Raw genomic sequence first — 122835 nt, 5'->3', positions numbered from 1 at the left:
AGAAAGATATGGAGGATGCGGATTAGGGCATAGGTTTAGGGGGTGGGAGTGCGTCGATAACAGTAGGGGTGCTCTTTATTTGGTTATGAAGTTTCTTGTTCGTGGGTGGAGTGTTGTCTATGATTTCAAATATATAGTTTCTAATAGTATCTTGTGGCTCTAGAATTATCTTATGGCTAGCGTTGTTAGTTTATTTTACCTGTACAAGTTTATATACATTTAGTTTTGTGTTTGCTATATTGTTATTGGTTCTAAGCCGGGAGTTTATCAAAAACAACCTCTCTACTTCACCTGAGGTAGTGGTATGGTCTGCGTACACTCTACCCCCAGACCTCACTAGGTGGGAATACACTGGGTATGTTGTTGTTGTTGTTGTATATTATAGATAACTAATAAGAAAATAATTGGCACTATTATTTTTTTCGTATTAAATTATTTGTTATTGTTACATGTTGCAATATCTAATTAATAGTTTTCATATTTGTATGTAATTGTCGTAATTTAACCATAATTCTTATGAAAAATTGGTCCCACAAACCAAATAGGAGACAAAATTAGAGAAAAGTACGTAGAAAAATTTTCAAATGAAATAATTTATTTCTTAGGATTAAAAGAATCCTAGTTCTAATCATATATAGTTTTGTATTTTAGGACTCCTTATATATAATTCTCTTTCTATATATTTTTCTTTTATCATAAATTTGAGGATTCCTTAATTATAAATATTAAATATAATTATTTAATAATTTAAGAAAATAAGTGAAAAAATTATTTTGTCTATTGCAGAGATTTTTAATGAAGGGTAAAAAGTTTAAATCACTTTTTTAAGGGATCCTCACACTTTTAATAGATTATAGATTATAGATTATAGATACAGATATAGATTTTTCAAATCTTCTTAAAATCGACTTTAATTCTTAAACTAATGAAAAATGTTTTAGCTATCCTTAATTCTAATAAGAAGAGGTTTTACTATTTCAACTCTTAAATATAAAAAAATGGTGAAAAAATAATTTGGTTAAAACAAACAATACTTCTAAGATTTCTAAAGCCTTTTGATGGCAACAATTTCCTCCCTTTTTTAGACAAAGTTAGTACGCACTGGCGGACACCATTACTATTTTTCAAAGCAGGAAATTTTAACTTATTTGGGACAATGAATTGAGGCGGTAGAAAAATTTAAAAATTAAGTGTAGATGGTTCAATTCTTAATTCTTGAGTATGAGCCATTATTTTTAGATTAAATATTAAGGGAATGAGTTTTATATCCTCAAGTTTTGGGACTTACACTTTGACTCATCTAGTCATCTATTATATAAAACCCTAAAATTAAAAAAGGAGGGAAAAAACAACAATGCTAAGTTCTTTTCTCTCTCTTCGTGTGTTTCTGCATTGTTGTTCGTTGTTGATTCTTGGATCCTGTTTTTTTATCATCTTCTTCTACTACTGCTTGTCGTATCACTGTTGTTGTTGTTGTTGTTGTTATTGTTGTCGCTACTAGATCAAATTTTGTTCGTAAATCACTGACATTACTTTTTGGTAAGTAAAGCAATGATTTTTAGTTCAATTTCACATCTGGGTATATCTGCAGTTTTTTTCAATAATTTTTAATAGCGTATCAAACAACCGTTGTATTCATTTACATTTGTTGGATTGTTCCAACAACTGTTATATTCATTCTACAACTGTTGGATTGTTTTCACAACTGTTAAAGTAATTGCAATAGGTAAATCATTTATTGCAACACATGACTCATTTGTTGCAACAGATGACCTACCAGTTGGGTTCACGTTATAAGAGCTGAATCCAACAGGTAAGTGCAATAGATAAGTCATCTATTGCAACAGATGACCCATATGTTGGATTAAGCTACAGGTTTTGAACATTAATCCAACATATAAGTCCTCTGTTACAACAAATGACCTACTTGTTGGATTCATCTTACATTAGTTGGCAAAGCTGGTTCAAAATTAGAAGCTTAATCCAACATGTAAGTTATCTGCTGCAATAGATGAGTTATCTATTGCAATAAGTGACTTATCTGTTGCAACAAATGACTTATCCGTTGGATTCATCTTCTGTTTCTGAACATGTATCCAACAAGTGAGTCATCTGTTGCAACAGATGACTTACCTGTTGGATTCATGTTATAGCAGGTGACAATATAAGAATAGAATCAGAAGCCTTTGTTGGGACAATGATAGTGCATATAATTTTGTTATTGTATATAGCCAACAACTTTACTATACTATTATTATTGGGTTTTTTAACAAATTTTTTTAGGTACAGTTAATGGAGGATTCAATAACAATAGGTGTTGATTGTCATGATGAGTAAATCGAGAAGAATCATCGATTTATTTGGAGTTGAAATGATGGTGACATGTTAAAGACGATAGCTATAACAGTCCAAAGAGATGTATTATATGATGATTTTGTGAACTTAATCATTAAAATTGTGGACTAAACTGTTAATCAAATGATTTTGTCTATCAGTTGCATGCACAACTCTTTTGAAAATCAGAGGGTCCTATTTTGACCCAAGCAAATCGAGAAGAAGTCGAATAAAGAGGAGGCGTGGAGCCGAGGAATTATTTCCAATAAGAAAATAATAATGTAACCACTCGAGGCTATCCCCTGAACATCGTACAATGCTTAGGACTACAAGTAGTTCCAAAACTAACCCATGATATCTCCTCAACACTGAACCATGAATAGTCACTTAAAACATGAGCGAAAACTTGCATCAATAATTTGAATTCAAAAAGAGTAAACAATCTCAACTAAACACTGTGAATCAACATCAATTGAAACTCATGAAAATCTAAAAAAAATAAAATCAACTGACTAGTCTTGACAAGCCTCGAAGTTTACTGAAGATTCACTGGGATAGACCTCAGCTGACTGATGTGCTATAGAAATATAGGACTTTCGACGCTTAAAACAAGGAAAATATGCAAGTTTCTGAGGTTATTTTGTTAGATATGATGTGTTTTGGGTGTGTTTTGCAGAAACCATGTCATGGATGTTAAGTTTGTTAAAAAGATGAAAAAAGGTATTTTTGGCTACTTTTTGAAGCAATTATAGATGATCGGGACACTTTTCGACTTGTTTGTGATCGAAGCATGTTAGTAAATTGAAGAAGAACTAAAAGGATGACTCCCGACACTTACTAAGTCAGCATGTGTCCCGCAGGTAAGACCTATGGACCACAAGTAGACAAAGCAAGTTCCAGAAATTCAAAATCCCGACAGATAACCTGCAGGATTTTTTTACTCGGTACCTGCTCTCACCCTATTGACCGCAGGTACTACCTGCGCCTAGGGTCAGGGCGTAAGGAAGGACACCATTCCTTCTTTTGTCCTAAGTTCTGTCTTTGTGATACTTGATAGAGTCATTCCTCAAAAATAGTCTCCCTTATTTAAATAAGAATCCTAGCAAGCCCCCAAGTAAGCTTCGCTGCCTAATCAACTTAAAAGTTGTTGCATTTGATCCAATGAATCAAACAACTCTTCAAAAATCTGCAAGAATAAAAAATTGTAAGATAAACACAACATGCCATTTTTACCTTACAAGGACTTGGGCAGATGAAGGGGACTTGTACCTTTTTTTGAAAACTTTGAAAAACTAACCATGTCACTTTTGTGAACAACCCTGGGGATTTTCTTTCTTTATTTTCAAAGGACGGGAGTAATTTATATTCAATTCTATTCTTAATTGGTTAGGGAGGACTAGAATTGTTACCTCCTTTTTTTAAAATTTGATTGTGTCTATCAAACCTGAGAGTTGATGAGGTCCCCCATCTCCCAGCATCAATTACAGCATTGTAAAAGAGAGATTATGTTTAATAATATCAAGGAATATCCAAAAAATTTTAGGAGCAAGCCCATACTCCCTCAAGTTCCAACTGCTCCAACAAGGGTTAGGCCAGCTAGCCTCTTGCAACATTCTTCAAAAACTTCTTGTTTGAACCAAAGGTCTACCGGAAATAATCTCTCTACCCCACAAAGGTAGGGGTAAGATCTGCTTATATCCGATCTAGCCAGACCCAACTTGTGGGATTAATAGATGTTGTTTTAAGGACATATATTTAAGAGAAAATACTTAAAGACCCCCTGATCTTGTCCGAGTTTTTTAAAAAGACACTTAGACTTTAGATACGATCTATTACCCTACGATTCTTCTTGAATCCATTGTAAATACACCATTTTGACTTAAATTTTAGCTCTGTGCATAGTCACGCATGTCAGACGCGTGAACGATTAAAATGTGACCTAGTTCACCAATTAAAATCCACCATGTGTCAATTAATTATCAAAAAAATTAAATTTCCTTCTTCTTTTCCACTTTAAAACTTGAACCTCCTCTGCCATTAACATAGTCGTTGGCTATTTTGAAGAAAAATGTTGTGTCTCTTTCTTAATATTTTCTCAACAAAATCAACCTTAAAAGGTAAGATGTTTTCGTTTATGTTGTAATTTCTAAAAAAATTAGTCGTAAAAGCTTTAATTTCGTCTCAATTTTAAAATTTTTTTTGAAATCGTGTTAACTTTTGTGACTAGATGTTTGCGAAAACTAGTTTTATAATGTCAAATTCAATCTTGAATCGAATTTGTAATAACGAGAATGATCCCATGTTTTGTGTAAAAATGCGATGCAAACATGGATACTTACTGTCAATGAAAACATAATGATCGGAGGACAACCCAAGTTGAAGATTTTGGTCTTGTCCATGCTATCGTGTATGTCCTATACATATTTTCTTATTTTTCCTCTTGTTTCTATTCAATTGATTTATTTATGGCCCTTTTTAGGAGAAATCATGCAACTTCTTTAGATAGAGGGACCCAAAAAAGATTGATTTATGATCGAAGACAATTATTCCGAGACTGGCAAAGAGAATCAAAGAGTTGGAAAAAGCATTGGTATTTTATGAAAGTAATGGCAAATGGGTGGTGAAGGAGAAGAAGATCAAATGTTGTAATTGAAAGCTCATCGTCGTGATTGTTGTAGTGTTTTTTCTATTTTGGACAACCAAGAGAACGGATGATAACATCCAACAAACACGTAGTATATGCATTCATATTTGCATCAATTTCACTAAATTATGACCTAAAACTATATTTTTTCCCAAAAAAATACAACTTCGAAAAAGCCATCAAATCGACAAAAATTCAACAAAGACGTTGTACATGCATAAGTCAATATGTTCGTATTTGCACCAATTTCACTAAATTATGACCTAAAAAAACAAAACTTTGAAAAAATCATCAAACGTTAGAGACATCAAAACTAAAATGCACAAAACCCTAACCTGTAAAATCTTCTAGATTATGTATTTCGCCCAACAAATTTATCTCCCAAAGACCTTCAGTCTCCTTCGAATGTGAGCTTAGAGTGTATGTCGCGAAAGAAATGAAAGAAAAATCAAAGCAGAGAGAAATGGGAAATGAATGAAAATATGTGTTTGGGGATATTTTATTAGAATCGGGTCGGGTTATTGGGCTAAATCCAACCTTTTAATAATTACATTATTATTTAAAGAGAGAGTGCCAACCACGCGCCTAAGGGTTGCTAAAGAATATGGTCAAAATGGTGTATTTACAACGGATTAAAGAAGAATCATGGGGTAATAAGTCGAAAGTAAAGTTAAAGTATCTTTTTAAAAAACTCGGACAAGATCAGGGGTCTTTATGTATTTTCTCTATATTTAATGAAATACCAATTAGTTTCTGATCACATTATTGCAGAATGCATACTAGTTAGTTTCTTGTGTCAAAACAGTACATACTCAATCCATGGACATACACAAGACCAGATAGTTTGCACAAAAAAAAAGAAAAATTCAAGTGAATTAGACCTGGGAAAATGACCAAGGAATAAGCAAAAATACTGACATTTTACCTGACTGCAAACGAGCAGAATCCTGTTGTAGCCTTGAAATAATGCATCCACATGTGGCATAATTAAATATATATGAAGACGCATAGCCCCCACTCCCAAAATACATAATCAAATGTGAAGACATGTGATCTAATTTGCACCTGTTTGGAGTAAAAAACATCAACAAACGCCAAACCAATGTAGAGAGCATATGCCTAATGCGATCAAATATGATAGTTGGACTTCGTTAATTAACAACATTTCACAACAAAATATGATAATACAATCACTCAACACTGAACTACTAAAACTTTTGCAAATGAAACAAGTTCGATTATTTAAAATTAAAATGGCTCACCAGACAAATGACAACTAAAGCATAAATATTGTACGATACAAAAGGAATTGCCCAGCTAAACTAAATAAATTATAAGCACCCAATGAGAAGCTTAGAAGTAAATAGCGGTCTATGTTCGCAGCAACTCTCAGACACTGTGAAGTATCCTTATTGCCAGTATTTTCCACTCCATGTCAACCCTAGAAACCCAATCTTGAATCGGACGGCGAAACGAACAGCAGCAAAAACAAAAGCTCCTCAAAGAATTACCAAATTGAAACATTCAAAGGTTCAGCAAAAACTATAAGAAATAAGCAAGATTCTACCTCCATCCATCTAAGAGACTAAGCCAATCACAAATGTGAACGCATGAATACAATAAAAAATGAGCATAAATATTCAATCCAACCTCTAGCAGAATGAGCAGTTTGCGAGATAGCTATAAGGTATGTAACAGAAAATAGAGTCTGAGGACCACCTAATAAATATCAACAAAAACCAAGCTCCTCAAAAAATTGACAGATTGAAACAGTTAAAATTTCCAATTACGATTTCAAAATCACATATTCTTATAAGCAGTCAATAAATCACAAATGCAGTAAATAATAAAGATTCTACCTATGTGCATCAAATACAATGACAAATTTAAAGTAATGATACAATAACAAAATATGGATAACATTCAATTGGATATTCAATCTCGGATAAAAGAAAGCCATTGTGAAGATTAACATGATGAAATGAAGCACAAAGTCAAGTCGAAGGCCATACATGCTCAAACAGATCACCATGGAAGAAAATCATAATTTTTCAGCTAGGGCTCCAAATATCCCATCTCCCCCATTTTCCTACTGTATAGTAACCAAAACACCAAAGACAGAAAAACAAATCAAAATTCTACCTCCATCCCTGCAACTTAATAAACATAATTTCAACTCATATATGCAATCATCAATTAGCTCAAAAATGCTAAATTGGAGATTCAATCACCAGCAAAATGAAGCCACTCAAAAAATTCTATCTTCCAGTTAAAGCTCTACACTAACCACATTTTCCATGTATACGCTCTTCAATTCATGAAAATTACAACAACAAAAAAAAATAAACTCTACCTTCATGCATCTACAATAAACAGCAAAAAATACAACTTACTCAATTAATACAACCAGTAATTTGAACAAAACTTTACAATTAGAGAATCATGTGGAGATTCATGCTTCTTAAAGCATGGAGTTAATGCTTCATAAAGCATTTTGGTGTAATGCAATGAACAAAGAAATACGTTTCAAACAAAATGAACCTACATATCTGTTCCAAATGAAAAACAAGTATCGGTAACATTTGATTTTATTATACTTTGAGTTAATGATTCTTTAATACCATTAAGATTCATTAATAAAATTTACTTTCTAATCCTATATAAAAGGTTGTCTTTGAAGATATACACACCACAATAAAGAAAGAAACCATCTTTCTCTTTTCCCCTACCTCTTGAATTGTTTTATGCAATTGGTTTGGGCAACCTCTAAACTTCCATCCACGAATGCACGTGTTTAGAAGTAGTTGTGGAACCTTGGAGAGAGGTCATCTAGAAGGATTTGCACCGGAGGCGGGCCGAAATTGCTTTCAAAGCAATGGCTTACCACGACACAGTTTTTGTGACTATTATCTTACTATTATTAATTCCAGTTTCATATCAATATTGTAGCATTTTTTTCAATAATTTGAAAGCGATTTTTGTTACATACAATATTGATAAATGACTCTTTCTTTGAACAAATTTTTTCTGATTTGTCAAAACTCGAACCATCAGGACGAAAATAATTTTAAATGTTGGTCACAAAAACTTTTGATTTTCTTCAAACAATTAGAAGTTGATTATGTTTTGTTTAATGAATCTCTTACTGATAATTCTAACATTACTACTGGATCTAACAATGTTGTGATTGATGATGTTGCTAAAAAGAAATTTAAAAAAGATAACAAAATAGTTAGAGGACATTTGTTGAACCATATGACTAATCATTTGTTTGATTTATTTGTTACTTACAAATCTGCTAAGGAAATATGGGGCAGTTTAGAAAAGAAATATGGTGCTGATGATGCAGGAAAGAAAAAATATGTTGTTGGACAGTGGATTAAACTTTAAATGATTGACAATAAATTAATCATGGAACAAGTCCACGAATATGAAAATTTAACTGTTGATATACTCAATGATGGCATGAAGATATACGAGATTTTTCAGGCTAATGTTCTGCTTGAAAAATTTCCACCATCTTGGAGTGATTACAGAAATCAATTGAAACATAATAAAAAGAATTTAACTCTCCAAGAACTTATTGCTCACATGAGGACCGAGGAGGCAAACCATCTTAAAGATAAGATGAAAGCTCTTTCTCTTAATTCTTCTAAAGCTAACCTTGTGGAATCTTCTGGTACTATTGCAAAAGACAGGTACGAAGGAAAATAAAAGAATGTTCGGAATAAGGAACAAGTGGAAAAAAAATAATTTCAACAAGCAAGAGAGTCAAATTAAAAAATCAAAGGGGACTTGTTTTGTCAGTGAAAAACTTGGCAATAGGGCTATCAAGTGTTATCTAAGAAAAGACAAAAGTCAAAACAGGGAGGACAAAAGCCCACATCTTACAAAGAGTGATGAAGTAATTGCTGCAGTAATCATTGGGGCAAATCTGGTAGCTAACAAGACTGATTGGGTGTTGGACACAGGCGCTTCAAGACATTTCTGCACTAACAAAGAATTATTCCATGACTTTGAGGAATCCACTGATGGTGAGTGCGTCTACATGGGTAACTCCACTACTGTTGGAGTTATGGGTAAAGGAAAATTTTTACATAAATTAACTTCTGAAAAAACTTTAGCCTTGAACAATGCTCTGTATGTTACCTAGCTCCATAGAAACTTAGTTTCTGGAGCACTTCTCAACAAAGTAGGCCTTAAACTTGTTTTTGAAGCTGATAAAATAATTATTTCTCATGGAGGAGACTTTTTGGGAAAGGGATACTTTAATGGGGGTTTATTTGTACAGAACATTGATCAAGAGATTATAAAAATGCAAGTATTTCTAATTCTACTTATATTGTTAAGTCTATTAATTTATGGCATGGTAGATTAGATCATGTTAATATTGCTTCTATTAAAAAATTTAGAAAAATGAGATTAATTCCTATAGTAAATATTGATGATATTTCTAAATGTCCTGTGTGTATAAAAGCAAAGCATGCTAAGAAACCTTTTAAATATGTTACTAGAAGAAAGACTGAATTTCTTAAACTAGTACATTCAGACTTAGCAGATTTCAAGAACACTATTAGCAAAGGTGGGATGAAATATTACATTACTTTTGTTGATGACTTTTTAATACGGAAATTCCTAGCTTGAAACCTTTCACAAAAATCCAAGCATGTGAGTTACAACAACCCAAGCCTTGTTCATATCCTTGGCCGTGTGTGAGGCCCTTGTGAGCCCATCTAAGGGTCTATACTTATTAAAGTGTGAAGAGGCCCACTAAAGCACCCCAAACCCACCCACTTAATGCCAATGGTGTCTTGCTCTTTTGTCCCTCCTTTGTAATTGGCTATATAAGCCATGTGTTAGGGCTAGTCCTCTTTAGTTCATTCATATTATTGAAGACAACAAACACTTGTAATATTTTGTAACTTCTCTTTCTCATTTGAAGAGGCCAAAACTGAAACTCACTAGTAGAGTAATACTAGTGTTGTATCTTGGTTAGAAACTAGGATCTTGGGGGTTCTTTGAGTTCCTCTTGGTCCAAGTAAGAACTTGGGTTGATATTCATTAGTCTTAGGGTTCTTTCTCATTGTTAGGGTTCTTAGATCATTGAATATTGTATGTCAAGTTTCTATCTCTTTTTTTATAATCTTGCTAACTTTGTGTTGTTGAATCTAAAAGTCCAGTGAAGTCGTGTGGGGCTCTTTTGATTTACTAGCATTATTGTCTTTGTTGTTCTTGTTGATAAACTCATTTTTTTTAGTTCAATCAAGTGTTGCAAGCCTAGTGAAGTCGTGTGTGGCCATTTTCGATTCACTAGTACTTTGTTTTTGTTCTTGTATTGGTTGAAATCTCTTGATACACACTTAGTCTTGTATCATTTAGTATCAAAGCTCAAGCCTTGGTTTTGTTCTTATAAAACCAATCTTGGGGAGCTCTTACCAAAAGTGTGTTCTTGAATATTTTGGTCGAAAGTTGGTTGTAGATCTATAAAGTTTTTACTTATTTAGTTTGTTTCTTGTGTTGGTTTCTTTCTCATCAACACAAAAGTGTCTAATTCTAAAGTTAAGCTTAAGAAAAAGTGACTTGTTGTTGTGAAAACTTGAGGTTGGCCGTGTGGTAACTTGTGGTGGACGTTGGAGTGCCCATTGTGGTGTATTGTTGTTTTGTTCTTGAAGGTGTTGATTTTGTGTTCATCTTAAAAATTTCTCTTCATCCTATGTTTCATCTTAAAAATTTCTCTTCATCCTATGTCTTAAAAGAGAAATAGATCCAAAAAGGTTGTAAGACAAAATTAAAAAGTTGTTTGTGAGAAGACTTGCCAACATCACCTTTCTAGACTTGTAACCACTTTTTCCTTAAAATAAGGAACCTTGTCTTGTGGAACTAGTAAAGTCAAACATCACCTTTTGAGCTTGAAAAATTGAAAAAGTTACAAAACTATATGTTTCTCTCTAATAACAAGTCATCCATTGCAAAATGATATAAAAGGGCTAAGACTTCAAGTTGATGATCAAACGTATGGACCCGTGACCAATACCATACTGCCACGTCACCCTAAATAATGTTCACGATGTTAATTAAGCTCAAATTTGGATTTTATAGCTTCTAATTACTGACTCTTAGTTTTTTTTAAATTGATTCGAGAACTAATTAATATGCTAGTACATTCCTACTAGGTTGTCAATTAGTCCTTTGAAACCTTGTGCTCGTGTCAACCTTGTTTGTATGGTTTTGTCGTTTGAATATGTTGTACCTCTTGGCTCTAGTCTGATGATAATTCTTTGAGTTTCAAACAAGAATCCATTCCAGAAAAGAGCATACTCATACCTTATGGATTCACGGTTTACTAGCCAATCTACAATACTTGTGGAGCTTGAGTGTGAGTGAACCAAGGGAGTGTGAGTGAGGAGAGGGGTTTTAAACTAACTTGTTTGTTTCTTGTGTAGGTGATACCTTGACAATGGAGGAAACCATATCTCAAACCCTGGATTCTAATGAAATGGAGAATATGAGGGTCACTCTTGAGGCTATGACCCGAACTCTTAAAAGGTTGAGTACGAAAGTAGGATCCATAAGGGAAGAAGTGAAGACTATTAGTGGGCGGTTAGAACAAGTGGAGAGTCAAAGGAACTCTCTCCCTTCTACTCCTCGACATATTTCGTCAAGTGGACATGATAGAAATTCTTCCACCACCGTTACTCACGAAACATGGCCACAATTGCCAAATCCTTCACTAGCTCCACTAAATGCCGCAAGCCAAACCACTCATAACCCCCTAAACCGAGACTCCAATGGACCAACCCATTCCCAAACTCCTCAAGTTCCATAAGAGGGACTTGGGCGTCAAATACCTCAACTAAATCCAAACCCTCCCTTCCAAGCTCCACTAAACCAAATACCACCACCTCCACAAAATCCAATCCCTCCAAATTAAGTTCCAAACATCCAAAACTATCCCGTCCACTTTGAGAAATATGGTAGAGAGAATTATGAAGGGTATGGAGCCTTTTATGATGCTTACATGAGAGAAAAAGAGATGAGAGGGGGACGTGTAGATCCAAAAAGATATCGAGGGTATGAAGAAAGGGGAAACCAACACCAAGAGAGAGACGTAGGCATCAATACCATCAAATTGAGCCTACCTATCTTTAAGGGTGAAGGTGACTTCGAGGTGTATCTTTCTTGGGAGTCGGCGTGTGATAAAGTGTTTCAAGTAAATGATATCTCGAAAGAGAAGAAGAGTTGTTATGTCATAGCTCATTTTGAAGGCTTTGCTAACAGTTGGTAGGAGTACGTCAAGCGGTTCGACAATGAGTTGGTAGAGGGGAAACCACCACCATGGTTTCGGTTGAGGTACCTAATGAGGCAACGGTATCTTTCTGAAAGTTATCGTTATGAGTTTCTTGCTAGATTGTACAATTTATGACAAAGGAATCGAAATGTTATGGCATACTATGATGAGTTTCAACAACTCATGTTGAAGCTTGATCATCAGGGAGAACAAATTGGCCATGCCATCATTCAGTTCAAGTGTGGGTTGAACAAAGAGATCTCCACTCATTTGACACTTCACAAGTTTGATACCGTTGAAGGTATTTTCCAAGCAGCTCTTGAGATTGAAAGGAAACTTAAAGAGAGGTCGTCGTTCAAAGCAAAGGGACCATCAACCTCGGGTTGTTTGAGGAGCAAGGATATGGTTCAATCCCATTTAGGTTGGCCCAAAAACAAGGACCAACCCGCCACTACAAGGCTGTTCGAGGCCAAAACCTTCCACAAAATTCCTTCGAGGTAAGAAACTCACAAGTATCCTAATCCTAAAAGGTTCCAATACTTCAAGTGCCAAGGTTGGGGGCATAAATCTAATGAATGTCCTAACCGATGTAATGTAATCCTACGGGAAGAAAGATTGTATTTTCTTAGGGAAGAAGAGGGCATTGAAGGTGATGAGAGTGAGGCCAAGCCTCAAGATAGAGAGACAATCGAGAGGGATCCATATGATGATGATGATGATTATGGGGATGCGTATCCATAAGAAGGGAAGTGTGTGGTTCCAAACTTTGTAGTGAGGCATGCCATGATTAGTAAGGCGATAGATGATCCTAGCCAACGGGAGAATCTATTCCATACTAAATGTCTTATGAAGGGAAGTGTATGCACTATGGTGATAGATAGTGGAAGTTGTGCGAATGTGGTTAGTGTTGCAATGGTGAACTTCTTGAAATTGTCGACTACACCTCACACTAGTCCTTACAAGTTACAATGGTTGAATGAATGTGGAAAGTTGAAAGTCAATAGGCAATGTGTGATATATTTTAAGGTAGCCAACTACCATGACGATGTGCTTTGTGACGTGATACCAATGTAAGCTTGTCCCTTGTTGTTAGGAAGGCCTTGGCAATACGATAGGTCGACCAAACATGGTGGAAGGTCCAATCGATATAAACTTGAGAAAGATGGTCGAAAAGTCACTCTTCATCCATTATTGCCTTCCCAAGTGAATGAATTACACAAAAAAATGCAAGAATTAAGAAAAAAGGAAAAAAAAGCTGAGAGTAGGGGGAAAAAGAGGGGAATTCGAAAGTGGGGGAGTAGGGGAAGCGGCGGGGTCCCTAAATTCTAAGGGGCACGAGAGCATGGTGATGATGGCGAGGAGGAAAGAACTATTTGTAGATCATGACGAGGACACTCCCATGCTCCTTTTGGCTCATTGTTTTAATACAAACCCCGCTAACGTTTCTATTTCTCCTCTGATTTCTCATATTTTGTAGGATTATGAGAATGTCTTCCCAAATAAATTGTTGAAAGGATTGCCTCCACTTCAAGGCATTAAGCACCAAATTAATTTTGTGTCGGGCTCATAATTTCCCAACAAACCGGCTTATAGAATCAACCCGACGGATACCAAAGAATTGCAACGCCAAGTTGAGGAACTTCTCAACAAAGGGTATATCAAGGAGAGTATTAGCCCTTGTGCAGTCCCAGTGCTACTAGTTTCCCAAGAAAGATAGGACTTGGTGTATGTTCATTGATTGCCGAGCCATCAACAAGATAATGGTAAAATATCATCACCCTATTCCTAGGCTAGATGATATGTTTAAAGAATTGAGTGGTTCTTGTTTGTTTTCTAAAATTAATTTGAGGAGTGGCTATCACCAAATTCGTATGCAATCGGGCGATGAATGGAAAACCGCCTTCAAGACCAAATTCAATCTCTATGAATGAATGGTTATGCTATTTGTCCTAACAAACGCTCCAAGTACTTTCATAATGCCAATGAATCATGTGATGAAGACATTTATCAAAAATTTTGTTGTTGTTTACTTTGATGATGTTTTGGTGTATAGTAAGTCCTTAGATGATTATAAAGCATTTACAATATGTGTTTGATGTCCTCCGAAAGGAGAAGTTATATGCTAATCTAGAAAAGTATTCTTTTGGTATCCATGAGGTTGTATTTCTTGGGTTTGTGGTGAGCGCAAGAGGGGTAGAAGTGTGATACAATATCGAACACACAACACGGATTCAAGAGATCTACAAGATCAACAACAATAGAGAATCAAAGGCCCCACTCGACTTCTCTATGTTTACAAGACAACAATAACAATATTCAACAAAGTAGATGAAGAATACAACATTACAAGGACTATAGTGAATTGAAGAGTCCCCACACAGCTTCACTATGTCAACACTTAAACAACAAGATTACAACAACAAGAAGGTTACGGGTACATTAACAACAACAAGTAACCACGGATTCAACGAGATACAAGATAAATAGTTAGACCAAATGAAGGGACGATCTTAAGAACCAAAGAATTGTTACACTCTTGGACCCCTAAAAACTATTCGCAATACAAACCTAACTCTACATTGACACAAGAGGGCCTTCACCTCCTCTAAACACCAACATTTCAAGCCAATAGGCAAACATAAGTGAATCTTCACTTATCTAGCCCTAGTTTCAGTTGGAGCTCTTGAGAGAGAACTAAAGTGTTGCAAATGTTAAAAATCTCAAAATATGATCAACTAAGTGAATAAAACCCTAAGTGGGTCTATTTATATTACATTCCCCAAAAGACTTAAAATGACAAAGGTGCCATTTTAATGAATAAGGTTTCAAAGCCACCCCTTTAGTGCACACATGGGGGTGATTTTTGGCTTCTTCCACACTTAAAATCGGGACTTCTCTTCATTGCGTTTGACATACACAAAAAGGGTCCATCTACGAGATCACACTTGTATCATCCTCTTCATCTTGAGAAGAGTTTGACCTCAAACTCAAGCAATCTTCACCCGCATGCTCTCCTCTTTGAATAATCTTTTCTTGGCTCCTCCCAAGGTTAGGATATTCAACCAAGGGTGTCATGAGATCATCAAGCTTGCTCTTTGGGCTTGGATGTCCTTTAACCTTCACATAAGAAGAATGTATGCTACACAAAGTGCTAGCATCTCGGTTAGTAAGCATCAAAGGGTCTTTGTGGGCAAATCCCACTTCTTGAACTCTCGGATCCTCCTCTTCTTCATCATCCTCACCCTTGGTTTCCTCTTATAAACCATAAATAAGCATGATTATCCTTTCCATAAACAAGGGTACTACACACTCTCCATCAACCAGCCAAATATCTTTCACGCCTTCATCTATTTCTACCTCGGCTTCTTGCTCTCCATCTTGAGCATTTTCATTAAACTTATTCAATGCAAGCCCCACCTTCTCACCAAGGTAATATAATTTTCCTTCCCTAAGGATTATATTTCTCTGATTTGGGCACTCATTAGCCTTGTGCCCCCACCCTTGACATTTAAAACATTTAAATCCTTTAGGACGAGAAGTAGAATTCGGTTTACCTTCGTTTCTCAAAAGATACCTTTAGGCAGCCTTGGCATCGGCTTGGATCAGCTTGGCCTCGGGTTTCTCCTCATTGGATTAGTCAATCTTGTCCTTGTGCCAATCCGAGGGTGATTGCCCCTTGAACTTGTTGCCCTTCTTTTCTCGTATCTCTCTCTCAATCTCCAAGGAGGCTTGGAAAATAGAATCAATTGTGTCAAACTTGTGTAAGATCAAGCGTGAAGAAATATCTCTATTCAAACCTACCTTGAATCGTATGATGTCATGACTCACTTGTTCCCCTCTATGATCAAGTTTTAAAATGAGTTGTTGGAACTCATCGTAGTAAGCTACGACGCTTTTGTTTCCTTTCCTCAAGTTATACAACTTGGCAAGGAGCTCTTGAAAATATCTTTTGGGTAGGTACCTTTGTCTCATGAGGTACCTTAGCCGAAATCAAGGAGGGGGTTGCCCCTCTACCAACACATTTCCAAAACGTTTAACATACTCCCACCATATAGTAGCATAATCCTCAAAATGAGCAATCGCGTAGCAACTCTTCTTCTCTTCGGTAAGATAATTGAATTGGAAGACCCTCTCATATGTGGATTCCCATGTAAGAAACTCTTCGGGATCACTCTCACCCTTGAAGATTGGAAGCCCCATTTTGATGGTATTTAGTCCTACTTCACGAATTTGGTTCCCTTATTGGTTCCAATGACCAACTCTTCCTTCTCGGTCATGAACCTCCCTTAGATCAACATGTCTACCTCATACCTCTTCCCCCCTCATGTAACCATTATCAAATAGACCATACCCCTCATGTTGGATAGTTCTATTTATATTAAGTGGAGCTTGTAGTGGCGGGTTAGGATTTGGTGGATAATAGGGTCTTTGGCCAAGTGGAGTTTGGTTTGGAGGGCTCGGGTTGTGGGGTGGAATTTAGGTTCCAAGTCCTTCTTGTTGGACTTGGTGAAGTGATGGTTGGATTGGCCTCTCATGGTCTCGGGTGAAGAAGTATAGTGGAGTTCGGTTTGTGACATTAGAGGGTTGTCTCGATGGATGGAACATTTGGTGCAAAACCTCAGGAGTAGTGGTACGGGAAATGTGTTAAGGGGTGGATGGTTGACTCCTTTGACTTTCCACACGCTCTAATCTCCCACTCATTGATGCCACATCCGTATCTAGTTTCTCCAGACCCATATTCAACCTAGCCACATCTTGGGACATAGTTTCAAGGCGAGCCAAAATGAGATTGATGGTATTACTATCCATTATTTGAGCATTTGAAGCCTCGGGTTCCATTTTAATGGTATCAGAATTAATCCCTCAAGTTACGATCCAACAAGTCACCAAATCAGTCCATTATGTCACACACAACAATACAACACAAAACCTACAAAACAAAACACAAGTTAGTTCAAACAACCTAACTATTCTCTCACTCACGTTGTGGCCTCACACTTGATGTCACAAATGTTTGCAAGTCGGCTCATAGTTGTGGTGAGTTGAAGAGTAAGTCTACTCCTTAGTCGGAATGGATTCTTTGTTGGATGACTCAAGTAAGTAATGTTTGAACTTAAACCAAGAAGCACTACGATTATAAAAATTACAAAAGCATAAAAGAAACGTAGACACGAACAAGGGATTCAAAGGACTAATTGACAATCTAGTAGGAGTTTACTAGTTTGTTAATTAGTTCTAGGATCAACTAATGAAACCAAGAATCAACAATTAGAAACTAAAAAAATCCAAATTTGAGTTTAATTATTGACATGAACAGTAGCAAGTGGTGATGTGGCAACATGTAATTTGTCTCGGGCCCACACAACTTAGTCACAAATTTGAAATTCTCAACCTTCAGACAATTTAGAATGAAAGGCAATTGCTGTTGGAGGAAAAGTATAAGTCTTGAGTCTTTTATAAGTTTATTCTCAAAAGGATGATCTTGACTTATACTAGTTCCACCAAACAATGCTCCTTGATTTAAGGATAGTAGTTGAAAAGTCTATGAAGTGATGGTTCAAGTCTTCTCACCAACAAACTTTAAAACTTTTATCTTTACCTTTTTGAATCAAGTTCGCAATTTGTATTTTAAGTTATAAGACTAGGTGAAGAATAAGATGAACACAATAACAATCTTTATGAACATAACAACAATAACAACAATCAGCCACCAATCTTCAACAAAAAGGTTCAACACATGGCCAACTTCAAGTCACCATAACAATAGTCAATATTACAAGATCAACTTTAGATTTGGACACTTTTGTGTTGATGAGAAAGGAACCAACACAAGAAACAAACTAAACAATTAAAATCTTTTGTAGATCTACAACCAATTTCGACCAAGACAACAACACAACACCATTTTCTCAGCCAAGAACAAAATGAACAAATTTCTCTTCTTTTTTTTTTAGAATTTTCAGATTTCAATAATTTTTTTTGTATTTTTCAACTACCAAGCCCAAGATTGATTATGTTGGAACAAAATCAACTACAAGCTTTGATACCAAATGATACAAGATCGAACACACAACATGGATTCAAGAGATCTACAAGATCAACAACAATAGAGAATTAAAGGCCCCACTCTGTTTCTCTATGTTTTCAAGACAACAACAATAATATTCAACAAAGTAGATGGAGAATACAAGATTACAAGGATTATAGTGAATTGAAGAGGCCCCACACGGTTTCACTATGTCAACACATAAACAACAATATTATAACAACAAGAAGGTTACGGGTACATTAACAACAACAAGGAACCACGGATTCAACGAGATACAAGATAAATAGTTAGACCAAATGAAGGGACAATCTTAAGAACCCAAGAATTGTTACACTCTTGGACCCTTAAACACTATCCGCGACACAAACCTAACTCTACATTGACACAAGAGGTCCTTTACCTCTTCTAAACACCAATATTTCAAGCCAATATGCAAACACAAGTGAATCTTCACTTGTCTAGCCCTAGTTTCGGTTGGAGCTCTTGAGAGAGAACTAAAGTGTTGCGAATATTACAAATCTCAAAATATGATCAACTAAGTGAATAAAACCCTAAGTGGTTCTATTTATATTACATTCCCCAAAAAACTTAAAATCACAAAGGTGCCCATTTAATGAATAAGGCTTCAAGGCCACCCTTTTAGTGTACACATAGGGGTGATTTTTGGCTTCTCCCACACTTAAGCTCGGGCCTTCTCTTAGTTGCCTTTGACATACACAAAAAGGGTTCATCTATGAGATCATACTTGTATCAAAGTGAGTGAATCTAAGATTGACGCCATTAAAAATTGGCCAACTCCCAAAACCGTGGGTAAAGTGAGAAGCTTCCACGGGTTGGCTAGTTTTTATATAAGTTTTGTCAAAGGATTTAGTACCATTGACACCCCCTTGACCGAAGTGATAAAAAAGGATCGACCTTTCAAGTAGAGAGATGAGCAAGCTAAGGCCTTCGAGGACTTGAAAGATATGCTCATCTTGGCCCCTTTGCTACAATTGCCGAATTTTGACAAGACTTTTGAGGTTGAATGTGATGCTAGCAAAGTCAGCATAGGTGCAGTTTTAATGCAAGAATTGAATCCAATTGCCTACTTTAGCGAAAAGCTCAAAGGAGCAACTCTAAACTACTCTACACACGATTTAGAGTTGTATGCCTTGATTAGAGCCTTGTCTACTTGGCAACATTATTTATGGCCTGAAGAATTCGTGATCCGAACGGATCATGAATCCTTGAAGCATCTACGGGAACAAGACAAGCTTAACCGGCAGTATGCCAAATGGATTGAATTTTTTGAAACTTTTCCTCATGTTATTCATTACAAGAAGGGTAAAGACAATATGGTTGCTGATGATTTATCCCAAAAACATGTGTTTGTGTCTACTTTATCATCTAAGTTGATGGGGTTTGAAAGCCTTAAGTCTTTATATCCCGAGGACACTCACTTTGCTCCTATCTATAGGGAAAGTGAAGAGTTGGATAAGGATAGATGGGCTACGGATAGGGGTTCCCATTCCTTTACCAAATTTGATAGATACTTATTTAAGGGTAGACGATTGTGTGTTCCTTCAAGTTCAGGGAGAGAATTGTTTGTGAAGAAAGCACACAATGGCGGTCTAATAGGCCATTTTAGGGTCGAGAAGACCCTCACAATTTTGGAAGAATAATTTTATTGGCCTAGAATACACAAGGATATGGCCCGAATTTATGGCCAATGTGTTGAGTGCAAAGGAGCTAAGTCACGGCTCCAACCCCATGGGTTGTACACCCCATTGTCCACCCCCTTGCATCCTTGGCTTGACATATAAATAGACTTCGTGTTGGGATTTTCGAGGACTAGAAGGGGGCAGGATAGTATTTTTATCATAGTGGATTAGTTTTCTAAGATGGCTCACTTTATTAATTATTCTAAATGTGATGATGCGCCTAGTGTAGCCTCTTTGTTTGTTGATAATATTGTGAAACTTCACAGTATTCCGAGGACCATAGTGAGTGATAGGGATTCTAAATCCCTAAGCCACTTTTGGAAGTCCATGTGGGGTAGGCTCGAAACTAAGTTATTGTTTTTGACTTCATGCCACCCACAAATCGATGGACAAACGAAAGTAGTAAATAGGACCTTAGGGTCTATGCTACGGTCCATGGTTAAGGGAAAAATGACTTCTTGGGAGGAGAACTTACCATTGATTGAGTTTTCTTATAATCGTGTTATACACTCAAGCACGGGGATGACACCCTTTGGGTGTGTATACGACATCAACCCCCTCACCCCTTTGGATTTAACCCCTTTGACAGGTGATCTTGTAATAAGCTTAGATGGAAGCAAATGGGTCGAGGCCATAAAAAAGCTACATGAGAAGGTAAGGTTGCGGTTGGAGAAGAAAAACCAAGAAGTTACAAAGCAAGCCAACAAAGAAAGAAGAAAGCTTATTGTTGAATCGAAAGATTAGGTGTGCGTGCACCTAAGAAAGGATCGATTCCCATCTCAAAGGAATGCAAAGTTGATGCCACAGGGTGATGGCCCATTCTAAGTATTAGAAAGGATCAACGACAATGCCTACAAGATTGATCTACCCCCGAAATATCAAGTGCATAACACTTTCAATGTGTGTGACCTCTCTCGAGTGGAAATAGTGGAGGATGGAAATGATCTGAATTTGAGGACAAATTCCCTTCAAGATGGAGAGGATGATACGAGAATTCCTAGCTCGAGACCTTTCACACAAAGCCAAGCACGTGAGTTGCAACAACTCCAAGCCTCGTTCACATCATTGGTCGTATGTGAGGCCCTTCTAAGCCCATCTAAGAGCCTATACTTATTAAAGTGTGAAGAGGCCCACCAAATGATACGGAACAAATAAGGAAACACGAAATCACACCCCAAAATAGTCCACAAATCATGGACCAAATGGGGACCTCTCTCGGATTCACTATCTAGAATAAGAAAGAAGGAGATACAAGGTGTTAATACACCAAAACAGCCAGCCAATAACAAGTTAAGCAACATAAGATGAAGCTCCACAATATTACAATGGCAACAAGAACAAACGGGTTACATTAACAACACAAGAAGCCAAAACTAAAACAAGATACAAGATAGGTAGTTAGACAAGTGTTGATGTAGTCTTAACAACGCAAGAGCATATTTAACTCTTGGACCTTTAAAACTTCATACAACAAACACCTAACTCTTACAATTGACATAAGAGAGACGTCCACCACCCAAGCGCCAACGTATCAAGCAAAATGCAACACACAAGAGAATCCACTCTTATGTTATGCTCCAGTTTTAATTGGACTCTCTCTCACTCTAAGAGAAGTATTCTTCAATAATAATGATCAACTAAAGAAATAAACCCTACAACATTCTATTTATACTACATTACAATAATAGACAAAATGACAAAAGGGCTCTTTAGTGACTAGTCTTCAAAAATACTCGAAAGTGTCATGATCATGATCATACTTATATCATCCTCTCCATCTTGAGAGGAATTTTCCCACAAATTCATAACCTCACCTCTTTTACAAATGCACTTCACAATCTCCTTCACACTGCCACACATCTTCTACATTTTCCTCGACTTGCATTTTAACCTCTTTTTGCTCTCCATCTTGAGGCTTGCCATCAACCTTAGCTAATTCAATTACTACTTCTTCCCCAATATAGTACATTTTTCCCTTCCTTAGGATTATGCTTCTCCGGTTTGGGCACTCACTAGCCTTGTGCCCCCACCTTTGGCATTTGAAGCATTAAAATCCCTTGGGATTGGAAGTAGAATTCAATTTACCTTCATACCTTGGAGGATGTTTTTGGACAACCTTGGTGGCCTCGGGTTGGGTAGCCATGAATGAGTTATGGCCTCGGGTTGGGTAGCCATGAATGAGTTATCTTTGAGCTCCCTCTCAACCTCTAAAGCCGCATGGAAGATTCCATCTATGGTGTCGAATTTGTAAAGCGTCATGCGAGTGGAGATGTCCTTGTTTAACCCAACCTTGAAGCGCACAATGTCATGACTTACTTGCTCCCCTCGGTGGTCAAGTTTCAACATCAATTGTTGAAATTCATCGTAGTAAGCCATGACACTTTTGTTCCCTTACCTCAAATTGTACAATTTACCAAGGAGATCATGTCTATAAGTCTCGGGCAAGTACCTTTGTCGTATAAGGTTCTTCAATTGAAACTAAGGAGGAGGTTGTCCCCCAATCATCTTATTCCCAAATTGTTTAACATAGTCACCATGTATTAGCATACCCTTCAAAGTGAGCTATAGCATAACAAATTTTTTTTCTTCGGTGAGATCATTAAGTTGGAATATCTTGTCACAAGATGACTCCCATGCAAGGTAGGCTTCGGGATCAGTCTCACCTTTGAAAATGGGAAGGCTCACTTTGATAGAATTGAGACCTACATCTCGGTTTGGGTGGCCATCTCTCACCTCTCGGACTAACTTCCTATGTCTACGCCTCATTCTTTCTTCCCTCAAGTAAACATCATCATACGGTCCATAACCACCATGTTGTCCTCCCCTACCATAGCCCTCAACATGGATGGGTCTATTTGGGTTAAGTGGATCTTGTAGTGGCGGGATTGGATTGGATAGTGAGGTCTTTGGTAAAGTGGAGTTTGGATGGGAGGGTTCGGGTTTGGTGATGGTATTTGAGTTCCAAGCCCTTCTTGTTGGACTTGGTGGAGTAGGGGATGGCTTGGTCTATCTTGTTATCGCTTCAGGAGTAAAGATTGGTTTGATTTATGGCAATTGGTGTATATTGCATTTGGTACAACGTCTCGAGAGTATTAGTTAGGGAAATGTTTTGAGGGGTAGAAGGTCGACTCCTTTGACTTTCCACACGTTCTAATCTCTCACTCATTGATGCCACATCCGTATCTAATTTCTCAAGACCCACATTCAACCTAGCCACATCTCGGGACATAGTTTCAAGGCGAACCAAAATGAGATTGATGGCATATTATCCATTGTTTGAGCATTTGAAACATCGGGTTTCATTGTGGTGGTATTGAAAATAACCCTTCAAGTTACAGTCCAATCAAGATACCAAATCAGTCCGCAACGTCACACACAATAATACAATGCAAAACCTACAACACAAAATACACGTTATTTCAAAACAACCTCCCACAATGAGATCCCACCATTTCTTCAAACTCAAACTCAACATTGGTGGATGGATCAAATAACCTCCAATTTAACTCAAATTCGAACCCTATACTCCTATAGTGTTAGAGAACACAAATCTAATACTAAAAACACAAGAAAAATGCAAAATCAAAAACTCAAAATTTGACCTAGGGTCAAAAACGAATTTAATATATTTTGGGGGGATTTTGGATTTTGACACATCTTTTTTTGTTGGGATTTTCAATGTCTATACTCTAATAGTGTTAGGGAACAAGATCTAACACTAGAAACACACAAAAATCAAGTTTTTTGAAAGACCCTAAAAACATGGACAGTAATTTTTTTTCAAGATAACAATCCCAAGATTGATTTTGTTGGAATAAAATCAAACCTTACTTTGATACCAAATGATACGAAACAAACAAGGGAATACGAAATCACATCCCAAAATAGTCCACAAATCACAATAAATCGTAGACCAAATGGGGACCTCTTTTGGATTCACTATTAGAATAAGAAAGAAGAGGATACAAGGTGTTAATACACCAAAACAGCCAGCCAACAACAAGTTTAGCAACACAATATGAAGCTCCACAATATTACAATAGCAACAAGAACAAACGGGTTACATTAACAACACAAGAAGTCCAAACTAAAACAAGATACAAGATAGGTAGTTAGACAAGTGTTGATGTAGTCTTAACAACCCAAGAGCATATTCCACTCTTGGGCCTTTAAAACTTCACACAACAAACACCTAACTCTTACACAAGAGAGGCGTCCACCACCCAAGCACCAAGAGGCGTCCACCACCCAAGCACCAACGTATCAAGCAAAATGCAACACACAAGAGAATCCACCCTTATGTTATGCCCTAGTTTCAACTGAACTATCTCTCACTCTAAGAGAATTATTCTTCAATAATAATGATCAACTAAATAAATAAACCCTACAATGTTCTATTTATTCTACATTACAATAATAGACAAAATAACAAAAGGGCCCTTTAGTGACTAGTCTTCAAAAATACTCAAAAGTGTCATGATCATGATCATACTTGTATCACCAAAGTACCCCAAACCCACCCACTTAATGCCAAGGGTGTCTTGGTCTTTTGTCCCTCCTTTGTAATTGACTATATAATCCATGTGTTAGGGATAGTCCTCTATTCATTCATATTATTGAAGACAACAAACACTTGTAATATTTTGTGACTTCTCTTTCTCATTTGGAGAGGCCAAAAAAGAAACTCACTAGTAGAATAATACTAGTGTTGTATCTTGGATAGAAACTAGGATTTTGGGGGTTCTTTGAGTTCCTCTTGGTCTAAGTAAGAACTTGATGTTGATATTCATTAGTCTTAGGGTCCTTTCTTATTATTAGGGTTCTTAGATCATTGAATATTGTATGTCAGGTTTCTATCTCTTTTTTGTTGTAATCTTGTTAACATTGTGTTGTTGAATCTAAAAGTCTAGTGAAGCCGTGTGGGGCTCTTTCGATTCACTAGCATTATTGTCTTTGTTGTTCTTGTTGATAAACTCATTTTTTTCTAGTTCAAACAAGTGTTGCAAGCCTAATGAAGCCGTGTGTGGCCATTTTTCATTCACTAGCACTTTGTTGTTCTTCTTGTTGTTCTTGTGTTGGTTGGAATATCTTGATACACACTTAGTCTTGTATCACTTTTCTAGGTAAACTAAGGTATATCTGCTTAAATCTAAAGATGAGGCTAAAAATATGTTTTTAAAATTCAAAGCAGAAGTAGAAAATCAATTAGACAGAAAAATCAAGAGATTTAGATCTGATAGAGGCGGTGAATATGGTACTCAAACTCTAGAAGATTTTTGTGAGAAAATGGTATTATTCACGAGTTTAGTGCTCCATATTCTCCCAACAAAATGGTGTAGCCAAATGAAAGAATAGAACCCTTAAGGAAATGATGAATTCTATGATTTTAAGCTCAGGTCTACCTGACTATATGTGGAGGGGAAGCTGCCTTGTCTGCATGCTATATTCTTAATAGAGTCCCTCATAAAAAGTTAGACAAGACCTCATATGAGTTATGTAAAGGGTTTGCCCCTAACTTGAAATTTTTGAAAGTGGGGAGGGGGGAGGGGGTGTTTGGCTAAGGTTGGTCTACCTGATTTTAGACGGGTAAATGTAATCTCTAAGACTTTTGACACTGTCTTTATTGGTTATGCTCAAAACAGTGTTGCATATAGATTTATGTCATTAAATAATTATTTTATTTATGAATCTAGAGATACAAAATTTTTTGAGCATGTTTTTCCTTTGAAAAATGATGTGCCTAGTGATGGGCAAAATAATACTTCTGTATCTATGTCCGTTAACTCTCATTTATGCCTGTTTTTGATGTTATGGCTAATGAGCATGAAAATGAAATTAGAAGGAGTAAAAGATGTACAATTGAGACTAGTTTTGGTTCTGATTTTATCACCACCTCCTTAACTGAGGGTTTTGATATTGATACTTTAAATGATGAATTAGTGTCTATCTACTTAATAGAAGAAGACCCTAAAACTTCTAATAAAGCAATGAGTTCAATAGATGCAATGTTTTGGAAAGAGGCTATTAAAAGTGAATTAGACTCTATAGTTTCTAATCATACGTGGGACTTGTATGATTTGCCTAAAGGTTGTAAACCATAAGTAGTAAGTGGATATTTAAGAAAAAATTGAGGCCTGATGGTACAATTGATAAATATAAGGCTAGACTTATGATTAGGGGTTTTAACCAAAAGAAAGGTGTTGATTATTTTGATACTTATTCTCCTGTCACTAAAATAGCAACCATTAGGACTCTTATTGTTCTAGTCTCTATTCATAGTTTAGTGGTACACCAAATGGATGTAAAAACTGCATTTTTAAATGGTGATTTAGAGGAAAAGATCTATATGACTCAACTTGAGGATTTTATGGTCCCAGAACAAGAGAATGAAGTATGCAAATTGAGAAAGTATTTATATGGAATTAAGCAGGCACCTAAGCAGTGGTATGAAAAATTTAATTTCACATTAATAGATAATGGCTTTGTTGTTAATTCATTTGATGCCTGTATTCATTCTAAAATAATAGGATTAGACTGTGTGATTATATGTTTATATGTGGATGATATGTTAATCTTTGGCCCTAATGTGAATGTTGTAAGTGAGACTAAGAAATTTTTATTTTCTAAATTTGAAATGAAAGACCTTGGAGAAGCTGATATGATTTTAGGAATAAAAATCAAAAGAACTGTTAATAGTTTCTCTTTCAGTCTCATTATAATGAAGAAATGTTGAAAAGGTTTGATTGTTTTTATGTAGTTTCAGTGAGAACTCCTTATGATCCTAGCATACACTTGAAAAGGAATAAAGATTTCAGTATTTCTCAAACTTAATATGCTAAAATAATTGGGAGTGTAATATTTTTCATGAACTATACTCGGCCTGATATAGCATATGTTGTTAGTAGATTGAGTAGATATACTCATAATCCCAGTAGTGAACATTGGCATGCTCTTCATCGCTTGTTAAGGTACTTGAGAGGTACTATAGATTGGTGTTTGCATTTTAATAAATTTCCTATTGTTTTAGAAGGTTTTTATGATGCAAATTGGGTGACTGACAATGATGAAGTTAGCTCGACCAGTGGCTATGTGTTTACTTTGGGTGCAGGGGCTATTTCGTGGAAGTCTTCAAAGCAAACTTGTATTGCACGTTCTACCATGGAATTTGAATTCATTGCTCTCGAGTTGGCAAGTTGAGTGGCTGAGAAATCTTTTGATAGATGTGTCTTTATGGGGAAGACAAATGTCACCAGTCTCTTTCCATTATGACTCACAGGCGGCAATTGGAATTGCTAAAAATAGTGTATACAATGGTAAAAAGAGACATATTTGCATCAGACATGGTAGAGTTAAACAATTGTTGAAACATGGTGTTATTTTCTTGGAATATGTAAGATCCGAAAGAAATTTGGCGGATCCTATGACCAAGGGTTTGACAAGGAAAATGATCCTTGAATCGTCGAGGGGATGGGGCTAAAGCCCATGGATTGAGGTAATATGGTGGATACCCATTTGCGGTCAAACGAGGCCATATAGGCCTTCATTAAAAACTACATATCTTATCCCTATGGCGTGAGGTAGTGTATTATAAGGTTGAGTTTATTTTTTGCTCTTAATAATCCATAGCACTAAGGTGGTCTATGAGATAGACTTGATGGATCACCTACGTGAGGGTAAAAAGTTGGCCATCTTTTTATGAAAGACTTGGATTATCTTTCTAGAGCACTCATGAGACCCAAGGTTTGTGTGCATGACCATAAAAAGCACTTTGTAGTATCGCGAAGACTGCTTAAAATCAAGGATATGGTATGTGTTGTGGGGTCTCAACTTATATCCATCTAGTTCAAGAGTACTTCACTTTTTGGATATTTGTTGTTGCCTCATATCACTGCGTGTCAATTCAAATCGAAAGATATTGACACTTAAATACATGTTCCTTCCTTTTGCCCAGAATTTATTCATATTCTTTATCTTTGCATTAGTGAGGGATTGTGGAGATTAATGCTTCTTAAAGCATAGAGTTAATGCTTCTTAAAGCATTTTGGTGTAATGCAATGAACAAAGAAATGTGTTTCCAACAAAATGAACCTACATATCCGCTCCAAATGAAAAAACAAGTATCAGTAACAATTGATTTTATTTTACTTAGAGTTAATGGTTCTTTAATACCATTAAGTTTCATTAATAAACTCCACTTTCTAATCCTATATAAAGGTTGTCTTTGGAGAAGATATACACACCACAATAAAAAAAGAAACCACCTTCCTCCTTTCCTCTTCCTTTTGAATTGTTTTGGGCAACCTCCAAACTTCCAGCCACGACTGCACGTGTTTGGAAGTAGCTGCGGAACCTTGGGGAGCGACCGGCTAGAAGAATTTGCACTAGAGTCGGGCCGAAATCGCTTTCAAGGCAGTAGCTTGCCACGATACAATTTTTATGACTATTATCTTGCTATTATTAATTCCAGTTTCATATCAATATTGTAGCATTTTTTCCTACAAATCAAACTCTGGTGAACTGAAGCCCGTCGGAAGATTGAGATGATGGATTTTATAATAATCTCCAGAATCACAACTGGAGCGTAGTATAATTATGTTGTGTTCAAAAAGGATGACTTGCTCCCAAAAGGGAATCTATTGAATTTCTCCGAATCGTTTGGACATAGGTGTGATGATTTACTTCACAGCCAAGGTCTCTTGCCCAAAAGTCCAGGATGCCCAAGTTGCAAAAGCATTATTCAATTGACTGTAACAGATGATAGTACTCTAATGCTTACATAACAGCAGGAACTTAGGACTCGTTTGTCCATAAAAGATGCCAAATCCAACTTGAAGTTTGGCCTTTTTCCCTACTCACTGTATTCAAGTACATTCATACATATAAACAATATTCAAAATATTCTTTGCAGAAAGTATAGCCAAACACAACTCCATCTTCAGCTCCAACTCCGTAAATTCCAAATAAAGTGAAGAATATTTGGAATTTGTGGTCAAATGCCTACTTAAAAAGTAGCTACTACTTCAGTTGAACATATTCACGGGGTGGAACTCTTGAGAAGTTTGAGATCCTTGACCCCGACTAAAAAAGTGTGAATATGTCGATTTATCTCAACTGAACTTTTGCCAGGAATCTTTTCCGCTTCCAATTCGTCCAACAAAAATGTCAACCTAGCTACATCGTCCCACCTTCCAGCTTCAGCATAGATATTTTTCATGAGTATGTAGAAAGGAACTGTCTGGGGATTGAAATCAAATACCAATCTGCTACATATTCTGCCATCTCAAGATTGCCATGAATTTTGCAAGCACCAAGCAAAGCTCCCCAAACATTTGCATCAGGCTCAATGGGCATGTTCTCTATAAATTCATAAGCCTCAAGAAGTTGGCCTGCTCTTCCTAGAAGATCCACCATACAAGCACATTGCTCCATCCCTGGCACTATCGAGTATTCTGTTCTCATGCTCTCAAAGTGCTTCCTGCCTTCCTCTACAAGACCTGAATGTCGACAAGTTGTTAGTACAGCAGTGAAGGTGAAGCTATTAGGTTGGATTCCTTCTTCTTTCATCCTTGAAAAGAACTCAACAGCATCTCTCCCACGACCATGTGAGGCACAAGCCCCTATAATTGATGACCAGGAAACGACAGTTCTATTAGGCAACCTGTAAAAAACATCTCTAGCTGATTCTATACTCTCACATTTTGCATACATATCGATAAGCGCATTAGTGAGTGAAACATTGCATTCCAAACCTTTGCTTTTGACAAGCTCATGAACCCATTTTTCAGTATCAAGTGCCCCCAACCTGGCAAAAGCTGAAATAACAGTAACTACTGTAATATAATCGAACTCAACCCCTTCATCTAGCATTCTGTGAAATAGCTTTATTGCGGAGGAACCAACATCATTTTGCTCGTACGCAGTAATTATTGCATTCCATGAAACCACACTATGCTCCTTCATTTGATCGAACAAAGACCAGGCAACATCAAGAAGTCCACACTTCCCATAGAATGCAATCAAAGCATTAACTAATGAACATCTTTTTGCACCACTAGCTTAATACTATACCCATGAATCAACATGTTCCCAAATCCAAACACTCCAACCGCGCACAAGCAGGAAGTATACTCACCAAAGTAACACCATTAAGCAGAGCACCCGAATTAACCATTTTGAAAAAAAAATTCTAATCCCTTCTCATGAATTCCATTTTGCACATACCCCGCAATCATAGCAGTCCAAGAAACTACATTCCTCACCCTCATTTGATCAAACACCAACTCCGAATCCAAAGTCTCTCCGCTCTGCGCATACATACTAATCAAAGAACTCTGCACAAACACATCAGATTCAAACCCATGCTTAACCACACTACAATGTACTTCTCTACCTTCCCTCAAAGCAGACAACAAAGAGCAAGAACGAAGCACAAAAGGAAACGTATAATTATCCACTAAAACTCCCTTAAAGTTCAAATCTTTGTAAATAATTATAGATTCTTGGCAAGGACCCTTAATAAAATACCCCCTAATCAAGATGTTCCAAACAAAAACATCTCTTTGAGACATTTGATCAAACAGTTTACGTGCATATTCATAGCGGGTGACAAAGAAGAAGCTAAAGATGCAATCTTTGTGTATATTGTGAGGTTTTTGTGGTAACCAGTTGTTAAGAGGATAGTGTGTAACTGTTTGAGGAATGTTAGGGAATTGCAAGAGGTTAAAAGGGAGGTGAAATGGAGGAATTTTTACATAAAATAATAAGTGTATATTTGCACTTGTGTATATTTTTATACACATCAATCTTAAAGCAAAAAAATATACGAGGTTTTAATGATTAATTTGACCATTAAATCTCTTTTATTTGCATTACATTTGTGAATTGACCTCTTAAAAAAGCAGACACCAAAAAAGCTTTATTACATGACCCCTCCTTAAACTTATAAAGTTCCATTTGAACACTTCGACTAAGCTCTGTTACAACATCAATTTTTAATAAAATATTTTAGTTGACACTATTCGTTTAATTTTTCCTTTTCGTATCTTCTCATTTCTCCAGTAGTTCAATAATATAATCATATAAAATTAATAAATATAAATACAAATTATATACTAGTAAGAAATTTTATTTTTTTCATATTAAGATATGAAAAATTATATCTTAAAATATCAGGCAATATCTAGATGGTCCAACTCCTCAAGTGAAACGTGACAAAATTGTATAAGATTTAGCCCTTGTAACAGAGAACTTCATCTTCCACACTCAACACACTGTTTGGCCGTCAATGGAATCATCACTGTTACTCTCTTCCTCAAACCCCTCTTCTTCTTCCTTCACAACTTCCCCCATTTTCTCTCCATCCAAACACGCCCTCATTCCTAAACCCCAAAACCTCTTCTTCAACTCCACTGCTCGGATAGCATTGCTCACCTGCGCAGCCCAACAGATGAACTCATCACCACTTTCTACAAAGGAGGTGAAGTTATGGGGTGGGCGTTTTGAAGAGAGTGTTAGTGATGCTGTTGAGAAGTTTACTGAGTCCATTTCGTTTGATAAAGCTTTGTATAAACAGGATATTATGGGCAGTAAAGCTCATGCCTCAATGCTTGCTAAACAGGTTGTTTTTTATGTTTTTTTCTTTCTGTAGGTGTTGCCAAGATTGAATCTTTTTTGGTCCAAGTTGATTAATTTTTGGATTAAGGGTTAAAAAAATTGCACCTAAAGTATCTTAGTTTATTGAGTTTACCTGAATCATGGTGATATTATGGATAGTAAAGACCATGCTTCAGTGCTGGCTAAACAAGTTGGTTTTTATGTTTTTTTCTGTTTGTGAGTGTTGCCAAGATTGAATCTTTTTTTGTCCAAGTTGATTAATTTTTGGATTAAGGCTAAAAAATGCACCTAAAGTATCTCAGTTTGTTGAGTTTCCTACCTGAAAAAGTGAATAGTTGATGGTTGAGGTGTGTTTTGACAAATATTCATGGTACTTTAGATAGTAAACTCATAAACCTGGTAGTTAAAATATGGATAGCAAAGCTCATGCCTCCATGCTTGCAAAACAGATTAATTTCTATGTTTTAGTTTCTGGGTATTGCCATGATTGTATTCTCTTTTGTCCAAGTTGATTAGTTTTTGAGTTAAAGGTCAAAAACAAGCTTAAAGTATCTCCATTTTTCGAGTTTCATACTGAGTTTTCTGCTTGAAGATGGTGATATTTTAGGTAGGAATAGTTGATAGTTTAGGTGTGTTTGGATAGATAAATAGTCGTGCTAGTTCATATAGTAAACTCACACACCTGGGTAGTTCGGGTATGCAACTCAAAAAAAGGGTACTTTAGGTTAGTTTTGACCCTTCACTTTTAGTTTTTTGATAGTGTAGGGATTTACTTTATAATTAATCTGGGGTTTTCATCTAATTACCTGTCACGACCCGAACCTAGACCCAAGACGTAACAACCATTAATGGCCCGAGAGAACCACTTAGCTTACATCAGGAGCATTCATCCACATGTGCGAAAGAAACGTTTAAATAACATGAGTAATAGACTGAAGAATAAAAACCTATTTATCTTTATAGACTGACAAAAAGTCTTAAAAATCATGATTGAGGAAATTTCAAAAGCCATATGAATAAAACTGAACATAACTGAATATGATATTTACTACTGTATGCAAAGCCTCTAAACATATGAATCAATGTCAATAGGAAACAAGACCCCGAAGTAGTTAGTAAAAGTATAAGCTATGCTTTCCGAAAAGATGGAGGGCTCACCAACAACTGATTTGATTGGACCTAGTAATCCATGGAATTACAAGTGTATGTCTCAGAACCTGCATTATAAAACAATGCAGCGTCCAAGACGATCAATACGTGGAATGTATTGGTATGCAAAATCACATAAGAAAGTAATAAAGCATGAAAATACAAAGATGATAAGTACAATTAAAAACATGATAAGGTGAAAAGGGACAAGAGCATAAACTGAAAAATAATTGGTAAAGTAAAATAAATTAATCCCTTTAGTTATTTGTGGGAGAAAGTAGTGAACCGTCATAAATCACCATGTGAGCGCATAGAGTCTGATCTCGACCCGATCAGTTAAGCCATCCTATACCTTGCCGGGCACAGGACATGACATGACATAATTTGCTAGCAAGTATCCATGGTTAACCCCTTTTCGGGACACATGGAAAAAAAAGAGTCATTCGACTTGCAGAATAATCTCTATCCTATGTTGGCAAAACATAGTTTCGGGCATTTGTGGTTTGAACCTATGCCTTCACGGTCAGCTAACTAACTCTCTTATGCTCATGATGTTATCTTTATGAATTCATGTTCAGAGATTAGCCTTATCAGGCTCATGAAGTTCTGTTTTTAGTCTTTCTTGACTAGTATTCATAAGTTAGCTGCTTTAGGCACATGTCTCGAGTTAACCACTTTAGGCTCATGAATTCTGAATTAGCCATTTTAGGCTCATACTTGATAAGTTACATCGTTCATTGATGTTATTGGAGACTCATGGAAAGTAGTATCATAATACATGTTGTCATGGTTCATAAGATCTAGATTCTTATAACTTTATGAAGAATGAGATTTTGGATGTGTTCGTGCCACTTTTAGCATAGCTTAAGATTATGGAGATTATATATGATACCATGAGGATATTCTTGAAGAAATTTCATAATGTTAGAAGTCCTGCGGACCATATTATCATGTCAGTTCTAAAAAAAAGATTTCATAACATAATGAAAATTTTGGAGATTTTGAAAGATTCAAGTCATTTTAGCATAGTTAAATGTTTCATAGTATGATGGGAATCATGTAGTAACTTCAAAGGGTACTTTTTTTTTAGCATAACCAATATTGAAGAGACTCTAGTAATCATGGCAAAAATTCAGATCATTCAATCAATAAATATCAAAGTTCAAGAATTTTGTAGAATACATGATTTCATAAGTCATAAGATCTCCCAACACACTGATAAAGTTCTTGAAGAACAAATAGTACTAATCTCTTCGGCAAACCAAGGAATGAAGTAGTAAATCAGAAAATACAAAATACGTGAGAAAATCGTAGAGAAGCAATGCTGAATTTATAATTTATATGAGGATTGAGATCATATTTAGGGAAAATTGGGTGATAAGGAGTTTACTCAAAGACATCTCAAGAACCCTACTTGTGAATTTTGATTGGGAAATAGGATTACGGGAATTTACTCAATCCTAATCTATCTTGTAACAACTTGAATTGGAGAACACGAAACCCAAAGAATTACAAAGTAGTAGTAGTCTTGCATACCTCAATACAATAGACAAACTAGTGACTGGAAGAAGAAGGGTTGGGCTTGATTCTTGAAGCAATTATCTTGTATTCTTGAGATTTTGTGTTGAGAGGATGGATGAAGTTATCTTTTGGAAGGAAAAGAAAAGAAACGTTCTACTGGAAAGAGCAAAAAAAAAAAAAAAAACGTAATAAATTGTAGAATAGAAAGGGGTTTTAATTAATTGGGATAAGGTAAAAGGAAAAGGACAAAATTGCCCTTGAAGGACTTTGCAGGCCAATGAGCTCACTTATACGGTCATAATACCTCAAATTACAACTATGACTTAAACATAAAGGGTGAGGTTTTACATTACCAATGATCAACACTAGCTATTTAAAGTACTATGTACTCCCTCTATTTCAGTTTATTTGTCTAGTTTTGACTTAGCACGGAGTTTAAGAAAGTAGAGAAGACGGATGAATCTTGTGGTTTTAAACTAAAAATAATAAAATCTACCAAAATGTGTTTTAATCTTGTGGTGTTAAACATGTCATGCGGAAAGTTGAAATTAAATAGTTATCGAGAAGGGAAAGAAGCATTTTTTTTTTAAACAGACTAAAAAGGAAAGTAAGACAAACAAATTGAAACAGAGGGGTTATTGCTTTTTCTGTATTATCTTTTGGGTCCTTTTTTTTAATAGGGACTCAGGGGATAAAATGTTTTATTTTATTCCAAGGAGGAAAAAAGGGTGTTTCCAATGTATGTGAATTTTTGCTTATGTTGCAGGGGTTGATGGGTGATAGTGATAGAGACACTATCATAAAAGGTCTCGAAGAGATAGAGAGGCAAATTGAGGCAGGCCAATTCATATGGAGGACGGATAGAGAGGATGTGCATATGAACATTGAAGCAGCGCTTACTGATTTGGTTGGTGAACCTGCCAAAAAGCTTCACACTGCTCGGAGTAGAAACGATCAAGTTGCAACTGACTTTCGCTTGTGGTGTCGTGATGCTATTGACACAATCATTTCACACATTAAGAATCTTCAGGTCATTTGCTTTTGATTCGTGTTCGTATTGTTTGGAGGTCCAACTAGAACATTATTAAGTTCAACATAATAGCCACTTGTTTTCTTTATATGATCAGCAAACATGAGTTGATTTTCATATTACGAAAAGAAATTGTGACTTCGGAGCAATGTGGATCAACTTGTCTGTTGCTTAAAGGTTTTCATGTGTTTGTTGAAACATAACCTGCAGATTGCATTGATTGAACTAGCTCTCCAAAATGAGGGTCTTATTGTTCCTGGATACACTCATCTGCAAAGGGCCCAACCTGTTCTGTTGCAACACCTTCTCTTAGCATATGTTGAACAGGTTAGTAGAATTAACACATCGTTTTATTTATTTATTTTACAATGGTGGTGTCTATTCTACTGGGTACCTGCTACCTTCCTCCAACACTTATACATCATTGTATTAGTATATGAAGCCTGAAGACGTGAAGATCACTTGAAACACTTGTTTATGCATCAAAAGAGAAGGGAAAGATAGCTATTTCTTGTGACAAGTGGAGCCTCAGATAATACCACAAGATTTTACGTCCCTTTTCCTTGAAATTCCATGTCTTTTTACCTTAATGACTTCTAGTATGTTAATTAGTTAAAATTTGTCCATTTGAATCTGCTTACTAACGGGGTATTAGATCTTTCAAGAGAACATTTTGTAATGACTATTCCAGATGGCCATTTTCTCATATTTGTCTGTTGAAGGACTCTTTGCTCTATTTGCAAGTGCACCGGTAACTTGCTTGTTACATTGAGATCCTCAACATAATTGCACACTATAATTTCTGTGAAAAGAGTATCTGGTTTTCTCTTGATGATGTTGTGCATATTGTTTCAACCACTGTTTATTTATTGTCCCACCTGTTTCCTTTTGTTTGAATATTTAAAAAGAACTTTGCTTTCTCATCCTAAGGAGAATATCATTAACTACCAAGTGAGACAAATATACTGATAGTATATGTCACTCGTTTCTGCACTTGCATTATCTTTTTATTATAGTATATGTCACTCGTTTCTGCACTTGCATTGTCTTTTTATTATAGTATATGTCACTCGTTTCTGCACTTGCATTATCTTTTTATTTTAGTATATGTCACTCGTTTCTGCACTTGCTTTATCTTTTTATCATTTTATCATCTAGCGAACAGGTTCTTCTTCGCTTTGGATCCCAATCTGTCCCCTTTCTGCTAGTTCAACAACTTCATTGAGCTGCGCTGGAACTTAAGAATATTAATCCTACATAGTGCTGACGACCAAAGAATAATTTCTTTGCAGCTTGAGCGTGATGCTGGTCGCTTATTAGATTGTAGAGAAAGGGTGAATTTCTGCCCTCTAGGTGCATGTGCATTAGCTGGCACTGGCCTTCCCATTGATAGGTTTATGACTTCTGATGCATTGGGATTCACTGCCCCAATGAAGAACAGGTACGAGTGTATGATTTATTGCATCTAATTATATGCTTAATATCAATAGAACTTGCAACCTTTATTGAACTTCTAATTATAGTTACAAATGTATTGTGTTTTCATTCTCTTTCCTTTTCTTCAGAAAGTGTTGTGAGGAGAAGGTGTATTGTGCTACATCTTGTTTTTAGGGAATCAAGATAAACTTGATAGAACCCTTTTCTTTTGGTAATTAACCAACTTTTGTATTAATCACCATGAAGAGAATTACAAAACCATACGGTAGCCTAGCTGATAGAAACATATTGCCACCAAATGTGGCCCTGATAAGCTAAAGTCTCGTGCTAATTGACGTCAATAAACTAATAATTTATGGTAAAACCTAGTGTATTCCCTTAATATTATTTGGAAGAAGTATGCTATTTTGCTTCTAGTTTCAGTTTTTAAAAGAATTATTTGGAAGAGAAGCCCTTAATGTTAGTCTTGTCTCATGCTTCTGTTATAGTCATTGCTTTTACCCTCTGATATCCTGTATGTCCTTGGACTTTGTTTAGTAGACTTGACATAGTACTAGCACTTTCTGTGTGGTGGTTAATCTGCATTTGCATTAGTTTCTTTCTGGAAATTATATATGGCTTTTTCAATCGTGGTGACAATGTTTATGTGCAATAGCATTGATGCAGTTTCCGATCGAGATTTTGTGCTTGAGTTACTCTCTGCTAATTCCATCACTGCCGTTCATCTCTCTCGCCTGGGTGAAGAATGGGTATTGTGGGCATCTGAAGAATTTGGCTTCTTGACCCCTAGTGATAAAGTTTCCACTGGAAGCAGTATAATGCCCCAGAAGAAGAATCCAGATCCAATGGAACTTGTTCGCGGAAAATCTGCTAGAGTTATAGGGGACTTAGTTTCACTTCTTGTGTTGTGCAAGGGACTTCCTCACGCTTACAACCGAGATTTGCAGGTAAAGTACTTTACTGGAAGGCCTTTTATATCAACAATAGCCTTAGCCTAAATGCTCTTAAAAAGATTCTTTTTCAGTTAATTCATTTCCTTCTTAGGAAGTTCCTATTATACCATGTCTTCCCTCTGCACACGCATATGTACATTTTCAGTAACTGCTCAACAGCAAGGCAGCCATCCAGTTAGTTCTGTTATATTTTCATTGTTCACCATCTTAATCAACATTTTGTGTTCCTGCATAATTGTAACTCGTATATTTTACCTCTTTTTCTATTACATAGGAAGATAAGGAGCCTGTATTTGACAGTGTCAAGGCAATAGTTGGGATGCTCGAGGTCTCAGCTGATTTTGCGCAGAATGTTTCTTTTAACCGAGAGAGGATAAAAAAGGCTCTACCAGCTGGTCATCTTGATGCCACTACACTTGCGGATTACCTTGTGAAAAAGGCAAGTGATTTCCTATTCCAAGGATCCTCGACTTGTACTGGCCCTACGACATAAGAGAAAACTTTTGCCAAATTTTTGTAGTGAACTGATTAATTGCCTTTTGGAATCCCAGAGGTCCAGAACCTTCACAAATATAGTACACACCTTTGGGTTGACTAATGAACTTGTTACTCAGTAGAAACTCTTGTTCATTCCAAGTTTTTTGCACTTTTAAGAACAAAATCCATCTAATTAGCTCTTATGTCTTAATAATGATGCCATTGTGATATTTTCCTGCAGGGAATACCTTTCAGAACTTCTCATGATATAGTTGGGAGGTCTGTCGCATTGTGTGTTTCCAGAAACTGCGAGATTCAAGACCTTAGCCTTGATGAGTTGAACAGTCTACATCCAATATTTGACAAGGATGTCTACGAATACCTTGGGGTTGAAAATTCAATAAAGAAATTCAGGTCATATGGCTCCACAGGTTCAGAATGTGTTGCAGCTCAGCTTGATTACTGGATTAGTAAGTTTGGTATCAACAAAGAGAGGTAATTGTGTAGAGAATGATCCACAGTAGAAAATTCTATGGTTCGTCATACAGCTCTGTAAGAATTTGGATGCTTCAGCAGAAGAGGGATTATGTTGCTAGCTACTTTTCCGCTAACAGAATTTTGTGATCTCCTTAGGGACGTATTCATGTGATCACTTCCATTTGAAATTCTTGTAATTGAGAGCAATCAAGAAATTGATATTTTTGTGGTAAATTGAATAAAGACTGAAATGGGGCTTGTGTTTGACAACCAAAGTAGACTTTTGTTGTGATATTATTGATATATAAATTGTTGCACATAAAGTATGAAATGATTATTGAGCTTCTTTGCACTGAAGAAAAAATCAATTAGACATAAATATCGGAAAAAGTATGAGAATTACAATAGAGATGCTCTTCAAATTAGAGCCTCCAATGTCCTAGTACAAAGATCAGGACCCATGATCAACTGAGGCACCTCTTTTTCAGGTTGGGAAAAGATTAGCCATACAAAAGTCAAGTGGCAGAACAGCCATGACCAAATAACTCTATACATACAATTTGAATCAAACAAAGAGAAATCATGCTCCTCAATTTTCTTTCTCATCCGATGGCTTTGCCTGCCGTAGAGGACTCTTGGGAGCTGGAGGTGTTGTCAGGTCAACAGCTGAATCATTAGTCTCAGAGTTCCTTTCTCGTAAGGTGTTTCCATTTGTTAATGCAGAACGCATGGCTCTGGGTAATTTTAATGGAGGAGTATCAATCTCACCAACGGTATTGTCTGCTTTTGCTGATGCATCAGCAACTTTGTCAGGTTGAGATGTTTTTATCGGGGCATCTGTATTACTTGCTTGAGTCGTAGGAGCAACAGGAACAAGTTGAATTGTTGATTTCCGCCATTTCTTCCGCTGATTGTGTTTTGGTGCATTCGACTTTGCCTGCATTCGACAAATGCACATTATTTGTGCAGAAGGAATTTGAAAACATCAGCTCACAGGTATATGAAGGAATAGTGGAACTGAAAAGTATGCAGCATTGGTCTGGCCAGAAAAGATTAAAAAAAAAAAAGACAGCTCCATGGTTGCGCTCACCCTGGTATTTCCAATGTCGGATAGAGGCTTTCTTTTTGATTCACCCTCATCCTTTGACTGGATGGGCTTTTCAGAAAGGGCGTTCTGAAGTAACATTGCGCCTTGAGAAGCCAGTGTTTGATTACTCTCAGCTTCATCAGTTCCCAATGTGTTCCCCTCATTACCTACAACATCTAATGAGGGAAACTGGTTCTTGGTAGAAGTTTCTTTGTTGCTGCACCTTAGAGGGTCACAACCACACAATACCCCACAAGAACCACCTAAAGCCCGGCATTCACATTTATTCGTCTTGCATGAAGATCTTTTACTGCATGAACAGCATACTGAACCATAATCAGTGTCAGTTTTGTCTTGGTAAGAACAATCTGAATCAGATGTATCCATATCTTCTTCTTCTAGCTCAGTCTTGTTCCATCCGCTACTGTAAATTAAGGAACTCCGGTTCCCCTGCAGAAAGGATTGGCACATGTTAGCAACCGCAAATACAAGTACATCCAGAATTGACAAGTTATTCAGGAGTAAGATATATGCCTTTTGCCTCAGGTCATAAGCATGACCGTCAATGCTGCTTAGCACATTAGAGACAGAGCTGTCTGTCCTTCCAATAGGGTGTTCTAAAGCCAATTTCTGTAACCAATTCAAACAGTAAAAATCAATTCAAAGCAGGAAAATGGAAGATTTGTTTCCAAGTTTTGTTACAACCCCAATCAAGAAGGTAAGAGGTCATATCAAAAGCAGAAAACAGTTCATCAGAAATGCAGCACTCACCTCTGTACTTTTGTGTAGACTATCAACATGCGCATTGAAGTAGAATTAAAAATTAAATTCACTTCCACACACTCCCCAACATGAAAAGAAAATAAAATTATAACAATTCATATTATGAATTGTGTTCTTGTAAACCATTGTTTTCTTGCTAACCCATAGGTATAGTCATTCCATAGTATGTTACTCGAACACATTCTCCAATTTTAATTATTTCATATCCATCAGTTCCTAAAGAAACCTTGACAACATTACACTTGCCTTAATAAAAGATTTAACATAAACTCAACACTTAGCGTGACGAAAGTGTGTCGATTTTAAAATTTAGTTTTTTCTCTTAATCAACGAATGCAAAGTTAATAAGGAGACACTGCATCAATATTCTGCTATTCATTCAAAAGATGTACTGACCATCAACTTTTCCTGCTGAACCAGTTCATTGTTCTGCGACTCTAGCTGTCTCAACTCACTCTTCTGCAACTCTATCTGTCTGACCAAATTCACGACTTTTTCCTTCAACTCCCTGATTTCAGCGTCCTTTTCCCTGCATTCAACTTCCCTATCCCTTTGCTGACATCTACAGGAAACCAGAATGCAACAGTTACAATTAATTTCAGGAAAGTTAGCGTGAAAAGAAGACTTTTAAGTTTTTGAGGACACATACCTAGAAGAAGATGCAAGGTTGAATAAGAAGTTCATAATATTTTTTGCATCTGCAAGAGACCGGACTTGGTTCCACCTGCCCCTACCACTAAAGGTACGTTCACGCTCTTCTGCTTCTGATAACTGTGATGCCATGGAGACAAGTGTGCTAGATGAAGTGGCAAGCATGCTTTCAAGTGCAAAAATCCTGGAATTTCTCGCACCCGGAGACATTTTCTGGGGGCAATCACTGTAAAAGCAATTATATAGAAGCACTTATGTTAATAAGAGTATAAGCAATATAAAATGCACTTTGCAGAAAGAATACACTTCACAAAACTTATTGCCAATATACCTTAAGGTTTTCAGCTTCAACTCAGCGACCTCACTGGCCATCTTTGCTCTCCTGTAGTCAAAAATGTTACATAAATTATGAACAGAAACAAACACTGCCCCACAGTCTCTGCTTTTTATTTTTTGTTTGTTTTATTTTATTTAATTAATAAAGAGGACGGCAATCTATGATACCCAATTTACATAACAATATTAAAGAATTAACACTAATAATAGAAATATGCAAGCGTGTGAGAAACATCAATAAATCCTTGGTGTCAACGCCACGAAAACATACTACACCATGAATTGGCCGTTCTATATTAATCCAATATATGATCTACATAAAACATATACAAAAACATGAAATATTCAAAGATCATATATAGGTTATAAATGAGCATTCATCACCTGCATCCACGTTGGCACATTAAAACTTGATACAGTTTTCAAATGGAGAGAGTAAATAACTGAACAATCTTGCACTACCAAGAAAGAGCTAAGGATGGTATCTGTAGACAGGTCAAGTGGGATGGATTTGATAAGAAGAGAATCTTTTCCATCTAGTTTCCAGACAGAAGGATACGGGCTAGTAAAATTCCTATTTTTCTCATTTCTCCCACACATTAAGACTTGATACAGTTTCCAAATGGGGGGAGAGTAAATGACTGAACAATCTTGCACTACCAAGGAGCTAAAGGTTGGTATCTGTATATGGGTATAATGGGGTGGATTTGATAAGAAGAGAATCTTTTCCATCTAGTTTCCAGACAGAAGGATACGGGCTAGTAAAATTCCTATTTTTCTCATTTCTCCCACACATTAAGACTTGATACAGTTTCCAAATGGGGGGAGAGTAAATGACTGAACAATCTTGCACTACCAAGGAGCTAAGGTTGGTATCTGTAGATGGGTATAATGGGGTGGATTTGATAAGAAGAGAATCTTGTCCATCCAGTTTCCAGACGGAGGGAATACGGGCTAATAGAATTCCTATTTTTCTCATTTCTCCCAACCAAAGTTAGAGGTTTGTCTTGGTATTATTTGTGTATTATGGATCTCGAGGCTTGAGCCACAAAGATAAAATACAAATCCTAGACCCTAGCATACCCGGTGAACTTTATTAAGATATAAGAACCCTAACACTAAACCACTCACATTATGTTAGTTCTTAGAACCCTAAACATATCAACTGTACTGCCAAGTTGATTGATCACTTGTGGCACTGTAAATGACCCAACTCTTAACTCTACACAATAAGGAAAATGTGTTCTATCGCTTCTAATGCCTTGTCCCACCACATTAGCACTCTGTTATGCACATATATTAGACATACGTCATTCCCTGATAGCACATTCCCACTACATGAATGCATCAAATGAATGAATAGGAGGAATGGAGATTAAAAAGACAGGCGAACATTGAATTTGTTTGAAAACTACAAAGGTGGTATTTATTCAATCAAAATCTTTTGTGACAACTCAAACTAATTGACTGTTTGTCGAAAGGAAGGAATGCAGAGAAAGAAGTCTAGTTCATTGATATTGGCAGAAAGAATATGTGTCTTTAAATGCAAAAGACTGAAAATAGTAGATGCATAAAATATGCACAGGAAGGCAACAACCTAAAATTTTCAAGTGCTAAACAGAAAACATTCAACAAGTTCATCCAATCATGATGAATTAACAAACGTACTCTTGCATCTGGCGCTCATATTCTGACCGCACTTCATGCACCCGGACAGTAACTTCAAGTTCATGTTCAATTGCTTGCATCAGTGCCTGTATGGCAAAACAGATAATTAACTGGGTACGAAAATTTATGTTTCCATGGTCTTGTAATCTCTCTGAGGTGTACTTCAAAAACAAATGGCACTGATACCTGGAATCCTGCAGAACTAGTACTTCCAGAACCTGCCATATCACGCGATGTCTTTCGAGATTCTAGCAAGTCCTTAAGTCGTTTAGTGGCCATAGCAGCTTCTTCAGTTTTCCGCTGCAACACCTGTATACCATTTACGGTAAGTCACGTGATACTTTCAAATTTCAAAGCAGAAATGGTTAACAAACTATTTCTTTACCATCTTTTGCCTCTGGTTCAGTGCCAAGAGCTTATGCATCTCATATTCATTTCTTCTTCCCTCCTTCTTTAGCTGTTGGGACAATGCAAGAGACAGACAGTTAGTCACAAAAAGAATGAACTTCTCAGCAATAAAAGGAAGTTTACTCTGTTTACTAGATATTGTGCTATATTGCCTTCTTTGAGAAGTCATTTAGAAGGGAAAAAAAAAACAGACAAAAAACAGGCAAAGTCAAATGAAAAATGTCATTGCACGTTAATAATTAAAAGAGACTACGTTTATTAGATAATTTGAATAAAACAGGGATGCTAGATATAAAACATAAGTGGGACTTGGGACACGCGCAGCGCACACAACACACACACACACACACAAAATATTCTACTTCTAACTGTGGGAACCAAGTTTATTTATGACAGGTCTGTCCTGAATTTGCATGGGAGGCTAGAAATATTTAGGATCCCAACTTAATATGAATGCAAGTTTCATTACATAAGACAGTGAATTAAGACACCAAAATTAAACTAACAGTACCTGAAGAACCTCCTTTTCCCTTGAAGCTTTCCACAACCTGAACTGCTCAGATTCTTGTTTTATCTTTTGTTGTAATTGAACCTAGACACAGAAAATGAATCAATTGCATGAAAAGAAATGTTCTTCTACTTTCAAAAGTGCCTGATATATATAATATTTAGTACCTTTTGTGTCTTAATTCTGTGGATTTCATCCTGAAGACGTTTTGCTGCATCATCGCTCTTCTGTTTCTGTCTCAAAAGCTGAGATTGAGCATCCTGTTTCTTCTTCAACACAGCAACCTGCAGATGCAAAAAAATATATGAGCCACTGCTTTTTATTGTATAGTTTATGCTTTTTCCCTATAGGTGGCTGGAGGGTAATGCTTGATTGATTGGTGCATATATTTTAAAAGCCTACCTGTGATTCTAGAAGATTTAATTTCTGAAGATAGTCTTCCTTCAACTTTTGAGCACTTTCATCAGAATTTGATGAAATATTAGAAAGGCTGCGCTGAAGAGCTTCAATTTCTTTCTGCATCAGAATGTAAAATCAACAGTAAGAAGAAGGATAAATCATGAATACCTTCAGAGTCAGCATCTAAAGCACAATACTTACCTGCAGAGCTTTCTTTTCTAGTTCCAGTTCATGGACCTTTTTTTCATAATGTTGCTTTAAAACTGAGGTATCAACTCCGGCGAACCTCTTCATTTCAGCCTTTAGTCAATGAGACAAGAAATTAGGAGAGAAAAGTGAAAAGAATATTAAGCAGCAATGACTAGTTGTGAATACATTTTGTGAAATTGTTGTAGCACGCTGTAACCCAACTAAAATCAAGAGTTATCTCAAAAAGAAAAGTTCAAGGAGCAATAAAACATTGCAAAACTTAATTGTAAATGAATAAAGGAATCTCTGCTTTATGGTCTTTGTGCCCTCTTAAATGCTGTATAATGCTTTAAACAGAAGTACGAAGGCATTTAGTCTTTCACCCTTTTCTTAAAGGTAAAACCTATTTCAATGATAATAAGAAAGACCAGCATCATCATGATGTTAAAAGATTGGGAAGTCCGTTTACATATTCAAGCAGCTAAGACACATATAGAAGAAACCGATAGCTTTTCTCATTTAAGAGAACATACCTATTGCACTGACTTGTCGAAATAAAAATACTACTCAGGTGACTCTATAGCTACAAGGCTCTGTCAAAACAAGGCTGTTACGAGATCTCTCCAGAAGTCTCCCAAAGTTATACGGCTATTAGCTCAGGCAGCTTGATTCTCTTGCAATAACTTAAATAAGGAGCCACCAATAGAAGAGCAAGTATTATCCGAAATTATATTCGGCTTCCTAACTAAATTTCCATAAACTACTTTTATAAAATAGCACTAGGATTTGCAAAAGTTACCTCCTTCTGTTCCAGCTTTTTGTCCAACTCCTTAAGCTCCATATCCAATTTTTCTTGAAGAGAAGAATGTTCAAGCTCTTTCTCCTTCACTTCAGCCTCACCTTTATAGAGAAAAAATTTGGCATCGGATTAGATTCCTGATAGGGCTTGGACAAAGAGATTACTACTGGAATCAAAGAAGATAAAGATATGATGATAAAGGGGACAAATTTATCAAATGTTTATTTTGTCTGTCATACATTATTTAAAAACGGCTTACCATTTGTATCTATACTTTTGATGTCAGAATCCTCTGAACAGGTCTCACCATAGTCTAACCCAAGATAATCAACAGGTTCACCATGCTTTGAATTACTGGAGCTTTGCAAATGAAGCAACTCTGCTTCTAGTTCTTGAATTTTGCTTACATACTTTTTCACCAAATCCAAATCCTAGGAGAAGGGATCTCCAGAACCAAGATCAGAAATTCTGCTAATTTACTAATAATGTAAATAAGTTTCAGTGATAATGGAGTCAAACCTGGTCAGAGTTGTCTATCTCATTCCAAGGTCTACCATTTTTAGAAGATTCAATCTTTAAGATCAGTCTATCCCTTTCAACCTGTCATAGCAGATCCTTAATAAGCGACTTCCTGAGTGAGTCATTTTCCAATTAATGTTAAAAAAATTGCCAACAATCAGTAAACAAACCTGGGCATCAATAGCACTTTGAGTTAATTGTTCGCAGTGAATCTGGCGTTCTTTTACCTCCCTCTGTAGCTCTGCGTTGCTTGCTTCAAGCAACGAAATCTTGCTCTTAAGAATCTGCCCAACAAACATTGAAACTCAAACAATCAAAGGATGGTACCGATGTGTCAAAAACCTCTTGTCAAGCACATCCATCTGACCATCCAGGCCCCTTCTCAATGTCTCTTCGAAGGGGTTGATGCAGATAGATAGTAATGTGACACCTCAAGAATAGTACTACTCGTCTCCTTTATGCTGAAAATGTCAGTCCTTTGATCACTAAAAGAATATTTTACCTGGAGTTCTTCAAATGGTGCACCGGAGTCTCCACGAACGTAAAGAAGCTCGGCTTGCAACTGTTCAATTTGACTCCTCATTCTTTGCATTTGGGCTGCCATTGGGTCACGGTTGACCTGAGAAAAAGGAATAGGTTCAGAAACAACAATGAAACTCACATTGATCTTGTGAAGGAAATTTGAACTTACGATAGCTTTGTTCTGAATGTTGCGAGCACGATTTGCATACTTCAAAGTATTTAGAGTCTCCTCTGCATTTGTGTCAGCAGGACTGACACAAGCTGCATTCATTTAAGCAGAGCAAGAACAACATTACTTGCAAATATATAGTAAAGAAATACAGCGCCAGTTAAAGTAAATTAGTCAAGCAGTAACTTTACTGCTTTTAATAGTAAATAGATACCAATCATAACTGTCTTGCTGTTTCCTCCAAGCGAGTCCTGAAACAAATGCATGGACAAATCACTTTAACAGAACATTCAATTCCAATTACTACTAGCAGTCACTTAAAATAGATTGATCCTGTTTTAAGGCGAATTTCCTTATAGAAGTGTCTCAGTTAGAATTCTTGTGCTATTTTTCTTTCATTTGGTTTCTCTTTTGAATAAAACTTGCATTGCTCTGTATGCAAATCCCCAATTCATTTTGATCTTCAAATGGACAAGCAGATTGAAGAGTTGATTACTGACTTATCGAATCCTACGTGATTCAGCTCAGGCCTTAGTGTATATTACATTAAAAGAGGCATTGCAGAAAGCAACTGCAGCTGATTGTATTATTTAATATTTAAGAAGTCAAAAACAGAAAACAGCGAAAGCTCAGAAGGCCCATGCCTGTAAGAGACGTGTTAGCTTGCTATCTCTGTATGGGATGTGGGCACCTTCTTTCCGCTTCTTCTCATCACCAAGGGCGCTGATTACATTGCCAAGAGCAAGCAATCCCTTGTTGATATGAATGCCTACACCAGAATACTCAAAGGATGAATACTGTATACACGCATTTTATGTTCAGCAGCTGGGAGTGTACTAGAGTAGTACAGTCATATTTCCAAAAATTTAACTGTCATTACCCTCTCGCAAACGCATTTCATCAGCTCCAGTTCGCTTTGCTCGCTCTGAACCAGCAAGGTCAACCAAATGAAGCTTGGCACATAATATGTCATCACCATCATCATTCGTTGATCCACTTGAACAATTAGCTATTCTCTTTTGTTCTAATGATATGGTAAAAATGGCATGTGACCGGCTGTGGACATAAACAGAAAATAGATTAACTCCACAACTAGAACCAGAATTTGTTAGAATTTGTTAAAGCAGAAACTTAAGTGAGGTCCACCCAAATAAACAAAGCCATTTTATAAGGAGATGTATACCTTGACTGACTATTCATCTTTGTGCTTCCAGTGGCTCGTGCCACTGATCCTCGCAACAGGAAGGACGCCATCTCTTCTTTTGTCCTAACTTCTGCCTCTGTGACACCTGCCAGAGTTATCCCTCCATGAACGGTTTCCCTTATTTGAATGGGAACCCTAGCAGGCCCTCCTCCGGTAAGCTTCGCTGCTCCATCAGCTTTGCAAAAGGCTATTGCATTTTGATCCAATAAATCAAACACTTCTTCTTTAAAAATCTGTGAGAACAAAAAAATTGACAGATTTTACAGCATGTCATTTTTACCTTGCAAGGACATATTTTTGATTTAATGAAATACCAGAGTTCTCTTTCCATACCTCAATGAAGGACACCCTGATCAGAAATTCTGCTGACTTCTTCATTGTCTCTGCTCTTGAGAATATAGTATTCATAACCATTGGGATCACTCCACCAGTCTGCTCTTCACCGTTATAATTAGTGCCCATTGTATATGTTTTCCCAGAGCCCGTCTTCAATACGCACATCATTGCAGAATACATGGTAGTCAGTCTCTTAAGTCAAAACAGTACATTCAATTCAAGGACATAAAGAAGATCAAATAGAATTGTGTAAAAATAGGAAAAAGTTCCAAGTAAATTAGACCTAGGAAAATGACCGAGAAATGAGCAAAAATACTGACACCTTACCTGACCATAAGCAAGCACGGTCCCATTGTAGCCCTGAAACAATGCATCCACAAGAGGTGCAACACATTCATCAAATATACGTGAAGATGCATAGCCCCCACTCCCAAATACATAATCAAATGTGAAGACGTGTGATCCAATTTGCACCTGTTTGTGTCAACAACATAAACAAAAGCCAAATCAGTCTAGAGAGCAAATGTATGTTGTGATCAAATATGACAGCTGAACTTCAATAATCCACAACATTGCCCAAATTTTTGCAAATGCAACTAGGGCAATTATTTAAAGTAAAAAATGTTCACAGGACAAATGACAATGAGAAACATAAAATTTGTATGATAAAAAAGGAATTCCCCAGCTAAAATGAATGAAGTAAGAGCACCTGTGGTTCACCGGGAACTACTGTGACACAATCAGTGCACCCAATGAGAAGCTCAGAAGTAACTAGTGGTCTAATGTTCACAGCAACTCTCACGCACTGTGACGTGTCCTTGGCCTCGGGAGTTTCCATTTCCACTCAATGTCAATCCTAGAAACCAAATCATAAATCAGACCAAACAATGAATAGCAGCAAAACAGAAGTTCCTCAAAGAAATTACGAATGGAAACAGTCAAACGTTCCAGTTGGGATTACAAGCACATTTTCCCTCTCTATGCACAGACAAGTCAGCAAAGATTACAAAGAAATAACCAAGATTTACCATCACGCATCTAGTCAATCACAAATTTGAACTCATGAATGAAATCAAGAATGAGCATCAACGTTCAATCCGATCTCAAGCAGAATGAAGCAGTTCGCAAGGTAATATGAATGAAACAGTGACAGTCGAAATCACGAAAATTATAGCCAAACGCCTAAAACCAAGCTCCTCAACAAAAAAAAAATACTGACTGTAACAGAAGAAATTTCCAATTAAGGTTTCAAAACCACAATTTCGGATCAAAATCACGAAAATTACTGCAAATGACTAAAATCCTACCTCCACACATCAAGACAGTGACAAATTTGGACTAAACAATGTGGAAATCATTCAATTGGATATTCGATCTCGGACAATATGATGCAATCGAGAAGATTGGAATCAGGAAATGAAGCAGTAATTCAAGCTCAGGGTCCACAAATCCTCGAACAGACTACAATTTTAAAAATCATAATCTCCCAGCTAGGGCTCCAAACACCTCATCCTCCATTTTCCTCTACTATACCCTCACTAAACACACAAAAACAAACCAAATTATACCTCCACCTAAACAAAATATCAACTCACAAATACAATCAACAATTAGCACAAAAAAACTCTACATTCCAGATTCAATCTCCAGCAAAATGAAGCCGCTCAAAATTAAGTATTCCAGTTAAAGCTCCACCGTAACCACATTTTCCTTATATGCGCTCTTGAAATCACGAAAAAAAAACAAATTATACCTCCACCTAAACATAATATCAACTCCATAAATACAATCAACAATTAGCACAAAAAAACGCTATATTCCAGATTCAATCTCCAGCAAAATGAAGCCGCTCAAGATTGAATATTCCAGTTAAAGCTCCACTGTAACCACATTTTCCTTATATACGCTCTTCAAATCACGAAAATTACACACAAAAATAAATTATACCTCCGGTGAAACAGCGAAAAAAAGAACATACCTAGTGAACAAAACCAGTAAATTCGTACAAAACTTTCCGATGAGAGATTCAATCGGGAGATCGGGATGGTGAATTTCTACCTGCGATGAATGAGAGATTTGAGATGCTTCTTAGGGGGGTAGGGTGGGGGGTTAAGGTGGGTGGGTAGGGAAAGGGGGGGCGGTATGCTGTTTTAAAAAAAATGTGTAACGGGAAGTGATGGTTTAAATTGAATTTGGAGAGGGGATAGCTTTAGGTCCGAGAATTCAAATTGAGTTGAGTTGTCACGTGCCGTGCGTGTGAGTCGCGCGAGTGTTTGTTTTCCTCCCGTGTGAACAATTATTTGAGTTTTTTATTTGCTTCGTCCTATTTTATTTCACACTAATTTCCGAGTATAATTAAGAATATCTTTTTGCCATAATTAAAAATAATTGACTTTAAAAATCTACTTTTATCTTTAATGGAATAATTTAATAGTTTTTTGGCTATGAAAACTAAAAAAATTTGTAGTTAGAATTGTATTTGACCGTGAAAAAAAAATAGCGTTTTTTTTACTTTTTCTGAAAGATCACTTGTTTTCACTTTTTCGATTGAAATTTATGGCCAAATATCATAATTTTTATTAAAGTAGAATAATTTTTTGAAAAAAAAAAGAAAAATATTTTTCATAGTCAAATGAGCTCTTAGATACTTTCATAAAAAAAAAAATCTTTAATATCATGGCAAGTCAAGAAAATCCACATAAAATATTATTCGAAAAATAATAGTAAGTTGTCTTAAACCCACTATTGATCTTATGGGGTTGATTATGACAAAATTAACAGGCTATTATTAATGTTAATCTACACAAATAATGCTTTGGGAAATATGGATTGTGATATTTTGTGGTACTTTCTTCGTTCGCTTTTACTTTGTCATATTTTATTTTCTGAGAGTTATTTTGATTAATCTTCGGAGCTGAATTAAATAGATTAATTTAATGTTTAAAGTTAAGTGTTTGAGAACTATACATAAAAATATTATAAAGTATAATTCTTTCATATTAATATGATTAAAAATATATCTTAAAATATTGATCAAAATTCATGCGTCTAGTTATCGATAAGTAAATTGTGATAAGTAAAATAAATAAAGGAGATTAATTTTGTATTCTATCCATGGACTATGAGCTAATTAGTTGTCATGTTTTCTTCACTATTTTTCTCTTCTTTGTGCCTAAATTTGCTACACTTGAGCCGAGGGTCATTCAGAAACAATCTCTCTACCTCTTCGAGATGATGGTAAGATCTGCGTACACATTCTACCTTTTTTAGACCTCACTTACTGAGTTTTATTGGGTATATTATTGTTATTGTAACCATCTATTATAATTTTGTGTTAGACAATGTAATTAAAATCAAACAAATGATTTTAATCATCAAATATAAATATATTAGACACTTCAAATCATTTAGAGAACAACTTGTCTAAATATATTTATACATTAAACCATATAAATTAGTTTATCAATCATGGTAGCTTAATGGTCAAGGTAGATTCACCATAACTAATGATCGCGGGTTCGAATCTCAAACTAACAATTTCCAGATCTTACTATGCGAGAATAAACTGAGTATATTGTTGTTGTAAACCATATAAATTAGTTTATCTCTCACATAATCAAACGAATGAACTATATTTTATTAGATTATTAAACTCAGTCGTTTTATTATAACAACATAGTATAACAACATTTCTAAAGTCACTATATCTCCCGAACTTAGAGGGTGTTTGGATAGGATTAAAATCTGGTCAAACTAGATTTTAATCACTTTTTTTAGCCTTTTTAGATGTTTGGTAAAATTAAAAAGAGTTTAAAAAAAGCTAAAAGTGGATTAAAAAAAAAAGCAAAAATTGAGAAGCTGAATACCCACAGTTTTTTACTTTTTAGATTAAAACTTTTTAAGGTTTGACCAAAACATTTACCTTTTAATCACTTATATTTTCTTCTAATTCCAACAATACCCTAAATTTGTAGCCCTTATTGATTTTTCTTTCTTTTTATTTTTGCCGCTTTTTTTTCATCTTTTTCCTCTAGTCTTCCGTTCATCTTTATCCTTTTTTTTTCCAGAGAATCCATCATTACATAAGAAAAGACTCAAAAAATTTATTGTCAAATCGAGCTTGTGGTAAGTTCTTATCTATCCGTTCATATAGAATCTCTGCATGTTATTTAAATTTTAAAAATTGATTCTTTTAAATAGTTTGTTTCATTCCTATTTTTTTTTTGTTGTTTACAAGCTTGCAATATTACAATATAATACTATATTTATATTAAAAAATATCTTAAAATTTTTATTTTTTAATATTTAAAAATAAAAAAGTAACTTATATTTATAAATTGACCTGGCATAATCACTTTACGTTGAAAGTGTATTTAAATAGAAATTATTTTTGAAGTATTAGAATTAAAAATCATAAATAAATCACGTTATTATGTGTTAATAGCTTTAAGGATATTTAAGTCATTTTGACAATAAAGAAGTGATTGACAACACTTTTTTATCAAACACATCAACAGGTTTTTTTCAGTTTCAGCACTTCTATTCAAACACTTATCTGCTTAATTTAAAAGCACTTATTTTAAGTTTTTAATCACTTTAAGCTAAAAAGTATTTTTTTTAATTTTATCCAAATGAGCTCTTAGTAGCGCTGTTTATTCTCATTAACAACTAAACGAAAGGACAAATTTCATAAATGCATGGCGAATGCTACCCCAAGCATACAAATTTAAACCATGGAATCAAAATAATTAAATAGGAAAGAAAAAGATATAACCATACTTTAGCTACAAACTTTCTTTTTGTTTAATCATTCGTTTTATTCCTTTATGATATTTTGCCCCACGGGCCCTTGAGGCTAGTATGGATCTGTATGAATTCGATTTTTTCAGAGTCACTATTTAAAATTTGATCTTGACAAAAAGATTAATACAAAATAGCGTTTTGTTAAAAACAGAAGTAAAATTATGGTGGGTCGTCAATTTTTTTTATTTGATATTTGAAAAGATTGTCTTAACATCAAATTATAATGATCGTCATGAGTTTAGCAACAAATATAGGCAATCAGCATAATTTGTTTTGTAAATATTTCAATAAAACGATTTAGTCAATAATTCCTAGTATTACATTCAACCTCAAATATTAAAATTCAATAGACCCACTTTATTTCTTTAACAAACAACCTTCATAAGTAACCAAAATCAATTGAAAATAATCACAGATAAGTAATAAATCTTCAATTTTCTATTGTATATCGGAATTTTTTGTTTTTTATTTTTAAAAAGAAACTAAATGACCACCTAAACAATTTATATTGGCTAGTGACTGCTTGAGTTTGAGCTGAAAACTTTCATTTTTTATTGGGCTTTAAAAGACATAGCCCAACCACTTAACTTTCATTTTGGAGCACCCATTTTTAATCCTGGAGTTCCAGTTTCTAAGTTTTTATAAATACTGCGTAACTCATGAGCAGAGGTATTTTTGATAGGGAGAAAATATTTTAAAATGCTCATGTTTGACTAACCATACACAAAAAGATAAGTAAGAAATCCATCTTTTTTAAAGGAAAAAAAAGTTTTTTTTTTTATGAAAAACATTTTCGTCGTAGGAACACACACAAGATTTAATTAAAAGAAAAAGAATAAAAGGAACATACAACGCAAGTTGGATGGTTCTACTTTTGGCCTTACATTGCAAATGGTATGGATACTGTGGTCCACGTGTTTGAAATGTAATTGGTAAACTAGATAACACCAAAAGTAGAAACAACCTAATATTAGTCTTTTTCGTTCACATAATTAAAAATAAAATAAAAATAACTCTAATATATAATTAGTAATTATTGTTTGAAGTGTACGAGTTGAAAAGTAGTATACCTAATTATTTGTTAATTTTATTCCAAAATGAGCATATATATGGCCAAATGACATGCAAAAGTTATGAGGAAATTAGACAATTGACATGACTAGTCTTTACAAAATTGTTGTCCAAGTTCCACCAAAATCCATTGGGTTCATGTCTTTAATCTCTTGTGCTAAAGTATCTTACCTTTATTCACACCCAAAATATCTCATCCTTTTTCTCCCCCACCAACGCCAACAAAAAAAATTTTAAATTTGTTTGATCAAATTTATAAAAATTATTTATTTTGAAAAATATTTTATTATTAGAAGTATTTTTGAAAAGTACATTTGAAGATTACTTATTTGCGCTTGACTTTTCAATTTTAAAAATACTTTGATCAATATTACATAACAACAACAATAATAATAATAATAATAGCTTATGTTTGGTTAAGATTTTTAAAGTATTTTTAAATAAAAGTTACTTCACTCTTTTTATTGGTGATCACTCTATAGTACTTTTTAAAACAAATATTTCAAGTATGAAAACTTTTCAAAAAACAGTCAGTCGGATATACTATTTTTGTTTTATAGTCATTTCCTAATTTGGGCTATTGTGGCCTACGTAGTCCATATACAATACTGATACAGTATTCAACTTGGACAATTCGGCCTTTTTAAAAACTTTTCAATTTTTTTTTGCTATAATTTTTTAACTAATCAAATATTCTTTTTTTTTATTGTTTAGAAATAATAATTAAATTATATAAAACGATATAATTGTTAAATAGAATATGTATCTATATAAGATATATGTATAAAAATTATATAGTTCTATCAAATATGTATATGTATAAAATATATATAAAAAGTATATAGAAAGTGTATGAAAATTATATAATTATTGTATAAAACGTGTAAAAAAAAAATATACAGTTATTGTATAAATTGTGTATCAAAATTGTATAATTTTCGTATAGAATATTTATATGTCCAAGATTTGTAGAAATGGTATAGAACAAGTCAGTAAATTGAAATGGTTAGAAAGTGAAATTTAAATTTCATGACCATTTTTATGAAAATAGTTTAATTTGAAGTGCCGTTTCTGTCCTTTTCCAACTTACATTAGCCACCACTTTTACTAGAATAATAAAATTATTATACCATATAAAGATAAATAATGTAAAATAATCTAATGAGATATTCTTGCTTATCTAATTTTGCATGTATGTATTTACTCTTAGGGATCGTTTGATAGAACGGATAAGAAAAAAAAATTGGGATACAATTGGGGGATTAACTTTATTCTATATTTTGTAGAAGGGATTACTTAATCCTAAAATTATTTTATATTTGTAGTAAAATGATGGGATTACTATCCCATGAAGAGAGAGATGTAAAATAATCTCATAGGATATCATTATCCCATTCCTTCAACCAAATGACCTCTTAGTGCTTCAACTAGCTGCGTTTTCTTCTAAAGTTATACTCCATTTATTCATCTTTACTTATCTAAGTATTTATTTGACACACACCTAAGTCCCGGTATTTATTACCGATCAGAATTGGACCATAACGGAATTTCGATCTATACCGGCACCATAATATCAGATTGGGGAGGAAGATCAGAATTAGAAATTAATAGAAAAGCAAGGATATGGGCTCGTGTAAGTAGGAAACAAAAAATATCTATTCTAGTTCTATCATCAGCTATGGGTTTGAATCTAAGAGAAATTCTAGAGAATGTTTGCTATCCTGAAATTTTTGTGTCTTTTCTGAGTAATAAGGAGAGAAAAAAAATTGGGTCAAAAGAAAATGCGCATGATTTGAAAAATATATCGATAATGGATACCAGGTAAAGAACTCAAAGGCGTGGTCTAGTGATTTAATGAAATGTAGACCGAGCATCACGAGGCAGAGACGGATCTCGAATTTTAAATTTATGAATTTCTTGATTAAAATAAAAATTCAAAATAAAGAGTCATTGATGAGGTTAGAACCACAAGAGGACAGCAGTGCTCCAACAAGCATTTTTTTTACCACTAGATCAATAATACACTTCATTATGGATTTTCAACTTATATTTTTATACATTTATTAAATTTTTTAATATAAATATAAGATTCACACAAATTATTGAATTCTCAAAAATTTCCTCTTAAGCCTCTAAATTCGCCTGTCATGAGGTGTTATACTCTTAATGAATATAGTTATCTAGTATTCTTTTATTTATGGGTTGATGCTTGAAAATATAGGCCATAAAATGAGAGGTGCCACGTAAGAAGGTTGGAAACGTGGGGAATTATCCAAAACAGTAGTATTATTCCTTTGGAGTCCGTTACGCAACTGTAGCCATCGGCGTTTCCGTATTACTGTTGTCATCACCTCCTGCGCATGTTATCATCGCTCCTTCCATCCACCTTATTTTACCTGTTTTCCAAGTTAATTAGCTGCACTCTCTCGGATAATACCACTGTTTTATTGATTTTAAGGTCCGTAATTAGCTCGATTAAGGGTTAATCCTTCGTTTTTGTGGTGGTTGTTGTGAATTTTGATGTTTTTTTGAAGTTCGATGTTTGAATGTAGGGGAAATTTGTAGGAAAAGAGAAGATTTCGACAATGCTGACGTTATTTTAACCGTTTGATTGTGTTTTGCATTTTTGTATTATGAGTTAACTTGTATTTTTGCTTCATGTGGCCTGCCTTAGTCGGATCGTAATTGATACGATAGATATTTTTTGTGATTAAAAAAGATAGTGCAATCAATTTTGCAATTGATCAGAGTGCTAGGTGTGTGCCGATTACTACTGCACGTGTTAATCCTTTGAGATAATGATTGCGAGGTCGTTTGGTAACTGGTATTATTTATGCGGGTAGTTATTACATCTTCTACCCTGCTTAAGATAATACAAATTCCCTTGTAAGTTATGCATCAATTAGTTATGCGGGTTTCAGAATTGCAAACAAATGTTGTATTTTATAATTTTATACATGAATAACTTACTTCCTAACTAACTAATAGCTACCAAATGTTGATAAGGTTCTGCAGAAATTAATACATGAATAAGTGTCTCTCTGTGTGTGTGTGTGTATCATTTTTTAAAGAATTTCAGCTATATGAGCCTGTTTATTGGGTAACTAGGATTAATGAATCAGTTAAAGGGGGAGGCTTTATTTTTGCTTACAGTCGGACAGGTTGCTTCATACTTAATTTGATGTTGGTTCTGCACTAATTTTTTGGTAGGTTCTGAAGATAAAGGTTCTTCCCATATGCACTTTAACATTGCGATTTCTCGGTGTCATTTATTTGAGCATATTACCCAATGGCAGCTGCTGTCTCGTTGCTGCTGCCCCGTGAATTCCCCATACACGGGAAATGTAGATTAAGCGGTCAGTCTAAGGTACAACAGGATTCTTGCTTTTGATTTTTACTTTTTATTATATCAATAGAGTCAATGATGTCCTCAACCTTTAATAGAATCAATGATTGTTAATTTTTTTTTTTATATCAATACAATCAATGATGTCCTCAACCTTTAACTGATCGAATAAGGACGTCCTCAGTTCTTGAATTTTTTGTTTGTTTGTAGGGCACACTAAGCAGGAGCCAGACAGATTCTTGCAGCACATTTCTGTCATCGCATTCTGCGGTATGCTTTGCATTGGATTATAATCAGCACAGGCCATCCTAGTTTTCACCCCTCCCAATTTCCGTTGTTCATGTGCATCTATTTTTTTGGTGTTTCACATTGCTCTCATTATGTTATTATATACATGTGGTTCAATATTTCAGTCTAGGAAACTATAAACTTCTCATTTATTTTATTCTATTGTGTTGATCTTATTCTCTAGAAAACTAAACTTTATGTGCTTGACATGATTTTGAATAACTATGTTAATAAGTCGAGTTTGGCAGACACAATTTGGCTTAACTTGAATATGCTCAACTTGGCTTTGTTGTCTAGATGTTATGTGGTTCTTGAGCTCATGTTCGTGTTTGTTTAGTAGATGACTTTGCTTATTTTGGCTTGTAATCAAATCATAATGGTTGATAATGTGGGAAGTTTTAGGTAAGTGCTAAAAATGTAATGCACCCTGTTGTCGCGCAAGTGTATTTGCACATAAGTAAAGTTCTTTTTGGTAAGTAGTGTATTAGCACGTAAGTAAATTGAGACTGGTAACAGCTGGAATTGTGGTGTATTGAACTAATTCGAGCTAGAGCCTGGGTTCTTTTGAATTGGGTGTGCTCAAGCTGATATTGTTATAACAATTGAGCCAAGCTTATTCACTAATCAACTCAAGTCAGCTTGTTTAGAGCTCGACTTATTAGAATAATAATAATTATTACTCCCTCTGTCCCAAATTACCCGTCCCAAATTGAGATGGCACATTGATTAAGAAAAATAATTAATAACATAGCTAGTTTACCATAGTGCCCCTATTAAATGATGTTTACATTTTATTTTAAAGAAAAAGTAATTAATGCAAAGGGTAAAACATGGAATTTTTTTTTCTCTCTTTTTGATTAATGAAAAAAGACAAGTAAAATGGGAAATCAAATTAGGAAATTTGGGACGGAGGGAGTATAATAATAATAATAATAATAATAATAATAATTATAATATTTGTGATATATTTTTACATTATTCTTGGAAATTTTGAAAGTTGAATGAGATCAGAGGAGCATTTGCTGCAATTATTCTGGAAAACTTGCTCTTAATCTATATCATGAGTCATGCGGTTATAGACTCATTTCTAATTTATCCTGCGTCATTGACAATTGGTATGTGGTGTACTGCATCTTCAGCGGCAGGATCCTTGGAGCATCTACCTTCTGAATACTGTATGCAGGCCTCTGTTTTCCCATCCTTCACAGACTAGATGTAATGTATTGCCATGCCACTCTTTGTTAAAGCCAGGTGGAGGATATGAGAGTCAAGTTCTGGAAACAGCAGCAAAAATATGGAAAAGGTATGTGGTTCTATATTTATTATCTGTTATTCAAGTTTCATGGACATTTACATCTTGGAGTTCTTAATAACTGATTCTTGTCATCTGATAATGCAACTCCTATCATCAATGAAGTTCCTAGTAATTGACTAGCATCTCTTTCTCAATGAGGATAAGTTCTTTTTCCTCACAAAACACAACCCATTCTTCACCCCTTAATATTTAACTTGGTCTCATTTTTCTGCCAAAAAAAATTTCAGGCAATTTCTATACTTGAAAGTGGAATGATCACTCCTAGTTAAAGCAATCCCGCCTACTTTCTTTGTCCTACATCCAAGACCTAATATTGATCTGATCAAAGTGGTACCTATTCAATTATTAGTTTTATTTTTCAGGTCATTAAGTACTATACATGGAAGCCCACTTGTGCTTCAGCTGGTTCCGGCCATTGGTGTTCTTGTTTTTGCTGCATGGGGTCTCACTCCTTTGATGCGCTTTGGCAGAATGCTTTTCCTTCGTGTACTGGCTTCTCTGGACAATCTTTCCTGCTGGCTTGCTGCAATTGTCTACGTCATTATATGTTCCCAAATTAAAGCTTTGTCTGAAAATTTTCTTGCAGGAAAGTGATAGCAACTGGAAACAAAGTAGCTGGTATTATGTTACAGCTTCCTATCTTAAACCTGTCCTTTTTTGGACTGGAGCAATACTTATATGCAGGTTAAGTTGCAGTGCAATTTAAACAAAGTTGAAATAAAGTTAGATATATGCTTTATAAAACGCTCATGCTGCTGATAATGAACTTTTGCAGAGCAATAGATCCAATGATACTACCTACAGTTGCTAGCCAGGCAGTCAAGCAAAGATTTCTTAATTTTATACGATCATTATCGACAGTGATGGCACTTGCCTACTGTTTATCTAGGTGATATGTTTGCTTTCAAAATCTTGTTACATTTGATTATCTGATAGTATCAATCTTCAGTTGATGATTTCATTTATTCTAACTCTTAGTCATAATGATGACAGCGTACCATCATACTCTTGGTTTTTCCCAATATCTTAATAATGTAATGCTGATTAGTTACTCTCTGCTTACACGAAGTAAATCTTTGCTATCCTTTTGGCAGCTTGATTCAGCAGACACAAAAGTTCCTTGTGGAGACAAAAGATCCTGCTGATGCACGAAATGTATGTCTGGGAATTATACATTTACTCCAGTTTGTTGAAGCTTGAAAATTTTAAAACCTTGATAAAAGCACAAATGCTTACGATGAAACTCGATATAGATATTTAAACATCACCTAAAGCTAATGCTAAAGAAGTAAACTGAGCAGCTAGAAAAGGTTTACCTATTTGTCAAAAGCTTGTCGATGCTGTTGGTTGATTCCCCTTTCCGCAAGACCATGTTCTTTTTCCAAAGAAGTTCCATTCTCGGTTAAGTGATTTGGGGATCAAACTCCAGATCAGAGGCTTATGTTAATTTGGCAGCAGCATATACTAGTCTGTAATATTTTATTACACCTTTCCTGACCATATTTAAGTAATCTAAAACTGGCACACCACTTAAACTTTAAGGGTTAAAGTGGCCTTAAAAGAATCATATGCAGCACAATTTTCTTTTATGCACCTTTTACTATCATTCATTGTTGCCTTATCTGATCAAATTCTTCAAATATCGGTTGCTCTTTCCAGATGGGGTTCGAATTTGCTGGGAAAGCTGTATATACTGCAGTATGGGTTGCTGCTGTTTCGTTGTTCATGGAATTGCTTGGTTTTTCTACACAGAGGTGGCTGACAGCTGGGGGTCTTGGGACAGTATTGCTCACTCTTGCTGGTCGTGAGGTAATCTGAGCATTTATTTTGTATTCCTAGGTGCTGTCTATCAGGTCTTATACTTTTTCTCTATCTTATTTTCAATATTCTCACTATTGGTTGATTTGATATCACCGCTGCTTGTCACATTTCTTTTTTTTTCTTTTCTTGATGGAATTCTTGTGTGCTACTTGCATTAGAGCAGCTTATTGTTTAAACACTTTCTGTTTCTTGTTCAGATACTTACAAACTTCCTGTCGAGCATAATGATCCATGCAACAAGGCCCTTTATTCTAAACGACTGGATACAGACTAAGATACAGGGCTATGATGTCTCTGGCACAGTGGAGGTAACTATTTGGTCCTGCTAACAATTAGATGATAAGAAACATAATAAACAATTCCAACAACAATTAGTGTTGCATGCTTGATATGAAGGATTTTCATAAATCTGTGGTTGGGTAACAACATTTATTTGGGCTTGATTGGTTGAATAGAAAGCTAAATTATGGGATTAAGCTGTTGCATGACTGCTTTTTGTTGTTTAGCACGTAGGTTGGTGGTCACCAACAGTCATAAGAGGTGATGATCGCGAAGCAATTCACATTCCAAATCACAAATTTTCAGTGAATATAGTCAGGAATCTTACTCAGAAGACTCATTGGCGGATCAAGACTCACCTTGCCATCAGCCACTTGGATGTGAATAAGATCAATGTCAGTAAATCCAATTTTCTAGTTAGCCGAGATCCAATCCTTTTCTTTTTAATAAATAGTTCTGTTGGCTGATGCGAATTTCACGACTCCTTCATGTATAGAATATTGTTGCGGATATGCGGAAGGTTTTGTCGAAACATCCTCTAGTAGAACAGCAACGATTACATAGACGAGTTTTTCTGGATAACATTGATCCAGAGAATCAGGCTCTTAAGGTAGGTGGTACCTCTTTAGCTATCTCCATCAATGCCTGAAATACAGTTTTCTGAATTGACAGCTGTTTTGTAATGCAACTAGTTATGGTCTTGATATTGTTTTCACGAGTTACACACTTGACCAATAATGCCATCTCAAGTTTGCCGAATCATCTGTTTTGTGTCGTGTTAAATTTGTAAATATTCTAAGAAACATAAAGATGTAGGGCTACTCATGAGTGTGTTTATCTATATGATTTCATTCTCGTAATTGTTTTTGATAAAATGTTAGCCTGTTTTGCCCACCTTGCTTCACTTGAGCCGAGGGTCTATCGGAAACAGTCTTTCTACCTCCGCAAGGTAGGGGTAAGGTTGCGTATACACCACCCTCCCCAGACCCCACTTGTGGAGACACTGGTATGTTGTTGGTGTTGTTTGTTGTTTTGCTCACTTTCTTTACCCCCTTCCCTGTAGCAGTTGTTAAGAAGGCGAAGGGTAGTTGCTTCTTATCCCCGTGTTTGATTTCTTTCATCTCTATTTGCACCGTTCTCAACTATTTAGAAGAAATGTGTGAACCCTGTAGAGAGTGAAGAGGGGTGAAAGATGTTTCTCTCAATTATGCTTTTTGAGACTTCATTCTCCCCCTGAATAAGTAAATCCTCGTTAGCCCGGGTGAAGATGTGTATTAAGAGCAAAAACGCTAGGTGACCTGGTAGCAATTGCTGTGGACTTGGCAAGTATCGCGTGGAATTAATCGAGGTGCGCGCAAGGTGGCCTGGACATCACGGTTATCAAAAAACAAAAGATGTGTAGAAAGTGCAAGGATATAAGCCCCTTTAACTCTGACTAACAGTTGGCATGGGTTAGCTCTCAAAATGTGCAGAGTCTAGTGCTAGTGAGAACTTCTAGCTGCATCTTAGCCACTGGATCACTTTGTTTCTTGTGCAAGTGTGTCCACCTGTCTTCCATACATGTTATCACTAATTGTACATGTTATCTAATCTTGGCAATTTTTTGTTTTACATTTTGTGCATTAGAAGTCTAAGGAACTGATTCCTTTTAATAGTATGACAACTTTTTTACTCATGACATGTGTAACAGATACTTATTTCTTGCTTTGTGAAGACCTCTCATTTTGAAGAGTACCTCCGAGTGAAGGTACGAGTTTTATCCTTTCTGAGTTTGTAAATAAATATCACATCTTTGCTTGCAGTACTGCCAGTCACCACAAATTAATCAAAATTTATATTTGGTCGTGTATAAGCTCTGTCACTTGTGCCCTGGTTTTAGATGATGGGTGTTGTATATGCTTTATGCGTTCACTGCCCCTTCTGCCCTCTGTTTGTCTGTTCCTCTTGCTTGTCTTACCTTTGCCAGAACTGTTTTCATGCAAACTTCTGGGGGAATAGTTTGTTACATCATGATGCAAAAGCCAATTCTCATAAGGAGTAACAAATAAAGCTTACATGATATATGAAAAATGTGAAATTGATATTTTAATACTAATATTCAAAAGTAGTACAAAATGTCGACAATCATCTTTAGTATCTGTAGTTATTAGGTTCAAACTATAGTGCAGGATCTTCCAACTGCAAACTCCAAACTGAAGGTATACGTAGATCTAATCTACTTCTAGCTCGAGGGCTTATGTTTTATCTCCATCTGTGGTGTGTGTTTGTGGCAGTTGTGGTCCTAAGGTCTATCAGGAAAATAGTAACTACCTGCTAACAATTCTCACACTCACGGTTTGCAGGAAGTTATATTGCTGGATCTCCTTCGAGTAATCAGCCATCATCGTGCTCGACTTGCTACACCTATTCGTACTGTGCAGAAAACATATCGCGAGCCTGATGTGGATGATGTACCATTTGCTGGTTCTGTTTATTCTCGTAACCGGCCTAATAGTGAAGTCCTCCTTATTGAGCCTTCTTATAAGATCAGTAGTGTCGATAAAGCCAAAGAAAAAGACCAAAAGGTTGAAGCACCAAGTACATCACAGGCCGCTGACGACACAAATAGTTTGCCATCAACTCTTTCTGAGAAGGAAGTTGTTAAGGTCTCATCAGCATCAAATGCTAATGGTGAGTTAAAAGCAGCAACGTCGTCATCAGATGGAAAAATGCTAAAACAAGGATCTGCTAATCCAGTTAAAAGCAACTCTGAGAAAAAACAAGTTGCTTCAGCTGCTGTAGACCCACCGGGGTTGACATCAGATTCTGCCATTGAGAAGACAGACGTGGCATCTTCTGCTTCACAGCCACAAGAAGATGCTGAAAGATCAATTTCACCACCCTCAGTAGGAAGGCCCATGTTAGAAGATAACATTGTTCTTGGTGTTGCATTGGAAGGGTCAAAACTAACACTTCCGATTGATGAAGAAACGCCTCCGTCCTCTCCCTCTCCAACTTTTTCTGACTCAGAATCAAAAGAATTGGCTGCCTGCCGGAATGGGAGTAGCTCAACCAACTCAAACAAGGATAAGACGGACGATAAGCTGGCAGGACCTCCAACCGCACAAAGTGCATCAAATGACCAAAAAGAACGCGAAAGGTGATTATTGTTTGAAGGTTCAACAATGTGCAATGATGCATTAAGGCTATTTTTTAGAAGCTTGCATTGTGCACTGTAAATGTTTCACACGAAATTCCATTATTTATAATTGAGGAGCCGTAGTTGGCTTGTATTTAGCATTTGATAATGATTAATGAAGGCATAATGCTACTAATTTTTAGCTTAAAGCTTGGCCTGACCATCTACGATCTTTAGCTTGCAATTGAATTTCTCTGTTCTACCATCATAAACTCCCACTGTTGTATAGTGTGGAGTGTTGGCTAGTCAAAAACTCCCATGTTCAAAAGATGCATGTCGCAGAGATGAGGATGTGTGGTCATACTAGGTGTGGTAGAATCTAGAATGAGGTTATTTGAGATAAGGTGAGAGTGGCATTTGTAGTGGAGAAGATGAGATAAGGTGAGAGTGGCATTTGTAGTGGAGAAGATGAGGTAAGCAAGATTGAGATGGTTTGAACATGTGATGAGGGACCCGGTGAGGAGGTGTTGGAGGTTGGACATAGTAGGTAGGAAGAGGGGTAGAGGTAGATCAAAGAAGTATTAGAGAGAGGTGATTAGACAAGATATGATGCATATTCAGGTTACCAAGGACATGACTTTAGATGGGAGATGTAGAGGACGCGTATTAGAGTAGAAGATTAGTTGGTAGGAGTGTTGTTGTGCACTAGTCGTAGTATGATATCGTAGAGTTTGGCCATAGATATATATCATTGTTGTTGTGGATTGTGTTTTGATTATTGCACTATATTTGTGGTTGATTATTGTTTTTCTGATAGATTTTGCATTGTCATATTTTCTTCACTATTTTCCTGTTCTTTGTATTCTTTGTACCTGGATTTGCTACACTTGAACTGAAGGTTTTTCGAAAACAAACTCTTACCTTCTGGGGTAGTGATAAGGTTTGCATACACTTTACCTTCCCCAGACTTCACTTTTGGAATTTGTGGGATTTTACTGGGTATGTTGGTGGTGGTGTTTACCATCATAAACTCCACTATGAACTTACTAAGAAGCTAATTCTCCTCTGGAATATTAATTATAGAAGAGAAATCTTAAAGACGAAGATGCATTATATTTACATTGCCATCAAATATTCTAGGTGACTTAAACATATTTTGATTACCATTTCTTGTCAATTCGAAATCTCGACTTTTCCTATTAATGCCAATCTTCTTCGCAAATATGAAAATTACACAGAGAATGAGTTTACTAGATATGATCATCATCATAATCTAATGAAAGGTTGGACACCGAATAATCTATGAAATACGATAGCTGTTAAAAAACATATAAGTTCTAATATCAGAATTGCAACTGCTAAACTAACCACAAAAACCTTTTTTCCGATATTGAGCCAATGTCTTTCACAATGGCTGGTGAATGAATATAGTTCATCTTGGAGCACTGGATAACTATATCAAAGTTTATTTCATGTGCACTTACTAGCCATAATGGAAAAGATATGAGGCCATCTAAGAAAGAAGATTAGGGTGCTATATTCTGGACATGGTTAACTTAAAAGATCAATACATTGCTGCAGTTGATACAAAAATATAACAAAATTTACATGTATCATGATGTCTGGTCAAATTACAACCTCCATTGCTGTGTCAAATTAAACTTTACACATGCAATCAGGAGCAGGGTGGGTATATATCGACTGCTTTTCCTTGCGTATCCGCATTTGTCCTTGTCTATTCTTGTGACCCTGCTGTACTGCCTGCTGAAATTCAGACCACTCGATCGTCTTGTTCAGGAAGAGCTTGCCTAACAATGTCATGTTTGGCCTAATAGTCTTAAGATTCTTGTATGCTCGATGCCCCAACTGAGATGTCAGTTTTCAAAGCATAATCAAAACTAAAGCAGACTAGAATACAACAAATAATTAGGCTTTCAGATATACAATTCAATTACCAGTGCATTGTGCATGTTGCCGGGGGAAGCAGAAATGAATATATCACTCTGCATGCTCACGTAATAATCCACAGCTGCTAATAAAGAAGCTTTTCCTTCTACTTCGGATAGCTCATGAGAAGAAGCAAGGCTTTTCTTGTCCTCCATAAATGGAAACAACTGGCGAAGAGCTGATATCCTTGCTTCTCCACCGTAAACCTGATAACAATGAAGTTGATAGAGTTTTTAGGCCGTTGTTGACAATGAAACACATCATTCTATGTAAGAAATAAGTATTATAGTAGTTCAGATACCTTGTGGGAAGCAAGATATAGGCGTGTGCTGTTGTTGAATCCCAAGGCTGCCAAAAGGAGTCCTATCTCTTCCGGTGTTAATGGACAACGCCCTTGGCCTCTTAACTCCCCATCTGTGAACTGGGAGTTAAGCACTCTGCCTTGCCAAAGTACTTGCCGATATTTTGCCAGAGCAAGTTTCTCAGCTTTGCCGCCACCAAAATCACAAGCTGAGTGAGCAGCCATATCCTGTTTAAAATATTGTTCCGATCCATTAATACCCAAATGCAATAAGTGGCAAATCCTCGTCTTGGACAAAAGCCATTTTAGTTGTTTCCATTAATAGAGGGGGATGGATCAAAAACGAAGGTATCCAAGTGAATTCTAGTGAAACAGACAGGCTTGAACTTTCTTAACTTGGAGATATTTATAGGCCTAGTTGACCAAAGCTGGCTGACAGATAATTGTTATCATCTTTAATTTACTAAACCTTCATATAATACCGTCTTTTAACTAACATAGACATGAAAAATTGACATAAACTCTGATATAGTGCAACGCCTTCATAGTTATCACAGAAGGAAACTAAAAATCCAAAGACACACTTCAGTTACAAGCATAATCAATGATTGTACGGAATTGAGTCAGAACGGTAGAAGATAATCATACTTTATCAAAGCGAAGATGCAATACAACATACTTTCCAGCTCCTGCTCTAACATTTTCCCTATTGTGGAAGTGTGCAGTACTTGATGCGCCATCCAAACTAGGAGGGCTACGCAGATGACTGACGAGTGCATCGCCTAACGTTCTGACATGGGGAACAAAAACTAGCGCATGAAAGTTAACTTTACAGCGCAGATGCTGGATGTCTGAAGGTAGGTTATCAAAAGCCAAACGGTGAGAGAATGGAGCTATAGCTACGATCCCATAGCTGGAAGAAACAAACAAATTAGACTTGTTGCGAACTCAAACTTTATCATACAAAAGGAACTTAGCAGTATACTTCACTTGTTGAAAGCACAGTTCCCAGCTAAATCAAGCATACAAAAATGCATCCGGTAATGTGTAATATGTTAGCTGGCAAAACTGAATATCAATGAAAACGGGCATGATTTTCTTATATGATGATGTAATGTTCTTTGCAAATGCAAGTGATATTTCCATGATTTTCATTCTTTTTCCTTCTCGTTGCCCAAGGGGAAATAGGATCGTCCATATCGAGAGTTTCTCCTAGACCAAGTAAATGTTGGGTCCATTTTGATTAATCGAGTTCACATCTTTGAGAGTATTTGATAGTTTCTGCTAACTCCAATATGGAGTATATCTGACCATAAAAAAAGATTACAAAAAGAATCTAAATCAGTGCTCTGACCAGAAAAGATGAACTGTGACAAATTAATTGAGGGAACTCATTGAAAATGTTAAATTGATACTTGGAACTCATTTAACATATGAATGAATGTCAAATCACTTGCGTCAAGTGTAACCATCATGTATAGTGAAAAACAAAACTTTTCATACATAGGAATATTTCAAGTACAATTACATGAATACTTGGTCAGTAATTCAAAGTAGAGGTTTATATTTCAGTATTACCTATGCATAACAGGCAAAACATTCGCCAGGTACCATGAAGCAGAAGCATGTACAGGCGCTGTCTTAATTCTAGTAGCACGTATGCCAGTTGCATAATATTCTCTGGTACTCCAGGAGTAGTCACTGGGAAGCTCTTTAACTATAGAAACATCACCACTCAAGGCACTGATAAAGTGATCAATGTCAAATATATCTGCAAAGGAGCTGTAGAAAGCACTTCAAAAAGCAGTATCAATCCAGAAAAAAACACCTCACGTAAAACTTTAAAAGTACGTAGAGAATGGATGCTGAAATGACTGACACTAAATACCTCGTGTCCTGCCAGACTGGATTTATTTCAAGATACGGAATTACAAGTGTTGCATTTAAAATTTTGGCAACAGCAACTGCATCACAGATCTGTCATGGGAGCACGTAAACAATTAATAAACTATTTATGAGACTAAAGCTTCCCGAAAGTAATATACATCACAAATGAGGAAACTAACCAATACCATAGCTGAAATGTTAAACTGATGCATTACAATGCTCACACACACACACAGAAGCCATTGAAGCAGAGAAGAGAAGAAGGAAAGAGCTAAGATATTGTTATTCAACTGGTGAGGGTATACAATGAGAGAGGCATGGTTGCTATTTATAGGCTCACATACATGTCACATGAGCTTCTAGAACATTCCTAACTAACTCTAACAACTTGGATAACTAATCTAATCAGCAACCACTAACTTGGTGCCTCCACTAACTTCACTAACTTGGCTAATCAACCTTTTATCAATGTAACAGTAAAAATCAAAAAACAGTAAAAATGAGCTAATGATCTAACTCAGAAAAGTGATCAATAATTAATACATTTTAACACTCCCCCTCAAGCTGAAGGGTGCAAAATGTTTAGCACACCAAGCTTGCTCATAAGGTGTAGGTGTTGATCTTGAGTCAAACTTTTGGTAAGGATGTCAGCAACTAGGTGATTGGTTGGAACATACACAGGCTGAACCAATCCTTTCTTGATCTTGTCTCTAATGAAGTGACAATCAACTTCAATGTGCTTTGTTCATTCATGAAAATGGGGTTGGCTACTAACTGTATTGCAGACTTGCTGTCACTGACCAGTGTGATAGGTTTACTGATAGATACACCTAGTTCTGAAAACAGGCCTTCCAGCCAAGTAATTTCTGATAAAACTGAAGCCATGCTTCTATATTCAGCTTCTGCTGAACTTCTGGCTACTGTGTGCTGTTTTTTAGACTTCCAAGATATCAGAGAACCACCAAAATGTACTACATGACCTGTAACAGATTTCCTTGTATTTGGGCATGCAGCTCAATCTGAATCACACTAGCACACAAGCTCAGTTGTAGGTTGAGCCTTAAGCCAAACACCTTGTCCCACAGTGCCTTTCAAGTATCTCACAACCCTGTTTGTAGCTTCCAAATGAGATTTCTTAGGTTGCTGCATAAACTGGCTTAAAGTTTGTACTGCATAGCTGATGTCTGGTCTTGTAATAGTTGCATACATTAGCTTTCCAACCAACCTTTGATAGGATGTAACATCTTGAAGAATAGCATCTTCTGTAACTCCCACTGCATTGTCTACTTCTACTGATGTTAGCCTGGCATTGGTTTCCATTGGAGTAAGGGCTGGTTTTGCACCAGCAAGTCCTGTGTCAGCAATGAGCTCCAAAATGTACTTTCTTTGGTTTAATATAACTCCTTTTGTAGATCTCAACACTTCAATGCCTAGAAAATACTTTAGTTCTCCAAAATCTTTGAGTTTGAACTGCTGATGTAGTATTCTCTTTGCCTCATTTATCACGGCATCATTATTTCCTATAACAAGAAGATCATCTACATATACCAATATCACCCCCATTCCTTCTGATCTCTTCAAGGTGAAAAGTGAGTAATCATATGTGCTTTGAGAGAAACCAGCTTTAAGTAGTGCAGCAGTAAGCTTAATGTTCCACTGCCTGGAAGCTTGTTTAAGTCCATATAAGGACTTCAATAATATGCAAACCTTGTGTGTCCCTTCTTTTTTGAATACATCTGGTAATTCCATATACACTTCCTCATCTAAGTCTCCTTGCAAAAAAGCATTGTAGACGTCCATCAAAAAAGCATTGTAGACGTCCATCTGGTACATGCACCAGCCTTTTGAAACTGCCAGAGCAATGGCACTTCTTACAGTACCCATCTTTGCTACTGGTGAAAAAGTATCATGATAGTCCAACCCTTCTAGCTGACTGTATCCTTTAGCTACTAGTCTGGCCTTGAATCTTTCAACCTTTCCATTGGCCTTATACTTGATCTTGTATACCCATCTTGACCCTATGATATTTTTGTCTTGTGTCAAATCAACGACCTCCCAAGTATGATTATCTTCAAGTGCCTTCACCTCTGCTTTCATAGCTTCAATCCATCTTTCATCCTTAACTGCTTGATTATATGATTGAGGTTCAACTAATACTGACAAATTGGACACAAAATACTGATAACTAAGACTAGTCCCAGCATAAGACAATTAATTGGCTAAGGGATATCTTGTTCCTTTTCCCTTTCCCGGTGTATCATCCAAGCAGGTTGCTTGTGTACTCTGATTGATTTTCTTGGAGCAGATACAACAGGTACGTCAGGTTGTGAGGATGATGCAGTAGCATCTGATGAGTTAGAGGGAAGATCATCTAGTATGCTAGCTGGAACATTGGAAATATTCATATTCTCATCTGAAGACATAGGAATCTGGTGACAAGACTCTGGTATAACAGGTGAATCTACAAGATCATCCATGTCTGCATCTGCACATTCATTCTCACTTATTGTGAGAAAGTCGGTAGACAACTCTGAAGTAGTCTTGTCTGCAAAAGGGAACAAGTGTTCTTGAAACACAACATCTCTTGTACCAAATAGTTTGTTAGTAAGCAATTCCATCAACAAATAGCCTTTCTGAGAAGTGGAATATCCCATAAGTACTGTAGGCTTGGCTCTTTCAGCAAACTTATCTCCTCTGGGTAGTACTGAGGCATAACACTTGCAGCCAATAACTCTGAGATGTGTTAGTGAGGGAATTTTACAAAATAACACCTCATGAGGACTCTTACCTCTAATAGATGAAGAAGGTAACATGTTCATAAGATAAACCGCAGCCTTGACATTCAATCCCCAAAACTTGATAGGCATCTGAGACTGAAACCTGATAGCTCTAACAATATTTAGTATTTGCCTGTGCTTTCTTTCAACAGTCCCATTCTGCTGTGGTGTGTAGGGGCAGCTACTTTGATGCAATACACCCAAGGATTGAAATAACTCTCTACATTGTGAGTTCATAAATTCCGTTCCATTATCGGATCTGAGAACTTTTATTTGAGCACCAAATTGATTTCTTATCAAATTCAAGAAGTTTTTAATAGCCACAATACATTCAGATTTCAACTGTAACAAGTGAAGCCAAGTATACCTACTATGATTATCTACTACAGTCAGAAAGTAGTGCTTCTTATCAAAAGTAAGGACTTTGTAAGGCCCCCAAAGATCCATATGTACTACATCAAAAGGTTTCACAGCTCTAGAATCACTAACAGGAAATGGTATTCTAGTTTGTTTAGCTAGCGGACAGACATGGCATTTATTTAGAACCTCTAAGTCTGTTTTGTGTCTTATTAGACAATGATTTCAAAGCCTGAGAAGAAGGGTGCCCAAGCCTTCTATGCCATAAGTTGCAATCTTGCATATCTACTTCCGCAACCAGCAGCCTTTAAGAACTTCTTTCTTGTGCTTCATTCAATCCACAGATCTTCTTAAGAATGTATAATCCCCCTTTCTCCTTACTAATCCCCTTCACCTTGCCAGTGTGAAGGTCTTGAAATACACAGAAATCAAGGTAGAATGACACAAAGCATGAAAGTTGTTTGGTCATTTTTGATATTGATAACAGATTGAGTTTAAAGTTAGGAACAAACAACACATCACTAACAATTTCCTCATTTAGGATTTGTGTTTCTCCAATGTGTGAAATGTTTGCCTTGGCCCCAGTAGGAAGATTCACCATTTTTTTTTCTGTATTAACTACTTTATGACACTGTGAGAATACACCTTTATGTGCTGCAACATGATGTGTTGCACCAGAATCTATTACCCATTCATGTGGAACAACATGTGTTGATAGACAAGTAACTATACCTGACTTGTTGACCTGCTTTGAATCAAGTGCATCTTTGTTCAGCAATGCCATGATCTGTTTATACTCTTCATCTGAGAAACCTTGTGCTTTAGCTACCACTGCATTATTGATATCCTTGCTCCCTTGACCACCTTGACCATTAGATGAGCCTGCTACATTTGTGTAACTTGTGTTCTCCCCTGACTGGTTTCCAGTGAAGTTATGAGCTGAGAACTGATTGTTAGATTGTCCTGTGGCCTGATATCCATATCCACTTGATCTTGACTGATATGATCCCCTTGGATTGCTATTGTAGTTTCCTTTCTTCTTATATTTCCAATCTGCAGGATATCCTATCAACTTATAACAAGCATCTAGTGTGTCCATTTAGATGACAGTAATCACACCTCTTCCCTTTATAACCTTGACCACTATGACTTGTTTCTGCAAAATTTTTGTTTACCTGCATAGCTATGGGATCAGTCTTATCACTAGTTACTGTAGTACAAGCCAGATGCTGAATCTCATCCTCAACTATCATTGCATATGCTTGATTAAGAGTAGGTGTCACTCCTTTCATGAGTATTTGCCTCTTAGCTTGATCATAAGATTCATTCAACCCACTTAAAAATTGTATTAACCTCTGTTGAATTAAGTGGTCTACATAGTCTTTGGACTTGACACAATCACAAGATGGTGCTAGGATCACAGCATCATACTCACACCAGAGAGTTTTCAGCTTAGTAAAGTATGTAGAAACAGAATCAGTTCCTTGATGAAGATTGTTGATTTCTCTGTGCAATTGATACAATCGCATTCCGTTAACCTTGTCAAATCTTTCCTTGAGATTTTCCCATACTTCAAATGCACTTGTGGCATACACAATACCACTCAGCAACTCAGCACTTACTGAACTCATCAACCAAGACAACACAACTGCATTACAAGTCTCCCATTGCACATGTAGATGTTCTCTATACATATCCTTTTTGCACATGAGTGTCACAAAACCATATTTTCGTTTGCCTAGTAATACAATTTTCATAGATCTACTCCAGATTCCATAATTTTCTGATCCAATCAACTTGATTGGAATCAATACAACACCAGCAACATCCGATGCTCCCAGAAACAAAGGATCTGTAGGATCAATCTTAGGTGCCATTGCTTTCTTACTCAGAATTCCAACTTCAGCTTACAAAAAAAACAGAGATCTACTTTCTCCTTACTGATAATAGCACAGAATCCAAAATAGAATGGAGTATTGATACTTTCTCTAAACCTCCATGGATCGTTGCTCTGATACCATGTTAAACTGATGTATTACAATGCTCACACACACACAGAAGCCATTGAAGCAGAGAAGAGAAGAAGGAAAGAGCTAAGAGATTGTTATTCAAGTGGTGAGGGTATACAATGAGAGAGGCATGGTTGCTATTCATAGGCTCACATGTATGTCACATGAGCTTCTAGAACATTCCTAACTAACTCTAACAACTTGGATAACTAATCTAATCAGCAACCACTAACTTGGTGCCTCCACTAACTTCACTAACTAACTTGGCTAATCAACCTTTTATCAATGTAAAAGTAGAAATCAAAAAACAGTAAAAATGAGCTAATGATCTAACTCAAAAAAGTGATCAATAACTAATACATTTTAACATGAAAATTACCTACCCCCATTCTCTGTTGGTTCAATCCTCCATCCAAAAACACCTGTATGTACCCCTGGGACTTCCTATCCAATGCTACAGAACATATGTAATTGAAGAATGGTTAGAACACAGAATTTACTAATCAGAATCCCCTTCATAATGCAGAGGCAAGATACAATAGCATGGGTGCAATGCTCACATTGAGTGTCTTGATTATCAGCACAGGCTTTCCATCCCTGGTTAGGCAAGGACGACCACAGGTCTGCTTCTTGAGCATTAGACTGAAAGGTACTAAATTAATAATTCAATATATGGTCCCAACACTTCCATAATAACTGCACAGCTAAGAGCAAATGAAATGGCAATTCTACTCACTGTCTGTTGTTGCAAAGCCCTGTTCAGTAAATGCGAGTGCATAGGCCTTGGAGCATTCCACTCCTGCAAATTGCATGAGTAAAGTAATAAAAGAACAGAATGTTTCTAACAGTTTGAGCAGGTACAGTGTTCAAAGAAAAAATCGGGGCGCACGTGAAGCATGAACACCTGGAAATCCATATGAGGATCAAAAATCTACATGACTAAGCTGGTCACAATTGACACTAGGCTAAGCTAACGACACGAACATATATCAGTCTCTGTGATCTTAGCAGTACGTGTAGTGATACCATCAGAGCCCAAGAATGTTATCTTTATAAGCACTAATTCTGTAAGTGTGCTGCTGAATCGAGAAGTAACAGAAAGCTGAAACCTTTAACTTACACAGAAAGAATGGTAACTTGTTCCAGCGATCCGCTAGTACGACACATCCAATTAAAGCCCCAACCAGCAAAAACTTAAATAGAGAGGAGCTCAGAATCAACCAACCAAAAATATGATTTCTACTATGTCACCTCCGTTACAATTTGTTTGCCACGATTTGATGTGGCATGGAGCTTAAGAAAGTAAAAAAGACTTTTGTATCTCGTGGTCTTAAACTAAAGATAAGTAGAATGATCAAATAATCCTTTAATCTTGTGGTCTTAAATATGCCACGTGAAAAGTTAGAATCAAAGAGCTGCCAAAAAAGGAACACATAATACAACAACAGACACTCAAACTTGGCCACAGTGCACCTCTAGACACCTCAACTTTCTCTCAACTGACAACTAAACGTCCCAACTCATTCTAATTCTGACTCGTGGACACCCCATCCTGACGTGACACATAAATTTTGGAGGTGTCTAGATGGTTATTTTGCCAGTTGGAGCGTTCAACTGACACAGAGGAGACGAGTTGAGGTATCTAGATGTGCATACTCAAAGTTAGCAATTCTGGTTCAAATAGGTCTGATCTTCAACTAAATGATTAATCATTTTAAGACAAAACAGTCAATTTAATCGTTACTATTGACACAAACCTTAAAGTGCCCAAAAAAGCTCAAAACTTTTTTTAGAAAATATTAGAAAGAAACTGCAAAAAAGCTCAAAACTTACAGAGAAAAGGGAAGGGTAAGAGCGGCTAAGAGGAGAGAAGAGAGTAGGAAATAGACTTGGTAAAACAAGCATTATTAGTCCACCCATTTGGAAAGGCCATGCCATTATCCGGCTCGTCGGAGATTGCCGGACGTGGTTCATCTTCCCACTGATCTCACCGGCGACGATCTATTTGCCGATCTGTAAATACTTGTCAGAATAACTCATTTTGGAGATCATGGGCTCAACTGTCCACAATTGGGCTAAATTCTTTGGGCTTCTATGGAAAAGTAAAGTTGAAAATTGTAAGCTGTACCAACACTTTTGGATAATTGTTTTATTAGTTATTTTAAGAGTTAATACATAAAAATGACTCTAAACGTCAAATTATAACTTTAACCTTAAACTTTAATAGTGCATAAATACGACCTTTAACTATTCAAAACCTGAACAAATAGTTAAAAGGGCTGACTTGGAGAGAGATCATATTTGTTCAATTTTGAATAGTTAAAGGTTATATTTGTGCACTGTCAAAGTTTTGATTTTTTTGTTAAAACGACGTCGCTTTTATTATTATTATTATTATTATTATTATTATTATTATTATTATTATTTATTTCTATAGCAGCAACACCTAACTTTTTTTTAATTAAAAAAAAAAACAGCCACTAGCAGGGATCGAACCCGCACAGTAGGCTGAAGGAAGCGCCCAAGAAGAGCAAATAACACCACTTGGCTATCTAAGTGTCTTGTTTCACGTGATTCAACATTAATATACGTACATAAATATACATTTTCTATCTTATATGTATACAACGTAATTTTTTTACCGAGGGGGTTCGGGTGAACCCCATGGCAACCACGTAGGTCCGCCCCTCGTTAATTTAATAACGTTAATTTAATAACATTTTAATTACTTTAATTTGATAACGTTAGTTTAATATACTACTACTACTATCCTTAATAACATTAATTTAATAACGTTTTATTAAAACTATAATTTTTATTATTATTAGTATAGTTTCATCTTTAATTTAATATTTAAATAAATAATATTTAGATATATTATATAACTTAAATTCGTCTTCTGCTTTATAATATATATACATACCCGCTCGATTTTTTCGTATGAGGTTGACCCCCCTAATTAATAAATCTTCAATATTGCTCTTTTTCCGCAATCACAAAAGAATTAGATGTCATTTTCATCTTTGAGCCGAAAACAATGAAAAAATAATAGTGAAGAATCATTTAAAGGTCATATTTGTGCAGTTTTGAATAATTAAAGATCATATTTGTGCACTGTCAAAGTTTAAGGTCATATTGATGTATTATGCTCTTAGACTTTAAGCTGGACGCGTCCAGTTTTGTGCGTTGAACACGCGTTTTGCCACGTAGGATTGAAGGTCATATTTGTGCAGTTTTGAATAGTTAAAGGTCATATCTGCGCACTGTCAAAGTTTAAGGTTAAAGTTATAATTTGGTGTCAAGTTTAGGGTCATTTTTATGTATTAACTCTTATTTTAATTGTAAATTATAGCAATTTTTCAAAAAATTTATTTATTTATTTTTTAAAAAATTGGTTAAATATCTTTAAGTAAAAGTAACTTCTTTTTTTTTAGGGCAAAATGACCTTCTGGACCCTTGTGCTATGTCGGTTTTGTAAGTTGGATACTTCTACTTACATGTTTGTCATCTGGACCCCTGAACCCACTAAAAAGCAATATTTTAAATCCTTTTTTCGTGAGTGTAACACACTCTACCACGTCCGCTCATCTGCCACGTCATCTGTCACGTCATTTAAAAAAAATAAAAAATATTTTTTTAAAACAAGTGTTACATTAAATTCCAAGTCATTTTTAAAATGCTAATTAACAAATAAAATATTAAAATTAATTTAATTAAATAAGAAAAAATTATAATTGTAGAAAAAATTGAATAATCATGTTTTTATTTTTGCTCACATATTAAACATCAAATTCATTCTAAATAATTAAAATTCTTCTCCAACTAATTTAAATTTTTAACTATAAATTCATATATACAAACATAATAAATTTTCGATCTTTAAATTTGAATATCATTAAAAAATCGACAAAAAGTTTAATTTTTTTCAAGCGAAATTCACTATTTTTTTTCAATATTCACTATCACTCACTTTCAATTCAAATTTAAATTTTAATCCCCACTCGCATCCCCAGACGAGTGGCTACACTCTCTTTGTCCTAGTCACCATTTCAATGCAGCATAGGCAAGGTCAATGGTCAAAGTGTGCAAAATGTTGCTTTTTAATAGGTTCAAGGGTCCAGATGATAAACATGTAAGTAGAAGTGTCCAACTTACAAAACCAACATAGTACAGGGGTCCAAAAAGTCATTTTGCCTTTTTTTAGGATTTAGTATTTAATTCCTCCTTAATAACTATATGGATAATTATGAAAGGAGTAAAATTTGTTCAATCTTATATCTTTATTTATTATCCTTCTTACCTTTTTAAAAAAACTTCAATTTTTTATTATTCTCTCTCATAAATTACACGATACGTTTTCCACATATATTTTCTCAAAATCCTTCATAGATAATCACAAATTTCATCTTTTTACCACAATATTTTTTTAATTCTTCCATTATTGAAGAATTAGATGTACTACAATTTTTTCTGTAAATATTAAAAAAAAAAATTCAGTGTAAAAAATGACAGTGTTCATTAAATCTTAATTTAATATAAAAATAAATAAGATATTTGTTAGATTAACTCATTTTTGGAGATTATGGGTTGAACTGTTCTTGATTGAGCTAAAGTATTTGAGTTTCTCTGAAAGGGACAACTACATACATAAATAGCCCTAAAAAAGGGTGACTTCCAATTTTTGGCCTTCATGGCTAGCTTTACATTTTTGTCCCCCGCAAAAAAAACTTTAACTAAATGATCGTTCTTCCTTTATTTACATAATAAAAGTATAATTTTTCCCTTTTGGATCGCGTTTCTCTCCCTTGAAGCTCATTTTTTCATTTCTCTTCTCTCTCTTTGAACATATCTTTCCTTCTCTTGACAGGAAAAGGAAGATGGATAAACTTTCGGTAAGTTCTCTATTTTTAATGTATTGTACTTTATTGTATGATTGTATTTTTTTTAGTAGACCTTACTTAAACATGATCTTTAGGGTTTGTAATTGTAATGACCTTACGGTCATTTTCCTATATTTTCATATAATTTTAGTACTATCTAAATGTATCGTGAATTATTTAATTTAATTTGACATTGGTAGAAATATAATTTAGTACCCTTCTAGAATATTTTCGATATTGCTAAAATTCTTTAAGTGATGATATATTTATATTACTTTATAATTGACTTTTATGATTTATTAATATTTTAAGCGGAGATAGTAATTTTAGAAATATTAAAATATTCTCTCGAATGCTACGAAGTGTGCTATCCTCGAACTGACGACTCCAAATCTGCTCCAATAAGGAAATCTTGCCACAAACCCAGCTATATCTCTCCCCATACCACTCCACTAGTAATGCTGCTTCAAATCCCTATACATCTTAGCTATTTCGGGATGAATAGAGTATCTGGAGCTATGAGCCAGGATATAAAATTGGGTGGAGCCTGGGTTGTCCCCTGGACTACCTGGTGATGTGGCGTCACCGTCCAGTTGAGGAGGCTACCTAGGAAATCGAGCATGATATGCGCGTCCAGTACCCAAACCTGTTTGAGCCTTCAGGTATGACCTTATCCTTTACTTTCGTGGACAAAAGTTCTTTTAGTAGTGGATGTTGTAATGACCCTTACGGTCATTTTCCTGTATTTTCATATAATTTTAGTACTATCTAAATGTATTGTGGATTATTTAATTTAATTTGACATTGGTAAAAATATAATTTAGTACCCTTTCAGAATATTTTTTATATTGGTAAAATTTTTTAAGTGATGATATAGTTATATCACTTTATAATAGACTTTTATGATTTATTAATACTTTAAGCGGAAATAGTAATTTTAGAAATATTAAAATATTATTATTACATAATAGAGGTTTTATTAAAAATATTTTTCTATTAATTATGGTATATTCAAAATATTATAATTATTTTATCACAAGTTTATGTAATATGTGAATATATATAACGGAGTAATTAAAAGTGAACTAGTGGCACCTCCACTTCCACGTGGAAGTGAAGGGATTACCTTGTGCCTTAAAGTTTCCTTTGTGGCCAGTATTTAAGATTTGTGTGTGGCAAAATTATTGAAGTAAGTTAATTGTAACTTCTTGTCAGCTTTAAGTTAAAAAGGAAAGAGAAACATTTTCCGCTAATTACTACTCTCTGTTTTATGTCTATGGCTTTATGATCCAGTGGGTGCCGTGAAAAAAGAAAGGGAGAATCAATAAATTAATCAATTATTCAAGTTTGATTTCTAGTGGGATATTATTTGGAGGTTTTGCGAAAAGATATTATAGCTTTGGTATTCAGGTAGATTAGGTTTATCCTATCTTTAAATTGAGTTTATTTACCAAAATTGTAAACTATTATGCTAGCTCTAGATGAGTACTTATAGTTGCGCACCATTTGATATCTAGCATCCCTTATTTTTCCGGATTAGGACCCTATTTTAGTAAATATTGAAATATTATCTTTTAATATAATATAACATCTATTATTTTAAGACGTGAAATTAAATTGCAAAATCTTGAATGTATCCCTTTTTAATTAAGATTGGTTGATAATTATTTAGACGTTGATATTGTTATGGTATGGTGTGAATTTTAACATTACCGTTGGGCATGGTTACTATGAGTTTCGGTTCGAGTCTGACATTTGATTATTATTATTACTATGAGTTTCAGTTCGAGTCCGGTATTTGATTATTATTGTTACTATGAGTTTCGATTCGAGTTCAGGATCTAATTATGGTTGAGGTTCCTTTGAGTTTTGATTTGAGTTCGACATTTGATTATGAGTTATATATATGTGGCCTATCGTTATTACCCACTATGTCCAGTTCGAATTTGGCACGTGTCTTCTTGTTATTATCCATTACTATCGATTCGAGTCCGGTGTCTGACCTCTCATGACTACCAATTGGTCCCGGTTCAAGTTTAGTGCACATCTGGATGACTATCATGATTTATTGGGATTAGCACAGTTATAGATTATTTATGTTTATTTTCATTACTTATGTGTCCCATCGGCTTATGGGGGTACGGTTGGGTTAATTGTCTTCTTCAATGTACCTAGCGGGCTTATGGGGCCCCAGCTAGGTTATGTTTGATATGTCTGTCATTACTGGATTATTTATTTTTGTATCGCTTACATTTATTTCTTTATATTATTGGCGTAGCTTGACAGTTGTTTACCCTTTTTGTCCCTGTTTACTATTGACTTGGATTACATCCTCGCATTGTAGATATACCTTTTCTATATTGAGCTCAGTCGGCCGACGATGCCTTTTGAGTACCCGTTGCTTTGGTACTCATACTACACTTCTGCATTTTTTTCCTGATGCAGATCCGGGTACTAGCAGTTGACGTTGACGTAATTCCTACCTTCGAGTACTGATTCAGAGCAGAGGGAGTTTGCTGTCGTCTGAGGCTGATCCTCTTTTATCTATTTTAGTTTGCCTTTTGCACTTGAGACTGTTTGTGTATATTATGTACATTTTAGATTTTTGTCTAGTCTCTGGGTACCTGTTAGTAGTGGCTTTAGTACTGACCTTATCAGGTCTTGAGAGGGATTTATTTGTATAGTTGGTCCTTTTTCCTTCTCCCGTTTGGATATAATATATATGCTCTCTTCTTGATTTTCACTTATTATTGTTGTTGTTGTCATTATACGTGATTTTTTATTTGATCTCTGTCTGTTAGCCCGTTACCTATTATTCCGAACTATGACTTGGCTTGCCTACTGGTGGGTTAAAGTAGGCGCCATCACGACTTAAAAAATTGGATCGTGACAGTAATTAACTATGAATTGGATAATTTGAATTGCGCTTCATTGTTTGATTTGAAAATAGGAGAATCTCTTACCTCCATCAAATTCTATAAAAAAATGGTTGGTAGAATTAGCTTATGCTTTCCTAGTGCTTCTTTTACCATATTTTAAAAAAAAATTTGGGTTGATTCTTGCCTATAAGGCATGAGTCATCGAAGATTTTGTAAATTAAGATGTACGATGTCAGGACAATTCTTGGAGCTACAAGGGAGGGACATTTTATGTAACTAGTTAGGGGGCATTTTACTGAGAAAAAATGTCAAAACATCTCTAAACTCACTTTAACACTTTAACATTATTGATAATTATTTTTTCCTAGATAATTTTCAAGTTAATTTTATACAACTCTAATAGCTGATGTGGCAAAAAATTTTAAGTTCGTTTCAAATGGCAAAAAAAATAAAATAAAATTAGGGTCCACTTTTAAATTTTCAGCCACCAACTTTTCTGTCCTTCTTCTTCCCCACACCCCACCACCCCCGATCTTCTCCTTCCTCTATTTTTTTTAATTTATTCACTGCTACCCATCAATCATCTCTAATCAAATATATATCAAAATATTTTCATATGGATTTTTACAATAAGGTCAAACAAAAATCTTCAAGAAATTAAATTCATTCCATCAAAATAAGTTTTTCTTAGTAGTTGAATTAACTACATAATTGTCAAATTTTTATTACGATCGAACAAATTGAAAATACCCATATAAAAATACGGATAAATTCATATTGTGATTGAACTGGAGAAGAAAATCGCAAAAAATGAATTAAATTGAATAAAATTCTCTCAAAAATGGTAGCTACTTCAAATTTGACAAAAACAAGTTCGCATTTTTTAAATCTATAATTCAGGGGGGATGGGTAGGGAGGAAAGATGGGTTTTGATCAAGAAAAGAAGGGGTTTAGGGTGGGGTTGAAGAAGAAAAGATTTGAGGTGGGGCGGGGTGGGGGGGGGGGGGTTATTTTACAAAAAAAAAAAGAATTTATTTATGTATCTTCAATGTGGCGCGTGTGTAATGTACTTCTCGTAGTGAGAGTGGTATGATATTTTTGTGGTGGTATAAAATTCATTTGGAAGTTCGAATTATCCGTAAAGTTTAAGTGTTAAAGTACATTTTGTGTGTATTTTGATGTCTTTTCTCTATTTTATAAAAGAAAATATTTAGTTGTAAATAATTTGCTTCCGTGAGGCATGAATATATTTTCCCCAAATATTTATCACTTAAATACGGTCAAAGAATTTTTGTTGTACTCTTAAAATTAGAGTTAATATTTTTTAATCGAAAAAGGACCTAAAATGTCCGTTAATTATGTGAAATGGTGTAAAAATATTTTTCGTCTACCTAGTGGGCCTAAAATATCCTTCTCATCTATCTGTTGTGCGTAAAATGCCCTTTTCACCTGCATGTTGGGATTGTTTTGCTCTTTCATTTAACATACGTCAATTCATTAATAACGTGTCTTTTTTTTTTATTTACCAACTAATAATTAATTAAAATAATTAATCCCCTCTAAAATTTCAACCAGTCCAAACCTAATAACCTGATTCGCTAATAATCCGCCCTACCCGAACTGTATAACCTTAAAAATAAAACCCCAAGTCAATAATCTCTTTTCTCCATTTTTCTCTCTTCTTCTGTGCCTTTCTCAATGAAAGCATAGACCGATCCCAAATCAAAATGCAAGTTGGTTAATTATATTTTAATTTTTGAGTCAAGTATTCATTTTCCTTCTAGGTCTAAGTCATACGAGAAACGTGGGAGATCATATCGCTCTTCTAAAAGTTTACAATTTCTAAAAGGAGACAAACTTTAAAATCCAAGTTCGAAGCATGAAGAGTGCAAGACAATAGCTAATTCCAACAGGAAAGTCTTTTCCAACAAAGAGCAAGACCATAGCTTATTAATTCCAAATGACATATTAACTAGCACAAAAATTGTGTGAACTTCAACAATCAAGGTTATCACTAAAAGTACATGATTTAGGAATACTAACCAATCAAAGAACATAAAAAGAAAAACAGCTACTGCCTATGAGATGATATTAATTATTAGCATGGATATTAAGTACTTAAATATCTTTCTTTCAAGTTTCTAATACTAGTAATTTAGCAATTTTCATTTTTTCACTTGGTATTTATTAATCATTGTCTCCCCTATCCTTTTGAAATGATATTTATAAGTTCTAAATTTAGTTCGACATTTTAAAAGATAAAGTACGATTTGGAAAACAAAGAACAATTAGGTATAATTTCAACAAAAAGTCACTCGATTACAAGTTTGTACTTTTCAATTTGAATGGGTATTATATCCAAGAAATTGCAACTCAACACACAACAGATTAATTATTTTAATTAATTAGTAGTTGATCAATTAAAAAAAAGACACGCCATTAATTAATTAAGATTTGTTAAATAAAAGGACAAAACTGTCTCAATAAGTAGATGTGAAAGACATTTTAGGCCCAATATGTAGAGGGAAAGAATATTTTAAGGTCAATAAATAGACGAAAATATTTTTACATTATTTTACATGATTAAAAGACATTTTAAGCTCTTTTCCCCCTTTTTAATTATAACGTAGAGAAAAGGAGAAAAAGAAACAGTGACAAGAGTAGTTCAGATAGCTACAAATCCAAGAAATGCAAATTCAAAACTTAAAGCTCATGTGTTAACAAGCAAACTTAAGTTAATATATAATAGTAATTGAGTATACGGTCAAATATTCATAAATTTCTTGATACATATACAAGATTAGGACAAAATTATTGAACTCACATTAACTCATAAGCTACACTATATATCGCTCCAAACAAAACCCAAAATGAAACCGTTAATTCATCTGTATTTTTGTCCTTACTTAATATTACGTAATACATAGTACAAGCAATGACAATTCCAACATAGTCCACCACTCATTGCATGAAGTGTCTTCATCTACAAATTATTAGTACAATTTTGAGCTTCCTCCTTCGAGTTTGCTAGCTGAATGGTAGCCTGATAATTTAATGCATATTTTATTGGACACCCAAAATTAATAAGGATTACAAAACATAGGGAAAAAGGTAAAAAATATACTTAAACTTCCCCCTCAACTATTTATTATTATATTTTTGTGGCATATATTTGTCCAGCTGGACCACTTCGGGTCCTTATGCGCTTAGTGTTTGTGTATTCACGCAATGGTTCAGCTGGACAAATATATGCCACAAAAATACAGTAATAAATAATTGAGGGGATCATAAGACCCCTGCAAAGTTGAGACATGTTACAACAAATTTCGCTGCGTGTCACAATAAATTTCGTCTAAATTTAGATATATTTCACACCTTTTTTCCTAAAAAGGAAAAAAAAAATCATATGTAGGCATATTATTTCTGTGAAGAATATACGCCAAGCTTACCCTAGCTTCAAAGATGTAATTGAGCAATCATCTTCAACAGCAGGACCATTGTTACAACTGCATATAACATAAATTGGTGATAATGATCAAGTAAATAAAATGCAATTTTCTGATGATGGATTTCCACTGAATCAAATTAAGTAATTAAGTGATAGTAGAAAAATTCTTTATGTTGTCCGTGTATAAAATAGTTGAATCATTTCTATAAAAATTAAAGAATTGACTTTTACTTTTCACGTTAAAACTGTATGGACTTTTACCTAAATTTTAAGATATATCTTCTTTTTTTTATAACCGTGGTATTCGGGTCAGTTTTCGCACACCTCAAATAAATTCACGAAATACCTCCCACCTCCCACCTCCCACCATCAACAGATATCAAGTAACCCTGTCCACCAAAACTGGGACAAATGGGAATTGAAGAATCACCTAGTGTTTTATGATATTTCTTTTCATCACATTAATCTAATTGAATTTAATTCTCAAGATTATTTAAATTGATTGTGACAAAGTAAAAGTGAACCAAAAGGGAGTATTAAGCAAACTTACCTCAACTTCAAAGAAGCATTTGAGGAATCATCTTCAGGAGGAGGACCACTATTACTACTGCACACATTATTAGTTGTAATTATAGAATCAGATGATTGGCCTTCTTCCATCACCATGCAATCCATGTCTGTCAATAAGGGCAACTTTCCTTCCCTCATCATTTCCATCTAATTAAAAATATAGTAGCACCATTAGAATATGATAATCACTTTATTTAATTAACTCTACTAATAAAAAAAAATTAAATTGTACATAAAAGATACTAATTCCTAGCTAGGGGATTTTACTTTTTGTTTCAATTGTTTGTTTTCTTCCATCAGCTCAGCACCCTGTAAAGATTCAAAAGTCAAAAAATGGTAAAAGAACAAAAGGATTAGTCAAGAAACGTTTTTTAAAGGGGAGTCTTGGAGCAACGGATAATTCTTTTCAGAAAATTGTCTAGTCGGTAACGTTTTCATGGTTTTTCCATCGACAATCCTATAGACGAGTCAAATTCTGATGGGATGTCTATAGAAAATTAGCAATTTTCTGGTAGTGTGTGTGACCAATAGATCACGAGTTTGAACCATGAAGGTAATAACCCTTGATGCTTGCTCAAACACGGAATACTTTGTGCACCCTTTTATTCCTTTTAAGTCAAATAGATGGGTTTTCCATAGAAAATCCTATCAACGAGTCAAATTCTGACGTAGAAAATTAGCAATTTTTTGGTAGTGTGTGTGACCAATAGATCACGAGTTTGAGCTAAGAAGATAATAACCCTTGATGCTTGATCAAACACGGGATACTTTGTGCATCCGTTTGTCCCTTTTAAGTCAAAAAGATGGGTTTATATATGCTAATTAATTACTTAATAAGGTATACTAGAAACCTTTCTTTGAAGGTTGGAAATTTCATCCATAATTCTTGTACCCTGAAATTGGAAGAAAATAAAAAAGATTAGTGGATTTTAGAAGTTATTTAATTAGCATAAAATAATTATGATAGATAATATGAAACCTTAATCTCAAGCACACGACTGAATCCAGCTTCAAGTTTTTTCTCAATTTGTTGTAGTTCTTCTAAACTCAATCCTTCAAGTTCCTCACCTCTCAACTGCCTGATGTATATACATACACGCACAAATATCAATTTGTAATTTTGGAAAAAAAATGTGTGTGTTTTCGAGTGTCTGCTACGTAGATAAGTTGATCATTCAAAATATGTTATCCCATTAGTTATATGCATTATAATTAGCATCAACATTTATGTAAAACTCCACAGTTGTTCCTATTGAGGCTGATGTGTATACCATCATCAAGGGATCAATGACATATTTTATATGGTTAACCTAATTACTCAACAAACGCTTTAGAACACACGCCAAATTTTTTTTCCCAAAATTCGAACCGTAAGTGTTTAATATATGAACACTTTCTCATGTGTTCATGTGCTCAACTGGAACAAAGACAACGCTCAAATCTATAAACTAACAAATATTGCAAGGTAAACCTTTCTTTCATATACCTAAGTTTTGATTAGTAGAATTACTCGATACTCGTGATATATAGTTCTTAAAAGTTGAGTGTGTGCGCAAGCTCACGCGAACAAAATTATTAAAAGAGAGAATTATAGGTACCTGAGCTCACGAGTTTTATCAGCTACCTGCTTGCTTAATCTCATGTTGAGGCTATTCTCTAGCTACAAAATTATTATATAAGCAACATAAAGTTTAATTAGTAGAATATACATGCAAATTAATAGGTTATGTAGATGTAATCATAGACTGCTTAATATTCACTAAAAATTTAATCTACTTTAGAGTGTTTATGTCAAACTAATGTATGCAAGACATGTATATTTTACATATTTATATATTTATCACTAAATCATAGTTTATATTCTTAAATTATTTGTTGTATTTCTTTTACCATTTTACCTTTATTTATATCTTAAGATGGGTAGTTTCACTTGAGCTATGTCAGTGATATGTAGTTCACTCTAGTTAATTAAGATAATTTATAACTTGGTTGATTTGATATAAACATTCAATGCTAGTTACCGAAATTGATATCATAGGATAAATTTATTAAGGATTTGATTCAGGAACAAAAGAAATAAATTTGTGAACATAATAAAGGTGCACTTATTTTTTAATTAATTAAATAAATGTCAATGGATTGTGGATGAATATTACCTGTAAGTCAAGGGAGGGTTGGTCAACTTTCTCATGGCTAGATGTCTGCAACTTATATTTTCCAAGGATATCATTCATGCTGCATTCAGGTAAGAAAATATAAGATCAATTATCTGCTTAATTAATTAAAGTGTTAACCCATTTTTGTACATTGTATTTAGAATAATAGGGGCCTAACATTAGAAAAAAAATATAAGGAATTTGGATAGATTTGATTTTGGTACCATGATTAAAAAAAAAAAAGATTTTAAACCTAATTCAACCACTAATTCATGAGATAAGGATGTCAAAGATATATACTATAAAGAAACCAAATTATTTTCTAGTGATGACAGAAATTCTTGAAGGCTAGCTAGGACCAAACTAAAAATACCATATAATATGAACAAGAGCTAGTAAACAAAAAAGGATAGTTAGCATTCTTCATTAACAATCATAATGGTAATTACAGCTTTAAGAAGTCTAATAATAAAACATTATTAGTTCCTCTCTCAATTTTAATTTTCATATATTTCTTTTTAGTTTGCTTAATACAATATATTTAATTTTTTGTCAATTCTTTAATTCTAATTTTTCATGCCACATAGTAATATTTTGACACATTTTACCTATTTTTAGTTTAAGGGTAAGATCAAATCATAATTGGGAAGTAATTCCAAATTGGGAAACCCTTTATTGTGGCCCTCCCATTTGCCAAAAGACATAGAACTATTTTGTAGTAATAAACCTGTCCTATCTTGTCTTAGCTAGCCAGTAAATAAAATGACTGATGTAATTACAACCATTTGACTGAAGATCAGCTACTGACACCAAATTTATAGTAGGTTATAAATTAGATGTCTTGAGTAAAATCAAAGTTATGCACTCGATTATTACACGTCACTTACTGGCTGATTCCAATAAATTATTTGATTAAAAATAAATTTAAGTTTCCTACATTATTAGAATATAAAACATTTTATACCCTCAAATAAATTTAATTTGCTATTGCAGGTTAAGCAGTTATTTCATTTTCAATTTTTAAGTAAAAAAAATGGATAACCTATAATAGTAGATCAAGTTTACCTGATAATATAAAATATTTTATGCTCCGTCAATGCACAAAACTTAAAATCTAAAAAAAAAAAAAACTTGCAACTGACCTACCACTATTACAAATTAAAATTTAGTGATGGTGTAAAAAGATGTACATAGTCAATATATTATTAACTTAAATATGTACACCTTGTTGTCTTGAATCGGGTCTATTGGGGATAGTCTGTCTACCTCAAAATATGATAAGTACCCCTTTAGTGGGAATACACCGAATATTTTATTGTATGTTAAAATATTAAAAAAATATTTAGTTTCGAAACTTAAGGAGAAAAGGAGAGAAGTGAAGATATAGTAGCTAAATAAATACACACACTACTACCCTTCTGTCTCAAATTAATTATCATGTTCCCTTATTTAAAGTCAATTTAACTAATTTTCAAGTTAAATTAGAGTTGATTAACTCCATACTTTAAAACTAAAGTTAGATATTCGAAAATTATACGAAGAGTGTACTACAAATTGTAACTTGTATCGTGATGGTACACAGTATGATTAAAAAAATACATTTTAAAATATTAATGAAAGATCACAAAATTTGATTATCAAAAAGCAAAATATGACCAGATGAAAGAAGTGTGTACTTCATGTAAAAAAGGAACTATCTAGATGATCAAAGACACAAATATTTCCTAGGGTTTACAATTAATTAACGATTATTTAAAGACAAAACCATAGTTAATTACAAAAGCTATTAAGTGTGAGACACGAGGTTTTCTTGTTTGAGGCCATGGTAGAAATACCGCTCTTTGCACCTGTTCACAATTAACCAGGCATGTCTTTATTTCAATCAGAAATAGTTTCTCTATCCCATGAAATAGGGATAAGGTTTGAGTATATTCTAGAATTTTCAGACTTGATCGATTGAATATTATGTTGTTGCTGTTACATATGTTAAAATATTGTTAAGATGATAAGATTATATATAACTCATGAGGTATGGATAATGTATGGTTTTATCAATAATGGAGCTAAAATTTTCACTGAAAGATTTTAAAAAATGAAGAAGTAAAAGTGCAAAAAGTCATGAAATTTAACATAAATTATGTGTACATATAAAATAATTTTGATATTAGATACTACTCTGTTCGTTTCAATTCTTCTATCCTTATTTAACTTGACACGAAATTTAAGGAAAAAATTGAAACCTATGATGTGTACTAAAACGTTGTTTGAGTATGGTGGTTTTCAATAGTGCCATAGTGGCTATTGGGTGTAAACATTAACAACATAGCCAATATATTTCAATAAAATGGAATGTGAAAAAGGTAGTGTGTACAAAGAACTTACCTCCAGGTAGGATATTAGATATAAAGAGTTACCAAATATAAAATGTTACATTTTTTTAACATACTATATAAAAGAAAATAAAATAAGACAAATAATTGCAACTCAAATAGTATATCTGGTACTCACCGTTTCGGTTTGTTTGTTATAGTTTCTTTTAAGTATATTTCTGAAAGAATGCACTTTATATTTAACATGTTTAAGATCACATGACAATAAAAATCATTTTGAGACACTCTAAGTATGTTTAATTTGAGACCAAAGGTATTCTTGACACCTTATTAATTAGCTTGCAAAGTGACAGAGAAAAATAATGAGAGCAGCCCAAATATCTGATAATATTCAAATTATAATGTGTCGATAGATCAAATATCACTTTGATTTTATGTAAAGGTATTAAATCTTAAACATTCTTAGTGAACTTATAAAGACAATAGTTCAAATAAGAAAAAGGTGAGAAAATTAATAAATAAATGATTACCTGGAGCTAGCGAATTCAAAAAGCTTTCCAGTAGAAGAGAAAATAACGAGAGCAACATCAGCATCACAAAGAACAGAAAGCTCCTCAGCTTTCTTGAAAAGCCCTCTTCTCCTCTTTGAAAATGTCACTTGCCTTGCTGTTATATTATCTATCTTCTTTATCTTTATCTTCTCTCTTGCCATTCTTAATTAACAAAAATAAATATAAAAATCATACACTATAAGCAAGCAAGTAGTGTATATACATACATCAACTAAATCCACACCGTTTTGTGAAACAATCACAAGTATATATACAAAACACTGTTAGAAACAGAGGTTTTTTCCACCGCAATCAGCTCACTAAAAGAACACATGATAGAAACAGATTTTCATTAAAACACTAAAAAAAAAAAAATTAAATTATTTTCGCGTGAAAATATAATTATTTTTTTTCTCACTGATTCAGTCAAAATATACGTTGAAATAGCTACCGCACATTTTCTCAATGAAAAAATAGTGATCTTTTAGTAGCGTAAACAAGAACAAAAAAGAAAAAGAAAAATCAAGTTTGTTATACAATAAGTAATCGTACCTGAATTACAGAAGATATTAATTGTGCTGTAGTACTAGATGCTTCAAGAAACTACTACTAGTACTACCTACACACAAAATTAACAATAATTAGAATAATAACAACAAACCCTAAAAGAGGGAAGAAATTAAAAAGGAAACTTTAGATCTAGTTAGAAAATCCATGAAAAATAGACCAATAATTGAGTATAAATGTGCAAACCTAATTTTGAGATCGAATAAGCACTGTTCACTTGTTGTTCTTGGGAAGAAAAAAAAGAGGAGAAATTTTTTTTAATTAGTTGTTGGAAGATATTATTGGATAGCTCCACCAATTAAAACCTAGAGAGGAAAAGAGAGAGAAAGTGGTTGGATGATGGTACTAACTACTACTGTGTTACATCAAAAAATGTGGAAAGTTTCATTCACCCTTTACCTTTTATGGTAAAAAAAAAAGGGATATATTTTAACCTCCATTTGCCACATTTGATAAACTTTTAAGAATTTAATGGTTGTCAAAGTTGTGAAGATTCTTTATAAGTACTATAATAGCTAGGAGTATGCCCTAGCTAATTGTTAATCTTCATTAATTTACTAATTAGTGTTAATTGAAGTATAATTTTTTAAAAAGAATTATATGATAAATAGGTTAATTATATACATATTTGTTAATTATTATGTTGTTTGTGCATATAGTTTAAACTGAAAATTAAAGAAAATAAAATATGAATGATAATTTAAATGGAATAACCACCTATTATGTGGACGTGTCCACGACAACTAAAGGAGGACCGCTAGTCTAACCCTGGGGCGGTCAAGGCCAAAATATGGGTTCTCGGCTAAGTTCAAATTTGGAAAACATTTAAGTGGGCATGGTCCACGACAAGTGGAGGAGGATTGTTGATCTGGGATATAAAGGACAACAATCAGGACAAGGATATAAGATTTAACTAAGATAATGTTAATTTGAAAAAAATTAAGCAGACATGGTCCGCAACAAGTGGAGGAGGACCATTGATCTGGGTGCATAGGACAATGGGGTCAAGAATATAGATTCCAAGACCCAGGATAAGACAAGGTTAGTACTTTAAGGAAAATTTAAGTGATGTTGGTTCAGAATGGAGGAACGATCAGATCTGGAATATGAAATTCGTGTTGAATTAAGTGGATTTTTTCATGACTAATAAAGAATCGAGGACCACAATCAGGACAAAGGTATAGAATCCAAGACCCAGGCTAAGACAAGGTTAGTACTTTAGGGAAAATTTAAGTGATGTTGGTTCAGAATGGAGGAACGATCCGATTAGAAATATGAAATTCATGTTGAATTAAGTGGATTTTTTCATGACTAATAAAGAATCGAGGACCACAATCAGGACAAAGGTATAGAATCCAAGACCCAGGCTAAGACAAGGTTAGTACTTTAGGGAAAATTTAAGTGATGTTGGTTCAGAATGGAGGAACGATCCGATTAGAAATATGAAATTCATGTTGAATTAAGTGGATTTTTTCATGACTAATAAAGAATCGAGGATCGCAATCAGGACAAGGATATAAAATCCAGGCTCAGGCCAAGTTTGTGGAAATTAATTTAGTGAGCAAAGAAAAAATTAAACTGTAGAAAAAATATTCCTAGCCTTTTAAAAAATAGATGAACATGTAGCCTTAATCTAGAACTCCTTGATAGTTACAGTAGGTTCATGCATCAAGACCCTACTTTAAAAAAAAAACAATAATCACATTCAAAATTAAATTCAAATTATATTATGTGGACAACATCCATCAAGTACATGATCTTTTAACATGATTTGGTACAAACATAGAACTTGGAATATAATTTATTTGATAAAGGAGCTTTTGTCATCATTTCTAGGCATGAAATATGCAATTGTGTCTTATCGGGTTTACCTACTATTAATCGCACTTATAAAATTTTACTACATATATTTTTATTGTCGTCATCAACTAAGATTACTACTTTTCCCTAATTAAGCTTAACCTTTCGATATTGAAGATGATAAACTTCTAATTTCTGATAATTTGGATTTAGGATTTTAAGACAAAAAATAGTACTTCTTGATCAAGTTACTTTATTGTTAGTTGCACTATTTTTAGGGTACAAATATATAAGCTCAGTTTATTTATATGAAATTGTATAAATTTATCACGATTAAATGATAATAAGATCAAAAGTTGTAAACAATTACAATTAAGTTAGAGAATTTTTATGTAAATATATATTATGCATCTGTTAATTTGACATGAATATTTGGTACAAAATAAGTTTTGATTTTATTTAGAGGTATCTCTTTTTAAAATATGCAGGAACATATGTCAAATTAATACATGTAGTTTGATGCATAGTGCGTCAAGCTTTTGTTGTTAAAGGTACGAATATATCCTTGAACTTTGATAAATGGTATAGATATACCTTCCGTCATACTTAAAGTATAAATATACCCTTGTCATTAATGAAAAGGTACATATATACCCCTGAACTTTGATAAATGGTACAAATATACACTCCGTTATACATTAGGTACAAATATACCTCTAAACTTTGATAAATGGTACAGATATACCTTTCGTCATACATTTGAATCGGTTTGTAGGTTAAATTAGAGTTATTTTCGGGTAGGATGGGGATAAATTAAATTGAAAAAGGGCAAATGAACAAGATTGTGACATGTGTCCTACCGTTAGTGAGAAAGGTATATACGTACCTTTTCATTAACGGTAAAGGTATATTTGTACCTAAAGTATGACGGATGATATATCTGTATCATTTATCAAAGTTCAGAGGTATACATGTACCTTTTCTTTGACAGAGGGTATACATGTACCATTTATTAAAGTTCAGGGATATACATACACCTTTTCATTAACGACAAGGGTATTTTTATACCTAAAGTATGACAGAGGGTATATTTGTACCATTTATTAAAGTTCAAGGGTATATTCATACCTTTTCCGTTTATTTTTTCTCCCTTTGTTAATTAGGGTTTTTTTAAAAAAGAATTTTTAATAAGGGAAAGGTGATACAAGTCAAATGGACACTTTACCTTTTGATGGCATCTTTGGAAGCCAACACCTAAAGGCTCAAGACTTGGTCACCCCGAGAGCACAAGGATATGCAAGGAAGGCCCGTTTTGAGCATGATTTAAAGCAATCTCGTGTGTGGAAGGTTGCTTGGATGTAATAAAGGTATTTTGGACATTACACATGGTGTATTTACGCACCATGGTCGCTCCTTTCATTAAGGGCAAAGTAGTTTTTTTGTCTTTTTTTGTAATACACTATAAATAAGTGATTTTAATTCTTCTCTTTTAGTTTATGAAAGATGAAATATTGAGACACTTAAAATCCCCTCTCTTGAGAGTAGACCAATTTAGTGTAGTTTTAGTATAGGGCTTGAAAAAGCTAACATTGTTCTTTGCTTGAAAACGGTGGATCTTGAGGTGAGTTGATTCCCTTAGTGGTCACCGTAAAAGTGTGGTTTTGATTATTACATTCATTAGGGTTGAAACCATTGTGTTGAATGCAAGTACATTATTTTGTGAAATTTGTGTCGATCAACTTATGTGTGAAAATTTCCACCACTTGAGGATGTGTATGATGTGATTAATGAACCTCAAGTGTATGATGATGTTGAAAATGTTGATCAAAGGAATAAGAGTAAACCCATGAGCTTGCCCTTTGATTCTAATATTTGTTTATGTCATAGGGATAATCATGTGCTTAAGGCATCTTTAAAACTTGATAATGAACTTTTAGAGAGTGAACTTACTTGTTCAAAATCCACCCGCAGGATAGATCATGCTCTCTTTAGGTATAATGTCTTGTTTGAAGATGATATAAACACTCCCAATAAACTTAGTGGTGAAAATGATAGTATATCTTGCCTTGTAAGCTATAGCCGATATGATCACCCACTATGGTGTGACAACATTCCTCCTAAAGATGAAAATCTCTTTTTGAAAGATGAGAGTACTCTTAAGGGTAAGGAATGTGTAGTCCTTCTTGAAAACCCGGAGGTAAAGGTGTCATTGACTCCTTGAGGTAATGTTTCTAAATGTGCATCCTTGCCTGACACAATTGTACTTACATTGCATGAATACCGACTTGAGGATGCCAAGTTACCTATTTGTTTTGAGGAAAGAATGGTTATGTGCTTAAATGCGTTGTCTCCACCCGTGTATACCTTTGCACTTCTTTTTTTCCTATACTACCTCTTTGCCTATAATGACCTCCATGCTAGTTTTGGATTTATAATATGCAGGGGTAAGAAACTTATTGGTTGGCCCACTTGTTCTAATGACTATTCCATGTGTGTTATGGCACCACTTTCAATGAGGTCACTTGAAGAGGTAATGAAATAATTATGCTTTATGGTCCCTAAGTTACGGGAAGCATTAGCTTTTGGACTTCGGAATACCATTGAGTCATTTGTAGTTTCTTTATCTCTTGATACTTGTCATAACCATGCCCTTTGTGATGTTTTTGCTAAGCTTTTCATGACTAACACAACGGATTCGTGGTTATATTTCAAGTATGTCCCGCCTTGGCATGATGATGTTTATTATTGTGCTAACTCTAACCTTCATGCCATGAGAAAGTTGTGCTTGTTTGTCCTTTCTCTTATTTTGCAAGGTATGGATTCGAGGTCGAATCCTTTTCAAGGAGGAGAATATGATACAAGTCAAATGGACACTTTAGCTTTTGATGGCATTTTTGGAGGACAACACCTAAAGGCTCAAGATATGGTCACCCCGAGAGCACAAGGATATGCAAGGAAGGCCTGTTTTGAGCATGATTTAAAGCAATCCCGTGTGTGGAAGGTTGCTTAGATGTAATAAGGGTATTTTGGACATTACACATGGTGTATTTACGCACCATGGCCGCTCCTCTCATTATAGGCAAAGTGGTATTTTTGTCTTCTTTTGCAATACACTATAAATTGGTGATTTTAAGTCTTTTCTTTTAGTTTATGAAAGATGAAATATTGAAACACTTAAAATTCTATCTCTTGAGAGTAGACCAACTAAGTGTAGTTTTAGTATAGGGCTTGAAAAAGCTAACATTGTTCTTTGCTTGAAAACGGTGGATCGTGAGGTGAGTTGATTCCCTTGGCGGTCACCATAAGAGTGTGATTTTGGTTATTACATTCATTAGTGGGTTTTGAGTTTAATACACTCTTTAGTTCTTAATCTTGTAATAATCTTAGTCTCACTATCTATCCTTTACTTTTGTTGTTGTTATCTTGTGTAGTGGACTATTTTGGGTCATTTATTAAATCTGAAACTTGTGTTATTGTTGTTCATATTGTTCATCACATTTATTGAATCTGAAACTTGTATCTTGTATTCTTGTTGTTGGTAGCGAATCCGAGTTTGGTCTCCATTTTGGTCCTCGAATCCTTAAGATTAGTGGACTGATTTGGAGTGTGTTTCGTGTTTCCGCTGTCTTTTCTGTATCAAAAGGACAAAAACGACACTTCGAATTAAGCTATTTCTATGAAAATGGTCATGAAATTTAAATTCTACTTTCTAGCAGTTTCAATTTACTGGCTTGTTCTATACCATTTTTACATACCTTCTATACAGTTTCTATACAAATCTTATACATATAAATATTCTATACAAAAATTATACAGTTTTGATACATAATTTATACAAAAACAATACATTTTTTTACACATTTTATACAACAATTATATAATTTTCATACACTTTCTATATATTTTATACATATACATATTTGATAGAACTATACAATTTCTATACATATATCTTATATAGATACATATTCTATTTAACAATTATATTATTTTTTTATAATTTAATTATTATTTCTAAACAATAAAAAAAAAACAGAATATTTGATCAGTTAAAAAATTTATAGCAAAAAAAAAATAAAAATATTTTTAAAAGGGCCGAATTGCCCAAGTTGAATATTGTACCAGTATTATATATAGACTATATCAGTATTGTATATGGACTGTATATGAATTACGTAGTTCAAAATAACCGAAATTAGGAAATGGTTATAAAGCGAAAATAGTATATTCGACTGACCACTTTTTGAAAAGTTTTCAAACTTGGGCTATTTATTTTAAAAAGTGTTATAGAGTTTCTTTTTCCCTTTTTAATATGTATATATATACTAGATACAAAGTCTCATGTCAGCACGGGCCCAATGCTATTTTTTAAAAGGAAAAAGGACATGGGCTATCCATTTTTTTTTAAAAATGGTCCACATTTGAAAAGGTGGACATGGGCTGTCCAGTCGGCTAAACTAATTCCTTTTTTTAGCCATTTGGCCCAATTAATCACATGCAGTCTTTATACTCAATTGATACACTTTTATACCAAATTGATACACTTTTATACTATATTGATACACTTTTTTTAAAAAAAGGAAAATTCTATGCAAGCACATGCAGTCCCTATACCCAACTGATACTTTTTAATACCACATTAATACACTTTTATACTACATTGATACACTTGCAGTGCCCATATACTCAATTGATACTCTCTTATACTAGATTAATACATTTTTAGAATGCATATAGAAACTATACAGAGTCGTATAAAATATGTATCTAAATAATAATTGTTGTTAGAATTGTATAAAAACGCTATAAATATTATATAGAATATGAGTATATATAGAAATTGTATCATTATTATATATAGATACATATCTTTAACAATTGTATTATATTAAAGGTATGTGATATTGTATTTTATTGTATAAATAAGTAAAACTAAACAAAACAAATAGTATGTTATTTTAATAATGTTGGTGAATGCAAAATAATCTGAAAAAGAAAAAAGCAATTACTCAATTGTTTAAAAAAAATAATAAAAAAAAATAATCTTTAAAAAAGAAAAGTACTAAACTTATTACAATTCTTTTTGAGAGATGGTTGATAGATCCATGCAAAAATTGGAAGAAAGTGCAAAAATTAGTCAAAAAAAAAAAATGTAAAGTGAGGTTGCATGGAAGAAAAAGAAATGACGGGGAGGAGAAGTACTTATAAACATTTTAGAGTCAACTCAAATATACTGGCCAGAAATTCAATTATCCTCGATTCAAAGTTAGGCTTTTCTAATTCTTTCATGAAGAGATAACAAAGAATTTGGACTCCTTTTACATTAAGTTTGATTTTTTTGAATATTGTACATTTATAGCCCGGCATAGTCCATGCACAAATAATTCAAAAATATAGATCAAAAAATAATATATGTAAAATTGTAATTCATACTAGTATCTGCACAAAAATTTAAAAAGAAAGCAAAAAAATAGATCAAAAAAGATCATACAAGAAGGGCATATGAGGGAGTTTGTTATTTAAACAGAAAAGGATTGTATTTGCATCTCTATTTCACGAAAAAAAAAATGGAAAGTGAGGTTGCATGGGAGAAAAAGAAATAGCGGGGAGGTTGGGCTAAGCAGTGCCATGATCGAGTGGCTATTTACTAAGTTTTAAATTTAGGTGCTAGTTTTGTGGAATTATTTTAGTTTTAGGCGTTATTTTTGTCCTTTCCCTTTTTTTTTTAAAAAAATCTAATTTATATGATATAAATAAAATTTAAAGTCAATTAACTTTTTTATATTTTAAAATATTTTAAATTATCAATTTACTTAAATTTCACATAACATGTGTTATTTTTTGAAAGTAAAAAAAAAAATTATATATTTTCTGTAGATATTTTAAATTGTTAATTATTGTGATATATAGTTTTTCATATAAGTTTCACTTTGCTCCAATTTATACGGTATAAGTTGATTTTTGAGAGTTAATTAAATTTGTTATAAGATTTTTACATTGAATTTTGAGATTTAAAAATATTTGAAATTATTAATCATTGTGATATATAATATTTTTATGTAATTTTCAGATAATATATGTTACTCTCTTTGACCCAATGAATGTGGAATAAATAAAATTTTGGGAGTCAAATACTTTAAAAGACAAATAATATTGAATTGCCATAATTATAAAATTATAGTAGGCATTTGACCATAAATATTATTTACAATATTTTAAAATACGTTTTCACTTTATTCTAAAATACTTATTTGGCCACAAATACTTTGAAGTATATTTTCACAATATTAATTTTTTGAATAATACTTTTTACAGTTTTTAATTTTTTTTTCTCAAAAACATCTTAACTAAACACAAAAAAAAAAAGTCAATTAAAATTAATGTAGGGACTAGGGTCCACGTATATATTGAAGAAAATTGAAGCAAATAAAAAGACAATTTTAAAAAGGTGGGACCAACCTGTATGGAAAAGCTACGGAACAACTTTTTTTGGTAATAACCAAACATATCCAAGGGTTTGTTGTCCAAAAGTAAAAAAAATACATGTATATAGAATATAGGTACATCAGCTTTAAGCACTAAAAAATAAAGAATACCTAAATTAAACTACCCTTAAACTAACGAACAATTTCAAGAAGCACACATGACAATCACGAGCTGTGTGCTCGCTCAACTACCCTTAAACTAACTAACAATTCCAAGAAGCACACATGACAACTATGAGTTGTGTGCTTGCTCACATTTATATATAGTAGTAATTCTAATAATGCAATTCCTTTTTTGTTGTTTTCTATTTTTTTTTCGAATGAGACGTGACATTGTATTATGAGAATCATGTTTGGTATGGTATGGTTACTAGGAGAACTTTTTTTGTTTTGATTGTTTCTTAAAATGTAAGGTATGGAATCTCATTTTTTGTAACTACCGATTTGATGGTATTCCATGGATTTCTTACTTTTTTTTCTCAAATATGCACTTACTTAATATTATATAATATTGTTTTATCCTTTATCCTATATTATTTAATTTCATCTCCTACCCCGACCTCCCGACTTCCATCCACCCCCACCCCACCCCCCAAAAAATTATTTTTTTTGAAAATTTTAAAACTTATGGGAGAATACTCACAAAAATACCTGAAATTTGACCGGATTACCAGTTGAGCATACTGAACTTTGCGGGGGTCCTATTACCCCCTAAACTTTTTTTTTTCATATTTTAATGGCATATATCTGCCACTTGGCCCATTGCGTGTTAGTCACGCGTATTGAGCGCGTGAAGGCGTCAAAAAACGTTTAAAACCTTTTTTTTTTTTCAAACAACCCCTAAATTTTCTAATTATTTAAAGGTTTATATTTTTTTTCACTCTTTCTCTTCTCTCTTCTTTCTTCTTTCTTTCCTTTCTTCAACAATGGTTGCTCCATTGTTAATTGAAATTGAATTCTTGAAGATTCCATTTCAGTTTCCATTCTTGAAGATTAGTGGAAGATTTCATTCAATTGAAATTGAAATTTGGCGCAATTGCAACTTGGAACTTGAAATTGAAATTGAAATTCCATTCCATTGAGTTGGCGTAATTGAAACTTGAAATTTGAAACTCAATCAAAGATTTCATTGAGTTGGCGTAATTGAAACTTAAAATTTAAAATTCAAGTAAGAAGAAACTTTCTTCATAATTGACTTTGAAAACTTTTGGAGTGATAAGAATGGACTTGAAATTTGAAATTGACTCAATGGAATCATTTGGAATTTGATTTGCAGGAGAAATTTGAGTTGTGGAATATTTAATATGGTTGTAATGGTGAAAAAATGTTGAAACTGATAAAACGGGAAGAAACAGTGTACCACCCTTTCCACCGAAAAATTGGGTATAACGTTTTTTTTTTTGTGTGTGTGTGGGGGGGGGGGGGGGGGATTAATTCCAATTTTAAAAAGTCCACTGGGAAATTAATTTCATTTTAAAAAGTATAGGGGGTAATAGGACCCCCGCAAAGTTCAATATGTTCCACTGAAAATTTGGTTAAAGTTCAGGTATTTTCGTGGGTATTATCCCAAAATTTATTCTTATCCTACCACCTACCCCGACTCCATCACCGTCAATCCATTTTTAAAAAAATTTATTATTAAAAAAAAATTCAAAACTTTTTCTTACCCAACCTCACTCACCAGAAGCACCATTTTTTTCATTTTTTAAAAAGTTTCAATAAAAAATATTCCTAACCCATTCTCCCTATCAGCCTCCCCCCTCCATAATTTTTTAATGTATTTTTTTAAAAAAAAATTCCAAACTTTTTTTGTTTCTTATCCACTCAGTACCCCTCCCCCTCCCCTCTCCCCAACTCCACCACCCCCATCCCCAAAATATTTTTTAAAAAATAATTCATAATTTTTTTTTACCCCACCCTCAAAATATTTTTTTAAAAATAATTCGGATTTTTTTCTTACTCCACCCCCATTGTTCTATACATTCTCATTGTTTTGATTTAAATATATACAAATGTTTTTAGCAAATATTTTTTTTATTTTTGTAATGAACACAAGAAAATTAGTACGAAATAATTTATTTTCTTAATTTTTTTTTCTGAAATTTCATATCGAACACACCCGTAGCATACACAAAATATGCATTCAAATTTTGTACTTATCGTTGATGGTCACATCTCAAAATACCAAAAGAAAATTAAATTTGTTACTATACAAAATGAATCCGATTACATCTAGTTTGATCTACTCTTTTATTGGTTTTGTTAGAATTTACATGAATTTTAACAACTTTATATATTTACATTGCAGAATTTATGACAAATTATCAAGAATAAAAAATATTTTATTAATAATTATTGATAAATTTAATATTTATAATAATTAAGTGCATTTTGGTAAACTTACCAGTTACGATACAGTACCATACCATCAAACCAAACAATAAAATTGTTCTTAAACAACGGTGAGCGATACAATCCATCCAACCATTGTATTGTACTGTATTGTACAGTACAATACCATACGATACCATACAATATGAAATCATGGCAAATCATCATCCACACAAGCACTAAGTGAATAGGCATTTATTGTTGTAGATTCTTATTTACAGTAGTTTTTTCGTGTATTTTTTTTTTAAATGGTAAATAGTGTTTGATTATACAATTTATTATTGTTTGATAAAATTTTTTAATAAATAATTAAATTTTTAAATATTAAAAAATAATTAGTATTTGGGTTAAATTTTACTTTTAAAAATTTTTAAAAATAAAATATATTTTTCAAATACTATGACAAACATATGGCGAAATTTCACATAAATCTTCACTCTAAAAACGACTTACTAAAAATATTTTGAGACCTTAAGTAAAATGCTAGCTTAACATCATCATTGACAATATAGCTATGGCACATATTTAAAGTAAATTGAATAAATGATATTCACGTGTTCCACGACAAAACCAAGAATTAAATAAAGGGATTCTATAGTAAATTCGGAGCAAAACAATAATAAACTGTGTACCTTTGATTTCCAGCGAAAATTGATTTTGCTTCCGAAAGGATCCCAAGTCCATTTCGTTTCTTTTGGAAACGAAATTGTTTCACAAACTAAATGCCTTTGAAAGATTCACTGCTTTTCTTATGTTTTTTGTTTTTGTTTCGTCAGTTCTCTTGCTTGTCCAAAGGAGGAATGAACTTTTTAATATATTAGGGAAGTGGAATAGTTTATTTTTGTAACTGTTGCCCTTAAGGTTCAAATGCACAGCTCATCTCTTCTTTTCCCCCTTTTTTTAGATAATTCAAAAATAAAAATCGAGTCGGGTCGGTCCACATGGGCGATCTATGATCCGTAATTCAACATCTCCCACTTCGCACATGGTGGACAAGACCCGAAGCAGTATGACATCAACACGTCCTCTATTCATACGATAAATAGTTCGTGCGACCTGTGAGCATTTCAAGCTTTATCCATAAGGTTTTATAAGCTACATATAGGAATCCAATCACATGTGGAAAGAATTTTCTATTAATATGAGGATTTTAATACTCACAATACCCAGACATTATTCACTACTTCAGTAGTTACTTATCCGATCCTTCATCCTCTTTAAAGAGGTGAACTCGAGTTCATGATTAACTTTATACACACAATTACACTCGACACCTATATGGCTAGTGTAACAGCCGATTTGTGCAGACAAGTTAAAATATTTATTCTAATCGTCTTCCCTTTTTACTCGAATCTATTCGTTTCAATCAACTGATTTCATAGACATGCACCGCATTGCCAAATCCCTCATGGCTATTAGTAACATGCTAAAGTAGCAACACCGATTGAAACTTCAAGAAACAGTCAAAGGTCTAAGGGTTTTCAATGAAAAGTTAAAATAACTTTGAGGGTCTCACACAATGAAGAAGTAGGGATTCATGCTTCCATTAACCCATTTATCGCTAAGCACGCGTGGTATAAAACACGTGCTATGATATTCTCACCTTATATTGGTGCGTGTCTCTCATTCTTTTAGTCATTCAACATCATACAGATCTAGGTCTAGACACCTCTAAATGTCTAACCTGAGTTTCTTTCTTTAATAATCCTTAAATTCATATTCTTAGTGAAACTCACATCAAGCTTTACAAAATAAATTATTATCTTATGGTGAAACTTTTCTCTTCACGTTCCTCGAGGTAAGAGGCAATTGTTCGTGTGAGAGAGCGAATCTCACAACTTGTTCGACACACTGTATTAATAAAATACATTTTCGCATGCATATGAGATTGAACATAGATTCAAGATTCTTATAACGATAATAATTACAATCAAGTCATCTACAATACATAAACATAATCATATCCTACGTAATCCTAGAGCCATAACATGTTTCTCAAATAAGTCTCTAGATATCGTCTTAGTAAAGGGATCAACTATCATTTCTCGTGTAGGAATGTATTGTAAATTTATTTGTCCACTTGCTACTATGCATCTTATAAAGTTATACTTAATATCAATGTGCTTGGTCTTGATGTGATATTTAGGATCCTTTGTATATGCGATAGCCACTTGACTGTCACAATATAAAATCATGGGACCCTTAGAATTCTTTGCGATGTTCAAATGCTCAAAGAATCTCTTCATCCAAACAACTTCTTGTACTGCAAATGCACAAGCCACACATTCGAATTTCATAGTTTATAGGGTTGTGCAAGTTTGTTTCTTACTTTTCCATGAAATTGCACCACCATTTGGCAAGAAGGCATAATTGAAAGTTGATTTTCTATCACACCGGTCAACAACCCAATCAGCATCTGTATAACCTCTTTTGGATTATGGGTGTCAAGTGGGCCGAGCTGGGTCAACCCGAAATCAGCCTGTGAGATTTAGCCGGGTTGCGGGCCAGTTCGGATTCGAGCCTGGTTAAATGGGCCAGTCCGATTCCGGGACCAACAGTAAAAAATTTAAAAACAATCCTGAACCGGCCTACTTAACCCAACCCGTTCTAACCCACCTAAATTCGGTCAAGACCGGTTAAAAATCAGGTTAATTTTTTTTTCCTCCAATATACACTATATATACCCTCCTATATACATTTTAAATACGTTAACTAATATATATACACTATATATATATATATATATATATATATATATACACTATATACTACATTAGAATTTAAAAAATATATACACATAATACATATACAAAATTACACATGTAATCATGTATACGACTATACGTTAGTTAAATATATATACTACTATAAAAAAAATAAAATACTACAAGATATATACTACAATATAATGATATATATAGAGTAATTTATAAAACATATACACATGTATACGTTAAATATATACGTCTATAGAAGATATATACACATATATACATACCATTCAATATATGTACTACTTTAAATAAAACATATATAAAAATATATATATATATATATATATATATATATATATATATATATACACTACAATAGTACAATATACACACACACTAAATATATAGTTAATAAAATATATACACATGTATACGTTAAATATACGTCTATAGAAGATATATACACTTATATACGTACCATTCAATATATTACTACTTTAAATAAAATATATACTACAAAATATATATACTACAATATACACACACACACACTAAATTTATAGTTATATACTAATTTCTAAAACATATACACATGTATACGTTAAATATATACTACATTAGAAAATATACACACATATATATGTGACATTCAATATATACGTACTACTTTAAATAAAATATACTACAATATATACACACACTATGTATATACAGTTATATGCTTATTTATAAAACATATACACATGTATATGTTAAATATATACGTCTATAGAAGATATATACACATATATATGTACCATTTAATATATGTACTACTTTAAATAAAACATATACTACAATATATATATACTACAATATATACACACACTAAATATATAGTTATATACTAATTTCTAAAACATATACACATGTATACGTTAAATATATACTACTTTAGAAAATATACACACATATATACGCACCATTCAATATATACGTACCACTTTAAATAAAATATACTACAATATATATACTACAATATATACACATACTAAATATATAGTTCTATACTAATTTATAAAACATATAAACATGTACACGTTAAATGTATACGTCTGTAGAAGATATATACTCATATATATGTACCATTCAATATCTGTACTACTTTAAATAAACATATACTGCAATATATATATACACTACAATATATACACACACTAAATATATTGTTATATACTAATTTCTAAAACATATACACATGTATACGTTAAATATATACTACTTTAGAAAATATATACACATATATACGTACCATTCAATATATACGTACTACTTTAAATAAAACATACTACAATATATATACTACAATATGTACACACACTAAATATATAGTTCTATACTAATTTATAAAACATATACACATGTATACATTAAATATATACGTCTATAAAAGATATATATACTTACCATTCAATATATGTACTACTTTAAGTAAAATATATACTGCAATATATATATACTACAATATATACACACACTAAATATATAGTTATATACTAATGTCTAAAACATATACACATGTATACGTTAAATATATACTAATTTAGAAAATATACACACATATATACGTACCATTCAATATATACGTACACATATAAAATATATGTACTTCTTTAAATAAAACATATTCTACTTAATATAATAAATTAATAATACTTTATAGCAAATTAGTAATATATTAAAACTAAGTATTTAATTTAAACAAAAAAATAATTTAAATCATTAAATGGAAAAAATTATAAAGTAAGGACTAAGGAGTGAATGAATGTTGAATTTTATTGATTGCAAAATGATCCAAAATTTATAATTTACATGGATGAAAAATCTACAAATTTTTCATCATTTTTTTCAACTTATTCAAGTTAATATTAACAGAAACTTGTATAGGATAGTCAAAGTCAACGGGGGTAAAATTATACATTGGACTTGATTCTGCTGAGTTCTCCCGTGAAGTCATAATTTCTTCAAGTCTCTACTTGTCGTTCGGCTCCATTTCTATTCCTTGATTTCTTCGTTCGGCTCTAATCTAATCTCCAAGGCAAACTAGAACATTCATTACATTGCTTCCCAATGAATGTCGGTTGACATTAATCCAATCGTCCTTGACTAAAAACGCTCTCCGATGCAACGGTTGACATTGAAATATTCAGGATATCTCTAGCTACTCTTGAAAGCACAGGATATTGTGCTTCATTATTCCTCCACCAATCCAACGTATTAATCCTTCATCTGTGATCCTCTAGAGGCGATCGGAGATAATACTTCAGCTCTTCCTGATAAGTTGTTGTGTAACCTCCCTCCTCAACACTGTTCCAACAAGGTAAATCAGAAAAGTGATCAGGAAAACCACTATGTGCCACCCTTTTGAAGATGATGGCTCCTCGAGAGGACGAGGAGCGACAGTTGGAGTGATATTTGTCGGTACAGCTAAATCAACTAAATCAGCATAGTGGTTATATACTTTATCTATGTAAGCATTCGCATCAGCCATAGCCGTCCACAAATCAGGTTGTTCTTGTTCTTCATCATCAGAATCAATGTTAGTATTTATTTCTAACTTAGCATAAATAATAGTACTAAAGTGGCACATAGTATTATATTTCATGCACGGATTTAGCATAGCAACAACCAAGTAAATAGGGGGAATAAAAAAAATATTTTTTTAATTTAGCAAACATGGCACCAACAACTTCTTTGTAACCTTCTTTATTTTTATATTCTTTGAGCAAACTAAAAATATCGGTTATATATGCCAAAATCTTACAAATAGTAGGATAATAAACACCGAAAAATTCAAGCATAGTTATATAAATTTTTTTCAAAAACTTAACAAGATCATTAATTATAGCCCAGTCAGAATCATGTAGCATGCAGTGGACATAATCAGCAAACGAACCACAATATTGGTTAAAAGATAGTGTAATAGGAACTCTATATTTATAACAAGTTGTTAAAAAATTATACGTAGCATTCCATCTAGTATCACATTCTCCAGGCATCAATATCGGTGTCGGTCCATTTTATTCACATTTAAGTTTAAAGTCTTTAATTGTTCCTCTACGATTATTTTCTTGAATAAAACCAACGGCAAGTCAAATTTTTTTAATATAAAGTTCAAAAAACTCAAAACCATCTCTTACAATTAAATTATATATATGACAAGCACATTTAACATGAAAATTTTCAGATAGCGGCGGAGATAACTTAGATTTTAACTTTGTTATAGCAGTCTTGTTGTTAGAAACATTATCAAAAACAATACATAAAATTTTATTTTTAATACTGTAAAATTCTGCAACTTTAGCAATCGAATCAGCAATAAAATCTCCGATATGTTATGATTTCATCATATAAAAAAGCAAGAATACGTTTTTGCATAGCAAAATTACTATCATCCAGTGATAAGTAAAGGTTAAATAATTATTTTTATTTACAGCACGACTAAGATCAGAAGTTAGGGGCATTCTACATTGAATATTTTTTAACAATGTTGATAAATAAAAATAATATTGTGAATGAAGTCTAAAAATATCGGGCCTACAAGTAGTTCTAGAAATACCATTAAACATAGGATTATAAATTACTTTAATATAATGAATAAAGGCATCAGAAGAAGGAAAACTAAAAGGAAAACAACCCACGACTATCATTTTAGCTATTTCTTCTCGATCTCTCAATTTATTATACTTCTTCATTACCTGACCGATTGCTGGGTCCATTCTAGTTTGCATTGGCCCACCAACACCCGCACCACCTCGTGCAATATTTAAATCTCTTTCGTGATTATCACTTATATGTCTCATTAACGTACCCGTACCCCCTTGCTTGCCTCCCCTTTTATGCTTATATATTTATTGACAAATATTGCATAGCATCTCAATATCTGGTATACGGTCAAAAAATTATCATGCAATACTAGTTGGTTTACGAGCTCTTGGGGCACACGGAGAACGGGGAGGGAGATTAACCGATTCAGATCTAACATTAACATTTCCTACTGCGGGTGTCACACCAATATTTTCATCATCTTCATCTAAATTAACCGCATTTACTTCATTTTTTTCTTTTATACTGTAATTTTTCTGAGCTTCTACATAATTCATATCGTGGGCACCTCTACATAATCCATATCGTGGGCACCTACACCTAAAGGTACACTTACTTCTTCCTCAAAAGATTGACTAAGCGGTGCCGGACACACACGGGTATATCTACTACTTGAAGTACCTCTACCGCTAGTAATTCGCTTTTTACTACCACTACCACTTCCGAGACAAAAATTTTTAACACCTTTAGTGGTGAGGTTTCTTAATTTATCCATAATATAAATTAAACTAAAAAATTTAAAATACACAAATATAATAAAATTAAATATTCAACAATTAATACACTAATTAAAAATTAAACGTAAGAGATGGAACGACATTACCAAATTTTGAAAGTATCCGAAGGTTGCGACTTTAGAAACTTCCACTCGTACTTTGTAATCGCAAAATTAAAAAATTAAAAAATTAAAGTGAGCACTTTAGGAAATATATAGAATATTTGAGAATTGAGAATTGAGATTTGAGAAAGAATGAGATTTGAGAGAATGAAAAATTGTGTGAAAAATGATTTGAAAGTGTAGAGTATTTATAGGATTTTTTTGGGGATTGAAAAAATATTTTAAATGATTTTTTTTAAATTAAAGGGGCCATTTAACCATTTTGGGCTCCCAACGGCCCACTGGCTATAATGGCCCAATGGTCATTTTTCAGAAATTCCCAATTTTTTTTTTAAAATTTGGTTATCAAGGCCGGTTAACCGGCGGGTCTGGATTGATTTTTGTCCGGGCCGGGTTAATCGGACCCAAAAAATAACCCAGCCCGAGACCCGATACCCTACAACCGTGGGCTAACCGGGCCTGGTCAAATTGGGTTGGGTTAGTGTGGTGGGCCAAGCTGGGCCAGTTCGGTGCATGTCAAACCGGCCCGATTGACAGGTATATTTTGGATAAATCAGACCACTATTGCAGAGCGAATAATCAGAAGTTCCCTTCAGGTATCGAAAAATTCTCTTTACTGATTTTTAATGATCTCTTCCAGGATTGGATTGATACCTGCTAACCAGACCTATGGCATAACAAATGTCTGGACGAGTACACATCATAGCATACATCAAACTCCCAACTGCACTAGGTGTAGCTGAGAGAAGGAATAGAACATTATTGGATATAATAAGGTCCATGATGGCACAGACAAATTTACCAATCTCTTTCTGGGGAGATGCATTATTAACTGTGGCCTACATATTGAACAGAGTGATTTATAAATCAGTATATTTTACTCCTTATGAACTAGGACTGGTAATAAGCCAAGCTTTAATGATCTACGACCTTGGGGTTGTATTGCATATATTGAAGATTGTTTTGGTAAGTTTGGAAAACTAAGTCCAAAAGGAAAGAAATGTATCTTTATAAGATACTCAGAACACTCTAAAGGATATGTGTTCATTGGTGAATTGAAAGATGAAAGTACTTCTGAAATTGAATCACGGGATGTCACATTCCTGGAAAATAATTTTTCAAAAAGGGGTGAAATAAAGAAAAATGATCCTCTTTACGAAATATTGAATTCAGATGATAAAATAATATCATCGGACATGCTTGATAATTCAATAGAACAAGAAATGATTCTTGGTCCAAGTGTGTAAGACCCCGAAAAATTCTAACTTAACTCAGTCTTTTAAAGCATGAAGAGAGGTCCCAGATTTAGAAATTTCAGCTAAGTGCTTACACTTAGAATTATTTTGGCCTTCATAATTTGGCGATCTTATTTTATGACCCTTATGACCTTAAAATGTCGTTCCTTGGATTGAGTCATAATCAGGTGTGTCAATAGGTCACTTCGGGTGAGTTTTGGATTTTTTGGACCTCGTTTGAAGTTTGTTTGGGTGACCAAAACAGTGGGTTGATCCGATCTCAATGCGTCGCTCATCACGTCAATGGATATTTTTTTTCAGAATTCAGTGCAAATTCCAGTGCGCCAACGCGAACTCGACGCAGCACGTCGGTTATTGCATTGATCCCATCGACGCGTCGCTGGGCACGTTTTCAGTCATTAAAACTGAGCATCCAGAGGAGTAATTGGGTCATTTCTCCATCCTTAATCAGTTTCAAAAACACGAGATTAACCTACTCTAAAGGCTAAATAACCCATTCACTCTCAAATTTTTCTCAAGAACAAACCCTAGGGCGTCCAAATTCAAATTCAAGTTCAAGAACATACCATCAATCTTCACGAATTTGATTACCAAGGTATTTTTGGTGTTTATTCTGGGTTTACTTTCACCCACGGAGTCCAACAACCCTATTTAAACATACAAGTTTATATATTTATGATTTCCATGCTTGAAATTGATTGTATTCATGTTCATAATATTAATTGGATTTTAATTCCATGATTAATTACAAGTTTCATGAAAACTAGATAGTTTGTGAGTTGATTTATGTGATCTTCATGTTGAACTCTTAAACTACAAGTTGAATGTAGTAGCCATGATATTATTATATGTTTATTGCTATATGAAATAATCGTGCTCCCTAAGTGTTTGATAAAATGCTCATGTGAATTGGATAGTGCTATCAAGACATGTTATTATATGTTCCCATTCATGTACAAGTTCATGTATATCAAGTGTTTGACAAAATGTCCAAGTGAGTGCATTGTTAACAAATAAGTATTGCTATGCTTTTATGATCATGTTATGTTTTACCTTCAACGCTATCAAGTCATGGGGGTATTCAATACCCAAAAATCTAGCTGTTTACCTAGAGCTACAGTAGTTACAGAACAATCTCAGTAATGTCACGGTTAGTAGTACTCAGTCAGTTAAAGAACTCAGTGAAACTCAGTATCAGGCCAGTTTAGCTCAGTATAGTAATCAATGTCTTCAGTTGGGAGTAGGATTCAGCATCGAGTGAACCCAAAGATGGGGGCTTACCTGTCAGTAGAGGGTGTGATTCTTAGAAGCAGTCCTTGCGTTCCAGAACTACGTAGCCAACATAGGTTGAGATATCAACCTGCTAGTTTAGCATTGGTAAGGTGTTTTACTTGCCAGTTGAGGGTACCACCATTCTCATTTAGGGCACCTGCCAGATGAGGGTGACTCTTCAGCTTGTCTTTACCTGTGGCACGGTACTACACCCTTCCTACTGGGGTTACAGGTTGGACCCCCATTATTTTATTTTAGGGCATGTCGATTAGATGATTACCTTCCACAATTTTAGTTTCAGTCTCAGTATAGAACTCAGTTTAGTTCTACAGAGTCAAGACTGTCAGACACAGTCACTCAGTATCAGTAATTCAGTTATTAGTAATCTCAGATATCAGTTTCTCAATATCAGAAATCAGTACTCAACTTTAGTACAAGCTCAGATACAGAATATATGTATATGCACAGTATTATATACTCAGTATTTTATAGTATTTTTAGTTATCCATGTATTCTTATTCAGTTACTCTATATCATTCAGTCAGTTACTGTTCATGCATTTGAACTCATGCATTCAACCTTACCTCATCTATCATACCAGTACATTCTACGTACTGACACATACTTTTTTCTTTGCGCTATGATGTCTCATATAAATCGAAAAATAGCTGCTAAACCAAAACTAGGCGCAAAAAACCAACCAGACTGACCTAGTGAATAAATCAGGAATACAAAACAAAAACAACAATTGGACCAGAGAATGCGATTGCAATATAAGGTCTTAATTGAACAGATCGAGCAAACTCGAATTGACATAACATGAAACCTATTAGGCCAAAAGATCCATGGAGAGCAACAAAAGTCCACAGACCTCCCAATGGACACCAATGAGTAAAATCTCCTTGTGCTTCAGGACCCCATAGGTTCGGATGCTCAGGTTCCTGATCGCGCATAGACAGATTCAGATAGCAACAGTAGATTCAGTAGTGAGTCCTCATCTATCGAGGATATGCTTTTATTTCAGTATTTTCATTAGCTTTAGTATTCAGTTGGGGACTTGTCCCATCAACTCCAGCAGTTCAGTTAGAGACTTTTCAGACTAGACTAGTTCAGACAGTATTCAGTCTTGTAAATGTTATTATTCAGTTATTATATTCATCAGTATTCAGAATTTTTGACACCTAATTTTTGCCCTCCACGACTAAATTTAATCATGAGTTTCTTCGATTTTTAATAAAATCAAAATATTTATTTCACCCCAATAAAAAAAATTTAAAATATTTTTTGGAAGTGATTTCATCAGTTTTAGTAGCGATTATATATTATCGTGTTCAGTAATACGAGATTATATAATTTGATTACTTAAATATTTATTCTATGGAATATTGGATTTTAATTAAGGATTATTTTGAAAATAAATATAATGATTAAAATTTTAATTTTAATATAATTTATTATCAAAATAATTTATTTGGATAAATATGCATTTGATTTTATTAAATCAAGAAGCTCGAAATTAAAAGAAATATTAATTTGTATTGAATTTCAATTTAATTTAGCCAATCTATTAGATATGACCATGATTGAAATCAAATTGGTCATAATTGCGATGCAATTCATCAATTGATTTTTAATTTGGTCAAAATTAAATAAATATGGCTAAATTTTAAAACTCAATTGGGGTTATATTTTAAATAATCCCAAAATTCCCAAAAACTCTCATAACTTCTACCTAATTCCCAACAAAAAATAATTTCAAATTGAACTACATTGTACTACCTCCCCCCAACTTTGTCCTTTCCCAATTTTAAAATTCAAAAGTTGTACTACATTGTACAATTTTTCCCCACATTATCTTCCACCTCACCTTATCTTTAATTTTAAAATTCCAAAAAACACCCCTAAATAACTTTTCTCCCACATTGGTGGAAGACAATAAACAAATCCTTATTCTTTCCTATAAATACTTTTCTCCCATATTGGTGGAGCAAGTGAAATAAAATCTCATTTTCTCCTATAAATATCACCACTACTTTGGTAGAAAAAGGGGTGGAAAAGTAAGAAAAAAAAGGCTAGAAAGGTGAAATTTTTTTTTGAGCAAAATAGTTATTTTTATTTAGTAAAAATTTTTATTTTATAGAATTGGTCGGCTAATCAAAATATTTGAGTTGCCGGCGACGTTTTTCGATGGTGGTTGATTCCGACGAAGCTCGTAGTCTCGTTTTACTGCCCCCAAAAAGGTAAACACAACTTTCATTTTTTTCCTTTTTTTTAGTTTTATTATCGTTTTCTTCTTCATCTTATTCTTCTTCGTAGTTCGTTGTTATAATTTTGTTTGTTGTAGATGGCCTTGAAGGCCATAGGACGTTGTGGTATCGATATTTTAATTATTTTCATGTTCATGTTATAAAAATAAGCTAGCAATAGTTCTACGTGCCTCTTTTTTCTTTATTCTTTAATTATTACAGATAAAATTTCAATCTTTGCTTAAAATATATACTTATGCGTTGTTTAAACTCATTGTTGGTGTATATGTTTGTTTTTAGCATATAAAGTTATTTTTTTTATGTTGAAAAGAATAGTTAATATTGATTGTTTCGCCTTTTCACCTTATTCTTTGATTATTTTCGATAAAATTTAGATCTTTGCTTGAAAAACATACTCATGTCTTATTTAAACTCATTGTTGGTAGATATGTTTGTTTTTAGTATGTAAAGTTATTTTCTTTATATTGAAAAGAATAGTTAATATTGATTGTTTCGCCTTTTCACCTTATTCTTTGATTATTTTGGATGAAGTTTAGATCTTTGCTTGAAAAACATACTCATGTCTTGTTTAAAATCATTGTTGGTGGATATGTTTGTTTTTTAGCATGTAAAGTTATTTTTCTTTATGTTGAAAAGAATAGTTAATATTGACTGTTTTGCCTTTTGACCTTATTCTTTGATTATTTTGGATAAAGTTTAGATTTTTGCTTGGAAAACATACCCATGTCTTATTTAAACTCATTGTTGGTAGATATGTTTGTTTTTAGCATGTAAAGTTATTTCCTTTATATTGAAAAGAATAGTTAATATTGATTGTTTTGTCTTTTGACTCTATTCTTTGATTGTTATGTATAAAGTTTTGATCTTTGCTCAAAAGACGAACTCATGCCTTGTTTAAATTTATTGTTAGCGGATATGTTTGTTTTAGCATGTAAAGTTGTTTCTTTTATGTTGGAAAAATAGTTATTATTGTTTGTTTCGCCTTAATAAAAATAGTAATTAGTTAGGTCAAGAATTTGTCATTTGCTTGCTAATTATTTTAATGGATTTCAAAATCCTCATATAAGAAATGAAGTGCTAGCTTTATTTTCCATCTAAGATGTTTATTCCTCTTTTGCTTACATGTTGTCTTGTCAAAATGATGAGAAAGTTCAGACTTTTATGGCTAAATGGAATTATTTGGATATTTTTGACCCATGCATAGTATGATTGTTGAACAATATTTCACTTTTAGAGATGCTAAACTTTTATTCTTATTTTCTTACTCCGAATTGTTATATGTGCTCTTTGTGTGTGTAAATACTTGATTCATGTCTCTCCTTTATTCATAATATCTAAACAGAATCAACGATGTCTTAGAAATATAAACCATAGGTCGTTACACATTTTTTTCATAAAATGTTAGTTGTAATTTAGATGTATAAATTTTCGTTAATGTCGCCTTAATTGAAATTTAAAGATTCTCTTTCTTGAAAAGTTAACCTTTATTTTCGTTTGTTATATGGATTAGTGTCTATGTTTGTTCAATTTTAGAAGTCATGGGTATTTTTCTTGTTGGCTCATTCCTTTACTCTCGCAAGCATACGTTGTTTGCTTCTCGCATTAATTCATTGAATATGACCTTCTTCCTTTTACCATTATTCATTCTTAATATGGATATAAGTCATGAGATATGCAAATGGATATCTTTGTTTTGCATTTTATCTATTTACTCTCACTCTTGTTATACGTGTGCAAGTGTGCATATTATTGTAATTCAAAAATTGATATTTTATTTTGCTTTGAAATATGTAACTATTATGTCTTGAACGTATATTAATTTATTTATCTTTTCTTTGCATGCAAAAAATATCTCGAGTCTAAATATACTCCTCTCCTCTTGCATTTTGTAATGGGTCAATGAGGCTCACCTCTTCGAGTCAAGTCCAAAGTTTAAATCCAAGGTCCACTACACGGCATGCGGGTGTTAGAAGATAGACGAAGAAGGAAAATGGGTCAAAACCCATTGATGAGGTCACTAAGAGACTTGAAAAGTCTCGATTTTTATTATTGTCTTCTTTTTATCTATTCATTTAGTCATTTATTTATTTATTCACTTGGGCCTCGAAGCCAAAGTTGTATTTTAATATAGGTGAGGCGGATTTGGGGCCTCAAATGTCCGAAAACTAGCTTAGGACAAGTTGTGGACCGAAAACCCAAAATTTAGATTAGGACAGGTGCAAGTGGGGCCAAAAGTTCAATTAGATTAAGACAAGGTCGATTGATTTGGGCCCAATGGCCTAAGTCTTTTATTTTCTCCCCTTCCCTTTTGCATGCTTTGTTATAAATTTGTTTAGACTTAGTTAAAATCCCTACTAAGTTGTCCAAATCTATTTTACACAAGTCTTTTCCTAAAATCAATTACTTTTCAATAATCAATCTTTCTTTTTGAAGTTAGTAAAAAGATATTTTTAAACAGTCCGAATAATAGCAAGTTAGCGAATACTCTTGGTGCCTTAACAACCTTCCAAGAGTATTAATAGGAACCGCTTACTCAGAATTTTCAAAACTTAAATGATTTTTCTGTTAAGAATCGTTTAAAGTAATTTATAAAGGTTTTCTTAATCCCTTTTCAAAATTAAGTGGCGACTCTTAAAAGTTAAAATTTCCGCAAAACAAGAATATGAACCTTATGGCATTTCAACCTAATTTCCGAATTATTTCAGTATTATTAGACAGTGCTCACAACAGTTACCAGTCATGGGTTAGCTTGTGGTCCTTCGAGGTCGTAAGCACCTTGTGGCGTCCAGGGTACAGACTTGGGGTATTACAAAGTGGGAATTGTGAATCCCAAAATCCTATTGAGGAATCTGAACTTCAATTTCGTAAGAGTACCAAAAAAGGTGTGCCTAAACGATGAAAGAAGAATTAAAGTTCATGAAAACCAATAAAGTCTGGGATTTAGTTGACCTTCCTTCTAGCTGTAAAGCTATTGGGAAAAAATAGATTTTCAAAGTTAAACGCAAATCAGATGGATCAATAGAAAGGCATAAAGCACGATTGGTGGCAAAAGGTCAAGAAGCTGGAATAGATTACGAGGAAACCTTTTCACCAGTTGTAAAATTTATCTTAATTCGATTGTTGTTGGCTATAGTTGTATGTTTAGATTTACAATTACACCAAATGGACGCGAAGATCATTTTTCTCAATGGAGAACTAAATGAGGAAATCTACATAGAACAACCTGTAGGTTTTGTTATTAAAGCCAAGAAAAGAAGGTTTGTAAATTAAACAGATCAATATATGGACTTAAACAGTCTTCAAGGCAATGCTACCTGAGATTTTATAAGGAAGTGATTTCATTTGATTTCACCTTGATCGATGAAGACCATTGCATCTATGTGAAAAAATCCAATGAAATATTTGTGATTCTTTCACTTTACATGGATGATAATTTATTAGCTGAAAATAATTTAGAGTATGTAAAAACTGTTAAGTCATGGCTTTGAAAGTCATTTGACATGAAAGATATGGGTGAGACAGACTATATATTGGGTGTTAAAATCCAAAGAGACTGTTCCAAGAAAATTTTGAGTCTATCTCAAGAAACATACATAATAAAAATTTTGGAATGTTTTCGAATAAATAGTTGTGAATTCATGGATACTCCTATAGCAAGAAGTGAAACTTTAAGCCTTAAAATGTGTCCAAAGACTGAAAAAGAAAAAGAAGACATGTCTCAAGTACCATATTTGTTGAGGTGTAGTTAATTGTCTGATAATGCCTTTTTTAATACACAGTTCTTCAAACCTTTTTAACAAATATTCACAACCTCTATCGGTTCTTAATGCCTTTATTCTTTTGTCTAATTGATTCTCAACTATATTCATATATCTTTTGAAGCATTCAAGTGCTTCGAATTTATGAAATATCTAATAGATATAACCTAAGTGCGTGAAATCGTCAGTAAATGTAATGAAATATGAAGCACCAGTCCCTGCCCTCACATTCATTAGACCACAGATATCATAAAGGATTAATTGTAATGGGAATTCGGCTCTTTTAGCCTTCCCAAATGGTTTACGTGTAATTTTTCCGGCAAGACAATTTTGATAAGTTGACATTTCAATTTTGGAGAAAGAACCTAGATGTCCTTCTTTTGCCAATCTATTCATTCAGTCTTGCCCTATGTGACCCAATCTAACATGCCATGTGAGTATATCAACATCATTATTACTTGAATAACATGACATTACACAACGGTCAACATAATAGCCATAAGTTGAAGGATTACAATCTAGAACAATAAAGTGATCATAGCGATGTCCAAAATCATAAAAAAATATTATCTAGAGTAATTCTTACACAATTATGACTAAAAAATAAATGAAAACCAACATCTAAAAGAACAAACACAGACACTAAGTTTCATCGAATTTCTGGAGCATATAGGACGTCATGCAGTATTAAAGACTGGCCTCCACGCAAATCTATTTTGCAAGTGCCAATCCTTTTGATTTCAAGTCTTGCATTATTTCCTACATAAATCCACCTTGATCCAGGTGAAACTCAACGGAACTCCACAAACGTTTCTCGATCTCGACTCACATGGTTGGTGGCTCCTGAGTCTACAATCCACATAGGATAAGATTCAGTTAATAAAGCAGTGTTAGAAACATATGTAGCACTTAGAGTTGCATTTAGAAATGCTACCTTTTTCTGCTCAGGACATTCACGGGCAAAATGCCCCAAAACTTAGCAATTCTAACACTCCATCTTGCTCTTGTCTTTCTTCTTCAAAAAACTTTTTTCCTTCTTGGAATTTGACTTGTTCTTTTTCTCAGAGGATCCTTCTTTGTTCTCTTTACTCTTCCCGTTATTTTTTCACTTATTCTTGTGCTTAAATCTTGAAGAGTTCTTACCACTTGATTCTTCCATAAAGGCATTAGAAGCAGCTTTAGCAGCACCAAGCCGCTCATCTTCAACTTCAACATGACGAGCAACATCGGAAAAGGTTTTGATGCTATCATTATGGGTTAAGTTGACCTTCAAGTTTTTCCAACTATTGGGAAGAGATCTGATCATTGCCTGAACCTGCTACTCATCTGAGAGAATGTACCTAACATTTTTAAGTTGAGATATCATATTTGACATTATCCTAAGGTATTGTTTGATGTTCTGATCATGAAGCTTCTTGTAAGTGTCAAACTTTATAGTCAACTTTCTGAGATGGGTAGTAGAAGTACCCCCATATGTTCCTCGCAAGTGTGCCTAGATGGCATTGGCAGTAGGAAATTTCTTACAATCATGTATGAGGTTATCAACCACAGAACTTACAATGATTCCATGTGCAATGGAATCAACCTTTTTCCAAGCCTTATAAGCTTCAAGGTCTCTTCTGTGTTGTGCAGTGTTACCCTCTTATGGTAGACATACGACATGGTTAATACCTTCAAGAGTATTTTTCTCTTTCAATACATACCACATTTTATGACTTCAAATGTCGTAGTTGTCTCCATTTAGTTTTTCTCCTTTGTTCAAGTTAGTAATTATGTTTTTTGATGCCATGTCTGTTATTAAGAGACTATCACACAAGTATTTTATCAATTAAGCATGCAAGTTATACATTCAAGCAAATTATTCACATAAAGGTTTCATGTTTAGTGTATAATCGAAAGGACACTTAAAAATCCGATCATCTTCTTCGAACTAAACATTTGACCAAAATTAGAAATTAATTTCTTAATGTGTATTAGAATGATAGTTTTTAATTAAGTCATTTAAACTCAAATAAATGAATGAAATTCACGTAAAAGGAGATAAAAAACTTAATATATATATATATATAATATAAAGTTAATAAATAGCTTCATGTTATAAGTCAATCTAAAGATAAAAGTCATTTCACAAATATTCTGGACGACTTATGTACACCTGAAAAGGCTCGCTAGGCCAAATCTCGTGGTAAACATCAATTAATCTCTCTCCCCAAGGGTCACAGCAAGAATTTGCTAAAATGACTAATGCTTCCCAACATGAGATTTCTACATAGTTTTCTAGTTCTTCACGTTTTAATTCAAACAAATGAATAAAACTAGCAACTATAATATTAGGTGACATCTTAAAAGACTTGAATTCTTTCAATTTCTTCTCTCTTTATCTTCTCATAGTCCTTTCATTTTGTAACAGATTTTGTGTCATACTGGGGACACCATTTCGTATGATCTCAAAACCTAAAAAACATGCCCTTCGACGACGTACTTTTCCACTTTGTCTCTTTGCTCGACATCCAGAACTCTCACTCGGAGTAATTCAAGTTTGTCCCCGTTCAGCCATTTCTGAAATAGGAACTAAGAAACAATCAGAATCGTTTAAATACTTAATGTGACAACTTATGTCACCATTTTTTTTTGTAGAAGGCAGAATCTATTTAAAATAAATTTTGGGACTTGTTAAGACAAGAATTATATCAAGTCTAATTCTAATACTTATATCACCAAAAATTATTAAGAGTCATTTTTAATACCTTAAAAAAGGAATATATTACTATTCATGAGGTAACATGAAAGAAAAACTGTATAAAAAATATAGCAGCACTACACTGTTCTCATAACAAAATACATGAAAACAAGTACTATTTTTCCCTTTTCCTTTTTAATTTAATATAAAACAAGAGTAGTTTGACCAAAACAAAATAATACATGGAAGTTAATGAGCCAGACACATTTAAAAAAAATAAAATAATTAGTGCCTTAGCATTTTTATGACAAGGCGGTCCCTGTTTATTCATCGGTTCTTGATCTTCTTCCTCTCCTTTATTTTTTCTTTCTTAATAATCCTTCATCTTCACTTATAACGACGAAGAAAAATAAATAAATTAACAGTCGGATCTGAAATGCAACAACAATGCGTCTGGTTCCAGATAAGAAGGTTGAAAAAATCAATTTATATCGGATCCAAAAAATTCCATATACATCCCGTTATGAACACTTTTTGACAGGTACGTTAATTTACGATCTTGTCAAGAGTTTTTGTATACTGAACTCGAGAAGTAACATTAAAAACAGGGTAATTCAACCTGGCTCTTTGATACCACTGTAGTAAATTCGAAGCAAAATAATAATAAATTGTGTACCTTAAATTATGTACCCATGACCCGTAATTCAACATATTCAAAAATAAAAAATAAATAAATGATAAAGTTTTAGAAATAGTTGATATTGAGGTAACAAAATGAAACATCAAAACTAAAATATTTTCAACTAAAGGACATAGCTACAGTTTAGTAGTTATATTTATACACATATTAGAGATTGTATGTACAAACACATATTTGTTTATAAGTCCCAAAATTTATTTTATATACAACTATAAATCTTTAGAGATTCATACACAAGCCTCGTTCATTTATGCAAATACAAACATATATGAGTCTCGAAATATATAAATATCTAAATATAAAAGAAATATATATTTAGCTATTTATAGATGATAATTATTTTAAACATTAGTTATACCTTGTAATTATGGCTCATGTAATTTTTCTTAAATAATATACTCTGAAAAAAAATCTCATATTAAGAGGATCTAATAATTTATATATACTGAAAAGATTAAATTTAAGCATCAGTTATGTTTTATTGTGATCAAAATATTATGAAATGACATATTCCGTGAAATCTCATAAGTGGTGTCTTAGAAAGTAGATTCTACGCAGATCATATCACTATATTTTGATGGAGATAGAGATTGTTTCTGAAAAACCTTCAAGTTAAGTGTAGCAAATTCATGTACAAAAAATAAGAAAAGATGACAAGAGAAACAATGCTAAACCTTCAAGAAAGAAACGAAAACAACAAAATTATGTGATACTTGAAACAGGATAAACAACTAAATAATTATAGATGTCAAAGGCAAAAACTACAATAATATGACTAGTAAAACGATAAATACCAATAAACATAGTCCACAAAAGATAAAACAACACTTCACTTCCTACTAATATTCTACCTTAATATGCGTCTGTTTCCAACATAATTTAATTCATGAAAAAATAAACTTCAACCACAAATAAAAATATGAAGAAACAAGAATTTTATTGATAAACGACGTGGGTACAAATTCATTCTTCCCTTGATTCTTCTCTCTTGATTTTCTCCATAATTTGAGGACTGTCAGTAGTGTATTTCTCGAACATAGGAATATTTGAATTTGATAAGGATTTCTCTATAATTCGTGGTCCATTAGTGGCGTATTTCTTGAACGTAGAAATATTTGGATTTGATCTCCATGAAATGAGGTTTGGTGGATCTACTTGATGTATTTGATTACCAAGAAGAAAGGTTTTGATCTATAAATATCCCATGAACTTATTGAGACTTTTAAGATCTTGATCTCTTTGTGAATATCCCGTGAATTTGTGGGATACTGGAGATGCCTCCTTAAGAGAATATTTGCCCCTTTATATAGGCATAATTCAGGGTTTAGGATAAACTAGACTCTAAGAACTCTAACAGAATTTGGATTCTTTTTGTAGAGTCTCACAAATTTTAGATGTCTACAAATACCCCTACTTCAATGCTTGTCGAAGTGTAGACTTGATGACGAGTCTTGAAGTACCCATAGAGCTTCCATTTTGATGCGACTACAAATTTGTAGATATGATTTATGAGAGAAGAGATGAAAGACAGATTTGGTCCCACTGGGGGTGCTAGAATTTGTTGAACAATAAAATTTCAAGACAGAAAATAAATAATTGAGACAAGAAAAATATTACAACAATCAATTTATTGATTTCAATATGTGAGTGTTACAATCTCTATGAATCCTCTGATTCGTCTTTTCAAATACAAATTCAAGGGCTTAAATCTTGATCTTGAATTTGAACTTCGTTTGTTAATTTGAGGGACTTGATCTTGACTTGTGCTTGAATTCAAGGGCTTTTGATCTTGTTCTTGAATATTTCGGTCTTGATTTTGAATCTTGATGAACTTGATTTGAATGCTTGAGCTTTGTAGAGAAATTGCGATGTTTGATCCATGAGCTTTCTCTTGCTTCTTGTTAGAATTCTGAGGGTTTTTTTTTTGAATTATGAGACTCCTATTTATAGTTGTGGAAAGGGAAGAGTCATGATGAAGATGGACTTTCTTTGACCAATTAAATTCAAGTGATGTGGCGCCTTTTATTGGCTTTTGATTTCACTAGGTCTACTGCATCATTTTAACATATGGCATGGTCC

The 122835-nt window shown here is 34.0% G+C and overlaps 5 protein-coding genes, 1 long non-coding RNA gene and 1 pseudogene across 10 annotated transcripts; 3 read left to right on the top strand and 4 right to left on the bottom strand.

The window, feature by feature from the left end:
• Window positions 1-28729: 28729 nt before the first annotated feature.
• On the bottom strand, window positions 28730-30759 carry LOC107868664 (annotated as a pseudogene).
• Window positions 28967-38947, top strand: LOC107867374 (argininosuccinate lyase, chloroplastic). The gene is made up of 7 exons (XM_016713570.2): window positions 28967-31632; window positions 35065-35328; window positions 35539-35655; window positions 36621-36769; window positions 37421-37712; window positions 37993-38157; window positions 38437-38947. Exons 1-7 carry the CDS (start codon window positions 31300-31302, stop codon window positions 38692-38694), a joined length of 1578 nt encoding a protein of 525 aa, XP_016569056.1. The 5' UTR covers window positions 28967-31299; the 3' UTR covers window positions 38695-38947.
• A 78-nt stretch (window positions 38948-39025) lies between these two features.
• On the bottom strand, window positions 39026-50373 carry LOC107867373 (kinesin-like protein KIN-4C). The gene is made up of 27 exons (XM_016713569.2): window positions 50229-50373; window positions 48960-49106; window positions 48578-48724; window positions 48248-48400; window positions 47894-48147; window positions 47591-47766; window positions 47355-47479; window positions 46925-46961; window positions 46711-46802; window positions 46522-46638; window positions 46190-46303; window positions 46020-46100; window positions 45760-45931; window positions 45501-45601; window positions 44714-44812; window positions 44516-44629; window positions 44281-44397; window positions 44117-44197; window positions 43583-43654; window positions 43384-43506; window positions 43198-43283; window positions 41525-41575; window positions 41192-41419; window positions 40939-41104; window positions 40294-40389; window positions 39763-40209; window positions 39026-39609 (listed from the first exon to the last, which is right to left on the bottom strand). The coding sequence occupies exons 2-27, from the start codon at window positions 49086-49088 to the stop codon at window positions 39262-39264; spliced, it is 3726 nt and encodes a 1241-aa protein (XP_016569055.1). The 5' UTR covers window positions 49089-49106; window positions 50229-50373; the 3' UTR covers window positions 39026-39261.
• A 5907-nt stretch (window positions 50374-56280) lies between these two features.
• LOC107867372 (mechanosensitive ion channel protein 3, chloroplastic) lies at window positions 56281-64500 on the top strand. Of its 2 annotated transcripts, none has more exons than XM_016713567.2 (14): window positions 56281-56582; window positions 57335-57491; window positions 57681-57740; window positions 58898-59061; window positions 59436-59559; window positions 59660-59757; window positions 59849-59962; window positions 60168-60228; window positions 60733-60882; window positions 61092-61202; window positions 61401-61568; window positions 61670-61783; window positions 62864-62920; window positions 63516-64500. In XM_016713567.2, the coding sequence occupies exons 2-14, from the start codon at window positions 57414-57416 to the stop codon at window positions 64314-64316; spliced, it is 2100 nt and encodes a 699-aa protein (XP_016569053.1). In that variant the 5' UTR covers window positions 56281-56582; window positions 57335-57413; the 3' UTR covers window positions 64317-64500. The 2 variants fall into 2 exon arrangements, with proteins under 2 accessions (XP_016569053.1, XP_016569054.1); XM_016713568.2 differs by having other exon boundaries at window positions 56339-56531.
• Window positions 64501-65805: 1305 nt separating this feature from the next.
• LOC107867371 (O-fucosyltransferase 31) lies at window positions 65806-75693 on the bottom strand. Of its 2 annotated transcripts, none has more exons than XM_016713565.2 (10): window positions 75403-75693; window positions 74306-74368; window positions 74130-74211; window positions 73953-74023; window positions 68428-68516; window positions 68118-68321; window positions 67188-67452; window positions 66540-66767; window positions 66247-66444; window positions 65806-66157 (listed from the first exon to the last, which is right to left on the bottom strand). In XM_016713565.2, exons 1-10 carry the CDS (start codon window positions 75541-75543, stop codon window positions 65948-65950), a joined length of 1551 nt encoding a protein of 516 aa, XP_016569051.1. In that variant the 5' UTR covers window positions 75544-75693; the 3' UTR covers window positions 65806-65947. The 2 variants fall into 2 exon arrangements, with proteins under 2 accessions (XP_016569051.1, XP_016569052.1); XM_016713566.2 differs by having other exon boundaries at window positions 67188-67329; window positions 75403-75680.
• Window positions 75694-78078: 2385 nt separating this feature from the next.
• Window positions 78079-81196, top strand: LOC124897727. 2 transcript variants are annotated; one of them, XR_007054645.1, is made up of 2 exons: window positions 78079-78461; window positions 80895-81196. It is a non-coding gene; the product is annotated as an uncharacterized LOC124897727 (long non-coding RNA). The 2 variants fall into 2 exon arrangements; XR_007054646.1 differs by lacking the exon at window positions 78079-78461 and adding an exon at window positions 78515-79111.
• Window positions 81197-84023: 2827 nt separating this feature from the next.
• LOC107867370 (MADS-box protein AGL24) lies at window positions 84024-91538 on the bottom strand. Of its 2 annotated transcripts, XM_016713564.2 has the most exons (12): window positions 91137-91538; window positions 90936-91002; window positions 90363-90545; window positions 87503-87581; window positions 86945-87006; window positions 86326-86425; window positions 86198-86239; window positions 85614-85655; window positions 85327-85493; window positions 84778-84834; window positions 84346-84371; window positions 84024-84126 (listed from the first exon to the last, which is right to left on the bottom strand). In XM_016713564.2, exons 3-11 carry the CDS (start codon window positions 90542-90544, stop codon window positions 84356-84358), a joined length of 747 nt encoding a protein of 248 aa, XP_016569050.1. In that variant the 5' UTR covers window position 90545; window positions 90936-91002; window positions 91137-91538; the 3' UTR covers window positions 84024-84126; window positions 84346-84355. The 2 variants fall into 2 exon arrangements, with proteins under 2 accessions (XP_016569050.1, XP_016569049.1); XM_016713563.2 differs by lacking the exon at window positions 84024-84126 and having other exon boundaries at window positions 84129-84371.
• Window positions 91539-122835: the final 31297 nt, after the last annotated feature.

The sequence above is a fragment of the Capsicum annuum genome, chromosome 4 (genome assembly GCF_002878395.1).
Source record: "Capsicum annuum cultivar UCD-10X-F1 chromosome 4, UCD10Xv1.1, whole genome shotgun sequence".
NCBI lineage: Eukaryota > Viridiplantae > Streptophyta > Magnoliopsida > Solanales > Solanaceae > Capsicum > Capsicum annuum.
The sequence above is the reverse complement of the archived record's forward strand: the minus strand, read 5'-3'. Positions and strand labels throughout refer to the sequence as shown.

Excerpts from the sequence above, each read along its gene's own strand:
- LOC107867374 (XM_016713570.2), top strand. The coding sequence starts at position 31,300 with ATGGAATCATCACTGTTACTCTCTTCCTCAAACCCCTCTTCTTCTTCC. Across the intron at positions 35,656-36,620 it reads TCTTAGCATATGTTGAACAG|CTTGAGCGTGATGCTGGTCG; the intron begins GTTAGTAGAATT and ends ATTTCTTTGCAG. Across the intron at positions 36,770-37,420 it reads ACTGCCCCAATGAAGAACAG|CATTGATGCAGTTTCCGATC; the intron begins GTACGAGTGTAT and ends TATGTGCAATAG.
- LOC107867370 (XM_016713564.2), bottom strand. The coding sequence starts at position 90,544 with ATGGCAAGAGAGAAGATAAAGATAAAGAAGATAGATAATATAACAGCA. Across the intron at positions 87,582-90,362 it reads TTTGAATTCGCTAGCTCCAG|CATGAATGATATCCTTGGAA; the intron begins GTAATCATTTAT and ends ACCTGAATGCAG. Across the intron at positions 87,007-87,502 it reads AACCCTCCCTTGACTTACAG|CTAGAGAATAGCCTCAACAT; the intron begins GTAATATTCATC and ends ATAATTTTGTAG.
- LOC107867373 (XM_016713569.2), bottom strand. The coding sequence starts at position 49,088 with ATGGAAACTCCCGAGGCCAAGGACACGTCACAGTGCGTGAGAGTTGCT. Across the intron at positions 46,639-46,710 it reads ACATTCAGAACAAAGCTATC|GTCAACCGTGACCCAATGGC; the intron begins GTAAGTTCAAAT and ends CCTTTTTCTCAG. Across the intron at positions 44,630-44,713 it reads TAGAAAAGAAAGCTCTGCAG|AAAGAAATTGAAGCTCTTCA; the intron begins GTAAGTATTGTG and ends ATTCTGATGCAG.
- LOC107867372 (XM_016713567.2), top strand. The coding sequence starts at position 57,414 with ATGGCAGCTGCTGTCTCGTTGCTGCTGCCCCGTGAATTCCCCATACAC. Across the intron at positions 59,062-59,435 it reads GCAGCAAAAATATGGAAAAG|GTCATTAAGTACTATACATG; the intron begins GTATGTGGTTCT and ends TTTATTTTTCAG. Across the intron at positions 61,784-62,863 it reads CAGAGAATCAGGCTCTTAAG|ATACTTATTTCTTGCTTTGT; the intron begins GTAGGTGGTACC and ends CATGTGTAACAG.
- LOC107867371 (XM_016713565.2), bottom strand. The coding sequence starts at position 75,543 with ATGAACCACGTCCGGCAATCTCCGACGAGCCGGATAATGGCATGGCCT. Across the intron at positions 74,212-74,305 it reads GGGCTTTGCAACAACAGACA|TCTAATGCTCAAGAAGCAGA; the intron begins GTGAGTAGAATT and ends AGTACCTTTCAG. Across the intron at positions 68,517-73,952 it reads TGAACCAACAGAGAATGGGG|ATCTGTGATGCAGTTGCTGT; the intron begins GTAGGTAATTTT and ends CTCCCATGACAG.